The 144,179-nt window shown below is 39.7% G+C and overlaps 2 protein-coding genes across 3 annotated transcripts; one reads left to right on the top strand and one right to left on the bottom strand.

Annotated features, from left to right (window-relative positions):
• Window positions 1-44,620: 44,620 nt before the first annotated feature.
• Window positions 44,621-89,680, top strand: FHIP1A (FHF complex subunit HOOK interacting protein 1A). Its single transcript, XM_058803899.1, has 12 exons — window positions 44,621-44,679; window positions 55,274-55,506; window positions 56,877-57,503; window positions 62,222-62,380; window positions 64,499-64,585; window positions 74,902-75,069; window positions 77,243-77,322; window positions 78,659-78,846; window positions 79,346-80,380; window positions 83,818-83,996; window positions 84,285-84,423; window positions 88,463-89,680. Exons 2-12 carry the CDS (start codon window positions 55,405-55,407, stop codon window positions 88,678-88,680), a joined length of 2,982 nt encoding a protein of 993 aa, XP_058659882.1. The 5' UTR covers window positions 44,621-44,679; window positions 55,274-55,404; the 3' UTR covers window positions 88,681-89,680.
• An 11,130-nt stretch (window positions 89,681-100,810) lies between these two features.
• On the bottom strand, window positions 100,811-142,702 carry GATB (glutamyl-tRNA amidotransferase subunit B). 2 transcript variants are annotated; one of them, XM_058803836.1, is made up of 13 exons: window positions 142,521-142,702; window positions 140,532-140,682; window positions 126,780-126,893; window positions 123,601-123,799; window positions 122,495-122,617; window positions 119,499-119,612; window positions 118,348-118,432; window positions 117,943-117,987; window positions 115,861-116,050; window positions 109,308-109,441; window positions 108,838-108,916; window positions 103,477-103,611; window positions 100,811-101,253 (listed from the first exon to the last, which is right to left on the bottom strand). In XM_058803836.1, exons 1-13 carry the CDS (start codon window positions 142,685-142,687, stop codon window positions 101,125-101,127), a joined length of 1,665 nt encoding a protein of 554 aa, XP_058659819.1. In that variant the 5' UTR covers window positions 142,688-142,702; the 3' UTR covers window positions 100,811-101,124. The 2 variants fall into 2 exon arrangements, with proteins under 2 accessions (XP_058659819.1, XP_058659820.1); XM_058803837.1 differs by lacking the exon at window positions 126,780-126,893.
• Between the last annotated feature and the right edge of the window lie 1,477 nt (window positions 142,703-144,179).

The following is a 144,179-nucleotide window of genomic DNA, read 5'->3' as shown; positions in this document are numbered from 1 at the left end:
TTTTCTTCTTAACTTGGCTGTGCTAAAAATGAAAGCAGGAACAAATCTCAAGTTTGCTTTTGTTCCACTTTCTGAATGGAAACATGCAAAATTGTCCAAGGCTGAGGAATAATAGTACACACATATGGAGTGCCACTCCCACACTTTTGAACATGACTTTTGGCTGTGAAAGGTCTTGACACTGGGAGGACTCAAGTAAAAGTGCTTACAGGCAGACAAATCTACAACTTCTTCGCAGTACTCTACTCACAGGCACATCTGCTAAATTGCAATCCTCTCCATTTTCAGATGCAACCATGAAAACAAGTTATGCAATAACTTACTAGGCAGCAGTATAAGTGAAATTATTGTTAAGAAAAGTTTAATACCCCTTTAACCTGTTTATAAAACCGCTGTGTATGGCTGCATATAAATGTCTACTCTTAAAATACTTGATTAACTTCTATGACTTAGTTATTGCACAGATTCAAAATCATCAAAACTTCATACTTATGAAGGATACCAGGCATGGGTCAGTCTAAGTGTTTAGTTGTTTTCTTGGCCAGAGTATTTTGAAAGCATTATCCTTTTGCTTTCCTTTGAAAATCTAACACAAATTAGCATTATTTGAGACAGCCAGGACAAGCAGGGTCTATGTTAGGGCACTACAGGACACACATTATTAATGATCAAAAAATTCTCTGTAATGTATTTAAGATATCAGTCTGGTAAATGCCTACACATGATATGGTAGATTTTTCCTTTTGTCCTCTTTTAAAGTATTCATACTCGCATTGTAGGACAGGAAGCCCAGATGTTGTCTCACTCATTCCCTTATTCCAGTGGAACTAAAGCTGTAGTTTATGTGCACGGCCATAGAGTGGCAGCCTAGTAACAAAAAAAATTGCACTAGATGTTACAAGAAGCGGGTGTTTCCTAAGGGTTTAACATTTCAGAGGGGTTTCTAAACACTAGAGAGAAAAATGCAGGAGGTATGACTACTCCCTGGAGGGGGGAGTAATGGGGAAAGGGAGGAGGAAATCTGGCCTTGAGAAAAGCTCAATACTAAGGGGAGGGAGGGGAAAGAGGTTGAAAATTGGATGGCAAAGGGGGTCAGATTACATGCCCGTATAAGCAAAACTGATCAAAGAGTAAGAAATGAAGTATTCGATTTATGTCTTAAAAATCAAATGCTGTTTCTTCCCTTTGGTACAGGCAGTTAAGCACTTCCATCATCTGTGGAAACTAGTAGACAAGCTAACATTAAAGCAAGCTAATTTTTAGTTAAGCAGTTCCTTCCACCGACTTTTCATTGATAAAAATACAGCTCAAAATGCCTCTGAATGTTCATGAAGCCTTGCAAATCTAAAATGTCAAAGAACAGAATTTCATTGTTCTGTTGTTTGCCAGAGAGTTTTGTGTGTGACATAAGAACAATTAGATCTCTCTGCATTAAGCTTTATTTTTATGTGGAATTAAGTGGGTTTAGCAATTTCAAGCACCCATGAAACAGTATGGAAAAAAATTACTGAGGCTGAGCTTTCTTTGCATTTATGTAAATGAAAATTAGGATTAACTCCATTAATGCTGGTGGAGTTTCAACAGCATGAAATTAGTGTGAGAAAAGCATTAGCCACAGCAACTTTTAAAGAAGTTAGTTCCCAGTGCTACCAAATTATACAGCTCATTATCCTTAAAACCAAAATTATTTTATATGAACCATTTATAATTTTACTTCAAATAGCTGCAATTATCAAATTGAGTTATTACACAATAAATATCTTCATGCTGCAATTCCTGATATTTGTATCTGTGATGTCCACACATTTTACTATTACTGGAAACCAGAAGTAATGCAAAATTGAGAAAAGTGGAGAGATAAATGCCAACCAATTAGTAATCAAATATTGGCTGCACTATACTTTAAAGTTAACAACTTTGACTTCAGCAAGACTGAAGATTATGTATCAGACTGAGATACAAATTGGAAACTAAAGAGTACCCTCACACAAAGTTGAGGAAGCCTTTGCTGGCAAACTCATGTTCCTTCAAATTACCACATATCCCTTTTACCCACACACATCCATCTGACTTACTTGGCTGAACATTCAATGATTAAAGTTCAGAGAACTGGTAAATACAATACTTCCCAGAACTGTAACAGTTATTTGCAATAAACTGATGTTTCTAAAGAATTAAAAAGATAGTGGGAACCTCCAACCTTCTCAATATTCTCCTGCTTATCAAAACAAAGGCAACATCTTTTCTCCAGCTTCTACATCACTACTTCTTAGCCTGTTGACACTTTCATGTTTTTAATGTGAAAAGAGATGAAAGTCAAGTAAGCAATAATGGCTCATGAAGTGAGCCACAGATGGGTTTGTCCAGCCCAATATCCCATCTTCTGCAATAGCAAATAGTCCATACTTCCAGGAAAAGTATGAAAATAGCTTGAATAACCTCTCTCTTCAGCAGCAAGGTGTTCAGAAACTTTCTGAGCCAAGGAAGTGCGAGAAGTACTTTTCTACCATATCAATTTTAATCAGTGAGCCTTGTCCTCCATTCTCTTTACTCCCCTTTGATCCTGAGACCTCCTCCTAGGCTTCATTTACTGTCCCTCACACTACCACTACCTGCTGCTAACTCACTTGCTTTAAACTTGCAACCAGATCCCTTCATTGGCAGCACTCCAGTGCTTATGTTATGGTAATAATGGTGCCCCAGACTTTACTGATTGAAATTAAGGGAATAAACATCAGAAGGCCTCAGGAAACTATCTAGGATCAATGGTACAAAATCCAGCTAGCTGTCATTTACTAGCAGGGTCAATACTGTATAACATCTTTAATAAAGACCCAGATGATGGGATGAATTGTATGTATAGCACGTTTCTAAGTGATACCAAACTGGAGGGCATGGCTAGAGAGCAGGGCTGCTGTTCAGAAGGGCCTCTGTATCCTGGATGAATGGGCTGATGGTCATCTCATAAAGTTTAACTAGGGCAAATGCAAAGTCCTGTGTCAGGGATGGAATAACTTCATGCAATAGGACAGGCTAGAAGCCAGATGGGTAAAGAGCAGCCCCACATAAAAGGATTTGGAGATACTGGTGGAGTTTGTTTGAAATTGAGTTGGATGTGAGCTGGCAGCATGCCCTCATCTTTTACTGAAGGGGCAGAGCAATAGGACAAGAGGCAATGGGAGTAAGTTAGAAAACAGAAATTACCACGAGGTACCAGAAACAACTTTATTACCATGAAAGCATTCCAATACTAGAAAAATGGCCCAGAGAGGTTGTGGAATCTCCATTCTTAGAAATTTTTAAAGCATTTGAATCTGGGCTGGAAAAAGCCCTGAGCAACCAGGTTTAATTGGTCCCACTCTGAGCAAGGTCTTGACCAAGGTGGCTTCCAGAGATCTCTTCCAACATGAATCATTCCTGTTTCTATGAGTCTCTGGTTGTTACAATTGAACCAGAAGGTGAAGAATAAGTAAGGGGGGGGGGGAACACAAGAAGGCTGTGGGTGGACCTGTTGGAGCGAGTCCAGTGGAGTGCCATGGAATGATCAGATGGCTGGAGCACAACTCCTAGGAAGAAAGGCTGAGAGAGAGTTTGGGTTGGAACTGGATGACTTTTAAGGTCCCTTTGAACATAAACCATTCTATGTTCCATGATTCCCAGAAGAAAGCAATTTCAATCAAAAGAAGCCAACTTGTGACTTCCTGCTAGGAGCAGATTAACTACCAGAAATTATTTTCTGAAGTGCTTAGGATTCAGTGCAGAACTAGTTCCAAAGAAATCTGGTTTTGCTATTTGAAATAACCATGCACTATACAACTATAGCCCTTCAGTAGTGCAATCATCTTCAGAGGAAGTCTATAAACTTCAATTCTGTTTTCATTCTATTTTATTATTTATTGTTATCATATATTCCTGGATACAGGTGCAAACCCAGTAAGCAACTTCAATTTGACCTTGCAGATTACAATCAAAAAGTGAAACATACTAGTTCATTCTGCCACTTTTTTCCCCACAGCTATATACAACTTTCCCATGTTATTTTCATGAAATTAGCAAGTTACATGTGTCCAGCTGATGAAGAATTTATTTTGCATCTTTTTGAAAATTGTACCAAAGCTTTGAACAATTTATCATGTAGGAATACCAGCATAGGAATACTTGCAGAGGGATACCTATTTTGTCTGCTCTCTCAGGTTTATTGAGATATTAATGGAATTGGAATTCTGAGGCATTCTTAGGTTGCTTTTTCTTGCATTCTCTGCATGACAACTATCCAGTGCAGTCACACACAAAAAATTATGTGTATAGTCATATATATATATATATATATATATATGTATATATATATATATATATATATATATATATATATATATATATATATATACACACACACACAGACGCACACACACACACTCACACATTTATACTCTTCTTACATATATATGGAGTAAGGTATCCTGGATCCAATAATAATGAATGAAAAGAAAAATCTTACAGGCTTAGGTTCTCAACTAAGCCACAGATTTTCCTTTTAATAAGATACAGACTGAGACTCTGCTAGCACTTGGAATATAATGGGATTTCTACTTGTATGAATAATGCAGAGTAGATACTAGACGACTTCAAACTTTAACACCAGTTAGCATCATCATTTGGCAGGTGAGATATTTCCCACAGGTCACACAATTCTACATATTTATTCCTACTGATTTCACTAATCTCTGCTCTGGAAAGCCAAGCTCCTCTACTAGAGCATCTCCTCCCATCTGATGCAGATAACTCCAGCAATAAGCCTCTAGTGACTGGAACAGATGTTTCTGTTTATTTAATTTATTTATTTTACTAATACACAGCTGCCAGGGCCAACAAATAAAAAATGTTGAATTCCATCAGGATTGCTATTTCCAATGACTACATCTTAAAGGACAGAGTCTCTAAAATTGTTGTTTTTTAAAAACAAGGGTGTCAAGCTTGAACTTAATTATTTTGATAAAGAATCTCAAGACATTAGTATCTGGCAGCTTACATTCTAAATATATAAGTTCTTGGTCGTGCAAACTGGTTTCTCAGAGGCATACAACTAATGCTCTACATTTAGGGCATAGTACTTGAGCTGTAAGGGTCCAAATGGAAAATTAACAACATCTTAATATATCATCCAAATTATTTCAGATAGTAACTATGTATTATTCACATTTGTATTGGTAAATGGCAACAATATGCAAGTTTCCCTTAATGCAAGTAAATACTACAGAATCTCTTTCTGGGGAGAGAAATATAAGGAAGAACAGCAAAAGGGAAAAAAACTAGAAGTACCCAAAAAGGCAGGTGAAAGACAAATTCCCTTGAATTCTGAGTCTTTCTGGTTCTCTATTCTGCCTTCAGCAGGACAGTTAAAGGCCAGATTTCCAACAGCAGTGGCAATGCTTAACTTTCAGTTGCTGGAGTGAGATTCAGCCTGAGCTACGTGTCCCTCATGGAGTGTAGCCCCTACACAGGCCATGCAACAAGTGCCACTGAGCAGGAGCTGCTCTGGGCCAGCTAAAGGGCTGTGTCACACAGGGCATGTAACTGCAGTTCTCTGCTCCCTGGACATTAAGGGTACCAATTAGGGCCGCGAATGATTTTTTTTTTATTTAGAGAACACCCAGAATTTAGAAACTGCTCTCAGAAAGAACAGAAGGGAGCTTCCTTCAGAACATATCGGCTGAGGGGCTGCTGTTGGCTCCAGATATAGTACATTAATAGATCATTTGCCTGCAATATAAAAGATCAGGACTTAATTTTAGCTCGGCCAAAAAAATTCAAACTCACTTTCCCCTTCCTTGCATCAATATTTCTTACCCATCAATTTATGCAAAGTGGGAAATTAGGGAGTCTTTTGGAGCTGGAGTACTATGCTGCAAAGAGCACAATCCTGGAAAAGCAAACTAGAGGAGGATGATTGTATCAGCTGGCAGCTAGGAATGAACTCTCAAAGGGTGAGAAAGAGACTTGAAACTTGGTCTTTGCATTTTTTCCAATTATTTTAAAATGCAAAGGGTTATGAGTGCTTCTCACCTGCTAGATGCTTTTGAAAAAATCCCAACAGGATTTTATTTAAAATAATTTAGGCACCTACCAATGAAGATATTTGACCCCCAAATCTCCAACCGCTATTGAACTCTAATTCAGCAAATTTATGATAATTTCAGTAAACTTCCGATTGAATACCTTGCAGAACAAGGAGGGACCTTAAAATATGGAGTTTTACATGTGTGATTTGGCTGGTAGTCATTCTGGAGGTTTTGTCTCTCTCCAGCTGTCTACTCTGAGAGTTTGAAGTGTTTAATTGCACACAAAGATGGGTGCTTTTCTCTTGAACTAAGTATTTATTTGGCATAAATCAAATTATTGGCAAAAAAGTTAAAATTAATTTTTCAAAGATTTCGCAAAAACTTCTATCAATTAAGTACTTTATATTTAAGATTCTTAACTCTTGTCACCCACAAACTGAAAATAACCTACAATGCAAAACATTAAAACCAACTCTGTTTCCAGAAAATGAACTTTTATTTTCTGTACATCCTTGCATTTGCAAGAAATGCAAAGCAAAGCTTTCTTCCTTGGCAAGACTTACTTCTGTCTCTTATTTTCTCTGTAGAAAGTAACAGCTACTGGCCATGCAAAGTATCTGAAAATGGAGAAGAATCACTTTACTCCAGACCAAAGCAAGGAACAAAAAAGTCCTTGCAGAGAAACAAAACATTACTAACAACTACTCTCTGATTTTTAGATTTTTTTGCCTTGCAGCTGAATGGTTCATCTCCTGTCTAGTATTAGCCTATTCACAGAGAAAATCAGCATTCATATACTCACACAAGAATGCTTCTTAATAATATTTCATTGTATTTCAAGTAATATAAGAGAGACATGCCAGCTTATATGAACTTCCATTGCCTGTTTATCTCTGCATCTTCCCAGGCCTGCAGCTGCACAGCCATTGTATTCAGAGAGCAGGGGGCTAGTACAGTATGACAATTTATTTTTCCTTCCCTCAGTTTCCAGCTGATGAAAATTTATATCAGGAAAAAATAAAAAATTAAATAATTTTTTTTTTTTAAATGGCAAAATTCCAGTGTGACTGATTTCACATTTGGTAGATAGGCTTTGTCTAACTCAGAGTGTGGGATTTGGGATTTTCTCATATCACAGGTAACCTATTCCCCATTGTCAGCAGCTCAGTGATTAGTCTACCAAAAGGTCTATCAGGAGGACAAAGTAGAAGGCTTATGAAAGCAGAGAGAGGTGTGACTTTGGAAGGGCAGTATAATGGTGAATACTAAGGGAGATGTTATGGAAACAGGGAACACTGTGTAAGTATTAATAAGCAAATGCTTCTCTAGGGAATCTCCACAGACTGCATCATAATTAGCTAGGAAGAGGCTTTGTATTTGACCCAGTGTGCAGCACTGCTGTTGTGGCCTGCTAAAATTTTCCCTGCTGGTGAACTGTCAACATTCTTTTTTTTTACAAGTCTGAAACAATTAAATTATTAAATTTGGGTTTTCAGACATGACTTTTGAGGGAGTAGTGTTAGAAAACATGGATGTTTTTCACTATGGATTATGATGTGACACAGATAGTTATAGAGAAGTAGCTTTGGCTCTATTTGCACAAATACCATGTTTTCTATAATCACAGTTTTTATCACCAGAATAGCAGAGTAATGCTGATAACCTAATTTTCACTAAAAAATTTGTTCTGTAGTTCTTGGACAAATCTCCCCCTGGACCTTGGAGTACAATTTGTAGTTAGAAAAGGAGGACTGAGCCTTTATATGTCTACTGCTACTCAGCCTCTAGGGATATATTTTTGTTAAATATCCTCCAGCTGTATTCTTAAGGTAAGGAATTTGCTATGGTCCAGACATAAATCTTTTCTGGCAAAGATGGTTTAGCAAATCTGAAAGAAATCTATAAGAGACAGAAAAAGTTTCTATCCTGCAAATCTAGCAGCCTGTGGAGAAGGAAGGAGGTCTTGTCTTGTTTCTGTCAGAAGAAAAGATTTTTTTCCTAAGTTGTCAGTTGCTTTCCTCCTCCCCAAAGACACAGTCTGAAGGATTTACAGCACAAGTCCAGGGTTCAGCTCTGTGTCTTTAAAGCACAAAAAGAAAAGATGAGCACCTAAAGAGGACATAGGCCAGTTCTCAGATAATGGAGTGGCAATATTGTATCATATGCTTTGGGCACATAATCTCAAAAAAACCCAAAAAACCACCCTCACAAGCAAAGGAATAGAGTACAATTGTTTATAGATGCCTATCTGTTAAAAGCCATTTTTTAAATCATACTTTCTGCTTTACATATTCTCTGTGCTAATTTATGGTGCCCCAGTTGATTCTTGCCCTCATGCTGCTCCCTCTTCCGTGCCAGAGTAAGGATTTATGTGGTGGCAGGTGAAGCAGATCAAAAACCTGATCCACACAAAAGGGGGGCGGGGGGTAATTTTAATCTGGATCGTGGAACTGATCTCATTTATTAAACAGCTGTATAGATCAGGGAAGATGGAAATGTAGGGAGGAACAGAATGGGTGGAGGAAGGGAAGATTACTTCTTTTGCTAGCAGTGCTGACCTGTGACATTTTACAGTGCATGAGAAATTACAGACTATGAGTGGAGTGACTTTTGGAGCACAGCAAATTAACGTATTCTCAAAATTACTGTCAGGCCCTTACAATGTATCATAGATAACCAAATCTGGTTTTAAAGAGGAAAAATAATTTTATTAAAGGGGTAGTGAACTTATTTTGGTTTGTCTCATAAATCACTAACTTGTAATAGTCATAGGTAAATCCCTTCAACTAAATACCATTATATAACTTTTCAAACAAATTTTCCTTTATTTGAAGTGTTGTCTTGAAACAGGTAAATCAATACAACCAATTAAAATAGATTATGAAATCTTTAACTTTTTTTTGTTCATCAAAGTACAAACACTTAAAGGTAGTGTAGTAATTTCCAATCTATATACATATTTGCATTAGTTACTAGCCCAGCCAAGTGTCTGGATTCTATCCATGTAAATGCAACATTTATCTGTCCTGTACTAATGATTTTAGGATGTTACTACATTGAAAATAGTGTGTTACAGCAAAATATCCGCTAAACTGTATCTCAAAAAAAGCTTGAGGACATCTTTTAACATTAAGGGATGAATGCACCTTATACCATTCAGATGAAATATGATTTAGGTAGAAGTAACCAAAGGTTTTTCATAGTCACTTAGAGTACTTTCCTTTTTTAGTATGAAAGTTTTAAGGTATGTGTAGAGAAAATTCTGAAGCACCTTTCTGAGGATTTAAAGCAAACTTTATTTTTTCCTGTTGCTCAGAGAAGATAAGGAGCAATGGCTGTAGTAAGGCATATAACATGACTTGGAAAATGCCTTATTTCTCTTCGTTCTAAAATGGGAAATGTTTATTTTCTAACACCTTTCCTGGAAATCAGATCTCTTGCTAAGAAGCAAATGTGGTATAGGCTTGTTTTACTGAGATGGTATCTAGATCAAATCTAAGAAAAATTTGTGTTAAATGGGACAGTTCAGAGGTCACTTAATTTACAGTGAGCATTCTGGTTTGTTGACAGTAACTTGGGTTTCTCTAAATGAAACTATTTCTGTCTTAGGGATTTTCTCTATGTAGTGCACCTGTGACTAATAATTGGAGAGTGTAATTCAATACTTTGCATAAAGTACACTTCTTTATGGACAAATGGATAAAATATGTAACATGAAAAAATGAAAAAAGAAATCTACTGTAAGAGAGCTCCTCTAAAAGCTGTCTGGTTTATCTTTGTAGATACACTTGGTCAGTTGTTGTCTGCAACAGAAAATATCTTTCTGATGCTGCCCTGGGTCACAGAAAGCAGAAACTTTCTGGAATTTCATTAGAAAGCCTGATTTTTCTGTGGAGTAAAACCTGTGACCAAAAGTATAAGCATAAATGTTGTTGTGTCCTCTAACTACTGCAACTACAAAATTAGTTGTAATTATTAGTAACTTCACTAGAGGTACTGCACAACGATATCAACGGCACAACAGTCAAGACAGGCAAGTGCTGGTAGTGAAATCTCATGCCACCTTTACCACTTGCAATTATGCTGTCAGTCAGTTGTGTTTGTGTTCACGTGTTGTGCCTCTAAATCTTACACTTGGGTGAAGTAGTTCTCAGCAGCTAAGAATGCCTCCAGAACAAAGAGGGTGAGTAGCAGGATTAGTGTGAGCTTGTGATAAGCCATCTTTACACTTCCATCTCTTCTAACTCTGTGTGATAGAACAGCTTATCAAATCATTAAGAGATAGGGATGTAAAAGGATGGCTATCTTGGATTCAACCTAATTATCACAGGAAAAATAATTATGGAGTACTTTTAAAATGCTTAGTGCAGCAACAGAAAGAAGCAAACGAGATTCTATCAGCATCTGCAAGAGGCAGTGCTTCAGGGGCCCATTCCTTAATGATCTGCTTATGAGGAGAGTTTCACACTAAGGGCATCTTTGCTCCGTGTGCTGGCTGGTGCTTCCCCTGCTTCTGAGACTGAACCATTTAAACAGAAGTATCCTCTCAGTTTCTCCCAAAATCCTAAGCTGTCTTCTTCTCTGCTGTCCTAGACAGCAGCCAAATGCCATCCATCTCTGCACCCAGGCTCAATAGCAGCACTTGGAAGCCGCTTCCTGAATTTATGTAAAGAAATACCAGATCTAACGTTGGAAAACAGCTCTGCAGAGAGAGACATGCATGCTCAGACATTTAGGCAATAGATTCTGGATTCAGACTGGGAGGGGATGGTGTTACTAGCTCTGCTGAGCACCAAGCACCTCTGCTATAGCATTTTCAATAAAGAATTATATGCCCTTACTATTTCATCTTGCAGTTCCAAAACCAATAAACAACAGCATGTGAGGGAGGAATTATAGTCCCTAGAAATGGCAGTACTCCCTGCTCCTTTAAGTTTAGATTTAGTTTCAATGTGTGCCAAAATACAGTACAAGAACCAATGATTCTTCCAGTCTTCCTAAGTGGAGGAGTGGAGGAACCTCAGTTATGTTACATCAGTTATATTTCTTAGTGGATTTTTGGATGACGGTTTTACCCTGGGTTGGGAAACCTTAACTCTGACATACCTAGGTGTGAGTTAGTTTGTGTGAGTCTTGCTAGATAGAAATCTCAGTAAATTTTCCTTTAATTACATAGAGCATTGGAAAGAATGCTTCCTGAGCTCAGAGACAACACCATTACACTTGGTAGATTACACTATACATTTATTTAAATGAGCTGTTACCCTAATAGGCCAGCATCTATTCCTATTTTAAGTCTTTAGTGAAACCATAATAAGAACACTTACAGTCTAATTAATTTATCTGAAGCCTTAAAAAAAAAAAAAGAAGAAGAAAACATAGTGGCATATTGAACTATGCTTAACTATTCACCACAGCAGTCTATCACAGTTACAGTGAGGTATTTAAAATAAGAACTATATAGTGTTAAAGAATCACAGAAAGGTTTGGGTCGGAAGAGACCTTAAAGATTATCCAGTTCCAAGCTCTTGCAGTAGGTGGGGATGCCACCCACTAGACCAGGTTGATCAAAGCCACATACAACTTAGCCTTGAACACTTCCATGGAAGGAACATCCAGAGCTGAGAGGAACCTGCTGCAATGCCTTCTGAATATGGGATTTTTCCTAACATCTCATCTAGAGCTCTCTTCTTTTAGTTTTAAAGCCTTAGCACTTGTCCTATCATTATGCACCCATAATGGGACAAAAGGTTCCTCTAACTCTTTTTCAATGAGCCTACTTCAAGTATCACAGAACTGATACGGTTGGAAGGGGCCTCCGGAGATCATCTAGTCCAACTCTCCTGCCCAGGCAGGTTCACCTCCAGCACATGACTCAGGAACTCCTCCAGATGGGTTTTGAAGGTCTCCAGAGACAGACACTCCATGACCTCTTTTCCAGTGCTCGGCCACCTTCAACATAAAGTTCTTCCTCATGCTCAGGTGAAACTTCTTGTGTTTCAGTTTATGCCCATTGCTCCTTGTCCTGTGGCTGTGGACCACTGAAAAGAGTCTGGCACCATCCCCTTGGCACCTGTCTTTAACATATTAGTATGTACTAATGAGATTTTTTTCCCAGTCTTTTCTTCTCTGGACTAAAAAGGCCCAGCTCCTGCAGTCTCTGCTCATGAGAGATGCTCCCAAGTACTGGAAGGCCACAACAAGGTCTCCCACCCAGAGCCTTCTCCAGGCTGAACAACCTCAGCTCGCTCAGCTTCTCTTCAGAGAAGTGCTCCAGGCCACTGATCACCTTGCAGCTTGCATCATTAGGGAACCACCTCTAATTTTCATTTCTAAGATCGGGATAGATTTAAAATGGTACTTCTGGCTTGCGGGTTTTCCAAGTAGGCAGGCAAAGATGGCAAGAAACTTTCTTAATTGCAGGGTAATCGTTTCTTAAGTCGGGCTCTACCCCGCGAATCGTCTCTCGGCGGGCCCCCGCCCGGCAAGGGCCGCCTCAGGCCGGGCCTCCCCCGGCAGGTCGCGGCTCCTCCCCGCCGCTCTGACTCACGGCCCGGCCGCGCTTACACAAACTCGGCGGCCGGTGCCGAGCGGGGGCCGCCCGCCGTGAGGGAGCGGGACGTGGGGGGGCGCGGGGCAAGATGCCCGCCTGAGGGGACGGAGCCTTCGGAGCGGGCGGGCGGGCGGGCGTGAGGGCGCTCCCGTCCGAGGGATTAACGACGGCCCCGCTGTCCCGTCGCGGACGGCGATTTACCTGGGTGGCCACCTCCCTCCCTCCCTCTTTCCTTCCTTCCTTCCCGGAGCCGGTGATTTCGGCGGAGAGGGAGTGGAGCCCGCCTGGCCCCTCCCCAGAGAAACTTTCCGCCGCCACCCGCGCCAGGTAGGGGCTGGTCCCGCTGGGGCGGGGGCCGTGAGGGGGCGGCGGCGGCTGGGACGGGCCCCGCACCGAGTTTCGGGGGTGTCGCGCCGCCGCTCGGCCTCGTCGGCAGGCGGGGCGGGCTGTCAGGCCGGTGTCACCCCCGGCCGAGCAGCTGCCGTCTGCCGCAGGGCCGCCGCGGGCTGAGGGCAGTATATAGGTCAGTGGAAGTAATGCCCGCCTAATCCCCTTTATCTTTTTGGCTCGGCTTTTCCGCTGTTGGTTTTTAGGGCGACCCTTGGGCTGCGTTGGTCGCAAACTTCTGGGAGAGAGAGGAGGCAGGCTTCGCGCAGGGCTGTGTGAGCGGTCAGGTGCCGAGGTGAGAGCGTGGGATACGAGCTTTTGTTTTCCGGAAGGCTTTTCCTCCCAGGCGTGACGCCTAACGGAGTGCCAGGTATTCCTGCGGGGCGCCGTCACCCCCGTGACCCTGTGTGTGGGTGCTGGGTTTGGGTTCGGACTTCTGTTTTCACAGGTTAATTAACATTGATTATTTCTTTCTCCTTGCGTCACTCACCGAAATCACCGAAGGCTATGTTGGCGTTTACTTTGGATGCCAGAGGAAAGTAGAGGTCTCGGCAACTTCAGGGCCCGGGTAACGGGGGAAGGCAGTGTGCCCTGGCAGAGTGATTACCGTGTTGCTTTCTCTCATCTTTGAGGAACTATTAGCGAGGTCATGTGAACCTTTCTGTTGCACAAAGGTGCTGGGAGCAACTCGACATGATTGAATTGCTCCACGTGGACAAATACATAGGTGCTGGCAGGTGCCCACTGTCTGCTGGGACGTGGTGTGTAAGGCCAGCTTGCCAGTATAGGAGTTTGCCAGGTTGGGATTTGTGGCTTCTAGTAACTGAGAAAGGCTAAGGCATATTTGATGGTATTTGGAGATTTTTATTTCAGTCTGACTTTTCTCTTCCCTGGGCTGTTTGATTGGTTTTGTGATTAGCATTAACATATCTCATACAATGACAGTAAGAAGAAAAAAATGCATAAAATTGATTGTGTGATTTTGTATGCCACCATATTACTTGTGATTGAACTGAATGTGACTTCAGAATCTGCCAGTGCCCTCTCTGCCCAGGTTATTTTCTGTTGATCAGTGTGAAACTGATGCTGTGCAAGTGTTTATAGTTACATTTCCCTTTAGTACAACAGTGTTTGTATTCTCCCATATAGCAGTAAGAAGGATTTAGGGCCTCATCTTAGTTGGGAAGCACAAGGTCTTAGTTTTGTTTTCATTTTCAGAGAGAATAGAGAAAATGATAATAAATTATCCATTCATAGAGATCTCTCATACACCAATGAGGTAGTAGTGTTAGGTCATGCAATGTAGACCCATGTCTCTGCCCTGTGCTGGTTTTATATCATAATTTCTAGAAGTAAACCTTTTAGAAAAAATGTTGATTGGAAGGGTTTGTAATACCTGAAGGAGTGATGTCAAATGACAGTTTTCACCTTACCTGTGCCACTTTACTTCTGCTGGAGTATGTGTGTACAAGAGTCCACCTGATCTGAAACTAATCTAAGAATTAGGACCTAATGCTGTAATTTGTTTCTTTCTCTCTGCCTTTGCTTCAACAAACATGGAAGGTCAAAGGGAGAAAGGAAAGACAGAAAAACTTACAATCCAAAAGGTGAAGTATAAGTAATTGTAGAGGGCAAGATTGTACCAGTGAGATATTGATGTGAGGATGGCAGTGGTGAAACTTGTGGAACATCCAGATGCCTTTTCCTCTTATCTGTCTCAGTCAAAACAAATGTTTTCAATTGACTTCCACTAACAGCTGTTTTAGTCTGTTTATTGACCCATGGTGATTGACAGTATGTGCTTTGAAAAAGAAGTGAATCCTATTAGATTGATGAAATATGTGTGGACAAACCCATGGAAGAAACTTAGTTTTATGTGCATAGTTTCCTTTTTTTCTTCTTTAAACTGTACTGTGTCTAAATTATATGGTGGTGCTGGTAAGAACTGGATTTTACTCTGTAAGGGTTTTGGCTTTGAGTTGTTTTTCTTGTTTTATTTTTGGGGTTTTATTCCTCTAAATGGGATACAAACCTTCATAGAACCTGAAGCCAAGAGAAGCAAAATTGGAGAAACTGCTGCTAATGCGGTTTTATTTGATCCTGGCATGAAACTGAGTTTTGGAAATCTATAGCTATGTTTTCTCTTCAAAAAGATCATAATGATGCATTGATGCCTGTCAAGCTTAAGTCTTCAGATTTACAGACTCTCAGTACCATCTGAAGCATCAGTTTCTCTGTTAAACTGTACATTGAAGGATTATTAAGATTACTTTGATCGTTTTAAGACTTCTTTTTTAACAAAGAATTTATCCACAAGTGCTGCTGTTCCTCCCTTGCATATCTTTATTTATTTTATATAGATGCTGCCTTTTGATGCCTGCAGAGGGTTTCATTGAAAAAGATCTCCAAATTTTAATTAGCCTGATGGGAATCTTGTTTAGCTCTGTAATATTTGAGTAGCATACTTGACTTTTTAAAGATGCAGTTCTCCACATCCTGATCTGATGTTACTATGAGCAGTAGTTTCCCTCAGACATGAGAGAGATGTGTTCTCTCTCCCTCTCTCTCTTTCTGCCATGGCATATTTAGTGTACATGGTATGTTTGTGGTGTTTGTTATGTGCTGCTAAGAAGAAGGCTTTTTTGACCTCTCATTCCAGTAATCCTTTTTGGTAGCAATTTTGTAGCTATATTTTGGTTTACAGACAAGCTCTCAGACTCTCTTACTCGGACAACCTGGCTTGGTGTTGTTACCTTACTTGTGGTCTCTTCTCAGCCTAATGGGATAGGTCAGTTTCATACTAAATAGCTGCCACCTCAACAGAATGGTCATGTGCTGTATCTGCATCAGAATGAGCACCAGGACAGAGGGCATCAAGGAAGGCTCCTAGCAGAATAGTGCCATGAGTGGTGAGTTATTGGGAAATCAATGACTTCTCTATCTTTTTCCTTTCCTTTAAAAAAGGTCAATTTTTGATGCAATACTGAATTGCCTATGCATACAGTAAAGTTAGACCATGACAGTTAATTCTGATCTAGACATAATGAGCATGGTGTTACCTACTTTTTGTATGAGAGCATACATAGCACAGCTAGATTAGTGCTGAAAGTATGAGGCAAATTCTTATAATGTGATTTTTGCCATTTAGCTTTAGAAGCACAGTCAAATGTTTTCTCCCTTTCTGCCGCTACTGTGGTCTCCAAGCATATGACAGACACGGTTTTGTTTATTTAAACCTTTGCATGCCTTAGAAGAACTTGTATTTTTCTTTTCTTTTTTTTTTTCTTTTAAAGACAGGAAAGCTGTGGGGTAATGAAAACACTCTAGATTCTTTGTGTCAGTAACTAATACTGAAAGACAATTGTGCTCATTATCCTTCTGATTCTAGCTCATTTTTGCAAGTTGCCTGGATTATATATTGGTGAAGGGTAGGATTTCTTTCTGTGAAAGTTTTTATATAGAAAGACTATTCTAGCAATACAAGTGGAGTTTGCCTGCAGAGCTGATCAAATGACGGCCTTGAACAAGCTCACAATTGGAAGGATTTCGTACAGCATGTGAAACAAATCAAAGTCTTCAAGTATTGACAGTCTTTATATTTCAGTAAACCTTTGGATTGTAACTTAAATTTAGCTGTTGGCTAACAGTTGGAGAGTTAAACTGCTGAAGAATCAATCCCACTTGCATTCACAAAATCTTTTATAAAACCTCAGATACCCCTGAGCAGGAGAGAAGAGAATATTATACTTTTGAGTTAGTTTTATTAACAATTAACAGTTAATATAATTGTAATAACGAAATAATTTTCAGATGTTTAGGTTTTTTACACACTAATCAGAGAGCTGTGGTTAAAAAGTTGCTGTTGTGCGGCCAAGCCCAAGAAGTAGCATGGGTTGTTATTGAATTAACTCATTTTGCTGTGGCAGGCTCCTGCCCTAACACAGCAGACCTGAGAGGGAGAGATAACTTGGTTTTCTTCTTCATCACTGCACTGGCATGATCCTGAGTAGTGCTTCTGTAAACATGTATACCTTAAACATACAAGGGAAGAAGGAAGCCTGAGTAGGGAGGTACGCCTTTCATAATTATAAGTTGAAGGTGGAACATCAGTAAGTTGCTGCACTGCACCCATGGTTGTTAGTAAACAGAACTGTGCTGCTTCTTCTTGGCAAGTTCGTGGCATTTTTACACTTCACTCGTGCCATTAATGTGTTTCAGTTCAGTGTTATAAATTCCATATTCCTGTAAGAAAACCTGTGGAGGTCAAAAGTTTATCTCCACTTTTGAGGAACTCATTGACTTCCAGTGCTGGACTTTGCAAGAAGTGCATGCCCCCAGCCACAACATATAATGTGGATTTGTTTTGGAAGTGAGGGTTCTGTTCCTCTCTGTGAGTGGAATTAGATTTGCCAAGGTAAAGTGACAACAGGCACTAAGCAGCCAAAAATTTTGCTGCAAACCATAAAAATCTTCAGAAAAGTGTGTGTTGCTCCTTTTTATTTTGAGTCTGATGTTGTTCTCAAATCACCCAATGTCCTTGGAATGCCTTTGGTATGGATTGTGAATTTTTTTTTTTAATTTATTTTCTTTTTTCCTTTTAATTGGCCATTTTTCCATTCAGTACACGGAAGCAGAGAACACATAAGAACACACAGTCAGCAATAGGTGTAACAGGATAATTTCCTTTCTGAATTGCTGACTTGCATTAAGATTAATTATGCTTGCCTGCTTGGAGTGGTTTCAGGTAAACAATTAGAAAGTTCTTTATCAGCTTCTTGAAACATATGCATAGGATGAGAAGCCTGTGAAATGAGAGTACATTTTGAGTGGAGGAAAAGCATGGAGGACAGAAACTGATTTGCCTTTGCAAGGATTCTGTTCTTAATATTTTGGTCCCAGTAGTGTGAACAACTCTAAAAGATATTTTCTTGAACTTGCTGCCAGTTAACACAGAGATTTTTATGACTGTCAGTGGTTGCATCTGCTTTCAGCATATTTTGCTGGCATGATTTTTACAGGGGTGATGTTTGCCAGCCCAGTGCTTATGGGTTCCTGACTTGCTGGTGTTGATAAAGCAGAACACACAATAGTATTGAGATTCTTTTGAAAAATTTCCTTCAGCTAGTTAGGGTCTGGGTTTGTTTTGCTTTGATGCCAGTGGAATCCTTGAACTTGGAGAACTTTTTTTTCTTCTCACGAGAACCTTTATTGTTTGAAAAAAATGAAATGTTCAGAGAGCAACAACTAAGGCAGTTTAGCAAATACTGCATTTATAATGCATGCTTACTTGCAAATTGTATCTTTTGCCAGTAGTGTTTTTAGCAACTTACATTCATTAGCTGAAACATTACTGTTTGCTTTTAAAGTAGTAGCAAGTGAGCGGGATAAAATTTTGTTGTATTGGCACCAAGGCATATCCTCTTACTAGCGTGCATTTGTTTTGCAAACATTTAAAGTAACAACGGTTCAGATTTAAAAGAGGCATCAAGTCAAGAGCAACATTTCAGGAGCACTTGGCATTGGGCTTGGTGTCAGGAGACAATGTGGTCTAATCAGTTATAATTCAAAGTACATTTAAATATTCTGAGATAAAAATATGATTTATTCAGAAGCAGGAATATTGGAGTCTGTGGCATATGCTAATGCAGAAATTGAAACTATTCTTCCACAGGGGAAAATATGAAAAGTAGGGAAAGGCTGGCTTGGCTACTAGTGAGCCCTTCAACATCAAATGCAAGGAGGGAAAGGAATTCCCAGCTGGATTGCTAAGGACAAGTGTAAAAATAAAGCACACATACATATAATTAAAAATTCAGAATGGCCAACTCAAAAAGAATAATGAGAAATCGTTATAGAAATAGAAAGTTAGTAAAAAGAAAGTCAGAGGAGGTTTGCTCCTGTTTGACTAGTGGAGCTGTGGACAGATAATGCAAAGCAGGCTGAGGTCTTTTTTTGTTTGTTTCTTCACCTTAGGTCCAATAAAATATACTAGGACTTGGAGGGGAACATGATGTCCAAGGCAAGTGCTAAAACCCTAAGCTGGTGTGAGGAAAGAGTGAGTTTTAGAGCAGTTAGGGAAGTTTAAGTTTGAAGGTTTACAAAAACGCTGTTGAAAGAGTAAGGGCTGGCTGATGTAATCCTTGAGCTGCTGCAGTTACTTAACTCAGGGAGGGTATGTGTAATGCTGTGCCACTGAGAAGGGGGATTGTCGTGTCTGTCTGTACAGGTGTCAGGGCCAAGGGGCAAGTGGAAATGAGCAACTGTAGACTCAGTTGTTTATCTGTTCTAGTATTTTTCTTGGAAATTAAACCCTCCCAAAGCAGTAGAAGATTACAAAGAAATAAGTGGTAGCCCATATGATTTTAAGATTAAACCATTAGATTAATAGAATTTCCCTTTCCAAAATGCTGACAGAAGAGGAGCAGTAGGTGTCTGGTAGCTTGACTCTATTATAGAAACTGTAAAAATTTCGTTCCTGTTAAAGAATTGACTGTGGGCAAGTGCTAAACTACTTGAAAAACATTGTTTTCCCTAGAAATGGACTAATGAGATAATGTTCTTGTTTAGGGGTGAGAGATTTATTTTAGATATATACAGGAAGGATTTATATATTTTAGTAGACAAGAAGAATAACAGGAGTCAACATTGCTATAGAATTGTAAAATTAAATAATATCTTCAATCAAAATGATTGAATTCTGCTCTTAGAAGGTTTTCTTAAATAAAGCTGGTTCTTAGGTTGGGACTGAAGTTTGTATTGCAAACCCCTATAACTCCTATAATAAGGAGTTCCTTATTTCAAACACAGCAAGGCTTCTTTAAAGTAATTTCTGCCTCCTGTGTGATGGGAGCAGTCGGAGAAGGCCAGAAGGACCAAATGCTTCTCTCTGAGGCTTGTTTCAGTTGACCTTAAGGACCTTTCCAGTTCTTGCTGTGGGATCCTGTGTCTGCACCACATATGTGTAAATGGAAGTATGTTCTACAAGTCAAATGAACTAATCTTTCCAGCCAATATTGATGTAGTGTCATGTTTTGAAAATGGAATTAATTTAAAAATAATTTAAAAGGAAAAAAAGAAGGGAATATGAACCCATTGGAAGGAGTCTGGAGAAGAGCAGTAAGGATACCTGGATGTCTGTAGGAATGACTGAATAAACTGTTATTTTAGCTGTTATTTTAGCTTCAAAGAAGTGAAGAAGACAGTGGAGAAATGAGAAAGGGAAGGTTTGTGTAAGTGTATGAGATAAATGTGTTTTTCACAGTGATCTGTTTTCTTTCCTTGCTTGGTAAGACGGAATTGCATTGGAATATATTATCAGAAAAAGTTGTGTATGATTTTAAGAACAGGTAAATGAAAGCAGCTGTGAGTTGTGACAGAAACATGATGTGTGTTACCATGGCACAGGGGGAAGGACAAGATGACTTTGAGGTGGTTTTATTTATCCTTTGAGTACAAAACGGAGATGGTTACTGTGGTGCAGCATGATGTGTAAAATCCAGGGAGAGCACAGTACTGAGAATTCACTGCAGTACCTCTACTCTTAAATTTCAACTGACAGGGAGGATCTAGAAGATATCAAAACATTCTGCCTCTTTCTCTGTTGTTTCTTTTTCCTTTTCACCTGCATGGAGTAGATGAGGGAGGCTTTGCAGTGCTGTGGCTGTTGAAAAGTAGCTAGAACTCCCTGTTAGAGATAACAACACGAGAAAATGACTGTGGGCATGGCTGTACCCACCCTGGCTCTGCAGGAGCAAATCCTAGAACAGAGAGTGCAAGGAAATGTAGTGTGAAGATGTCTGGATTAGCTTTGAAAGCAATTTTTCATATTTGTGTGGTGCTGCATCCAAGCCACTAGGGTTTTACTGCTTCCAGAGCTGTGTGAGTCTGCTCTCTGCCACGCAGACTTAATCAGCTTGTGCTAGTGAAAATTTGGAAAACTCTTTCATGTAATCTGCTGTATGTTGTTGACAACCCTCTAATGTGCTGCCCTCGTAGCCTGTGTTTATTTGAGTACACTAATTCTTTTTCTTTAATTGTTTGCCCAGTAACAGTCCAAAGCAGAAAGGGTTCTTCACTGCATGATATTTCTTGTCCAAATGATAGGGATAACAACAGTGACATTAAACAAGGGGTTTAATTTCAGCTACATGTTATTCAGTAAAACTGTGAATAGCAGAAGGAAAACAAGGATTTGAGGAAGCCCTGCAGTGTCAACTGATCTTTAAATCAAAAGCAAATAGGCCCATTTTTATGTAAAATTAGCAGTTTAGAAGATTTCTGGTTTGTTACTCACAGAGGGAGATTTCCCAGGAGGTATCACCTCTACGATGTGTTTGTTATCTTAATTCATGCCTGTATGAAACTGGAACATGCTTCCTTCTTAATATTTTAAAGTCCATCTGCTGTTTTGAATGGTATCTGTTGGTACTGGGAGTATTTGTATTGATTCATAGATCTGTGGACTGTGGTTTCTAGGATTATTTTCTTGGGCTTTCACATGAAGGGGAAAGATAAGGAAAGCAATTTGAATTTCCCAAACCACAAAGCTATGCATCTTTCATAATATCCAGCTTGGGTAGTGGTGTAGGTTAAGATGCATGGGATGCAATACAGTCTCTAAGGACAACTTTCCTCTCAAATAAAATGCAGTATAACCCTGAGCTCAAAATTAATTGTGTTAAAAAAAAAAACAAAACAGAGGGAGACAGAGAGAATGTGTAAATCCTTGAAAAGGGTTTTGCCATTCTGAGAGTGTCCTGGTAACCTGCCTGTTGAAAGAAAGTCTGCTCTGCTGTGGACTGAGGAAACATTGAAAACTGCTGTCTGTTATCATTTGGTGATCTCAAAATACAAAGTAGAGCATCCTAATTCATGAAGGGTACTACTAAGAATTGGTTATGTTCTAAAGCTTTTTAATATGCATGCCTCACCACTCTCATTTTAGGACAGAATTTCAGGCTATCGAAGCAATGTGAGCTGAGATATATATTTTTTCTTATATTCCTATAATTATGAATCATATTGTTTGTATGAATACTGTGGTCCAGAAAATATATAAAATTCATATAAATCACATGAGATAGAAAATATTAGATAAAATAAAACATTTTGTGTCTGGTTCAAAGTTTTTGAGCAGTTCTTCTACCATTTTATGTTTTCCTCACCTGTGTCAGTTTTCAGAAATGAAAAGGCAGAACCTTTTTAATCTCCTCTCGCTCCCTCTGTTCCCCCTCCTTACCATCCAGGATACAGAATGCAGATGTGTATTATTTTTTACCTGGTTGCCTGCTTTTAAAAAGCTGTGTATTTGATGCAAAAGCAAAATATTTGCTCTTCCAAGAATGTTACATAAGGCAAGACTGTGCTTGGCAGAAGTGGTTTGTCAGTGCCTGCAAAGAGATCGCAGTGTCAGTGCTCCCTGGAGATAAGGATGTATTATTTCCTATCTGGCAATACTAAACTGGTGATACTGTGTGATTAATATGACTCTCCTGGGCCACAACTACAGGAAGCTCTCAGTTCAATTATCACCATGCTTCTTTAATTTAATTACAGCTTTTAAAAATAATATTAAAAAGGATGATTTAAAATTGGAACTTCCTGGATTATTCAAATTTTTGTTCTTTCATAACTAGATTGAGTCTTCTTTTGCACTTTAACCTAAGGGGTGTCTGTGTGGGTTTGGTTTTATGTGGGTTTTTGTTGTTTTTTTTTTCCCAAATTATTTGGGAAGCTAAAGGTACTTAGGTTCTGGACATCTTCCATAGCTTGGTGCTAAGGTTTCAGATTCAGATTTTTTTACATATGCTGGTTCAGGGAATTGTTCCATGTTCTGAATGCCTTCTCTCTAAAACCTGCACATTAACTGCATATCATAGAGAAATTTTTGTAGACTACAAAAGAACTTCTGTAGCCTACAAAAGAACAGACCTTTGTGATTTTCTTTACTGCCTTGGTAGTAGTAACAAAGATTCATTGAGTCAGTCGTGCAGGACTTTGAAGCTGAAACACTGAATAAGTTTGGATAATATTGCACCACTGTGTAATTTTTTTTTTAAGCATATATTTGAAATCATGCACTAGCCATGTGAGAAATGTTCTTCACGTTCTTCATTGGCTCTGGTTTCAGTCTCTTGTACCAATTTTCAATTTCAGGCTTGTGGTTCTAGATAAAAGATGATGTTTAGATGGATGCATGCTGGAATCTTTTAAAACAAATCTGCTGAGAGGTTTTGCCGTCCCCCAATGTCCTCTTAATTGTGTTTACTTCAAGCCCCTCCACAGATGATTATTGCATACTCCTTTCCAACATATGCTGGAAAGAGTTATTTCTATAGAGGCTGTGGGTTACCTTTAGGGCTTCAGTTTGGACTCTGGGTAGGGGAAATTTCTCTTTCATTTTCTTCCCCCTGTTCTTCTTTTCTGTTCCTTCTGATGGATTATTTCATGTGTGGTAAAAGGAAATAAAAATACCAGGCTGATCAACTTGAAAAGCTCAAACATGAGGATGTCATTTAGACTATACCTATTTTGTTATGTGTATGTCAATAGTTTTAAGCTATGCTGCAAATTAAAGAAGATAATCCAAGGGAAAAAGTAATTGTTTAATCTAAAAGACAATCTGGTCAAGAACATAATTATAGCCTCCACTTGGAAATTTACCCAGATAAATGATACAGCAAAACAAAAGTAGGGAGAATGTGTTTAACAAATTAAACTTGGAAGATTGTTTTCATGACCAGATGCAATGAATGTATGAAGCAAACAGGAGAGAAGTTAGTATTAATTACAAATTCTGGAGAATTCTTCTTCCTTTAGACCCCTCACTTGTAATGATTTTGAGTAATAAGAAAATATATTAAAAATAGCAGGGTTAGTGAGGTAGAATTTTGTGAACAGTATTTTACTACAGGAAATGTTTTAGAGATGATCTGGAAGATAGAGAGATTGACCCTGTTACCATTTCACTTGGAAACTGGCTTATTTTTAGGACTACCTCATTGTTATAGTTGAGGGGGAAAATGATGCTAAAAGTCTCTTGATGAAATTTCTGGTTACATCTGTGGAGGAACCTGATATAATCATCCCTGTAATTCAGGAGCATGAAATGGCAAGGGGTCAGTAGTCTTGCATGTACTGAAACCATATTATATTTGCAATATAAAAACAGAGTCTTCCCATAAGGCTGTAATTTTTGGCTGTTTTGTTCATGCTCCCCTGATGGGAAAGCTGTTTAAGAACCTGTTTTAAACTATGAGTTCTTGGTTAAAAATTACGTTTATAAAAAAATGTTTTTGCCTTGATGTATATACTTTCTAAATTTGAAAGGATTCCTTTCAGCATACTGAGAACGTTCAGAGTTTTACCTCCCTGCTTATAAGACACAGAAAAATGACAGTCTCCTTATTTTGAATTAATTTGTGTAGTCTGGAGGAATTTCTGTCAGGCAGGTTAGCAGGATGTCTGTAAAATCAATTTTGAATGCTAAGCACTGTGTAAATGAATAGACACGCTTTTCATACTTGCATTTTTCTGTATGTGTGCAGCCTTGTTACATGTCAAATATAAATTTATATGAATTACTTCTGTGTTGACAGAAAGGTGTGGGTTTCTCCTTCTCCCTTGCATGTGTTTAGCTTGTTTAACAAGATGCTGTTATGATGCATTTCTTGTCTGAAAAGTGAGTTCTGTAATCAGTTTTTTGGCAGTGTAGCCAGCTTTACTATTCAGTGTAATACCACTTTTTTCTACTTCTCTGTTTTTGTTTTTGTTTTTTTTTTTTCCCAGTGGTTACTTTTTAGCCAGAACAGTTTTTTAATTGCTTCAGATTTATTGAGTGTGTTATGCATGATTGTTTTTGGGTTGCAGCATGGATGGAAATGTTTTTAAGTTGCAGCAGCGAACAGAGGGCAGCAAGGAAGGCAAATATGGATTGCTTCTGCAGTGCTGTGGACTCTTAGCTGATGATGCCCTTGGTGTTTTCAAGGGCTTCTCACTAGGTATTGGTGAAAAGCCTGGAAGCTCTGACCTTGTCTGTGTGGACGTGTCTTGTGATGTGAAACATGCTCTGTTACTACTACTCCTGTGTATTTGAGAGTTTATTATCTTGTTTTCTTTAAGATGGAGATTTTTTCCTTCTCAGTTTTTAAACTGTCAGATTTCTGTTAGTGGAGAATGATAATTTTTACTTTTCTACTTTCTCTGCCTTTCCTTGTGTGTAATGGAAAGCTGAATGCTGCTGAAATCTGAAGAAAGTTTAAGTCTAGATTCTTCACCAAATGAAAGAACTGCCAGAGCCAATTTTTCCTTGCTGACCTGTTGACATGCTTTAATTGCAGGTAAGATAAGTGTGTGTCTGTGTGTGTAATAGGTAGCTCAGAACCGAAGTCTGTTTTCTGAGCCATGAGCTTGCTGTTGGGAGTGCTGGGTGTCGCAATCAGTTTTTGTGGTATGGACACCCATCCTATGAAAAATGAGCTGGAGACTTCAGTCTGATTTCAGATGCCTGGTAGAATCTCCAGTAGCACTCAGCAGCTGCTTTTAGGCACCCTGGGCTCTGGAGCATTCTGTCAATGTTTCATGTTCCAATTCTGTTTGTGTTCACACCTGTACGGTGTAACTATGGTGCAATATTCCTGTGGCAATCACAATAATTGCTTACATATGAAATGAATATACAGCAATTATCAAAGGTGCTTTAGCTGTCTTTTAGTGCTCTGTAACTTCTGGAGAACAATAAATATATTGTGGCCTACATGCCCTGTAAGTCAGAGGTAGGTTACCTTGGCACATTGATGAGAACCCAACAGCCTGTACAGCAGGATTTTCTTGAGTTGGCAAGACTCCTCTTTTTTTTTGTTTGTTTGTTTCAGAATATTGCTACATTATTTGGCTTACAGGATATGAAATAATTTAAATGCTTGTCATCTGAAGAATGTATGTTTTCTTTTTTTCCCCTGACTCCAACGTGCACAATGTAGGATACAAAAAGAGTTGAAGGAGGAAAGACTAGTATTCTCTATCTGAGCTTAAAAATTGAGCACAGAAACTTTAGAAAACCTTTTACAACAAAAGCTGAATAAGGGACAGATGTCCTATACTTTGACTTGTCATTGGATCATCTTTATCTTACTCTGCAGTGAAGCTAGTTAGCTGACAGATGAAAATTCAGATAAGTCTTTTCCCCAGCCTGATCTACAAGCATGAATATCGTTTGGTTCTTGATGCAACATTGTACATGTGCTGTGTTTTATTAGATAAGCTGTTTTACAATGTGAAAGGGCTGAACGCTTATGAGTCACCCCCCCAAGAGTTGCTTATTCCCAGTTTGCAAAAGGGCCAGATGAAAGGGCATGAAAGAGGGTGTGGGTTTCATAGAACGAATGTTTCATAGAAGAGTTGGCATCATTTAGGGAGGAGATGTGGGTGTTAATTGCTAGATTGTCATAAGGAAGCTATGTACAGAAGAGAAGCCCAAGCTAGCTAGGGAGGGAGCCTGATGTGTGGGTGTGAAATGAGACTGGGATTAGTACAGACAAGCTTGAAATCACAGGAAACCTGACAGTGTGTTGGTTTCCCAAGTTGTGTTTGTTGTATCAGGTGGAACATTTATACCAGTCAAACAACGTTAGAAAGGGGAAGAAATATGAAATGATACTTCATAATAACCAGTAGTTCCTGATTTTTATATACCTAGGTTTTCTTTCGAATTGATTAAAAAAAAATACAAATAGCTGTTAGATTATAATTCAGTATTAACTTTCTGGTAAACTCTTGTGCCTTGTTTGTTATTTCTGAACCACCAGACACTCGCTTTATGAAGATGAACACCACCTCTTAGCAGCTTTTCATGTAGCGTGTGTCTGTTTTTATCCTCCCTGTAGTGCTTCCACCTCTTTTTTGGTGCTGTTTGTTGCAATTCTTGGTGCTGATGAGAGACTTTTTTGTCATGGGAAACAAGGATCTTGTTCTTCTCATCCTAACCTGTGCTGCTCTGTAAGGATTAAGGAGCTGTCTGGTTTCTCTGTAATAGTTTATAAAAGCTCCCAGAGTATCATATTGAAGTACCTTCAGGAAACGGAGGGGTTGTAGATAGTCTCATGCTTGCCAAACATTCAGTTTGTTACTGTTTCCTCTCTCAGAATAAATTGGCAACTCTGACAGTGTTGCAAACCTGTTTTATTAAACCTAGATCATTAGAATGCTTTGGAATATCAAGCCTTGTCTAAAAGCTCATCTAGCAGGATGTTTGGAAGGACTACATATTCCCAGGACTAATGGCACCTTATTCAAAATATATTGAGTATAAGCTTTTACATGTACTGACCTGCAGCTAATCCATGGTTCTGTGGCTGTATGGACGCAGCTTTGGTTGCCAAAGTGACTATCTGACAATCAGTTACTGTAGGTAAGAGTTCTTCAGATGGTTTGTAGCATTAGAATACAATATCTTGCTCAATAAAGACAAGTCTATTTCCTTCTCCAGAGAGAAAACTAAGTAACAACAATTGTTAATTTAAACTAGAGTCTGGTCTTACTCTATAACTTTATTTCTAGCAGTGTAAAGCTTTCAGTTGTCTCTTTCTTCTTTCACTGATTTAAAATCTAGTAATGCTAATGAAAAGGCAGTGTCACCGATGGCAGGAAGTGACATGAACCAACACAGTAATGTGGAGTCCTCCTCTCATTTCTTCTATTCTGTGTTTGTGGAACTCCTCAATTTTACTAGTACATTTGGATTCCTAACAGCAGTAATGAAAGAAACCCCTAATTCCTTAACACAAGAGCTTTAGTATCCAGTCTAAGATTGTTAAATATCTGTGATTACCAATTCTAGTCCCAGCTGTATTAAATACTTAATGTTTTTTATTGGAAAATATTAATGCATCTGGAACAAATATGTTCCCATATATTTTTGTTTTCAATTAAACTTTTCTAAGTAAGACTTGAATCTATTAAAGTTGGAATTTCAGAATGATAAAAGACACAAAAAAATTCTATGATATAGAGTACCTTAGGATCATGCTTCCTTTGAGCTGTATTCTTCCTGAGTTGAGGTGTGGGGGTTGATTGTTTGTTTGTAGTTTTTTATTGTTTTTTTTTTTTTTTCTCCTGGTGTCAGTTTGTAGAGTTTTGAGTTTTTTCTCATTACAAAAATTGTGAAGACTCAGACTTGTGGGGAGGAAAATATCTTTTTCATTCAGCAGTGAGTTTCATCTTAGGAGCAAGCCAGTAAAAACTTGGTTACTGAAAGAAATTACTTATAGAGGAAGATCCTATTTTACTGATGTAGGTAATTTTTAAACTGCCTTGAATTTCTCAAAATGTTAATATTAATAGAAAATAGCTATTACATGACTTTACTCTTTCATAGGATTCCTTGGGCCAGTTGCAGGCTACTTCGCATGGCCTTCTTGAGGAATCAGTGATGTTCTATAAATAATTTAAATGGTTCTGATTTCTAATCTCTCATCACTATACACTAGCATACAAATTTGCTTTCCCTGTGGTGTTGAGGAAGAGGTCTGTAAAGGACACATCCACCTGGCAACTCACAGAATATAAAGATGTACACATGGCTTTCATAATGCATGAAGTGTTTTTTCTTTCTCAGCTCAAGATAAACAAGGAAAAAAACGTGTGAATGTATCACACAATGTGAGTAAAGTTCCTGGGTATATCATAAAGAATGTTTTGTCCAACCATCTTGATTTACTTGTCATTGCTTGAGTTTAATGAGGTAAGTGTGTATTTTGCCCTGAAGAACTAAGCACAGTGCAGGGAAGTGAGCAGTGTGTAATGGTGGATAGAGGCCACTGGCACGAGGAAATGGGAAGGTATCACTGGTTTTCTGATCATAGTCTGACAACTCTTTCTTAACTTTGGGCTCATGGAAATAAACATGGTAAATAGGTATTGTTCCAAAATTGGCTACACCTTAGTGCTAAATCAGGGTAAATTGTCCTTGGTAGTGTCCCTGTAAAATCTAAGGGAATGTGTAACCATTCTGAATAAAGGAGATTTGGTTAATGTGAGGTTAGAATTTCAGAGATTTTATGATAGGCATAAAGAAACCACAAAAAGCAAAGCAGGAAAAAAAGTGATCATGTTTTTAATAATAATTTTGATTATTATCAAAATAGTGGTTTTACATTTAATTTGGAGGACAAGCCCACCATTGTGGTGACAGCTATCTTGGAAGGAAAAAAATTGATACAAAATAAGATTGTAGAACAAAATCTTGAAGGATAAAGTTCTCAGTTGACACGTGTTTTCCTGTGCATCATTGTTCTTTTTTAGGACAAAGAGGATTTTCAGGTAAAGGTAGTGTGGATTAGTTAAATTGTTCTAAAGTATGCATTATTATTTCAAAATATAAACTTTGATTAAATGAAAGAGGAGTAAGATATACTGTTAATATATGGGCCTGCAAGAATGGATTGAATTGAAAGGCTAAATGTTGATTAGATTCTGATCTGGCTTTGCAGTGCTAGAATCTGTTGGGGTGAACAGAAACATATCTTAGAAACCTTTCTGTAGCTGTTGTCAGACAAGCTGCTTGCTCATGAGCCAGCAATGGAAATATTTGATATATTTGTTGTATATGGAGCAGTGGGGTCACTGAGGGTTTTGAAGTTAGGCTGTCCTCAGAGTAGGAATTGGTGGGACAGAAGGGGGCAGGAGAACACGTGCATAGTCCAAGCATATGGCAGTGTCCTTGGCCCATGGTCTTATTTAGTAGGATGAGTATAAGTATTATATTATAATATAATCAGACCAATCCATGGTCTTATTGAGTAGTCTTTCCCTTCTAAAAATTCAGTAGGTTTTGGCTTTTTCTTTCAAGATTGTTTTAAAAATCGCAGGTGCTTTTGGTAACTCTTCTGGCCTGTAACAATGAGTTCTATAATTTGTCACAAATTTTCGCTTGTGCAGGAACAGAGATGGCAAGAGCTATCCAATGGGAGGAGAATGCAAGGTCCAAGTTCTGGGGGTGTCTAAATTGTGTGTCACATAGTAATTTTAATTTTTTAAGGACTCTGAATATTGTGTATTTCAGAGCTACAGAAGTATATTGTCATTCAACTTTCTGGATTCACAGGAATTTTTTAAAACTCTGGTTTGCTTCAAATAGAATTGGATTAATGAAAAACTAGTCTGTCAGCTACTGCAAGTGTACTGTTGGGCTTTTTAAAGCAGTGTTTGTGGCCTTTGTTTCATATTAAATTCAATGTTGTGAAGTGCACATTGAGTATTTCTGTTGTATTTTAAAACAATGATTTGTACACTGTAAGTATAACATTATTGAAAAGGAAATTTGAATAAACCTTTTTGCTATCCAGATTATATTAATGAGATTTTCTGGCAGTGCTTGAGATTTAAAATGAAGGAATTGGGTGGGAGTAAAGTAATTGATTCCATTGCCATTATGCATGCTCCAGTTTGCAAAATGCAAGCTAAGCAGAATACTTGTTTCATCCTACTTTGTGGCTCTACTAACTAAAATAAACTGTAGTTTATCTTAACCAACAAAAGGTGGAAGTGAATTTTAAAATATAATGCATTCCTGAAGGACATTGCTTATTGACACTAGCATGTAGTTTGCAATATGATTTATTATAGTATTCTTTTTATGTCCATTCAGTTTGAGAGCTTCCTTGTTTTTCCAGTGAAGTGCTACAGTGCATTTTACACACAGGCTTTTCTGTTGAAGGCTGTTTCATGTATTGCAAAGGTGTGCAGCTGACCACTAGTCTCATTTGAAGATTTTCTTTTTGCAGCTTGCACAGAAACTGCTTTATGAAACACATGGGGTTTTTGCCTCTCTCCTGATAGAAGCATAATACTCAAGGGGAAGGGAAAGTCACTGTATTGTAGGTGTGGCACAGAGTCAGTGTGTGACAATATGTGAATGCCTTTGCTTGAATCTTTTGCTAAGGGGAAATTTTGGTGGGTACTCTACCACAGAAGGAGGCTAATCTGAAAGGATGCTGAAACTTTGACCAAAGATGTTCTTCTAGATAAAATTCCTCTTACTTTTTGGCTTGATTGGCACTACTCTGTGACTTGCTTTACCAACATCAGTAATTTTTTTCACTGAAGAGCTGTTGGTGTTAGTTAATCACTATATCAGTTTGTATCTGAGTGCTATATCTGAAGGATCACAAACTGAAGCAGTTTGTGATCCTTCAGATATAAAAAGGGATACTACAAACTAACTTGGTCTAAGCACCACTTAATATTGATTTTTTTCAATGGCATTTTTTTCACTTTGTAACTGTTGTTCACACTTAATGGCTACCCACTTATACTGAAAAGACATGTAACAACATAATTTTAAAAGTCCCTACCCCTCAACCTAATCTCAAGATGTTGATATTTAATCAGTTTTGCTGATTGTTTTTTACATTCTAATGAACTTTGCTTGAGTTGAGAGTTTGTTCTCTCTATTTGTTGAAATTACATTTCTGATCTGTAAAATCTTGTGGATTCTCAAGTGACTTATGCAAAATATACTTTCTACAGACCAGCAGCTGAGTATTAGAGTTGTAGGAGGTGCTGGAAAGAGAAACCTTCATTTCAGCCTCGTGATATAATTGTTCAGGTACACCCTTGTGCAACCAGTTGGAACTGAAAAGGTGAATCTTTTAAAGAGGCTTTGGTAGTGAAGTTTTTACATGTGATTTCAGTAACTTTAACATTTAAATTGCAGTATAGTCATTAAAGATCTAATTCCTTACCTTCTAATTTAAAAATGCTCCCAATCCACTCTGGCTATAATAGCATCTGTGGGTGATGCTAGTGAGTAAGTAGGCTACAATGTGATACTGGGCAAAAAGTGTGTGGACTAATAGGTGCCTGCTTTGGAAATGTTATAGTGTCTTTAGTGAATGAAAGAGAGTATTAAAAAGCTGGAGCCTCATCAATTTATGAAGAATTATAAATTATGGGAACAGATGAGGGGGTTTGATAACCAAGGAAATCTTTCAGTTCCAAGTCCTAAGGAAGGTCATGATGCCAGGAAAATCTTTCAAAAGCCAAAGCAGTTGAAGTATTTCTCCTCTGAAAGCACCTCAGAAACTTCAGCATAAATTTTTGCTATTTATGAATGGCAAGACTGAAACTTCATTTTACTGGGATTAGGGAAGTAATGCTAGGCATCATTCCAGGAGCAAGTCAGAAAAGTATTATGCCTTAGAGGAACAGCTTACTTTCCTGCTCCTTCTCTTACTTTAGGGCTGCAACATTATCACTCTGTTTTCCTTTTCAAAACTATGTCAGCTCTACACCAAAGAGAATTTTAAGGTGGGAGCTAGTCTATTTACTGGTGCCATAGTAGATGCATTTTGGAATTGGTTCCCTCTGTGCTAAGGACCTTTGAGGGTGAGAGAGTAGATAAGGAGTTGCTTTCCCCATGAGTATTTTTCTTTTTGGCCAGGTAGGGAGAGGCACAGTCCTACTTTTAACTGCTGGAGGGGATGAGATGAGGAAGATTTGTTGGCCTCCAAGGGTCATGTTTAGCTTGGAACTGGCTCAATGCAGAATTCAAGATTTGATTTTGGAGAAATAAAACAGGAAAGCAATCTTAGAGAAACCAGAACACTTTCAGTTCCAGAGGAAAGGATGTGAAAAGTTTACTCTAGAAAAATCAGGAATTTTTATTGATTTATTTACAAAAAGAGATTAATCTAGGAATGTTTGCCTTAGTAGTCACATTCAGTATATCTAATGAATTTTTGTCCAGTTCATACAATGTTTCCTTATATCCCCTTCATTAATTTGTGTCCCTTACCAGGAGTACATTGGCTACTAGGGCAGAGAATGTTGCTCTTGCTTTAGTCAGTTCAGAATTAGATGAGACCTGGAGTCTGGTGGTTCTGGTGACATGTTGAACATGTTTGCTGCTAGTAAGATTGAATTATTTTAACATTATTGCAGAAGAACTAGCACAGCATTAATTACTGTCTCTAAGTCTTCAGAATCTGACTTGCTGACTCTAAATATGCAGTTATGGTAATAAAAAACATGGAATTATTCTAGAAGCAGAAGAACTGATGGAGTCTCTGTCCAGGGTGGCAGCTGCACAGCCTCCCCAGCCTCTCTTCCCAGTTTGCAGTGATGTGGCCTTACTCCTTTCTGTTTTACTCTTGCTGAAGCTGTTGCTGAGCTGACTGGTTGGTGAACTGAGCAGGAACTGCAGTGTGAGTGTGCCAGGGACATGGGACGTGGGGAGGACATCTTTGGTGTGTGAGCCATGAACTGCTCTGCTGCTTCCCCACAGCTTTTGGAGCAATGCTTTTAGTTAGAAACCTATCAGGGATTCTCTAGATAACTGTGCTGTCCTAGAAGGATACAGCTGAAACGAAGATGAATTGCTAATCTCTGAGTATCAAAATTCATAGCCTAGAAAGCTTTGTTGCCTCTTAAAGTTTAAGACCATGCAACTACATTCTGTTTTCCTCTCATTGGGGTAAATATACCTTCATTTCACTGAAAGTCAGCCTAGCATGCAACTGGAAGCAAAAATTCAGGCTGTTTAATGAGATGCAGTTGAAGAAATCCAGTGAGACAAACTAAGATGAATGAATATGTGGGAAGCAACTACAGTCAAAGTGAGTAATATGCTGCATTTTGAGAAATACAAGCAGGACGGTAGGAATAAAGTGCTTGCACAGAGTAAGCCAATTGCCTAGAGCTGGGTATCCAACAATGGTTAATTTGGGAGATGAAGTTACTGTCCCATTGCATTGCTTTCCTGAAAGAAATGAGGTAAAACTGGTCCAGCACTTTTGAAAGGTAAGTCAGCAGCTGAATCATTATCATGAATGACCCTGTTCAGAACTTGTGGCTTTTCCTGAAACACTTCCTGAGTGTGGAGAGGAGAACAAAACAAAAAAAGCTCAACCAAACAGTAAAAACTACCTCAAACAAACAGAAAGCAAAACCGAAATGAACAAATCCGGAGCAGAATTACTTATTCTCTTTTATGAATGCTTTGATTTTTTTCTATTATTATGGAAAATTTTTTAGTGTTTACATGATTATCTTACAAATATATACTCCAGAAAAACATATGAACTGGTATAGGGCAGTGTATCTTACATCTGTGTCTTCTAAAATGCAAAGTGGGGAGGTTGTCTAGGTGCAGTTTTTAAAGTATGTATTGTTCTTTTTTTATTGCCTGGCATATTACTAATAATAGGACAATGTGCTCTGTCAGCATGATTTACCATGTTACTATTAGCCTCCACAGAAGTCCTTAAGTGTTCTGAAACAACATGGGTTTGAATTTAATTGAGACAAGCCTAGTACTGTATACTTCCGGAGGACATAGATCCCATTCCCCTTCTCTTGACAAGTTAGGGAATTTGTGTTGGGTGATATTTTTTACATCTTACTTTTTAAACCTCTATGCTATATCACCTTCATTGATTCTCTTAATAAAAATTGCTGTAGTAGCATACAAAAGCAGTAAGCATCTGATGATGTATAATAATTTTCTTTAAATTGTCTGTAGGGGAGTGGTTGGATCCCTGGAAATGGGATCCCTGAAGTGGATCCCTGCAAGTGGGATTCCCACTTACCTTTGTCAGGTAAAAGCATGTCTGTTGTGGTTAAATATTTTTGTTGCCAGAAGTTGACTCAGCATCCTTTTCAGACCCTGACTCCTGCACAGTTATTAGCATGAGGGTGTTCACAGAAAAGGAATCTGTCCCTGGGGCTGTGCTGTGTTTGTTTGTAGAATATAGGTAATTATTTTCTTGCTCATACACTTATGTTTATACTCAAAGTATTCTTTAAGCTGCTTGTACTCCTAAGTGTCACTGTTTTTCATCTATCACCATTCTGTTTCCATTCATCTATCACCATCCTGTTTCCATTCACTAATCACCATTTATCTTCATGATGCATAGCATGGATAGATGACAAAAAGATGGAAAGTGTATCTTGGGTTTACAGAAAGAAGAAAAATATTTTTTCATTTTGATAAAAATACCTCTGGCTTACTATGCTTATACTAGTGTCTTTATATTTCAATTTTTATTTTGGTTTCTTGCTTATTAGGTTTGGAGAGAATCACTCACAGCTCATCCTATCTGTATGTGGTATTCAAGGACTTATGCACTTTTCATTAAACTGCATACATGATTTTGACTTGTGGATGACAGAGAATGAAAGGTGAAATGAAATGGCTACAGTGTTTTTAGAACTGAATAATTCCCCAACCAAGTTATGCAGTTACTTCAAGTGAAAAATTAACAACCTACTGTGCTTGGCATTTTAATAATGTGTAGTAAGCTGGTCCCATGTCTGGGGTTTTGTTTGTTTATTTGCTTTTTATTCTGTAGGGGATTTGTTGGATTTATTTTTTCATGTTTTGGCACATAAAGAATCAAGGACATTTATGGTGTAAGGTTTATTTAATGCATATGTAATTGTTCAATTTTTTTTAATAGAAAGATGTCTGCATATCAAACTGCAGTTTTTATGTTCAAGTTGTAGATACGGAGGACTTGATATGCTTTTTAGGTATGGCACTTATGGGGTTTGACCATGAATTTAGAAATACCTGTTCAGTAAATCTGCCTCCGTATTAAGTGTGCAGCAGCTCAACTCCTGACAGCAGTGTGCATTGCTTTGGGTGTGTGTTGTTCTGGGTGTGCAGGGTGGTGGTGGGGGTATTAATCCTGCTGTACAGTACAGAAGAAGCTGATTAGTGTTCTAATCACTGTAAGTCATAAATCTATCTTTTGGTTTCCATTTTTGTCTTTCTTTACTTCTTCCCATCGCCTTTTTCCTGGGGGAAAAAAAAAAAAGAAAGGTTGGTTTTGTTTTCTACATTAGTCCTGTTTGCCGAGTCTGGGTGGGAGGTTCCTGTCAGAGAGCACAGCAATGATAGTTCTTCATCGTGGAGGCTGCAGGGAAGAGGAAAAGGACACAGTTCCTTGCACTAGGGAGTTGTTTGAGTTGTTTTGGTATGCAAAGTGGGAAAAGACTCTATGCCTTGTAAGGTCCTGAGCTTGAGGGAGTAATACTAAGCTTTGCTCTACCTCTTCAGTCTCCCTGCTGTGTATAAAAGCAGTTGCCAGGGTGAGAGAGGCCACTGGCTGAGCTAACCCTGACAAAGGTTCCCATTCCCATCCTGGCTGACAAGGAGAGAAGAATGTGGAGGTAGGTTTTTTGGGTTTCCAGTAAAAATAAAAAAGGATCTCAGTCCCTAGCTATAGTTTGAGTCTTCACTGTGGTTGTTTCCTGTGGATTTTGAGGAATCATTTGAACACATGGGATATTCTTGCAAGTTGTATTTACCCAGATACTGCAACACCTCAAAAACAAACAAAACCTCGGTATCAGCTCTTAACTGATTTGTGTGAAGCTACTTGGTTCTTTGACAAAGTGCCCTGCAGATCTGGGATTTTTGTAGTGTGCTGGTTTGAGCACAGGTAAAGTTAGTTTTCTTCTCAATGTCAAGTATGAGGCTGTGTTTTGGATTTGTGCTGGACACAGTAATGATAATAGAGATGTTTCTGTTATTGCTGAGCAGGATTTAGAGCCAAGGCCTTCTCTGCTTTTTGTACTGCCCTGCTGGTGAGGGGACATAATCTAGCCACATGCAGAAATGCAGACATTAGTTTGTGAATGGTACCACATCTGATACATGAAGGATTCCTGTAGAACTGAGTGCTTTGTGTTGCTGCTACTTGAATTGCTCTGTAGAAAACAATTTGGATTCTGTTGTAGTGATGCTGAGCCAAACCTAATGAAATTCAGCCACAGTTTTTGAGTTCTGTTGCTTTTTGGGTTCATCTACTCCTGTGGGCTTGAAAACAAAATACAGGGTTTGTGTTCAGAATTAGTTGTGGTTTATGTAGCAGGACTGACTTTCCTAGTGTTATCAGTTAAAAGCTTGAAAGATGTAAGTTGGGAGAGAAAATTCAGCCTAAGTGGATTTAAAGGTTAGTGTTTGGATACCTCTATTAATTGCTTAGCGTTTCTTATCTAGAATTGTCAAGGCTTATCTCAGCCACTTTAGCTGAATGCTCAATTGTCATGGAATCATTTCAAGTATTAGTGCACATTTTAAATTATTCCAACAACTAAGCAGATATTCCCTCAGGCTCCATTACAAATATGCTTTAAGGTGCTGAATACTTGAAGGTGACTTCCTATTTCCAGCTTGCACTTTGTCAGCAGGGTGATTTGTAACATGTAAATGTAATTGATAGCTCTGCCTGGAATCTGGAGGCTTTGCATAATTCTATTCCTTACTGCTAATTAGTCCACTAGTCAGTTGCTTCTCATATGATCCTTTATATTTTGACAGTCCTAAGAGCGGTATTCATCCTTCACAGACATTTCTCTAAAACCAGCAGACATTCTGTTAAATTCACCATCTCAAATGGGATGCTGAGTGAAGACTCCAAACAGAGGTTCACAATGTAGATACTTCTGGCAGACGACCTGACCTCAGTGAGCAGTAAACCTTTAGATGTTCTTAATCACACCTGTGCTCTCCAGCACCAATATTTGAGGTTCCCTCACTGGTCTGACTCTTGGGTTCCAGAGGCTGCTTTCTAAAACTCCTTTTAGAACAGGAGTTCTCTCTGTACTTTCCGGACATTCTGTGGAGGATCAAGTCAGTTCTTGAACAATTCTTAATTAAAGTAACTTGCTTAAAAAAAGCAGACTCTCGTTATGTAAGTGGTGTTCTCTCTGGAGAAGAGCATGTTCCAAACACTTCACTGTTTTGAAAATTCTGTCTCTGAAGATCAATTTTGACATGAGTCTCTGTTACAGTAATCTGTTGGTTTGAGATTTGATTTGATTATTGCTAGTGCCATGAAAATATCTTTAAGTTGGACTTTGTGGCATTTTAGTGCAAAGGAATAATAAGAGATGAGTGTATGCCAGACTTTTATAAAAATGTTGTAGAAGAAATTATTTAAAGCTTTCTCGTGTGTTGACATACTGCAAATTGAGCTTATGAAGAACTAAAGTAATCAGAGAGAATAGGAATTGGTTGGAGCTGGGCTGGGCTAATTTTGTGCCTGGATCTTCATACTTTGCTTCTTAGGGGATTTCTTTGCTATTTTGAATTCAAAGAGAAATGTGAAAAAACATTATTGTGTGCAACAAATGAAGGGGCTATAGCTGATAAAAATTAGGAAGAAATCCATCTGGTTGCAAGAGTTGACTTGAGCTGTCCTTTGTTTTCTCCACCTGTCATTGATTCTGCCATTGCATGTGATGAGGGGAAAATACCCATAGTGCAGGAAGTGCTTGAGGTTTCCAAAAGCTTTAACTCAGGATGAGAACAGTGGCTTACACAAACCACTCAGATCCCTGCCATCATCTACTGTTTGAGGGAGTGGCAGACCATCATCCAAAGTATTGCACTTCTCTCCTCACCATAAATCTGTTGAAGAATAGCCATGTTCTGAGGGTGTGTCATAGTTATTTCTATTTTCTGTGCACTGGCTCTTGCAACTCCACAACATAGAATAATATTTTAGCAATAAAAAATGCAAATTAAGCAAGTTTAATGACTATCCCAAAAATGTGATTTGGAATATAACTCAAATCTCAATTTGTTCTGGTCACAGTGGGTCAACCTTATGTCCCATAAGTGAGATTATTGTTTGTGTGGCCTTGCACAGGGATGCAGATGCAGGGATGCACATTTTAGATGAAGAATTTAAAGGTGTGTTGCTCTGTTTCAGGCTGGAGCCTTCCTCTATACCTCTCTGCTTTTCTTTTCTGAATACTGGTGCTGTTGTTTTTTTCCTAGCAATAAATATGGCTGTCTAACATTCGGTTTTTCAGCACATACTCTGCTCTTAATGAATGTGATCATTTACACAGTGTCACTGTAGTATTGGCATGCTAAATAATTTAGAGAGCTGTGGCAGGTAGATAGCTCTGTGGTGTCTATGTTACTATGGCAATCCATTTGCTTAATGTAAATATTAGTCATTCTGACCGTATGAATCTCAGAGCTTCTGACATTATTAGCTGTGTCTGGGAGGTGGGAGTCTGCATATCTGAAAGAAAAGTTGTTCTGGCAATATTAATAGTTTAAAGATTACTTTCTTTTTCATAATTCCTTCTGCTTTGTGACTGAGCTGCATAATCTATTGATTGTAATGAACAGAGCAGAACATTTCTCCCATTTCTTTATCATGGTTGTAATACAGCTCTGTTATAAAGAAATACATAACTATATTCTGATCCTCTAAAAATTCATCTGACTGAAATGATAGGAAATAAGATCTTGAGGTCCGTGAACTTTACTCCTGATGACACAGTCAAGGCAGTTTAGGAGCACAAGAAATAAAATCAAGCTTGGAAGAAACATTTCAGGGGTATTAGACTGAGTTCCCTGACTTGAAGTTAAGCCTGAGGCTTTTCTGTTCCCTCTGTGCGTACCAGCAGGTCTGGAATTACTTAAGAAACACCCAGTTTGTTTGAAAATTATTGCAGAAATGATATGTTAATCAAGTTTGTTTCTTAAATAGTTTTTTAGATTTTTAGTCCATTTTAATGAATCATTTACAGGGAAAATGAACTACCTTCTGCAAAATCTTCTCTTTATTGCCAACTTATTCCTGATTCTATGAACTATTCTTTGTTGTGATCTGCTAGCACCTTTGAGGCAACAAATAGAAGTGCAAAAAGAATTAGATCACAATTGATAGTCTATGTAAAAGCTCAGCCACTTCAAGCCATGAATACGGAATGTAAACTGGTAGTATTTCTAACATTTTATGAACTTTTTGAAACTTTGCTGTGTTAAACTACTAAGCTTAAGGTCAGTTTTAAAAAGATTTGTCAGAAATGTGCTGCTCTTTCCCTGTGTATAGAATAGTCCCCACCCTTCCTGCCAAACATCTGTAATGCACTAAAAGAAAGCATGGTAAGCAGTGAATGATGTCTTTAATTATTTGTAGGGTGGATTATACTGGAGGTTTCTGTGTGCTGCAGTCTGACACCAGAGCTCAGCATCTCTCTGTGTTTGGCCCATTATCTGTCAAAGAAGGAAATAATTAAAAAAATAATAGCAGCCAAGCAAAGTCTTCTGGTTTCTTTGAATTTTGTAGAAGTGATTTTACTGGACTTGTATAAGTGTTCTTTACTTTTTCTGTCCCTGAGATGATAAAACTTTCACTGTCAGTGCTTGCACATAAGGCAAAACTCCTTACTGGACAAGAATACAAACTAGAATTATTAGTTGCCTTTCTGTGGCACTGATGCTCACAAATACTAGTCTGGAGCTGAAGTTAACCCAGGAAAATTAATTATTTACCACATATCTTTTCCTGACAAGCCTGCCTGTGGGAATACTGTGCTGTTGGCTGTCTCTTCTTTAAAAATATAGTATGCTTTAGGTGTGTCTGTTGATTGTAGATGCAGAGAAGTATTGAAACATTCAGAATGCCTACCAAGTATTAGCATAGTTGCAGTAGTAATTGGAGGAGCTTCTCTGATTATGCTTTTAGTAAACAAACCATACTCATAAAATGGTTTGGGAAAAGCCACATCCAGTACAATGTACCGGAGGAAAAAGACTGCAGATGCACTTTCTGCTCTGTGGGAAGAACCTATGTACAGAGAGGTGCTCCTGTGCCATTAGGCTGGCAGGGTTTTCCCTTAGGGAAAGAGACTCCATGGTTCTGTGTTTTAAAAGTCACAAGTATCCATTTTCAGGACACATTTCTGTGAGGGATACTTTGAGCTCTCAATAAATAATCTTTTCTATGTTTGGCTTCAGGGGTGTGCAGTAGGACCCACTAGAAAAGCATGGCAGAGTGGGAGGGAGGGGCCAGGGTGTGTGTTCCCTTGGCATAACTCATACTGAAGGGCTCTGTTGGAGTGCAGCTGGCTTGGTGAGCTTGTGGCATCTCAAATCTACCATTAATGTAGACTGCTTTTTTTTTTGGTTTGTTTGTTTTTTCCAGCTTGGGGTGCTTCCTGCAAGCAGGGATGCAGTGGAATGCTCCACAGAATCTGTATACTAAATCTTTTCTTTCTGACCTCCATAGCATTTCTTGGCTTCTACAGCTGAAATATGACACACCTGTATTTTAAAGCTGGGCTGAGGAAAGTGGAATGGATTGTGTTACAAGCTAAATGTTTAAATCGGGTGATAAATTGAAAGGAACAAAAGTGTGTTCAGAAAAGCAGTTGCATTTAATGTTTCACACATGATTTGCTCAGCCAGTTCCTTTTACTGTCACAGTGCAAGTGCCTTTTCACTTTTCCCCACAGAAGAGGAAAATCTAATTGTTCTGCAGTGCCATTTTTACGTGTGTAATGAATGTCTGCTTTTGAGTATTACTTTACAAATAAAAAGTGGAGATTTTATCTGTAGTGTTTTTATGCTTTTTGTTGTCATTCTTTATATTCTACTTTGAAAAGGTAATGATGGCTGTGGTGCAGTCCTGTATATGACTCTCCTAGAGGAAGGAGAGCTGGGACTACTCTTGTGTTGGGTTGGGGAGATCCCAGAGGATCTGTGTATCTCAAGCTTGTGCTGACTGTAAATTGTTATTGGACTGGCACATGTGAGTCCCCACACTGGATACTGTTGATCCATGGGTATCTGGCACTTAATTATCCCATCTCATCTTCTTTCCATTGCTGTCACAGGACAAATACATCATGGAGATTAAAAGGAAAATAATATTGTGGTCCTTGTCCTCTTACGTTATCTTAAAAATAATTGTTGTCCATTTAAGTGCTTAAATAGATGTGGCATAAAAATACATAGGCTAGTGTAAGGTCTAAAGTGTATTTTCAGTGTCCTTTCCAGTAAATTGAGGTGTTTTTATAGTTATATTTGTAGTTTTAACAGAAGACGGTGGAAAAGGGGGGGTAAAAACCAACAGGTATGGTTTCCAGAGTTTTGTTGTTAATTTTGTTCATATCTCAGCACCTTCTTTTTCTGTTAAGGATTAGAGAGTATATGTCCAGTGTAATTTAATATATTGTAGGTACAAAAAAAAATAAAATTGTCACTTAATCCTTGCTGTTACTACAGTAAGACAGACAGACGCTGTTGAAATCATAGTAATCGGTGATGTCTATGTTGATGTTGCTTCTTCTCACATATATTGTTAGAAGAAGAGGACTTTGGGTTCTCAGAAGGATCAGGAAATAGACACAGAAGGTGTGTGCTTTCTCTCAGCATGACCTCAACAGGTGCTTATTTCCCGGTGCAGAACACTTACTGCAGGGCTACAGTAATACTGAAGGATGTGATTCTAACATCCTGCTTGGTTATTATAGTTTAATGCCACTCAGCATTATAATTAGCTTTACTAGACATTAATAAGTGGGTTTAATATTCAAACCATGGTGTTGGAGTTAAGTGTGCCAATGAACCTTATCAGTGGAGCAAAATGTAAATTTTAACTCATTTATCTCATTAGCCTTTAATAAGGCTGTGCTTCACAAATCAGGGCTGCATCATCTGCCGATTATACCCTCTGATCTGCTAAGCAAAATAGCAATCTAATAATAGCCATACATTGCATGAAATTCTCCTACTGGTGTTCTGAAACACTTCATTTATTTATTTATTTTCATTTAGGGGGCCTTGATTGTGTCTTATCTCTTCTGCACCATGCCAAAATATAGAAATGAATGTAAGATGAGAATTCATTACTTGTAGGCTCTGGATTTAGAAGTGTTTTGCAAAATAGGAATTTGTGATGGGCTCTAAATCTAAGTGTGTGGTCTGTAACTCTAAGAGTGTGGTGCATAGGGATTCTGAGAGTTTCTGGGACAGGTAACTGGCCAGACAGTGAACTGAATAATAGTGACTTGCTGCTTTAATAATAATCAGAGCTCTCCAAAAGTCTGTGGCACTTATATTAAGGGAGAAACTGAGCTGAGTAATTTGCCTCAGGCCCAGGTGAAAGGAAAGAGACTTGGAGGAGAAAAGTAAAGGAGTAAAGACTCGTGGCTTGAGCGCTTGTATTCAGGCAGTTACCATTGCAGCTCCAGATGATTGTTGTGTGCCCTGTGTATTATTCAGAGCAAGTAAAAAAAACTTGAACACATTTGAAGTAATTATTCTAGCAAGTCCAGTTTTGATGCTTTTCCCCAGCAAGTTGCTCATACAACATTGTCTAAGTCTAAAGAAACTTGTTCAGTTATTCTAGAAACTTTCCAGCTTTGGAGGTTTCTCAATAAATGTTGGTAAGATTCACTGACTGGGAGTGAGCAGGGATGATTCTGGTGTCTGAGGTAGCAAAACTCAGTCATTCCACATGTAAGCTGATTTGGTTCAGGTTTGGTTCCATGTGGCCTTTTATTTAAAAAAAATTATACTAACATTCTCAGGTTGAATTTTTTAATGTTTGCATCTCTTTCTAGAGCAACATTAAAACAGTATTTCAGATACATACGGTCTGTCATGACAGAATCTGTTTAAATGGTTGCTAGGGTGCAAGGGGAGTATCTTTTCTTACCATAGTGTGTTAAACTGATATTTAAATCTCTTTGTAGTGTGCTGAGGGATGCTAGCAGTGTATTTTAATAGCAACAGCTGCCGCCCTCACAGGGGCACAGAGCCTGTTGACTACTTTTGGGCATAGATGGAGTATGCTAGCAGTCATCCTTCACAGTGCTGTGTTGTAATTCTCTGTTGGTCTTAGTGATGATCAGGTGATAGGTGCATACATTGTCACAGAGAAAGCTCAGCTTTTCCCCCTATTTAGAGAAAACCACAGATTTGCCTCCCATTCCTACTGAGTTAGAGAATGGAGGGGCATTGCCACAACCTCACCTGTACACATGGAATCCAGTGGTTTTAGTTTTTAAGTGTTGGTAACTTTGAGGACTGATTCTTTCCAATTAGGCTGATTGTTGTGGTATCCATAATTGCAGCTGTATGTGCCTTTGGTACTCCTGAAGAGAGGCTTTCATAGGATCATAGAATGGCTTGGATTGGAAGGAGTATGAAAGATTATCCAGTTTCAGTCCTGCCACCATGGGCAGGGACACTTTTCACTAGACAAGGTTGCTCAGGGCCCCATCTAACTTGGCCACGAATACTTCAGGGACTGGGCATCCACAACTTCTCTGGGCAGCCAGTTCCACTGTCTCACTACCCTCTGAGTAAAAAACTTCGTCTATCACCTGATCTAAACCCTTCCTCTTGTAGTTCAACAACATTTCCCCTTGTCCTATCACTGTCTGTCCATGTAAAAAATGGCTCTCCCTCCTTTTTGTAAGGCTCCCTAAGGTAGTGGAAAGCTTTAGTGAGGTCTCCCTGGAGCCTTCTCTTTGCTGAACAACCCCAGGTCTCTCAGGTTGTCTTTGTAGGAGAAGTACTCCAGCCTTCAGGTCATCTTTGTGGCCTTCCTGTGGACTTGCCCTAACAGGCCCACGTCTCTCTTGTGCTGAGGTCTGCAGACCTGGGTGCAGTGTTCCAGGTGTGGTCTCACGAGGGCAGGGTTTTCTTCTATCCTTCATTAATTTGTCATTAGGCATATATATTTGGTTTTGTGCTGACTTACTAGGAACACCATTTATTTTCAGTTAGTTTTCTCAGCACAAACACTTGGTTGTATGCAAATGCTTTATAAAGTGACCGGAGGGCTTCCTGGGATATTCTGTGACTCTCAGGACTGAGGGTAATGCCTTTCAGAGTGAAAGTCTGCTTGAGAACAGCAGGTATGTCTGAACTTCCTGACAGTTCTGAAACAGCAGGGATGGGCTTTATTAATGCAGTGGTTGTGGCATGAATCACTGTGCAAGTGTAATGTTACCTGTGGGGCAAGGTGAAGATAAAACAGAATGGAGATGGCAGTGTGTGTGGTACAGTAGAAATACTGTGAGTTTTGTTTTAGCAGAGGGATAGCTGGTGAATGTTGTAACAGCTTTGCATATTCTAAAGTATTTCATAACTGATGCATCAAAACAAAAATTTGGTTTGACATATGCTTTCTACAATTCAGAGGTTGCAAAAATAATCATAAATTTTTTAATTCAGTGTCAAGAACCATGTCCTCAGGAAAAAAGTCGGAGGTCTCACTTCCAAGTGTGCTGTGGTTACAGCTGACAGCTGTTCAAGGTGTGTGCATACAAAGAGACTTTCTCCTGCCTCTTTGGACTGCTTCTGTCTTCAGCTTGGGAGCTCTCTGAGGACTGGTGTGTCAGATCTGACAGGGTACTGTAGCTTCTGCAGCTCTGACAGCCTTACTCAGAAGGACAGAAGTGCAGGTGAGAAGCTGCAGGGTTCCCCAGGACACACAGACACTCCCCACTTTCAGAACTGTGCAGGCAGGAATGAACAGCCTGGTGATGGGTGGAACCTCTGCTTTCCCACGCCTGTGGCAGCTCCATAGGTGTTACAAAATTAGATGGGAGAGGCTGTGGTTTGACTTTTGGTTATCTGTGCTGAGAAGCATTCCTGCCGGGGCTGACATCCAACTCTCTTATTTACTAGGCTTTCAGTATTGGTCATTCCAAGTATTAAAAAGTTTAAATGGTAATTAGATTGTATTTTTACTTGAATCTGATACTTGCTTCACCTTTTAGTAGATACATTTGTGAGGTTCTGTGTTTTTCTGAGCACTGCTTTTATAAGATGAATAGTTTTCATTTGCAATTTGTTAGGGTATTTGCCTTCTTTTACTCTCCAGGGTGTGACAGTTGCTAGTTTATCTGCATTCCTTCCTCGACTAGAAAGACACCTGTATTTCTGTTTGTGTTTTCTCAAAGGTTCAAAGGCAAGACTGAAAAAAAATTATACAGAATTGCTATCTAAGTGTCATATTGCCTCAAGAATTTTTTTTTATTGTTCTCTGATTGTTTATCAGTTTCTTCTTTTTTTGCATGCTGCCAACATGTCTGAGATAGGTGTTGTATGGACTGTATATGTTTAATTTTTGGCCAGTGCATTTATATGTTTCGTTATCCAGGGAAAGGCATTCACAGGAATGGGACATGCTGTAATGATATTCAGTTTTCAGTTGCAGAAGACTAGGTGGTGTAAGAGTGTAAAATATTTTCATAGTAGAGTAGAGCCTTATGTGAGGAGATCAGAGACAGAGAATTAAGTTGCACTCTGTGTAATGAAAAACTTAACACTGTTTACATGACACAAATAATTTTGTTCATAGGAAAGCTGGAGAAGCTTCAAGGGAAAAACATCTACCACCTGTATAAAATGCAATGTAACTAAATGGAAATGAAAATATAAATAACATGTAGATTTTTCTTTGATCTAGCACTAAACATCATAAAAATGCCAACACTCAATTTTGGATTTTCTTGTTTACTACCCTATGTATTAAAAGCAAATAATTTAACCTACATATAGGAATCTATATGTCTGCCAAAGTCCATCCACCATACAAATCTGTACTAATACTTTTAAATAAGAGTATCCCTGCAGAGGCTGTTTTTCCATGGAACTGTGCTCATAGATGTTTTATTTTATTGAAGTTCTTGACTTTGTTATAGGAATTAATATAACACGAATCTTCAATTTCTGCTTGTCTGCTCTGAGTTGGAATGGAAAGGAAGAGGGAGAGCAGTGTTTCTGTGCAGTTTCCTATGACATGAATACCTGGGGTTTGTGCACTGGGAATGGGGAGCTGGAGAGGTAGGATAGGGTTTTGTAAGGAAATGTTCATTTTGCAATTTTTTACCCCCTTTTATTCTTCCACCCCTTTGTTCTTCAGTGTACAGTGAGATACAACAATTTGTGGGTTTCATCTTAAACACTAATGTTTATTCAGTGGTTTTGCCCAAGTTTGACAATTGCAAATCAAAAAGAATTTTGCAGGGGGCTTTCTCTGTGTCAGAGCTGAACATAATTTAGGACAAAGGAAGTTCACTATCTTCTAAAGCTTTCTTCAAGCTAAATTGGAAATGTCTGATGGAAACAATACTGATTCAAGAGTTCTGTAGTTTCTATCTTTCTTCTAATTCTTTTAAAGAAGGAAAGAAAGCTGACAAAAATACATTTATGTTTAAAAGCGTCAGTCCACTAAATGTAACATTTTGCCGCAAGGCCTACCTAGAATGAGGCGATAGACGTACATAGAGCGAGATAAGAAAATAACCTTTCAGATTTTAGTAGCTCATTAAGTTGACTAAGTTGGAGGGGTAATTTGTGATGGGCTTCTGCCATCCTACAGTGCACTGAAACAGTTGTCCTGAAGCTCTGTAACAAGATGCTTTTGCTCATTCTCTTTGTTCATTAGTTCATCATGTCACTAACATACTATCATTTCAGAGTGTAGGAAATAATATTGACTTGGTGGATAAGTAGCTTGGGGTTGTAATTATCTCAAAAATGAGTGTTTTCAGTAACTGTGTACAGAAGATAAATGACAGATTCAAGTTATCTAGTCAATTATTATAGTCCATGTACTATAATGAACATATTGAGAGGTATAGAAGGGTTTTACTGTGTTATAGCTACTTAAATTTAGATAGAGGTATAAACTGATTTTTTCCAGGAAAAAGAGAACTTTGTATTGTAAATGAAGTTTTGGGAGGACAAATAAATATGCTTATAGATTATGTTAGCAACTATGCAATAAACATTCTATACATAACAGTTTTGATTTTATGGAATATTCTATCATTTTCTGGTGCTTTTAGTTTGAAAGAGAAACATGAAGAGAATTTTCATGTGCATGAGAGCAAGACAGCAATTCTGTCTGCCGAGTGGAAGTTCTTTTCTCACTGTAAACTTGGCAACAATCCTTTTGGGAAGCATGTTGTTTGGTTCCTTTGTTTATTGGTCAAATAATCATGGTACTCTTAATGGTGTTTTACTGCTGATTCTTGTGTTATGACTATATTTAGAACTTGCAGAACCAACCCAGAGTGTGGAAATGAAAAAAATAAATTGTGGCTTCTCTATCCCAAAACACAGAATGTTTAGAATATATGTGTATTTGCATTTTATTGTGATTAATGCTGAAAGCACACACGTCTTCTTTAATGCCACTCTGCACACTTGAGAACATTATTCTTGGACTTCTTATGCTTATTATAATGAGTAATTTGACATGTTGTACAAATCACTTGAAAAATCGTCTTACATATTATTGCTATAGTCATAAAATATATAGCTTAATCTTGTTTTCTGTAATCTACATATGATAATTAAAGGTATATTGATAACATTTTTCTAGACTATCTTTCTCTTGGGAAGGTAGTATTTCCTGTTCTGTATGCTAGTGTTCTGAAAATAGTTTTAAATCTTCAGAGTATAGAGTCTTCTACTGCTTTGCTGGTCTCATTCATCTTTCTGTCAGGAAGGCTTTCTAGAAAGGCATCTTAGTAATTTCCTACGAATTTATTTTATACTTTTAGCTAAAGAAACTGTTTTACCTTTCTCAAAAACAATCTAAACAACAAAAAATGTTTCATCACTTCAGCAAGCACGTGGTTTCTCTAAATTATGAGCATGTTGGAGCTGGGTTTGTGTGTCACACAGGTGTCAGAATTATCTTGGAAAGCAAAATTGATGTGCAGAGTGTATGGGTCACTTTGATTTCTTTCTTCCACTAGCATAATCAGAACATAAAGTAGGGTTTGTCAAATATCTGCTTTCTGATGTGTCACTCCGTCCCATTCCTGGATAGTGATGAATTTTGAAATAAACCCTGTACAGATTCTCAGTAAAGATGAAGACTTTGGCAACAACTTTTTAGCAATAATTCATTTCAATTTCAGCAGAAAATTACTTGTCTAGACATAGCATGGGATATTTGTAATTCACTATATGTGAAATAATGGAAAGTAGATTCTTTCACTCAGTGAGGTGTGCTGTGCCCTCGGGAGTTGTGTTGTTTCTCTTCAAAACTTAGTGTGGAAACATTTGCAGTACAAAGTTTTAAACTGAGATTTGTTTTGCTTCTAGTGGCTGTCTCACACAGTACAACACCAAACACTTTGGTCTGTGGGCCTTGGACATTTTTATGACTTGCTTTTGTGTAGAAGCAGTCTTTTCTGGGGTCATCAATTTTGTTGGTGATGTGGGAATGAACCAGCAAAGCTAAAGCCTTTGAACTGATTTCAGTTCAATGACATCTGCATTCTTTAGTGTGTAGGTAGAAAAGAGCTTTTCTGAACTGCTATTTTAAAGGCCTTTTTTTAAAGTTCAGTTTTTATATCCTTTTGTTTAATAGCAGACTAGACACCTCAGTCATACTGTGCCACAATGCTTTGGGAGTAGAGAGGTATCTATCTTGGATTTTAAGAACCCTAGCTGCTATTTTGTTATTATGTTTTTAACCAATGTAATCTGTGTTTTGAACCACTAATTGTTACTGAATTGTTGCCTTTCTGTAGTAGGCTAAATGTGAGGACATAAAATACAACAGAGAAACAGGTTTATTATATTCTTTATCTCTTATAAAAAGGATCAAGTCATACCATTAGAATAACAACCCTATTTTTTTCTTACTCTAGCTTCAGAATTATGACCTAGGGATATGAATATGTAGTTCATTCCTCCTGGGACTTTGCAAGCATAGCTTCAGTAATTGTATGCTCTCAAGTTCCAGTGAAATTGCCTATGTGCAAATGAGTGTGGTAGATGAACATACCCTGTGGTGTAACAGGTAAATCAGGCCTTTCCTGAGCAGGTCAAGGTCTCTGTCAAGTATTCTATGTTGCTTAATTCCTGTTTTCCTGAGCAGTCAGTGCCATTTCTATGCTTTGGTAACACGACCTCTGGTGAACCATCTTTGTTTGTACACTGTGTGTAATTTCAGCCTAACCCATCAATGCATTTTGGACCATACTGCCTAACTGGCATCTCTGTTCTTTCATTCAGGCTGCCCCATGCAGCAGGAGTCTCTGAGGGCCTGGCATGTGGCTTAGGCTGTGTCCCAGGGCATAGGCTGCCAGCAGGAACTGATCCTGTTGCTTGCCCTTGAAGCAAGTTTGTTTATGTCACTGCTGGGCTGGGGCTGTCAGCTGGACCTTGGGGTGTCATTGCCTTGGGGTGTCACTGCCTTGGGGTGTCACTTGCTTGCTGTGAGAGAATTGTCTCTGGAGAACCATGCTGGAACCTGGACCTCCTAATGTATAACACTGTGGGATTATACAGATCACATGAAGAGCTTAGTGGTAGTCTGATTGAGCTAATGGGAATCTACAATAAATATGTGAGTAGTGTAGCTCCCCAGACATTTGATAAAAGAGTGAATTGTGGTTTGTAACTGAAGCAGGCTGACTGTAGATGGGACAGGAAGACTTTTTGTCTCATTATAAAACACACTGTGTGTAGTTTCTCTCATGAGGGAGATCGTTAGGCAGTCTCTGTGGGGACAAGGCACAAGACATTCTTACTTTCATGTTAGCAGGTTGGCTTAAATTGTGCTTGATGAGAACAGATTGATACTTTGATTAACTACATTGCTTTAAAATTTGTGGTGGCTTGTTCTCTGTTAGGCTTTTAAGCAGATAGCTTTATCAGTGTAAAACATCTTGTCCCACCTACTCATGGAAGGCTTAGCATGTTTGCAAATACTGGGTAGAAAAGCTGGATTGAAGAAGGCTGCCTAGATGTGAAATGCTTGCTTGAGGTAGACAAAGGACAGGAGAAATTAGGACTGCAGCACTGAAATATGAAAGGACAAGGCAGATAATTGTTCACATAGTTTAAATGATTCCTCTAGTAATCTGCTTCAGCTTTCTTGCTAGTAGAGCTTCTGAAGGTGAGTAGGACTTAATGAAAATGAGGATTCCTTGATGCAGTGACTTAAAACCAGTGACAGTTTTGCAGTTGCCTATGACAGACCTACTGTTCTCCAGTGAACAACCTGTAATCCTTCTGCACTCTTGTGGTGATTGTACAGGGTCATTAAGGTGGGGTGTGACTGTTCTTCACAGGCTTTGCTTCTGCAGCAAAACTTTTGTCATGACACTATGAATCCTTTCCTGTGAAGTGATTGATGTCTTCCATTGTTTGTTAATAAGATTTATACTCTCTCCCTGATCATAGTCCCTAAAGAAAATCTAATTTGTGCAGAAGGCTTTCTTTTCAATCAAAAGTAAACAAATCCTGAACCAGGTCCCTTTTAAATTGAAACTAAGTTGAGGCATGCTAAAATTTTTCTCCCAACCTTCCCTCATCACTTAGCAGAGACTGCAGAGGTGTGATTGCATAGCTATGAGCAAGAGCGTGCAAATTCCCTCTGCTTTTTTGAAGTGGTCTAATTTCAAGCCCCTTTATGCTATACTGATCCATGAGAAGGTTTTGATATGTGCTGTTTCTTTCACTGCCATCAAGGCTTCTCTGTTGCCTCTTGTGTACCTGCACTGACAGGGCGGAAAGCTTTGGCCTGTAGAGAGCAAAAGTGCAGTGTCTGATAACAGAGCTTTGCTTGTGTTTGTGAATTGTTGAGCATGGCATCCTAATGTCTCAACAGAAGACAACCATGATAAATTGCATAGCCTTGCAGCATATTTTATACTTTCTTTACTGTTACTGTATTAGGCTGTGTATCTTTTTTCTTTGTTATGCATTGCCTGGGAAACCCCAATCCTGCAAACTTTCGTGCTGGTTTGTTTTTAGTTGTTTTTTTTTTTTTTGGAAGTGAAGTTTTTGGAGAGAGACACTGCACTGTGAGAAGACTTCACAAGGGATTCTCTGCTAAGTTGTTCCTCCTGGTGTACTTTGCAGTAAAATATGTACTTGTTTTGATTGAGGTGTTGAGCCCTGTAATCAGCTGTGTGAAAAGAGCTGATGGCATCCAGGCTTCTGAAGGAAACTGAACGTAGATATCCTCCCATGAGCCCAATGCCTGAATCTTGTGCACTGTTGCCTTTCTTCAACTGTAAATAGGCTGAGTTGTACTAAAGCTTTTTGAAATAGCTCTAGAAGGCATATGTAAGTGTGCTTGACCTTGTGATAGGGTTAAACGACTGCTAGATAAGATATGAAAGATTTGCCTGCTAGGAAGGCTCTGTTACTGTATGGCAGAGTCCAAGTATTAAACTGAGCAGAGGCTTTTGGAAGTAGAATTTTAAATGGAGTGCATGAGAGATATATTCACACTTGTCAGGGTTATCAAATGGTGGAGTAATAACTTGATCAGGATTTGGCAGAGACAAAAAGCTGAATTATTGTAAAATTTTAATAATGAGCTGAATAAAATAAATGGTTACTTTTGTTCTTAGTGGCCCCTGAGTTCACCCCTATTTGTCTTCCCATGAATTGGTGTTTTATAAATTAATTTACTTCCCCACCTTTGGACTCATTCTGCTCAGGTTATTTGTCTTGTTTAATTGAAGTGAGATTTAATTCACAGGGAACTATGGGATGTTACATTTAGTGTTGCACATTTGGTCTTGCAATATAATAAAGAAATCCTAATACAGTAACAAAAGCTGCTTACAATGAATGTAGTCTGTCTGCTTCTGGTATAACTACAGCATGTTGTTAGATTGAAATGTATTTTACAAGATACTTTCTCATCCAATTCAATTACCTTTTTAAAATGGGGATGCTGTTTTTAGGACCTATTCTGTGACCACTTAAGTTGTCAAAAGCTTTTTGAAACACTATTACAGAGTTTGAAGTCTTTAAAGCCTACACAATATATTAGTGTTTTGTATTGCTAAGGAAATCCCAGCATCCCAAGACGCTTTTGAAACTGGAAATATTTTCTTCCTTATGGGAATTGAATTGAACATAGAAATATTATTGCACATTTCAGTCTGCAGTGCTGTCATGTTACTTTTAGATTTGTGGTTTTCTGAACCCTAACCCTAGGGTGACCTAACCCAAACCATAGGCACAGCACTAACACCAGCCTTGGGTGGAGCTGGTGGCAAGCAGAAAGATGTGGAGGGAGCCATGTTGTGGCAGTCCTGTGTTCCCCCTGACATGCCATTTTTGTCTGCTGTGTGCTTGAACTGTCTGCATCTGGAAAATCTTACAGCCCTGATTTTTGTCAGAATTTGTGAAGACAGCCATAATCTCCTTTGCTACTGTTTTTATCACAAATACTGAAGACTGATGTGAAGTTTCTGATCCTGTGCTGCTAATGGAATTTGTCATGTGATAGTTAGATGAGTAATATTAGTTTCAGTTTTAAATTCTTAAACAACATGCAATGGCTACATTGAAGCAACTTCGAAATTGTCAAATGAAGGAACTCATAAATTGCCTCTGCTTTTTTAATTAACTTCTCTTACTTCACCTTCTGATACCATCTTTAATTACATTGTCATATTAGTTTTTCCAAAGCTGCTTCATGCACGGTACAGATCTGCTAAGAGGGTGAATTGGGGTTGTAAACTGAAGGACACTTTTGCCTGCAGGAGTCTGCTGGACTTCTACGGACATGGAAAGATTTCTGTTTGCAGGAGTGCTGCAAAGAGGAACTGACAGGAAGCGGGCAGATGATCTAAAGTGTATGTCAGTTAAATATTCCTTGGATTATCAGCTATGGTATTAGGCAAAGTAGAGCAGGCTTTTTCTAAATTGTGTGTAAGCATGCATCGTGTTTTCCCAGTGTTTCTTGTTAGAAATGTTGAGTGCTCAGAGTTGCAAACGCACATTGCCAGAAGGTGTGCATTTAAGGTATAGTGGTATCATTACTCAAGGAAGTCATGATAAAAGCACCCAGATCCTGGGTCTTGGGTTCTCAAATCCACTTGCTACTTTGATCTCTGATTATTTTTGTATGTGAGTTGTAGTTTTTTTGTTTTGTCTTGCTTTGTTTTGTTTTCTCTCTTCAGGAACATCAGTAATGTAGAAATATTATTGCAGTTCATTTTCACAGGACTGTTTAACAAGTAGCAGTGTACTGGCAGGTGCCTTTAAAACAGATAAGGTGTGCAGGATTTATACTGGTTGTGCTGGCTTCTCCACACATGGAATATGTTATCTGCAAAAAGGATGGGCTAGATTGTGTTACTTGTGTTGTGTGAGAGTGCTTAGCAAATGCACAGGAAATAAATACATTGTAAATGCTGAAAGAAGCAAGGTTAGGATGGAGGTTGAATCTTGAATATATGAAAATATGTGTGTGTTTATATACACAGTGAAGTGCATAACCTCCTTGCTTGCCTCAGAAATCTTAACAGTTGTACCCTGTATATTTTTGAACTCTTTCAAATGACAAAAGTCACTGCTACTTTTGGGACAGGCTGGATATTTTCCTGTGGTAGCAGTTTAAGAATATAAAGCACATGTACAGGGAGCAGAGATGTCCACTACAGAGAAAATATTTTCATCTTTTAAAATATGCACAGAGAAATCCCTTGTATGCTGGCAAAGAATTGCTGTGTGGGATTTGGCAGCTTGTGCTACAAAAAAATTCTATTTGTTTTTGGGCGCTTCGGGTTGAGCTTTTTTTTTGCTATGGTCCCAAAGTGAAATAAATTAAATGCCTAGTTGGTTTGCAAAAAAGAGAATAAAGATGTAAAGTTTATAAAAAGAAAGGTGTATGTGTGGTGGGGGGGAGCTCTGTGGCTTAGATACTGGTGTGTAATGGAGTAGTACCACGTCCTCTTAAGTCTCTCAAATATCTGCAAGATATCAATCTTTGTTTCATTTTAACTTTCCCCTGCAGGTGTGCAACTGCTTTGATTCTCATGTATCTAGGATATTAAATAATGGATGAATGGAATGTTTCAATGTTTTATCCTATTCTCATAGTCCTTTAATACGACATCTCAATTTATTTGGCTTTGGATACATGAAGGTTTTATTTTTCATGTTGTTTGGTTTTGTTTACTTTGGTATTGATAGAGATACACTCTTCTATGTGAATATGGTGCTCTACAGATGTTTTTTCAACTGTTTATGATATGGTTTCTGGCAGAACACTTTTAAGAATTTGTAATTCTATCTATTACTGGAAGATATTTTTTAAAATAGAGAAATAACATCTACTTTTTTTACCTGTGCAGTTTATGCAACATTAGTTACAAAGTAACTCTGAACAGACGTGGTCAGATTGCAAAAGCGCCATAATGAGAAACTAAAAATGCAGTGATCTGCATAAAATGTTTATTGCATAAACTTCTGTTGGGCTTGTTTATTTCAGTAGCACCTTATTAGAGTCACTGATCTCAAAAGTTTGAGCCTTATAAGCTCTTATCATGAGAAAAAGTGTGATCCCATATAACATGCTTTAAAAAATTCTATCCTCAAACTGAATTAAAAGAAGAAAAGTTTGTGTTCTCTTAAAGAATGTTCTTTTCTGTTGGACACTATGATTTGATGTGCACTGGTACATTTGTGGTACATTTCTTTTTGGTTTTGTTTTCTTTTTAACAGATTTGTGTGGATACCAAAGCCCAGGACACAGTATCAATCTCATCATGATGCTTGAACATCTGTAGCTCACTGGAGGATTTTAAAAAGAAATTCAGCATGACCTAGTTGGCTTGACCTGTGGAAATTTTATAATGTCCTCTGGAACAAGTATCAGCAGAAACAGGCAGGCTCCCAGCCTGCAGGGTGTTGACCCAGAAACATGCATGATTGTGTTTAGAACACATTGGGCACAGGTAATGTTAATTAGTTTTATTGATTGAAGTAAGCTGCATTAATACAAATTTGCTTCATTCTTTCTTTTGGGATAATCCTGAATTGCTCAGGAACAAATGTCTTTTCATGCAGAATGTAGTAGGTGACACTGAACTATTTGTCGAATGCAAAGAAAATTGACCTTTCAAGGTATGTTTAGCCTTTACTAATCACACTTGGAACTCTGGATTTGCATCTAAATGGGAAGTGGTAGGACATGGTAATATCTTATTGAAGGCCTAGATCTTCCTACTGACTTTCCTATTGATTCATTGTGACTTGCACCCTCTTGCAGACTTCTGTGCTTCTTTTCCTTGTACTGGGTAAGTCTTGCTTATCCTTTTAAAAGTAAATTAGATGCACAGTGCAAAGCTGTATGCACTCTTGTTTATTATGGATAGATGTAGATTATACACTTCAGCATATTCTAAAAATTGTTTGCATGTCATCAGGATTGTAATTGCTTTTAAGCAAACATGTTTTGCTGTGAGCATCATAATATAAGTTCTTGTTTGCTGCAGTAATATTAATAACCTAACAATTTAGATAAAATTGATTTCTGTGCTGCTGTTCTTGTTGTTCTTGCTCTCCCAAGAAGCCATTCAGACAATTGGTGGTGTTTCTGAGGTGTTCCAGAGTCAGAGGAGTGTTGTTCAAGAATCACCTAGTGATGTGCCATATTAGGGGAACCACTGTTCCTTTAGGGTTTTGTGGCAAAAAGGCTAAAGACAATGGGGTTTTTTTGCAGACAATGAGCTTTATTGTTTGCATGCACAACAGAATGTAATTCATTGTTAGAAGTGCTGGTATGACTGTTATTACTGTATTGAAAGTTGCGAGAGTATGTGGGTGTCAATGGCCACTTGGTATCATATAAAAGGTGTCAGGCAAAGAACAGCGCTGTGGGCTGCTGCTACTTTATTACTGCAAATCATCCCATGATATTGATATTCCTGAGCACAGTTACTCTGGCTGGAGAACAGGCCCTTTGATTTCAGTCTTCCATGACAAACTGGTTTCAAACATCATGGAAGCTCAATTTTTGAACACTAAGAAAACCTAATTTATCTCTATTTGAGAGAACCCCTGATTTTCAGGAATAGGGTAAATGACAAATTTAGGTGCTTATTAAAAAAGGTGAACAACAGCAGTATATTTTTGCCTTGTACATACCAAATGTGAAACTTTTGGGTCTTGTCTGTCAAACTTCCTAAATTTGAAAACATAAAAAAAGACTTAATGCTTTTTGTGTTAAAGAATTTTGATTTTTTTTTTCCTTGTAGTGATAGGTCCATGCTTTGTATGATGCATTCAAGTGCATTAAAACTGATCTGTCTTTGTTTCTCTTTAGGTTCTGAAAATCTTAGAGAAGCATGATCCTTTGAAAAATACTCAGGCAAAATATGGGGCAGTCTCTCCTGATGAGGCCAGCACTGTCCAGAATTACGTGGAGCACATGCTTTTCTTATTAATTGAGGAGCAAGCAAAGGATGCCTCAATGGGGCCTATTCTGGAGTTTGTGGTCTCAGAAAACATCATGGAGAAGCTTTTCCTTTGGAGCCTACGGCGAGAGTTCACTGATGAGACAAAAATTGAGCAACTCAAAATGTATGAAATGCTTGTAACCCAGTCTCACCAGCCTTTGCTGCATCACAAGCCCATTTTGAAGCCTTTGATGATGTTGCTGAGCTCCTGCTCAGGAACAACCACTCCAACAGTGGAAACAGAGTTGGTTGTCCTTTTGAACCAGCTCTGCTCTATAATAGCCAAAGATCCCTCCATTTTAGAACTGTTTTTCCACACTAGTGAGGACCAAGGAGCTGCCAATTTCCTCATTTTTTCCCTGCTGATCCCCTTCATCCATCGAGAAGGAACAGTAGGCCAACAGGCCCGGGATGCACTGCTTTTTATTATGTCTCTGTCTGCAGAAAACAACCTTGTTGCAAATCACATAGCAGAAAACACCTATTTTTGCCCAGTAAGTTGGTTTTATTTTACAGGGTCTTCAGCGCTAAACTAACTGTCTTTCCTGCATTCTTTCCTCCTTTTCTGTCATTTTTGGTAAAGAAGTGTTGTAACACATTTGTTTCTGCTAACACCTATTTATTTCATAAATGGTAATGCTGTTTAAACCATCCCCAGTGCCAAACACAGTCTTGCTTCTTGTTTCCATACTTTTGTGCTTTTAGGCCAGCACAAATGTTTTTGCATTCACACAGTGAATTGAGTTGGAAAACTGATGAAAGTCATAGCAGAACGTAGTGGGAGGGGAATCTGTTCTGTCTTACTGTGAGGTACCTTTGAGATTCTTGGCTGAAGGGAGTGAGGAGTGAGGTGTCCTGAGGGTGGTTGTTTCAGGTGGCAGCACAAGCTTAAGCTGGCTGTGCTTCCCACACTGACATCACTTCAACAGTTCAAAAAACAACTGAGAATAGTGAGAGTGTTAGAGAAATATTACATTTTTTTCAAGATAAAAGGGGTATTTCCTCATTGTCACAAAATTGGAGGTTTCTACAGCTGTCTCAGGCTAACCACCATCTTGCTATGTTGTTCTCTGTTTCAAAACTTGGTAGCACTGTTGCATTGTTACACCTGGCAAATTGATCTTACATGAATAGAAAACCTTTACTTACCTTGCTGTTAAGTAACTAATCTGATTTAACTAACAAAGCTGTGCTACTGCAGTTTTAAAGCTGAAGCAGACTGGAATAACAACACCTGCTTCTTCATGCCTTATCACAGTCTGAGATCTGCAGTGGGTGTGTTCAAACCCAAGTATTACTCTGTACAGAAGTTGCTCTCGTGGGTCAGTTTTTGGGTGGATTCTTTTATATTCTGCATGGCTTGCATTTTGATTTAAAATCCTGGAGAAATGAAGTGGAGGAGAGTCTTACATGGGTACTAAAGCAGAGAGCTGTAGAAGAGAGAGCACTGGAGTCCCTGCCACTGCTTGACAGCTGCTCCAGCTATAGGTTTTCATTTATTCTGAGATTGCTTTGAGCAGTAGGGCAGAGCCACATTTGTAGGGTAGGTGAAACCTATAAATTTCACAACAAAACTTCTGAATGGTTTCTTTTGTCAATTGTAAATATTGCATCAATTTGAGACTGCAGTTGATCTGGTTTAATAGATACTGCCAAAGAATATGGTATTGATTCTCAAACTGTCCCTAAGACAGATACCTTTATTGGATCTATGCTATAACTTCCATAATTACATTTTCCAATTAGTTAAAAAAAAAAAAGCATAACCGACAAAAAAACCAGCCTTATTACACTGAAGATAAAAGCCAGCTTTCAACAGCAGGGAGCCATGACTGACAATCATTCCAATTAGGAAGGCTTCTTGTCAAAATGTGCTAAAATCAGACTTCTCTGAACAGTAATGAGGTTGGCCTAAGTCTATAATAAGACTTTAATGTAATGCCATATATTTAGCTTACCAGCACAATATCTTTTTTGAATTTGAGTTGTGATGATCTAAAAAACAGATTTTGTTCTGATGCAGGATTTTGTAGGTGTCAGTGACATTGCTGTATATCACTGAAATCAGTGCAAATATTGCCTCAAGTACCCTGCAAAACAGTTAATGCAGTCCTGTGTTGATAGCAGAGACATTTTGGGTGGCACTATGTTGATGTTATCTTTGTTTCTGGGGATGGGTTGGCATGTAGGATTTTCTTTACCATGCCATGCCTTATTGCATAATATAGGTATTGCCATGGGGTGGGATCTGGCCATAAATCTCTGCTGCCTCATGTACCCAGATCAGTGTTAGATCTGTGCCAATGGGAACCTTCCTGGTTTTTAGCATAAATTTGGTTAACAGCTTTTTAAAAAACTGGGCTGTCCGAAGATCCACAGTATTCAAAACTGTAGCTGAAAAAACTATATGGAAGGAAGGAGACAGTTTGCAGTGGGTTCCATCACTAACAAATGTTTTTAACATGGAATGTGTGGGCAAACTATTTGGTAAAGTTTTCTGATTTTACACCAAATAGCTTTTATCATGTTTTGACGTGAAAGTTTTCTGGATATAATTGAAGATACTATCTGTTCAGCATTATAATAATAAAAAAAATGTGTCTCAAGAATTTTGTGCAGGGTCACATCACAAAGTCCATCGCAAAACTTTGTAAATACCTTGCAGCTTAGGAAAGCCACTGTTATAGCAGAGGAGGGATGGCTCTGTAGTGTCCTTGAAAAGTTGTGGCTGCAGAGAGAAAGACTATGGATGTGGGAGGAGAGAGAATTATTAAAAGGAAATAATTGTCCAGATAGCAATTGTTTATGCATTAACAACACATTATAATAGCATAATATGCCTGGGATTACAAATCATGTAGTCAGTCTTCTGTGAGTCAAGAGAAAGTAAATAAATCAAAGAAACTGGTTTGTAGAGGGACTCATGACTCAATGGTGAGAAAGAAAATGCTGAGGATGCTTGCAAAAGTAGATGAGGATGTAGGGCTGACATGACAAATGATATAAGATGTTTAAAAGGACACTGCTTGCGTAAAACAAAAAATAAAACCAATCTTGCTTTTTCAGGATGTGAATGCATTAATTTCCTTCCCTTTCAGATTATTTTTTTCATTAATGTGTCATTACTGATTAAAACTGTTCTCTTGGTAATTTCAAATGATAACTCTATTTATACCATACACTTCATGAACATTTTAAAATATTTTTTTATCCGAAGAGATGAAATTGCTTCCTGTGGCTATTCTGTCTCAGTGCCTAAGAGCCATAATTCCACAGAGCCACTTGTGTTATACTTCATAGCAAAAATAAGAGCTTCCTAAACTTTACAGATTTTAGCAGCTGCATCTGTCACTTCTTACTTCAGTTAGTGTGACAGACTAAAGAATGCAGGACTTTGACTAATTATGAGTTCACTGCTCCTTTTAGTGGAGAGTAGTATGTTTTGTTCAAGGTCAGCTTCTTGTGCTTAAGGGCTAATACCCACATGAAGGAGAAACGTGGATGGGACACAGCTCTGAGAAGCAGGTTGCATACTGAGAGGGTGTGTTTGTGTTTATGAATAGCAGTTAAACTTTAAGCAGACAATGGAAAATCAGGTGTGCATTAATTAAAAGTTCACAAGACAAACAAATGTCAAATTCTCTCATCGTCGGGAGCCTGGGTTTGTGAGAGTAAGTGTTTGTGTGGGTTATGTATAGGTAGTTCTGTATGAACTTTTTTCTGAGCTCTTCTACTGTGAGAAAAAAGAAAAAACCCAAAGAGAGGTTGTAGAAGAATGGGATTGTACAAATAAAGCTTTGCTCAATAGCTTTAGCTTCTCAATTTTTTAACCTACGTCCAGCTTTGTCCTTTATCTAGCTGTGTATATGAGACTGTATATGTCATACTAAAGTAGTCAATTTCCACAGTATTCTCCCCTCCCCTAAATATTTGGCTTACTTACCTATGCCAGAATAAATCCATCTTCAAAATTATGTGCATTAGGAATAAAAAGTATTCAGAAAGACATTCTTTGTCTGACTGTGTGGATTAACAGTTACAGTTGCTTTTGTATGACCAAAACCTGATCGCTGTCTGTGAACCCTTGGTCTTTGATCTGGATGTTGTCAACTGTTTGCTTTCCAGTGTTTTAGTAGATAAGATCTGTGTTTCATCTGAGCTTTGACATCTAACCCTGTAGATGCCAAGTAGCCATTTGTAAGAGGAAATATTCTTAGAAGAGTCTGTTGAATGAAAATGAAAGAGATTTCCATCGGGCTGAGTTATAATGTTCCCATTAAAGTGAAAATCATCTTAAAAAATTATCATGAAGTTCTGTGAAGTCATCTCAGAGGGATGAGTCCTAAGTAATATTTAGAAAGTTTCTGGCTTCAAATAACTTTTAATAATTAAAGACTGCATTTGAAAATACATATACAAATATGTATATGTATAATACAGATACGTTCAGCAAAATTTAAAAACCTTTTTGGAAATATGCTTTCTAAATTGTAACTAAAAATGCTCTCTTGTTCTTCGGTCATACATTCTACATAAATCACCTGTAAGGCTTAATATTACTGAAAACACTGTTTAAATAATAACTGATTTCAGACTCTTATTTTTCAGCTTCCCTCCTTCAAATAAATAAGTAAGGAAAAAGGGAAATTATGAACAGTTAAATTTACTTCTTTAAAAATAGATTCAGCTGACTCTTAAGTGCCTGGCAATCAAAGTCTCTATGTATCTGTGGTCTAAGTGGGGCTGAACTTCATTTTTGTTGATGGGGCACTTTCCCCCTCCATTTCTGATGTTTCATATTTCTGAGTGACATGACTTCGTACATGTTTGAGCAGTGACATTTGAATCACAACAAAAGGCAAGCTGTAGATAATGGCACTGACGACTGTTTCTAAAAGGGACTAAAGGAAAGCACAAAATAAGTTTAGAAAAATTTAAAAAGAAATTATAAGTTTGGATTAATAAAAAAAGACAAGATAACCTGATTTTCTCCATCACTTTCTCCTAAATGCCAGATCTTGAAACAAGCATACTATATGGAAGGGTCTTTAAAATATTTATGTCTTTCTGCCACAGGACTTTTCTGAAAGGAAATTAATTTAATCTTAACACATTCTTATGTTACTAAAACTAATAGGAGAAACCATTTGTGGTACTGCCATTCAAGCAGATGGAAAGTTAACTTATTTCCTCTCCTGTTTCTGATATACAGGTGCTAGCAACAGGACTAAGTGGCCTCTATTCATCTTTGCCTACAAAGCTGGAAGAAAAAGGAGAAGAATGGCACTGTCTGATGAAAGATGACTGGCTTTTGTCACCAGCCCTTGTGCAATTCATGAATTCCCTTGAATTTTGCAATGCTGTGATACAGGTAACTGAATAGACTTAACCTATTCTTTAGAAGTAGTAGTAAGACACAGCTCCTGCAGAAGCTTTTAAGTCATAGAGTTTATTTCTTTTTGTTAATGGCATGAACTATTAAAGTTAGACTAAAATAGGCTGTGTATATAATGAATGCCTTGTGCTGTCTGTCCTGGTTATAAGGATGAACTAATATATTTGTGGTTTTCAGGTGCCAAATGTTTCAAATGAAAGCTTGATATTGGGAGCATTTTCTGTTAAAAGAAAAAAAATATTGCATTTTAATACCACTGTTGATCCTAGAAGTAAATGGAATGCCTTTACATGTGGGAAAAAATAGGGTTTCTATCTGTATTTGTTTAAACTCTCATAACAGCATACAAAAGAAAATAGTGAAAATGGTCTGTTTTGCCTGTTGGTGACTGCAGCATAAAGCAAGCCCTCCAAGCAGAATTATTTAGATCTCCTCCTAGAAGTACAAATTCATTTTATATTGGCCTATTTTGAATCTATTCTGTTCTTCTTTTAAGTGCTTTGCTCTCTTACTGTTTTTTTCTGATTTAAATGTAAAATGAAATTCTTGTCTTTATATATTGTTTTTAAGGCTTGAATGCTTGATAGAACCCAAATCCAGTATTTCATTAAAACAGGATCTAAATTCTACAGAAGCTGTGGATTTGTGTTATTTGAAGAAATGTGCTGGCTAGGATTGAAAATTTAGTCACATTTACTGTTAAATAAAAGATATGTTTCGGTGCAATGCGTGCAAAGTACTGTAAAGGAACTGATTTATTATTAAAGCCTTGAACAAGCAAAAATAATAGTAGCTGTCATTGTTCAAATGCACTATACAAGATTTTTAGTATGCATGTTTAAACATGAAGAGGAGACAATACTAATTTTGGTGTCTAACCAGAGTTATTCTACAGATCTACATTTGCAGGAGATCATAATTGATACCTTTGTCTAAAAAATTACATAAAGGTCTCTGCAGAAAAGTTAAAGAATGAATTATTTTAAAAAACCACCATTCAAATAAATTCAAAATGGTTAAGGATATCAGCTGACATGCAGAAAGAGCATTTTCTGTCTGCTGCTTGATTGTGTCTGCATAGTCTTCAGCTGACTTGAAAGCTCAATTACAGCAGGAATATTTGCTTTGCACATGGAATGGTCTGTGTTCACCCAAAAACTTTGGCCAGAAATTAAAAAGGAATAGGGTAGCCAAGACCTCTTGCCATTTACTGCTTTTTCCCTGGACCACAGCATAGGAGGGGACACTCTTTTTCTTCCTCTTACCAAATTTAGAGTTACAAGATAAAGGAAGTCTGGTAAGAATTACAGGTTGGAGAACGTATTGGAGGCCATGTGTAGGCTGTGACACTCCATTCTCTATGAACTTCAAACATAAATATATTGGTTTTGAAAGCTTTTGAATGGAATTTCATTTTGCTTTTATATACATAAATTGATGTGTTTTTATTGCAAAGATGAAAGGAATGTTTAATTATAAAAGGAAATTTTTGGCCTCTAATAATACTTTGGGGGAGTTTGTTTGTTTGTTTTAAAGCTCTTAACCATCCCATTGAATGAACTACACAGGTTTTGTTGTAATTTCTGTTTGTTTTACAGTGGCTGGGAGAAGGGCATGTGAACAGTCTGTTCTTACCCCATAGCTGGAGAGTGCTTTGATTTACCCACTCTTGAACTACACGAAAGCAGCTGTTCTGCTTTTCTTTATTGATGAAGGACAAGTTAACAATGGCAAATCCACCTTCAAGTGACCCCAGCAAGGTTGCAGGAGCTGAATTTAGAATTTCAGATCTTGCTTTGATGCATGACTGTATACACTTCTCTGTCCATCCATTCATCTTTGTCAGCATGCAGGAAGATTGAAAAGCCATGCCTCTGAGTTTGGCAGACTTACTGTAATTAAAGGTGGTGTGTGTATTTCTTTGTAGAAGGAACAGTTGTTAAGAACCAGAATCATACCAAATGCTGGTGAGAAGGACAAACGAATGTCTTATTAAATAGGAAAGGGTTTTGGGAGCAAATAATAGCATTCTGTGCCCTGTCTTTTAAATCTCACTGGAACTGTTCTGTGTCTTTCTCTCCCCCACCCTCTTAGGTGGCACATCCCTTGATACGCAACCAGCTTGTGAATTACATTTACAACGGATTTTTGGTGCCAGTAATGGCTCCTGCACTCCATAAGGTCAGTGATGTCTGCAAGCATGGCACAAAAGAATAATGGGAAAAAGTATTATGGAAGATCTCCGTATAAAGATACTATCAGGTGTAATAATAATAATAATAATAATAATAATAATAAAAATAAAAACTATTGTATTGTCACTTCCATGCAATTCATTATGTTTCCTAGACAAACTTTCAATCTTTTCATTCCATATACTTTCTTAAGCAACATATTAGTATTTCTGGAAATGTCTAAAATTCTTAAGTGTAATGAAGAACCAAAATGTTCTAGACTCACATATGATCAAAAAAGCAGTGACATATTAGACATTTCATCACGGCAGACATGTTTCCATGAGTATTCTTTTTCCTAAATGAATATTTTTCTAAGGGAAGATGCTCACAAGGAAAATGCTTAGTCAAGAAATATTATGCTAGTCTTAGCAAGGTTGCTGTAGTTTTGTAGTTCCTTATCATATGGGATAGAGTTATTTTCCTAAGTAGAGTTTGGTATCAGTTTTCTAATGCATTAGAGTGCAACTTATGTTACTTGGAAGAAAAAGAATTCATTTTTTCTTTGAATTTTAGGGTTTATCCTTTGCAAAATATGTCACCAGCGTTAGTGAATTATGTATTTACTTTTTTTTTTTGTTAGGCTGCAAAAAGCTATGTTTCCAGCTGTTGCAGACTGTGTCAATTATGTCAGTTCCCCATCCCTGTAAATGTTCAAGGTCAGGTTGGGTGGGACATTGAGCAACCTAGTGTAGTGGAAAGTGTCCCTGCTATTGGAAGAGGAGTTGGAACTCAATGATCTTTGAGGTCCCTTCCAACCCAGGTCATCATATGGTTCTGTGATTTTATGAATTAAGTCTTCATTGCCCTGAAAAAGAACACTCCTTTTGAGGAGAAAATGTAGGAACAGCTAAGAGTAAAAATCCACAAAAAACTTTCAGAAGCAAACAAAAAAATTAGTTTTGTAAGGTCTCCTTATTCTCACAAAGCCTACCAAGCACAAAGCATTGCAGCTGTTCCATTTTCTGGAGGACAGTGAAACACTGTAGGCTGCTTCTTGTTCACAACTTGTTTCAGTAGCACACACAATTCTTCATGGTAAATAGTCACCAAGAAAGTCATAAGCAATGCAGAGTCTTTCCCAATGATTTGGCAGACCTCAAACACTTGGGAATTGGGTGAGGGTTGAAGTAAAATTTGGCTGTGAACCAGATCAAGGCTTTAGTCTGTCCAGAGGTAGTTCACCTCCTTACCTGGCAGTAATTTTTTCTATTCCTGTATCTGGACTTAATCCCTTACCAAGACTGGGAATTAGAAGTGAAAAGCCTAACCAGTTTCAGGTCAAGGTTATGGATAATGAGGGACATATCAGAATGGATTCTAGTCTTAGTGAGTACTACTTTATCTCTGAAGTATTTGAGATTAACCTTAGATTGTTTTGAATACAACCATACCTCTGAAAGCCATTCTTATCAGTCAGTAAATCTCCTGACCTCTTATTGGGTTGATTACTTCCCTGTTGATGTTAAATAATTTAGAGATGGCTGTTGTGATTCCTTTTTTCCTTTGATGAAAAATTTGTTTATATACTCTGAAAGTGGGTGAAATCATATTTCTCTTGAAAGTGGGGATGTTGGCTGCTAACATAGGTGACTTTCATAGCCTAGATCTTTCTTGAATCCTGATATTCTGGTTGGTGCCTTGTTCTTCCAGTAATAAACCTTTCCTCGATTAGCATTAAAATTGACTTCTTCCTAGTTAAAAATTAACTTCTTCTGCATAAACTTGAAATGATTTTAATGGAGAAGATGGATTGCACCATCTAGTGGATCTGATACAAGGCTCTTGCATCGGTGTGACCAAAACTCTGTAGCAAAAGGAATTAAGTAAGTTGAGGCACATTTGACCTCTTCAGTCTTTCTGTCCTGTGCTCCACGTTAATAACAGGAAATAAATATTTTGCCTTCTTACTTTTGGGGCATGTGTCTATGCACTATGATAATTATGCTGCAACAGCTCTTTCATACATTAAAATTATTTCTATTTGTCATTGAAAACATTAATACTAAGGGGAAGACTGGGCTTTGAAAACTGTATCTCCCTTCTGAGGACTTAATGTTGTAATTAACCTTGAGGTTAATAAAAAACTGGAAAGGACTAAGATGAGAGTCCAGATGTTTCATGATAGTTTTTAAAACAGAAGTTCTTTCATTTAGCACAATACTAAATGTATCTTGATTTTTTTTCTTTTGAACCGACTGAAGTTCGTTTGGTATCATAAAGTCTACTTGTGGCTGAAGGTTTTAGTTTTAATTCAGTCATTCAGTTTGGGTTGTTCTGATTCATTCTGACTTGAGTTCAAATACAGTGTGTAATGCAGCATGGTATAAATACCTGATGAGGAAGACAGATCAATGCAAGGTTAAAGGGTGGTAGGAAGAGATGATGATAATTACTGGCACATCTTCCTAAGGTGTTTCTCTAAATCTTATTTCTAGAATTTAACTGGTGTGGAACAGCTACTTCTGATAATTCTTGGTGATAGGACGGAAGGAAGTCAGTCAGGCTGTCAGTCTGTCTAGACCTCATGTAGCATACTGGTCTTAACAACTCACATCTAATCTGGCACTCATAGTCCAATCTTATGTAAAAATTGAAAGGGATATGAGTTTCTGGCTCTGCTTTAGAATGGCTTGGGCAGGCAGACTACTACAAACCTGATCTTTCTGTACTATATTCTAATTTTTCTACAAGAAGTATGTTCTGAGGGAAAAAATTGCTCTGCAGCAAGACACAGACTAGCATCAATTGTTTATGTAAAGACAGTTCCAGTCAAGAATGGGATTGAACTAGGTATCTCCAGAGGTTCCTCCCAACCCTAATTATTCTGTGATTAAGTACTGTGATGTCTTTAATGTATTTTGTCATCAGATCCCCATTCAGCAGTGAGCATGCATTTTCATGATCTTTCTTTTGCTGTTGAAGCTCTTCAGCTTCAACTGGGCTTTGGCTTTCCTCATCCTTTCTCTGCATATTCAGGCACTTTTTCCATAATCCTCTTAGGTCACCTTTCCATGCTTCTGTCTCTTCATGTTTCAGACTTTTTAGGAGCTCTTAATTCATCCAGGCCTCTTACCTCCTTTCCTTGATTTCCTTCACTTCTCCCAACTTAAAACATCTGACTATTAAACAAGACTTTTGGTAAAAGTAGCATTAAAATTTCAGTAAGTAAAATTTCATTCAAAATTGTTTAAAGTTTCACTATGTGGTTCAAAACTTTAAGATATGCTTATGTGTGATCTTGAAATGTTTGTGACATTTATGGAACCATGTAGTAAGCTATGCCTTTTAAAATTTTTTGCATATTGTCTCCCTATAAATACTTACTATGTACACAGTTCACTGTGTGAATGAAACAGTATGCGACTGTTGAGGATGGAGATGTTTCTATGAAAAAGTCCGGGGGTGGGAAGACCAATATATTTTTCCTGGTGTGATTTTTCTGGTTTTATCTTGGGAAGCTAGTATGGAGCTGAAAAAAAGAGTTCTCTAGTTCAGGAAGTTTCAAATTGATCGGGCAAGCTAGCTAGCTTGAAATAACCTGTTTTTCACAGTGAGCTGTGTGCAGGTTATTTTTGTAGCAGATTAACTGTGATGTGCTTAAATAACCCAAACATTCTCAAGCTTATGACTCCCTAACTTCATTTCTCAAAGATAAGTATCCCAAATATAGCATGTTCCAGTAGCCTAATTTATACCTTGTCTGTCCTAGTCTTGTCACTTTGTGTGGGTTATCCCACCTACGTGTGTAATGAGCGATTGACAAGCGTGTTCCTATCTCCAAAGCTGCACATTGCTGAATGGCTAGTCAGAGCCCAGATTTGTATTATGTAGCTGGGCATGTGCGTTAGGTGCCTGTGCTGGAGAGCCCTGCCTTGTCCTTTGGTTATCTGGATGTTATTGTACTTTTTACAGAAGTGTTACCTCCCTTACTTCTGACACAGGAGTTGCTTGAGACATCAAAAAAGTGGTTCATTGAAACTTAGCGAAGCAGGGGCAAAGGCATGTCTTTCTGCAAGGTCAGAAATTCATTTGAAAACAGTGGAATAAATGGTTTGTCTATAAAGATACAGAGCTAAAGAAAATGTTAATTTGGTAGTTTTTTTCCATTGCTTAATTTTTTACCCAAACTGTCTTTTATTCTTTCTGGTGTAAGTGTCTGGGATTTAGAAAAAATTAAGACTATCTTACAGAAAGTGTTCTTAAATTAAGACTAGTTACTTCTGATGGCATGTCAGTTACAACTTGAAATTATACAGCTCTGTATGTTCTTCCTTATATTTTGATACATAGGGAAAAAAATACTCGGGAGAAGGTATGATTCTGTTCAGAGAGTGGTACAGAGCCATACCGTTGGATTCTGTGACATACTTCACTGGCTATTTTCTGCTGCACTTTCAAAGCTAACATTGAGTTCTATCAATAAAATATAAGGTCTTTTGGGGCCAGATAATTCCAGGGTCTAAGTAATCGAAGAAGACTAATTTTCCCCTCAGTTGAAACCTCATTGAAATCCCAGAGTGAATCCAGAATAACCCTGTTGAAGTCATTTTTACTGTTAGAGGCTGTATTGCCTTGTTTTGGTGTCTATGTAGTTGCTAGTAGACTGTGTTTATTTACCTTATTCTTTTAGGTAGTTACAGCACTTCTGTAGAAATATAAGTGAAATCCTTTTCAGAAGATCTTGAATATGTATATATTTTGCAGTCAAAACCATGTGCTAGATAATTAGGAGCCACACTTTGGTATTTTTAAATATTTTGTTTCCTTTGGTACAATTCAGATTGGTTGTATACATCCTTTCACTGTAAACACATGTGATTTCATTTTAGTTTGGTGTTCAAAGAATTTGGTTGACACAGGCAGCTATTCAGACTATCTTGAATGTTTATGTAATTTGTGGTACTTCAATTTACTGAAGAAAGCACTAAAATCTGACAAATTATATGATAAAAGCAAAATTTTAATGTCATCATTTACTCCTCTACTACATGGCATTTAATTGCTAACTATGGTCTAATTATTTTTATACTTGGAAGGCTTGTTTTAATTTGAATATGCTTGGTTTAGTCTGAATAATGGAAAATTGTACCAGCTTTTTGACATAAAATGTTGCTGTTGGCCAAGTGAACAGAATTGCTCTGCAGAGGTGCTGGCACAGTCCTGTCAAATAAGCTCTGTCAAATGGACCTCAAGTCTACTGCACACTAACCCATCTAAAAAAAGCCTCTGACATGGTGTGCTACTGTGATAATTCAATAATGCTTGATGATTACACAGCTCAGCTAGGGGGAAATGACCTGTAAATTATACTCTACAGATTAGAAGGAGCATCTTTATAAATGTCCTACAAGACTGTCAGTTCCCATTTAGGAATAATACCATCCTTCACCTTACTGAAAAGTGTTGGGACAGCTGCTGTAAAAACATGTAAACCAAGTGTCACTGGAAAACTTTGAACAGCCTTGTGCTTTGCAGAAGCCCATTAATAGCTACAAAACTTAATTTTACCAGCTATGGTGTGGATATATGTAAATATGCCTCTCACTGCCTGCTTCAGCCATGCAGTTCAATTGAATTTTAAACTGGTATGAACTGAAGCATTTTATAAATGTAAGCTAAAATAAGCTGAAACAGTTTGGGGGTTCTGGTTCCCCCAGAGGGCAAATATCCTCTGTCCCTGACCCTGCTTGTCCCTCTCATTTGCCAGGACAGCTGTTCATACTTGAAACAATTGAGGTTAAAACTCACCTTTATTTCTGAATATTTTTAATCAGAATAAATTACCTGATCCAATTCATTGTGCAGCATGAACCCTTCTGCCTGTATAAGTAGAAGGCAAGAAGTTGAAAATTAATAGAAGACACTAGAAGTGGTTGGATTTTTTTTATCAGTGAGGTGAACTTACCCAGTTTGAAGCTGCTTGTGGATGGATCTAGAGGATAAGTTCAAATAAGAACAGTTGTGGTCTTTCATGGGCAATATGAAGTCCTTGTAAGAAGGGATATGTGATGGAAAGGAGGAATCATGTAGGCATATTCATGTAAGTGGGCATGAAGCTGTAAATTAGAAAATATATGTGTGATTCCCAAGGGAAAATGGCCAGTAGTAAAGAATCCATGTGATTGGTCTAACACAGTGAGTGTAATATATTAAACTGAGCTTGCCCAGTAATTTGAAGCTCTTTGCTATTACTTGGCAGAGTGACTTGGAAAAGCTGGATCCCTTATCAGTGTTCTGCCTCAGCATCTAATCAGTCATCCGAGGAGGCAAGGAAAGATTTGCTGAAAATTATTACATAATAGAAGGGTATTACATGGCTAAAAGTGGCCTTGTCTTTTCAGTAATCTCCAGTCAAGTATCTCTCTGGCCATGAAGACTCTCAGCTAGTCCTTTTTGTTTCAGTTTACATCTCAAAAAGAGATCTGTAACAGCTGATTTTGTATAGAAAAACATATGGATGAGGCTTTTTAAATTGTATTTTTAGACAGACACTTTATATTGAAAAAAAAATTCAGCAACTTTTAGTTGTTGTGTTTGTGGGTAATCAGAATTAAAATGGTAGAGTAGTGGTCTGATTCATGCAATGGAAATTAATTTCTTTTGTTGTTGTTGGTTTTTTTTTTTAATCCTGTAGTTTTATTTTAAGAGCAGAGATATCCCTGGTCTCTGCCATTAGCAGAAAGGATCTAATTGCTACTGGTGGGTTTCTTTTTTTGCTGTTGAGGAAGTGGTGGATTTTATTATTGCTGAAATACCTTTATGAAAAAGGTATTATCAGAACATAGCTTGAAATTTAATAAAAATTTAATAAAAATTTTATCAAAAACAAACTTGAAATTTAATTGCTTGACGAAGGTTTTTTCTAGAAACCCATGTCTTGATTTTATTAGTCTCCCCCTTTGTTACAGTATTTTTCTTGACATTTGAATTACCAAAGGTGAAGAATTTTCAAATTAGATATAAGATTTTTGTAAGTTTTGGCTTGCTATTTATCATCTTTTCAAAGACGTTCATTTTCGAGGGCTAGTAACTAAAAGCTTACTTGGGGGAAAGATACTGTAATCAATGTTTACAATAACAGTTTTTGTAGAACTGCCTCAGGATTTGACTGTAGTGGACATACTTGACATGGGTAGCACCTCTTTAGTTGTCTGGGAAGGTTTCTTCTTTTGTTGTTTATCTGAGTACTGATTTGAATTTATTAGAGATGATTTCCCTCTTCCCCCAAATCTGTCTCACGAGACATTTGTTTAAGAAGAGACAGCCGGCAGGTAGACTGAATGAAGCTTAATAGCATGGCTTTGGTATCGTAGAAAACAGAAATCTTCAATAATAACTGCACAAATTGAACCAGTCTCACTTTCAACACTCCATGTTTTATGTATGATGCTGTCTGTAGAGAAGGTGTGCAGAGTTAAAGGGATTTTTGCCAGGGCTGGGTTTAGCCTCATCTAACTGATTTCTCCAGCGTCCTTCTCTAGTTAATTGCAAAAAGAGTCAGCTCTCCAGAGGCTCAATCAGAGCAGACTAATGTATTCCACAGAGTAAAAGGAAAATTAGCCTCGTAGAGATAAAATTGGCTCTCTTGAATACTTCTCTAGGTGCTTTGAATCTTCAGATGTTACACTCACCATCAGATATGCTAAAAGGGAGAAGCAAACACAGAGTGCGAGATGGCAAAGTAAGATACGGTAATTGTAAAAGCACAGACATCTGCTTGCTAGGTTAATCGATGTTTTTCCTAAGCTGCTTACCTGCCTTGCATTTAAGTGCCCAACAGCAGTATTTTTGTTTGATTTGCAAGGAAGCAGAAGGTTGGTCTTCTTGCTGGTTTGCAGGGACAAGTTGCACACAAAGGCAGACTCAGAGAACACTAGGGCTTCTAGAACACGATAGCATAAAAATTACTTGTGCAACTTTAATGTGCCTACCTTGAGTGTTGCACAGTGACCCTGCAAAATAGACCCTAGCTTCATTTTTGGAGGAAATTTGGAGGGGTGTTGTAGATAAGGCTGTGTGTTTTCACTGAAAATTGAAAAAGATTCTGACAAATCCATTTAAATCTTGACAAGACTTAGTCATCTTGTCTCTTTCTTGGAAAATGGTTTATCAGATTCACCGATGTTTTTCCCAAGAAGAAATAAAAATTAAATGTGATGTGGTACTCTTCAAAAAACCCCCTCATTAAAAAAAATTAGGATTTAACAAGATTACAAGTAACACCTTTATGAACTATTAGGGCTTCATTAATCATTGGTTGGTTCTTCTAGCTCTGCTTAGTGGTATCAGTAAGGTGTTGGCTATTAAACGTGATTTCATTTTTTGTCTACTGCCCAAGATGTTAGGAGCACTGAACATACTCTCAGAATGTAACATTTCTTTTCTAAGCTGCTCTCCAGCTGGCTTTCTTCTGCTGCTGCTCTTTGTTTCATTCATGATACTCACTTTGAAAAGTGCATGGGTTTCTCTCACTGATAGAAATTGTAGGATGAGTTGTCCAAAGAGTGTGGGTTTTAGAAAAAGGTCATTGCCCTTGTGAGTCTTCTGGCTTTTCTTGCTTTCATGTACAGCTGCAGTATTTGATACATATACATTCTGTCAGCAAACACTGGTGAAACTGACAGCCAAGAAAGTCCTTCCTTTTCCCCAGAAAGGATGAAGAAGTGACATGGAGATGTAAGGATGCATTACTTCTGTCTGGCCTTTCCTTGGCAGAGGGTTTAAACTTGTTCATGAACTGTATGGTGTCATAATGATGTCACTTGATTGATTTCTTTGGCTTTGCTTTTTACCACTCACTGCAATAAAAAAAAAAGCAAAAAAAAAAAAAGGCAAGAAAAGATAGTTCTTAGGACAAAAGACACTAACTTTCGCCAGAAGGCTATTTCTTTTTACACAGCAACTCCCTAAACCTATTCCAAGAAAAACAAGTTTCTGATTGGAGCTGGGCTGCTTCTATTTCCTGATGAAAAATCTGACTGTTGCTACTTCACTAGTGCTTTGTTTCTAATGCCAGAATGAGCTAGTATCCCACTGTATTAATGATGGTGTAGCTGAGTATTAGAATAAAGCCTCGGACTGAGAGTGATTCAATGACCTTAGCTTTAGAGCTTCTCTCTCCATAAGGTCTGCAGGCTGCATACTCCATTCCTATGTTCTGTGTAACCACCCAGAAGCAGCTTGTGATCTTAAATGCTTTAAAGAGAATGTTTGCATCATGACATTACTGTGTACATGGCTAACATGCAGCATAATGGAACAGGGATTTTAATATTTACAGCATGTTACGTAAACGTTGCCCTTCTGAGTATTTTCTAAATCCTCTTAGGTCTAAAGTGACAGCTTTGATTTTTTTTAATAAAATCAGTCTTTTCATTTATCCAGCTAAATTTGGTAAACAAAAGATGTTTAATACTTCCTTTCATATAGACAGATTCTTGTATTTAAGGGTTTATCTTTGTGCACTTAAGCTTATTAGATTCCTGGGTAACTATTTAAAAAATGCTGACTTTGCAAGAGCAATACATGGTGCAGAGGTGGGCTTTGGAATTTTCTGTGCTTTGCCAGTGTGTTCTGTGAATAGATAATCTCCAAGGGATTGCAGAAAGCAGAGCAGCGTGGGTTATGGTATGCAAATGTCACATGGACCATGAATTCTATTTTGATCTACTAACAGTCAGTAGTGAAGATTTTGGGTTGGGCTTTATGTGTGAATATATTTGTATATATACTCCTTTTAAAAATTGAGTAAAATGAGAAATTGTGCTGTGGCAAAATAAAAAGAAGGAAAATCATGACAAAATTCTGGATATCTATGGGAATTTTCTCTTTAAGGCTGCACAACCATGACTGTACTGTGCTTTGATTCTGCTCAGTCATTTATTTTTAATTAAGTGGTAGATGCAGGCATTCACAACATCTGAAAATTCTTCTGAGGGACAACAGAAGTGTGATGCAAAGGAGATGACATGGGCAGAAAGTTGTTGGGGATCTTCTAGCATGATTTGGTCCTTTGATTTTCACTATGTGTGAGATCTGGGGTGTCATGAGGGAGGATGTTTTTCCTGGGGATGCCAGACAGGTAGGAAATGTGTTCAAAATGCTTGCGAGACCAGTTTAAGCGTGAAGACTCAGTGTTTTTGTGGCAGTGTTATGGATGGAGAGCTTTGCTGGATGTGCTGTTGCAGGGGATGGGTGGGTGGATATTTTGTGTGTGCAGTGTGTTTGTGTTTGCAGTATTTGCATTGCTTTTGCTTTCAGGTGACTGTGGAGGAAGTGATGACTACGACTGCATACCTGGATCTCTTCTTGCGCAGTGTTTCGGAGCCAGCCCTCCTCAAGATTTTCCTCCGCTTTATCTTGCTGCACCGACATGAGAATGTTCATATCCTTGATACACTTACCAGCAGAATCAACACACCATTCCGGGTAAGACAAGCAGAAAGGAAGTTCAGGAATTCAGCATGGATGTAGGTTCAATGTTTAAGTGGGAGATTTCATATATTACAGTTGGGTACTTGTTTAGCTAGGAATTTTCTGCCCTCCACCCAATGGTATGATTTCTGCACCCTCTCAATTTTGTGTGCGTGTTTTGACATTTAGCAACCACTATGCAAAGCTAATAAACCTGTGAGGTGGTTTCACATGTGTAGGAAATGGGATAGAGGTAAAGAGAGCTTCTGGAAGTCTGAATCTAGTTGGAAGATAAAAGGTGAATTTGGAAGCATTTTTATTCTGACCAGTGCTGGATTAGTGCTATCATAGATAACTCTCCCTGGGATTTATAAATATACTTTTGGTGAGGAGCATTTCTGATCTTTGTAATTTTGCCAAGCAACAAGCTTTTTCAAGTAGTCTGTCTGGGGAAACAATGGGAGCTCTTTAAGGAAGTCTCCAAATGGATCCCAGTTGTTAACTGTGATCTCACTGATGTATTTCTCAGAATCTACAGTCTGTATTTCTGTAGCATGTTTACTCAACTATGATGTTGCCTGCTTTATTTGATTAAAAGACAGACTTTCTTGCTCAAGTGATGAGGTTGCTGCCTCCTTTTCTTTGCCTTCATTCCCTTGTGCAGTAGGGTTTATCTCAGGTTTGTGCTGAGCCCCTTCTCAGCCTAGTCACAGTGCAGCACAGTGGCTGGAGGGCTGCCTGCCAGAGAGAGTCGTTTCCTCTGCCAGCAGTTGGATCTTCTGGAGGAGAGACTGCTTGTTGCAGTGGACTACTTGAGTGAGCCTGGGTTGACTGGCAACCTTGGCTGACTCTTGGGTGGTGCAGAGCTTCATGGATGAAGCTGAGAATACTGTTTTAGTGCAAGTGAAGCTGAGAATACTGTTTTAGTGCTTAGAATGTGCAGTAATGTTTTAGAGAAGCCAGAAAACCAGCATGTGCATTAAATTTGTGTATTAGGGACAGTAGCTTCATCTGAAAATTGTTTTGAAATATAAGTGCATGCAAATATGGATCTATATGCTGCTGTTAGTGCATCTCTAAGATGGATTAACTCTGAAAACTGAAACAGTTCTGTCAACAAAAATGCAAATGCTGTTGTCTCTGCTGATCATTAATTACTATTCCATAGGCAAACAAGATGGGAATTGTAAATAATTCTGCAGCTCTGAGCAGCTCAGGATCTCAGCCAAAGTGGCTCTGTGATGCTAAAGGAGTTTTCTTCAATATAGCTCAGCCAAGTGCAAACATAGCACAAAAGCTGTGTACTTTACTATTGATGAAAATACTAATTAATAATTCACAGAGTTAAACTTACTTAGAGACAGGTGCCTGAAAGGACTTGTAGAAATACTATCCTCTTTTTTTCTTGAGTCTATTTTAAATCTTATCTTTTTACACAGTACAAAAATAGACTTGGATTTAGTTATTCAGAAGATTCCAGATTTGCAAAGACGAATGATTACTATTTCCCTGTAAACTTAAATTTTTAAATACAAGATAATTTGAGGCAGCAGCAGGTGTTTTTGAAGTTTCATGCCATGAAGAAAAGTTATACTAGACTCCTTGTAAATTTCATAGGAGAAAACCAGGAAATCTGCTTTCCTCTTATGTCCCTCCCCCAGTTAAAACAGACATTTATGCAAGAATCTGACTTCTTCCAAAGGCTTGTTGTGAAGCTCTTCAACCATTCAGCTTCTTAATGTGCAGAACACTATTTCCTTATACCTAAAGCAACAGAAACCTGAAGTGATTTATAACTTTTCTTTCAGAAAAGACCTTTAATTGGTTCAAATTCTATGTCACAGGTAAAAACTAAAATTCTATATTGGAAGTTACATGGTTCAGTTCATGCTAAGTCAACTTAAATTAATAAATTTGAATAATGTTTAAGACTGATTTTTAAAATAGCTTATTTGAAGAAAAATTCTGTTTAGGATTGTATTTTGTTAAAATGCAACACATTACATGTATAGCTCTAGACAACTTGAAAAAAAAAATCTCATGGGATGCTGACTAAATGAAGTGTCATTCTAAGAGTGTCTTATAAATCATGATGTTCTGGCAGAGGCATTTTGTAATGTAGTATGCAGGGAAGATTGGAAAGATAAAATTTCCAGATCAAAAGCTGACAATGTTTATCATTTTCCAGCTCTGTGTCGTCTCCTTGGCGTTGTTCAGAACGCTCATTGGCTTGCATTGTGAAGATGTGATGTTAGAGCTAGTTTTAAGGTAAAGCCCAAACTCTTTTTCCCATTTTTCATGCTAACTCTGGGACACACTGTCTGTCTCTGTGGATGCAGAGCTGGGTGGGAGTTCTCCAAGAGAGCAGAAATCCAAGTAACTACAGAGATAAGAATATTTATGGTTCCGACAAAAGTCTACCAGATCTGACGAAGTTTGATTTACATCCTGAGATCTCCAGAGCAAGAGATTTTTCTTGTGATTTATTTCTATGAAAGTGAGAGAAGCTAAGAATATATTTATCACCTCCAAAGTCCTTATTCCCTGCTTTTAAATGCATAATTCTTCCCTCCTGCCTGTTTTCTCTAGTGTTTTATGCACTGTGATACAGACCTGTATACTGTTTGCAGCTCCTACCCTTCTTGTTTTCCACCTCTTCCTTCTTGTTTTCCACCTCTTTGATTCCTCACTCGATGAGAATTCTTCATGTTCCTGCACTGTTGTAGGTAGATTAAGTGATGTACTAAATGCAGTGATAATTTTTGGTTTTAATTTGTGATTTTATACATTGCTTCAAAATACTCATAATTTGGATATGTTTATTAGATGAGGACTGGTTATTTATTTGGAAATATTGGTGTAACTGATTTGGGCTTTTAGCATTGCAGATCACATGAATATTCCAGGTACTGTCTGTCCCTCCACACACAGGCATAAAGGTGAAATTCCCTATAGATCTGGCAGTGGTGCCTGGGAATACTGCTAGGATCTCTGTGAGCACAAGTACATCACCACACTAGCAATAGAGTGCTGTGGTTGATCCTTTTGTTTATTTAGGGAATCCTTTAGAATTTATTGGCATTTTAAATGGCAGATCATTGGTGCAGTTAACACTGAGGCTCTTATGAAAGTGCCTTTAAAAAGTAAAACCAAAGTTCTCTAAAGAAGTTCAACATGAGACTGTGCTTTCTCTGTTTCTTACCTTCCTCTAGTTTCTTCCTTCTGCCTAAGAGCTCAGCCTTGATCTACTGCAGTAAAATGCTTGGATGACCCTTCCCTCCTTTTTTTTTTCTGGCTTCTTGCCTGGCAAACTGCCTCTCTCTGGATTTCCCAGGAAAACAAATAAATTGAGAATTCTGAGACAGAATGCATTCATAGCCAGACCAAACAATTCTGCCAGCCTTTGACACCTGCCTGTTCCACACTTCCTCCATACTTTCTTACAACAGGTTTGCTTCGTCCTCCAAAGGATTTCCTGTTCTGATGCAACTGTCTCCTTATTATTGCTGTTTTTTGAGAAGGCTGGAAGGTGGGAAGGGAATTCTGTGTGTTGCTGCTTTCTCTGACATGAAAGGATAAGTGATGCTGGGCACTGCTGTTTCAGGTATCTGATCCCCTGCAACCACATGATGCTGAGCCAGCGGCGGGCTGTGAAAGAGAGAGACTGTTACTCTGTGTCTGCTGCAAAACTGCTGGCCCTGACACCTCTCTGCTGCTCCACTGGAATCACTTTGACACTTGAAAGCCAAGGAAAAGACTATATTCTCTGGACAAAACCAGCACAAACTAAAGGTAATTGGTGCTCAGGGGAAGATGAAATAATTAATTGAGTTTGATTTGGTAGCACCATATGGGAGGAATCGTGAAGGAATAGAAGGGGAAGGAAATGTGGTGGGCAACAATAAACTGGGCAAGCCTGGAGTAGAAAGTTTGTTTAATTCCTTCCATATGTCCAGGTCTATCGAAACCTTGTTTTAACAGCTATCCAGCTTGAATATGCATTCATGACAATAGTGTACTGATGCACGGCAACAACTCTGGCTGCTTCAGTGTGGTTGCTGCATTAAGATTTGAATGCAGGCTACTCTCACAGAAATCTTGAGTTACAGCTCTGTCTTTGTGATAGGAAGAAGTTGTGTGTTTATGAGCCAATCTCACTTGTTGTGCTTTGGTCCTCCTTCCTTATTGGATTGTTAGGGTTAAAGACTCTCCCTGCAACATCTTAGTGGATGCCTTGCTGGAGAAAATTTGATGCACTGCTCTTGATACGAGTCATCTTCTTTATTTCCAGATCCTGATAGATGCTCTTCTGAATCTGTTTGCATTGTGGAATATGGAAGAGCTGTGGACATCAGCTACTTGCAGTACCTGGGGGAAGCTCAAGAAGCCATCATCCAGTGCATGAAAGATTGTAAGGTTTGGTCTGCCTTGTATGATGGAGTAAACCCTGATCCAGACACCTTTATCCAGACGCTTGCAGAGGAGAACAGTGCGGATGTGGAGCACCCCATGTTTCGGCTCCAGCAAAGGACACCTAGCGTGTGTAGCTCTGCTCGAGCAACTCCATTCAGTGAGAAGATGCAGCTGGAGCTAGAATGGGATGATAGCTATGACACAGGGATTTCTCCTGGTTCTAATGTGAGCTCACCACAACCGTATGATGATCTGGGAAGCACAGAAATGCAGCCACCTGCAGAGCCGCCAAAACACATTCAGGAAATGAAAAAAAACGCCATTATGCTCATCAAAGGCTCTTACATAGAGGAGTCAGACTTTCAGGATGATGTTATGGTTTACAGGTTATGTGCCCAGAAGGATACTCAAGATGATGACAGCTCCAAGGAGAAAGCTTTAAATGTAGCCAGAGAACACAAGGTACAGAGCCAGACCGTAGTCAATGGGTCTCTTGCAAAGACCCAGCTGGAAATGGGCTTGGATGAGCACAGTAAGAGAAATTCAAGCTCAGCTAAAGGTGTAATGAGAGAACAAATAAAACAGAAAATTACTGAGATTGATCCGCAGCCAGACTTAAAGATTTCTTCTCAGGAGGCAGATTGTAACTTAAGTGTAAAACTGCTGAGCACAGATGGTGAGGATTTCATTGCACAGTATGACAGAATTATTAAGGAACTGGTTCCAAACAGTGCAAGCATGGAGGAGCAGAAGTTGGATGCTCCTGATCCTGTCTCTCCAGCAGAAGACGACGAGGACTTTGAGAATTTCTCAGCAGATACCCCTTCTGCAGAGAGCATATCATCTCCCTTTGGACCAAAGGAGGATGTCTCTCCCAAGCACTCTCCAAGGAGCCAGAGTGCTCCGTTTACAGGTGGAATGTCCTGTTAATTACATACATAACAAATATAAGAAGGCATCATGATTAAAGGGGGCCAAATGAGATCACACTGTGTGGCACACAATACAAGCATAGAGCAAGGAAGAGTCCTGACGCTCAACAGGGTATAGCCTACATAGCTGAAACCACTCCAAGGAGAGTGAGAGATCCAATGTGAAAATACAGCAGAGTCATCAGTGTGGTGAAAGCAAATGGTAGTGTTTCAGGGTTTTTCCCTTGGTAATTGTTTAGGACATTGAGCAGGGGTTATGTTGTTTGTGTGTTAGAGCTGTCTCACACCTGAGGAAGCTTTTTCAGTTGAAAGGTGTTCAGAGTAGCTATTTTAATATATAGAGCCCAGGTAAATAATTTGTTTTCTGGCAGCTTTCACCTCTGATGAGATGGATGCAACATCACAGAGCCATTTTTCCTCTCTCTGCTATTCCACGTTGTAGCAGAAGGTGTCAGCACTGGTGCCGTGTCTGTACGTGCCTGTCTCCCTGCTCTGCCCTGACATCCTGTTCTCCAGTGTCAGGCCTGCCCTTGCTGTTGGCATGCCTTTCTGTCTAGTGCCAGGCAGCAATTTAAGATTGCTCTCTGCTGACTGTCCAAGCTATTCAGGAATGGCATTACTACTGGAGGTCAGAGTGGGCTTTTGATCTGTATTTGTGCAGCTCCTTGCACTACAGGCTCCTGGTCTTTAATTAGGTCTCCTGGATACCAGAGTAATGCAAATAATAAAAAATAATCATGTACAAGGTTTCCTCACCCAACAAAAAACCTCTATAAGATGGCTTCTCATTCATTTGGAGGTGGAAAATGTGTGTTCATTGAAAAGCAGCCCTTTCATGTCAGCTGTGGCCAGAATGCTTGGCACTGTTTCTCAATTGAAAAATCCAGTCTGTTTTTCAACTAATTTGCTATTTTTGCTGTGGTGGCTATTTCCTTGTACCAGAAGCTAATTGTATCCAAATCTTTGTTTCATATTATCTTCTGTCAAATGTAGCTCAAAAATGTTCTCTCTGCCTCTCATCCTTCGTCTAGTCCCTCTCCATTTGTTCATTTTCAAAAACCCACCCCTCACCCAAACCCATGAGAACCTCAGAACTGAGGAAAATGAAGACAAAAAGCTAAACACAATAAGCCTAGATGTTTGCTACCCATCTACAGTGTGTTTTAGACTCCTTACCTGGCTTTAATGGAGATCTAAGTGATTCCATGTAAGGAGGTACTTGCAACAACACCTTGGAAATGTTAAAATTGCAGGGCCTTTCAAAGATAGCAGCCTGGCCTAATGGAAGGTATTCCTGCCCAGGGCAGGGAGCTTGGAACTAGAGGGTCTTTGAGGTCCCTTCTGACCCAAATTCTATGATTCTGTGTCTAATTTGGGATGCTGTGTTATGTTTGTAGACATTTGATAAAGTTTTTAGGTTGCTTTACTGTTTTGGGATGGCATTAAGGGATGAGGCCTCTCTTGGACAGAAGCTTCCCACAGCCAGTCAGTGTCAGCAATGCAAAGATGATCCCTTCAGGCCTGTGGATCTGTGAAGAAAATGCTCTCTCAGTGTTTTATATCCATGGTAAAAGCATGTCATCTCTATTTTCACTTGTTCAGGAACAGGAATTTGTATTTTGTTTCCTCCTTCTCCATATATCAGTGCTTGACTTCATGGCCATGAAAGGAGTAATTTTTTGACTTCTCATCTAGTTACCCTGTTTCTTACAAGGCTTCTAAACTCTGCTTACATCCTCTGAGTCTCATTTCAGTAAATTATTGGGAGTGAAAGTCATGCTATCACTTTTTTAAAAAAAATTTATGTATTTGGTAACTTCCCTTGCAGCTTCAGCTTTACCTACTCAGCTTTGAAGTGTTACCTAGAGAAGAGAAACAGTGACACATCTTAGCTCCTTCTGCCATCCCTTTTGATACAGTAGAGCTCCCTTCAGGAGCTCTGTGAAAATGTCACCATGAGCAGGATAGGTTATGTTGGGACAGAAGAAACTGTATCTCAGCAAAAGTGTTTGGGGCTGTCTGCTCGACTGGATGCTCGGGCTCTGATGGCTGTGGTGGTGGCTGAAAGGCAGCAGCCACATGAAGCCTTGCCAGCACTGGCCCTCCCACCTTTCCTGTGCCAGCATTAGCCTTGAGAGATGAGTCTGGAAGGAGTGCTGCCTTTGTGCTCACAGTTGCTGTAAAGCATGATGGATTCCAGCCTTTAGTGGAGCTCTGTTAAGTGAAATGGCAGCAGGGGCACCCCTCATTTGATCCTTCCTGTTCCTCTGGGCCAGAGGTGCCTTAGCCTCTGCTGCAGTTTCCAGCAGGGACATTGAACTGGGCTGTGTCTGTGCCCAGCCAGCTCCAATGGCAGCCATGTGCAAGCTGAGGGGAGCTGGAATGCTGTTGGGTTATGGCCACCTGCTTGACCCTAGAAATGCCCATGGCATGTGTCTTTTGCCAGGTTTGAGGGTGGGATATTCAAAGATAACAGTGCTGATCATTCTTCTGCATGGTTTTCCTAGCTCTTATGCAACTGAAACACTGTGGTGGGACTGTGGGTGTGGCAAGGGACATTACTTGTGAGTAGATCTCTTGTACTGGCTGCCTCAAGCATCTGCCCAGCTGTGTGGTCTAACAGGATAGTATTTGAGTGAAGTCATTCTCAGCCTTGCAAAGGTTTCATAAGCTTGAGCACTAAAGGTTTATGCACTTCATGGTAAATGCTTCTGTAGTTCAGTGGCTGTCCTTCAGCATGAATGCACAAACTAAAGCTATTACTTGTCGGTGACATTTATATGATAACGCCTATGTCTACCAGCAATTATGCTTATAAATCTATTTTAATGTCTTCCCTGCTTTGTGTGAGTGTTTAGTATACTGAAGATGCCTTTTCTTGTGATGGGAAATATCACAGCTTGATTTTTATGTTTAGAATAGCATTTTCATATTTTCTTTAGAACACCAGTGTTTGGATAGAACAAGAAGGCTAGCAATAATTCATTTTGCCCAGTCCTTACATAGAAATAAGGCATAGGAAGAGTAAAAAGAGCAGATTCTATTTGCATTAAAACTAGTAGTACCCTTCCAATTTATTAAAGGGGAATAGAGTGGTAGACTATAATGTCCTAGGCTAAATCCTTATTGGCACATACAAGTGGAATAGTCATGCATGTTAAATAAGCCATTAATGTAAACTGATTGGCTAGGTAGCAAATGTGCTGCTAACCACAAAAGCTTTCAACACCTCTGTAAAGTCTGCTTTCTCTGTTCAGCTACAGTTTGGGTTTTCTCCCTGCTGTCTTTAATTACTGTGTGGGAGGGCTAATTTGGTTGGTTATGATGGTCAAAATTCCCTTTAAATGCCTTTTTCCTGGATCTTAGGGTTTTTCTTCTGTGAAAACAAAAGCATTGATTCCTTCTTATTTTCTTGCAGGACCATTCATCAGTGTAGTGTTGTCGAAGCTGGAGAACATGCTGGAGAATTCCTTGCACGTAAATTTGCTGCTTATTGGGATTATTACTCAGCTGGCAAGTTATCCACAGCCGCTTCTCCGCTCCTTTCTGCTCAATACCAACATGGTGTTTCAGCCTAGTGTGCGCTCGCTCTATCAGGTATTTACACAGGTGTTAGCCATGCCTACTGGGGCAGTGTCTTTAGTGGCTCCTTAAACCTTACATTAGCTCCTTTCACTTTCACATGTAGCTGTCCTACCTGTCTGAGAGCTTCTTATTTCATTTCCATGTTTTAATTGCATTTGTGCAAAGAACTGGAAACTCTGTATGACCATAGCTTTTGTCAGAACTCTAGTTTAATGCAGGTAGAGAAAGCCTGGAATATTCAGTCTGTGGCTGCACTGGGAGCAAAGGAGAAAGAAGTAATTGTTACTGTTGTTTTGCCAGGTGCTGGCATCTGTGAAAAATAAGATTGAACATTTTGCTTCCATTGAAAAAGACTTCCCAGGTCTTCTTCTGGAGGCCCAACAGTACCTGCTTTTTCGTGTGGACATGCCTGATGCTGCGGAAGAATTGCTCACCAAAGGTAAATGATAAGCATGCTCAGAGGAGAGCTGGTGGAATGACTTACCAATTACCCCTGCCCTTTTCTCCAGATGATTAAAAGGTGTGGTGTGTTGTGAATGTCATTAGCCAGCTGTATTCTTCTGACTTTAAAGTGATGATGCTCAGCAGACCACAGTGTATGGGTCTATTTGGATATTCTTTGCTGTTTACAAGCTTTTATTTGAGATATAAAATGTCTGTTTAAAGAAGTAACAAAATCAGTTCTTGGCTTGCTGTCAGTAAACAAACTCACTTTCAAAGCATGAGGTGAGGTGGCATATGTGCATGATTTAATTTTATTTTTAGCCTGACCTTCAGCTAGGTCATTGGTTCTTTTTTGATAAATGTTAGCGAGGACAGAAGTCCAGGATGAACTGGTTTCTGCAATTGAATAAGGCTTGGTGTCATGGTTTGGGCTACCACTGAAGGAGATAAGACACTGAAAGTTTTCTGGCTAGTATCTTTATTGTATGACAAGCAAAGCAAAACAAACAGAAAAAAACCAAAAGGTGTGTGTCTCTGAGCAGTGGGGAGTTACACAGGTATCACCCCACCAAGCCAGCTTTGCAGGGGACTCTGTAACATCTGCTGCCTCTTAGCACAGCACATACTGCACCTGTCTTTACAGTTACCTGTACTTATTTTTACCACTGTGGGGCAAGCTAGTTAAAATAAACAAAATGGAGTCTTAGCTGCCAAATAAGAACCTTCCAGACACAGGCAGGCAATGGATAGAGCTGAAGCCCTGCCCTGAGGACATGCTTGTTCTCAGCTTGCTGCTGAGTGGGCAGTGTTGGATGCAGGCTTCTCTTAAAAGCCAGCTTGCCACATGATGGGAATATGTCAAATTTGGTGAGTCATGAAGAGCTGACTCTGTAAGGGTTCAAGAGAGGCTGCATTTACAGGTGTGTGCTTACTCATCTTTGGGGGTCATTAATAATCACCCACTCTGCCCACACTTCTGTGAAGATGTTGATGCTTTTCTTGGATTTCCAGAGGTGTGGAAATCAGGAGTCTTTATGTGCATTTTAATTGTGTTTTCATTTTTCAAGACTCTGAAGAATAATCTACCTAGTTTGTAGTCAGCATAGGCTGTGTTTCTAAGGTTCGCAGTATATCTAGTCTGTAAAATTATGATCTTGCTAAGGCTGCGTCCCAAAGAGTTGATCTGTTGGTCTGCTGTAAAAAAGCTGTGTCCTGCACATGTCAGTAGCATTTTAGGCTCTGCATTTTGGTGTCATAGAATAGAAAGCTGAACAATTAGATGGCATTGTAGCTAGCATGTGGGAGATAAGATTAGGAGGCAATATTCAGAGTCATTTTATTCTCAGGTGCTGGCAATAAGAACTTTTAGATAATGCATTCCCAATGACATTTATTTATACTTCCTGTTTTACGTCAGTTTTCTTCTGTGGGCTTCAGAATTTGCCAGGTTGACTCACGCTGGTCATTATTTAGGAATTTGAAACAAGGCTGCTTAGTCACTCTGTTAGTACACTTTGTTCTGTATAGTGGCAACTCCTGCAAAGAAGGCTTCTCTTGACAAATAAATGGAGAGTAAGTAAATTTCTGGATAACTGCAGGTTTGGTTCCCTGCAGGACTAGTGATGCAAGTCATCAGACTGTAATCCTGGGGGAGAGTTGGCTCAGTAGCCCATCAACCAGTAGTTCATTATGTTGATTAAAAAATGCAAGGTAGGAACTGCTGCAATAATGGTAAATGAAAAAAAGAAAAAAACAAACCAAAACCAAACAACAAATTGGGAACTCCCTGTGGACTTCTTTGCATTAGCTTGAACACCATCTCTGACTGTCAGACATATTGATTGCTCTCTGAGGGACTTTTCCCCTGAAAAGAGGTGGTGAGTAAACCCCAGTGTTCTCTGCAGGTCTGAGCATTGTCAGCCTCCTATAAAATTCACATATGAATACCTGAAGGCAGAGTTAGTGAGGAAGACAAATGTAAAACCAAAACATTATAGAGAATTTTCTTTCACTTTACAGGGTTGGTCTCTGAAGGTTTTTGAACAGAAACGGTACAGTTTGTTCTTTTTTGCTTGCAGTAGTGTGTGGTTTCTTCCACAGCAGCTTGGGCTCTGGTTACACATCTAGAGCTGTCACGATGTAGTTCCATGTGCAAGCTGTCCCTTTTTCAGTATGTTGGTAACAATCTTCAGAGTACTCATTTGCTCAGTTTTCAGTTGTATGACTCAGATTGCATCCTGACCCTAGAGAGAAGTGAACAATCCTGATCAAAGAAAAAAACCGAAGTCTCTAGTTCCTAGATCAGCTTTCTGTGCCTTTCTGGTTTTTTGGTTTGTTTTCCAAACAAGCAGTTTGGAAAAACAAAAAAATATTTTTAGAGATGTGTCAGTTTTGATTCTTTTTAAAAGGAAGAATATGAAGAAGTGCAAAGCTTTGACAGTGTACTAGCATTCTGGTTATATTGCCTAAACTATTTAAAAAAACCTAAAATATTAATCATGAAATGTTTTGACAGTAGAAAATCTGAGAAAAAAATCTTCAGGGGACGCTTAAAACTTTATCTTTTCATTGTAATCTATAATTTAAGTTGTTTTTCCTCCCACAGTCAGATTTTCCCACAGAATAGAAATTCCTGTACTCTGTCTCTAGTAGGTAGAAATTTGTAGAATAACAACATGAATGATTGATAAGTCTGGAGTTGGAAAGGTATTTTAAACTCAAGAAAAGTATGAGTCTGTTAAATGATTGAGATGAAATTTTTTTTCAAGTGTTTGGAAGAGTAGAGTAATTCCACAATGCCTTGGGTGAAGTACAGGCAAGGAGCAGAAGTGCAGAGCTATTGAACAGAGGATTGCTGTGCAGCATCGAGTGAGGCCTTCATCTACAGCTCCCCCTGTTCGCTGCTTGGAGGGGTCTCAGAGCAAGGCTGGCGTCACTCAAGACTCTTACTTTAACATAAACTGTGTGCAATGTAAGGGAAACCCCTTCTGAAGGCAGCAATGCAGTTTTGGGCTTGTCTGCAGTGTGTGAATTAACATAACAGCCCTTTTATTTATTTTAAATGATTTACTTATACATCTCAGGAGAGCATCCCACTTGTGAGTTAGGCGGGACTTCATCCATCTGTGTCTGCTGTTGGCCTCAATGACACCTTGAAGCAGTGAGTTCTATCTTGTAGCAGTGAGTTCTACAGGTTAATTTTTCTTTGTAGAGTATTTATTTCCATCAGCATTAGATTTTGTCACCTTTTTAGTTTCACTAAATTAATTATTATCTAGTTAAAGAGCAGTTCTGCTTCAGGTTGAAACAAGGAGCAATTGATTGAAATTCAAGTGCTGCTGTCACTGTAATTCCATGCATTCTGATACTTGAGCTCTGATCCTCTGAACTCTGGCAGCAGAGATCATATAGCAGAACATACAGTGGCTTTCACTTGCTCTCTTTTTAATGGTTAGTTGCTTTACAGGGAAGTAAGGGTAGTTAGTAGGGCCTATAGCTGCAGAAAAATCCAATTTTAATTTTTTTTCCCCTTAGTTTTTAACTTGCTTCAAACTCACGTGGTGATGTGGTAGCTCGGCCTCGAACCCATTGACATTGATTCACAGAGAGGATAGAGAAAGAGAAATAAAATCAGATCAACAGTTTGGTGTAGGGGAGGGATAGAGCATAGTATCGTTGAAATAGAGACAACCATGCTGGCTCTAGATGGGTAGATATTATCTGATGTTTCAGAAGGTAAATCCATATTACTCTTTCCCTTGACTCCTCTTCTGCCCACATATTTCTCTCATTGGAGCTGTAACTGAATGATATGTAACCTGGGGAAGGATAGGTAATAAAAAATGCAATAGAACCAGGCCACGTAGAACTTTTAAATGCTGGATTAGTGCAGTATCTCCCTGCACAATGTGGGTACTGCAAATTACAGTTCTGAACACAATCCTTATAAACTGGCTTTGGACACTGTACAAGTACTCTGTGTGCTTAATATACAGAGTCTTTTTTCTTTCCTCTCCCTCTCCTCCTGTCTTTAGGTGATGTCCATCTCAGCAGCAACCCAGGGAAAGGAAGGAATCTTCCTGAAGCTTACCCAGCCGTACTGCAGCCTTTCCTGGGACAGAAAGGAAAGAAAGGCCTGGCTCATCCCAGCCTTCCTGCACACGTGAGGAACGCTGTACTTGCAGCTGCCCTTTTCCCAGAGTTCCTGAAGGAGCTGGCAGCTCTAGCCCAGGAACATTCCATTTTATGTTAAAAATTACTGGGGGATTTTGAAGATTATTGTTCACGGGTTTTTAAAATGTGTTTTGAAAAAGCTTTTGGAGTTTAAACAGATTTTTAATGCAAAGCTGCTTTCAGAAGAAGGTTGTACTTCAATATTTCCTGAAAATACTTGATTTGGAGGGGGAAGAAGGAGGCAAAATATTATTCCAGTTAGGCCTTATAATTTCCCTCTGTGCTACATAACTTATTTGAGATTTCTGATACTGCTCTTACTGCAGCTTCCTTCTTCATCCCTTCCTCGTTACACAGCCACCCTTCTTCAGTGTCACTAATTCCCGTTGGATTTCTGCAATAGACACTTGTTGGCTGGCTAAGAGACACAAACATGTTAGTTTTTTCTGTTCCACAAATACTCTTCTGGATAAATTGTTAGACAAATTTCCTTGAAAAAACATTGCTCCATGGGAAAAGTTCACAGTATAAAAAAGCATGCAAAATCTGCACAAAATCTGAAAAGGCGTATGTGAAGGGCTGTGTTTCTTGATGTCATTGTTGTCTTTGCCTCTTCCCTTGCTTCACCCTGAAGCCGGGTTCTTACTGATCCCCACCCAAAACCCCCATTTTAACTACTGGCTCAGGTTTTCTGAATTCAAGTGATCTTATGTGTAGCAAACCTCTGAGTAGCTGAAAGCAGGTGCTGGGCCCTACACATACCATATTGCCTTATGTTGCAGACAGATCTGCAGCTATCAGCTGTTGGGCTTTGAAGTCCAGCGAAGTGTGTAAGTGGATGTGGATTGCAGACTGCCTGGAATTTTCCTTGCGGTTCCTTGGCATTCCTTGATAACTCTTGCGTTGCTACCTAAGCCTGCCAGCATGCCTTATTTAGTAAGATTTGCACAAAGTACAAAACAAAATGTTTCTATGCAAGCTGTTATTAGTGTCTAGTTTGTTTGTATGCTTGTTTTAATAAGCTAAAGAAAGATACTCTGTATTTTTCTGTAGTGTTAAATGGACAGCAGGCTGTTTTTTGTCTTTGTCTTTTTTTTTTATTAAATGAAAAAGGTTTGCTTGCTCATGAAAGGTGTTCTGTTTTATTGTTAATTTCTTTTAAGGTTAAGGGAAAGTTAAATACTGTTTGTTTACTTTTAATTTAGGTGTTGACTTTTCTTAATATTGCATTTCTGGGATGGTGAGAAGAGGACCAGGCTAGTCACTAGCTGCAGAAAAGGAAGGAGTAATGGGGAAAGCTGTCTGGTGGTGACTAACTGCTTGAGAAAATTCTCTTGTGTGAGTAATGGGCTTCATTAGAAGACCCCAAACATGATGAATTGGTGCATCACCACTGTATTTTGTCTTATCTTAGCTGCATAATTGTGCTTCCAGTGTGTTGTAGTTGGCTACATAAAGAGGGGCTTAGTTCAAGAAAGCCATAAAACCTTTTGCCCAGGATATAAGCTAACAGTGACTCCAAAAAATGTGAAGAAACAGAAATCAGAAATAACATTTGTATACATTTGTTCTCCTGCTCATTGTAATTCCGTAATGTGGAATTCCAGTTAATCACATTCTGATTTTGAAACACACTTTCTCAGAGATTTCAAGGAAAAAAACAGTTTAAAACAAAAACCAAAGACATTCCAGAACAGTCTAATTAATTGCACATCAAATTCCTCTGGAATGTGCAGTGCAGTTTAAGCTCCTAAATCCTTTAGGTAGTTCTGAAAAGTTCTTCCTTTAATCTACAAGGTCTAGATTAAAGTGTCTGCATTCATTGTGTCAGCCTGCTGTAGGCTATTCAAAGAAAAAAAAAATCCCAAAGTCTGCCTCCAACAAAATCCCCTCCAGAACTTCTCTGTTGCTTCTGAGCTGCCTCTTTCTGGTTTGCTTTAATTCATGACTTGTTTAGTTTTTCAGGTGCCACTGCATCACCATCCTGTAAATCACCTACTGACCTCCACATGGCCCTCTTTCACCTCAGCAGCTTTCTTGGAAGCTGAAGCCAAAGCTGTGGGGTTTTTCTTTAGGTATTAGTTACCCAGGTTGAAGAGAGCTCTTTCTTTATCAGTTCCCCCCTGGCCTCACATTGTTGTTGTAAATGAGTAATGAGATTGATTGACTCTTTTTTTTTTAATTTAATTTTTTTTAAAACTTATCCTAGGGCACTGTGGGTTCTTTCCCCACTCCCTCATTTCTGCTGCCTTCCATGCTGTACCTGAGGGTGTTCAGTGTATGTGTTGGAAGTGTTTTAGCATTATGGTTGTAGGGTCAGTGCTTGCTTTGCTTCTCACCTCTTCTGTGAAAACTGCAGGTGAGCAAAAGGAAAGTTTGATCAGCTCACTTTTAGTGGTTTAGAAACAATTGCTAAAATGCAGAAGCAATCTAATCCCTTTTTTTTTGAGGACTTTTTAAACAGGAATTAGAAAGATTATTTCACTTTTTTAAAAATAAAGAACTCTGCAGACCAGTGCTCAAGGCAGTAAATTACTACCTGAACACTTCCTTCCTTTGTTTGTATTCTGAACTAAGAATCCTTATTTGCTGGGTAGAAGGGATTTCTTTGGAGATTGTTAATTTTAACTGGTGTTTTCAGCAAATGGACAAAATCACTGCAGTTTCATCCCAGCAGATCTGTTAAGCTACATGAGGATTTTAAAATGTGGACTGCTCATAAAAGCATCTGTAAATTAGAGGAAGGAGAGGATTTTCCTTGTAAGTTTTAGTAGAGTTTATGTTCTACATCCAGTAGGATAAAGTCAGCCTTTGAAATCTGGAGTTGTGTGGAAGGCTTCTTGCTGAAAGGTCAGAGCTGTGTTTGTGCACAGCGTCCCCTCACCAATGGGAAATGTCTGTCAGCTCCCCAAAAGGAGGAGGTGGAGGAGTGCAGTGACCCTGGCTTAGAATGTAAAAATGCAGATCATACATGTACCTTTGCATTGCTTTTTTTTGGAGTGGGATCAGACTTGCAGCTGTGTCTCAGATGTAATAGCAGTATAATGTCTGGCAGCCAGCACAAAAAACTGTTGGTGGGAATTGCCTCTTCCTGCCTTCAAAATGCAGAACCTGTGATTTAGCTTGAAAATGTTGATCTTTTCAGATGAATCACATCTGTGTGCATAAGCTCTTCAGCCAAATGCTTCTCTAATCAGCTTCTTCTCTCCAGTTAGATAATGTGTTATCCTGTCTCTCAGCAATGATACATCATTTCCCAAAAAAACCCTGTACTTGTGATCCAAGCTGTGGTCCTGCCTGTAGGTCCGTGGAGGACCACAGCATTATGCTGCTCTGTCCAAGAACAAGGAAGTGCTTTGTGATCTGGTTTTTCCCACATTCAGGTGGGTGTGTGACTGGAGCAGTCCTTCTTTGGTACATTGGCTCAGCATCAGTTCCAAATGAAGTGCCTTGGCAGATCTGTTCCAAAGACTGCAGGTAGTGGCTCAGTGATACCAAAGTGAATTTCCAGGCTCCTACTAGATGCTTCAAACTGTGAATGCCACATTTCCAATTATGTAGCCTTGGAGTGTGTTTTTAAGCTGTTCTGCTATTGCAAGGGATCTTTCCAGCATTTTAAACCTGCTTTTGTGTGTGTATGGTTTTGGTTTGTTTTAGTGTTTGTTTATTTTGTTTTTGCAACCTACCTATAAAGTGAGCACTTTGTCTTCAAAAATTTGTAGTCATTCTCTTTTACCTTTGACCATTTTTGGATGCTTTTTGGGTTAGTCTCAGTAAACATACACATGGTTTGCATTGATTGGACTAAAGCACTCAGCAGTTTCATGCATGCCTGTGCTGATCTTTGGACATGTATAGTCAGGTGCAGTTCACATGTTGCTAGCTGTGCTAACTACCTATATTATTGTATTCTAGGTGTTTTTCTTAAATTTGATCTTTTTCATGGGTGCCCTAAAGAGTATTATGATATTTTGAATGGGATCAAGTTATTGGTGTTGCAGTTCTAGGTGTGAAAAATGCATTGTCTTTTTTTGTCCTGGTAACTTCTGACTTTGGTTTTCGAGAACAGAATTGAAAACTTTTGTTTTCAGCTGTATTCTGTGGAGATGAGAAAACTCTAGTATCCGGCGTGGACTGTCCCTCCCACCAGCAGGCCCAGGTACATCCAGATCATAAATTACTTGCTGCTTCTTTCTTTGGGGTTTGTCACTTTGCAAAAAGTCTGAATTCACTGGTGTCATGCTGTGGTACAGAGCACTTGCCTTTCAGGTGTGATTTGGTATTTTTAGTAAGATTGGTTAATTTCCTAGGATGAGAGAAAACAAAGTGTGATTGAGGTGGACTTTGGACATCAGCCGGGAGCCATGCCTTGGAATGGGAGCAGGACTGGATATTCAGGAAGCCTGAGCAGCACTCCTGCCACCAGTGCCGCTCTTTGGCCCGTGCACAAAGCCCAAGTGATCTGTTCAGTCCTTCAGAGAAAAACATTTGCAAACAAACTTGCAGCATCCTGCAGACTCCGAGGGTTTAAGTTCAAGAGGTTAAGTTCTATTTACCAAGAGAAGTTCACCATCCAGCACAGCGTGTACACACTCACTACCCTTTTGTGCACTCTGCTTAAGCCTCTCAGAAGGTTTCATGCTTCAGGAAGGATTTTTAGCTCCTCTAAGATGCTCTAAAATCTCAGGGTTGGAAAGAAAAGGATGGGAGCAGTGTGATTTGTTGCAGTTAAATTATGTCATTGTATCATTTGAATTTGTAGCCACAGCTCCTGTTTGAGGATGGCTTGATTTAATAAGCAATTTACTCTGCTGTATTAACTGAAATTGCTATGTCATGCCTGCAGTTCTTATGACAGCTCCCATTACGTTTGTAACATTTAAATTGCATCTGTGTTTATGAGTAGAATACTGGGATTTTCTTCTTTTTTTCTTTTAACTCAGATAGCTCTGGCAGTGTACAGTAACAATACTGCTGTGTCCTGATCTGATTTAGATAATTCGAGTATGTTCCTCCTTGCACTCTTTGAGCATTATCAGCAGAAATGGAGGATACATGGGCTGCTTACATTAATGAGCAAACCAAAGGTAAAATGCCACAGAGTAGCAGGGGCCACTTCCCTCTGTGTGAAATGCAGAATTTATGTTTGTGTTGCTCTGATTTATCAGAGACCAGAAAGAAAAAGCTCAAACTTGAAAAATTAATATGACCATGTCCTGCAGTACCTGTCCAAGTGGACAGCAGTGCTGTGTGATGTTTTGGGACAGAAATGTGCAAAGAAGGGTAAAACTTGCTCCTTGTGAAGGTGGTGTCAGACTTGCATAAATAGGTGCTTGGGTAAGATGATGGTGGTGCCTGCTGTCTGACCGCAGACAGCCACAGAATGCAGCACTATTTCTGTGACTTTGTTGGTGGTTAAAGCCCTGCTCTGACTAAATGCACTTTATTTTTTAGTGGCCCCCGCTTTTCTAAACATGTTGTGGCCCAGCATCAATGTACTTCATTTGTTACATGCTCAGTTGGAAGCCTCTTATTTATGAAAAGGAGCATTACTTGGATTCTCAAATATGTAGGTGCTTAAAGTGGCGTTTTGTTGCTGACTGTGCAAATCTTCTTTTTGTTCATTGATTATAATGGTTCTTGTGGCAGCTGGATTAAATTAAGACTGAAGTCTCTGGGCTAAAAGCCCTGATGGAACTTTTGTGCAAAGGCTGCATTTCTCAACTTTGGCACTTCTGCAGACTGCACGCACACAATTATGTACTGTGGACTAAATACCTGCAAACCTTCGTCTCTGATGAAGCCATTTCCACAGCAGCTGTGTTTTATTGCAGTCTGCTTTAAAAATAACTAGCTTGGATTTAGACCAAAAAATAACATGGACGAGTCAAATCCAAGACAACTGAACTGTGTCCAGCTCAGTGCTGCTGTGTCAGTTTGGCCAGAGCTTAGACAAAATGCCAGCTCGAACTCAAAGGAGAGGGAGTGGCTCTGGGTCTCAGTATCCCTTGCTGCAGCTTGAGCCAACAACTCGTGTCTCTTGGTGTCCAAGCACAACTTGGAAGTTTAGAAACACAGATTGGTGTCTTTTGTAAATCTCTGGGGTCATAACATTGGTTTCTGAGCTTCTGTGTGGAAAAAATCTAGCAGCCTCCAGGACCAGCCTGAAAGTGTGGCCTCTTGAGCAGCTAAAATACAACTTACTGATGGTTATGCCTGCTTAGTGGGTTAGACAATTACAGCTGTGGCTGATGCAAACAGTTGGGAGAACTGCTTTGTGCTTACACAAAAGGCTGTGCATGGAGGGAGCATTCCCTGCAGTGAAGCTGTTGGCTCTTGTAAGGATCATGGCAGTGCAGCTCTGCAGCTCCAGGTACTGGACTTGGAGGCCTTTCTCCGATGGCTGCAATGACAAGGCAGGGAATGTTGCATGGGTTAGTTTGCTGCCTGTGTATGAAGTGGGATAATATGGGATCTGGCACAGCTGTCACCAGTCTTTTTCTTGGGCAAAGCCAGCAGGCAAAGATGGGAATTGTTCACAGGGTCATGAATTGGGCTCCCCCACACAGATAAAGGGGAGAAACCAAAGGTCAGGATCCCTCACCACTTAGTTTTGCAGCTGGTCAGGAAATGCTGTAGACAGTTGTGACATGCCTGTACGCCCTACAGGAGAACTTAAGGATCTGTGACTAGCATCGTCCTGGACAGAAGGTTCAGTTCCACTGGGAGTATGCACAGCTATATTGCTCACTAAACTATCTTCTTTCTGCAGCTTTGTTCCCTCATGGTGTCACCTGAGCATTTCTGCAGTTTGCTTTATTGCAGTTAAAATTCAGGCTGTCTAGCCCAAAGTGGGATGTGGGCTGGAGTACAGTCAGGAGACAAGTGATTCCCAGTGGTTTTGTGTTTCCACTGCAGTCATCCCTAGTTACTGATTGTGCTTTGCCCAGGGGCTCTTGAAGATGGAATCTAAATTTCTCATCACAATGGGCAGAAAAATGCACAGCAAATTACAGGTCATGACAACTTGGGATTTTGTATTTTACTGCATTCCTCACACTGTTTATCAATAGAGTCCTCTCTGTCTCTGTATTACCTGAGTGTTTGCGGCTTCTGAGGGGGCAGGGGACAACTTCCACTTGAAGCCATCCCAGTGCAGGGAAGCTTCGGAGCATTTGGGTTGATAAATGGAAACCTCCTGTCTGCTGTAACTTGGTTTTAAGTGGCCATGGCCTGATCCAGAATCCAGTGTGTGTATGTGTAAATAGCATTTTAAGAATATGCTGGCAACAAGGGCAAACTAACTAGGAGTGTGCTATTATTTCTTCTCCCTCATGCAGTTTGAGAACAGACAGCTGACTGAAAACCCAATTTGTTTTTCTTTATGTGTGAGAAAACAAACACTTTCCAGGTTGTGCATGCACACAAGGCCATAAATCCCTGGGAAGGTGCTGCTGAGGTCAGTGGTTGTGTAAGTGTAGGTAGAGGGTGCTCAGAAGAGACACAAAAGCATCCCAGAACCCTGACACCACACCGCAAAGCAGGGTGGAAAGGGGCCAGACTGAAACCACGGCTGAATGCTCTCTATAATTTTTTAGTTAAGGTTCCTATCATGTACTTCTATTTTTAACACAGTTAAAATTAAACTCTGCATCCAAGGCTGAGTGCTAGAAATTCTTTCTTAACTACTTAGAGCACTGCCAGCATCCTTTTAGACAACTTTCTTCTCCTGTTCTGCAGCCTCAGATACAGGATACTTGAGCTATATGAGATAGTAAGTATCGGCTCTCCACCCTCAGGCCTGACCTCTTAAAAGACTTCGAGCAATGAGTAGATGAGATGGTCGTGAGTGTCTGGTGTCAGCTTTTAATTTGTGAGCATTTTCCTTGGTCCTCTGTTCATGGATAGTAACTGCTGAAAATCTGCATGAAACTGTCCTTAATTCACCCTGCCTGATGCTGTTGCACAGATGGCATCTGCAATCATTAGATCAGAGAGCACTGGAGTAGCTAAATGAGATTTCCAAGTTGGGGTCAAAGCCTCAATCTTCATTCCAGAACTCCAGCCTTGATACAGCCACACTTGGGACAGCCTCCTGGCCTGCAGGATGTCCTACATCGAACACTTCAGAGTCAGGCTCTGCCTTCTATCCTGCAGACCCACCTGTCCTGTAGGGTTGTTTTATTTGTCTTTAAATAGCAGAAACTAAATTCCTTGAGGCTCTTGCTTCTGCTTTTTTAATGTGCTCATCAACCGCTCTAAGCAGATATAAACCAAAGCTGTTTGATTTGCTCAGTACAGCGCTCCACTTTTTTTTTTTTTTTTTTTTGTTTATTTTGAATTTGCTGTGAGCTCCATTTAGGGGAATGGGAAGGTGGCTGCTGTATAAGGGCCTTGGCAGGCAAAAAGGATCCCATGTTTTGGCTGTATTGGTTCAGTCAAAGGGGTGTGAGGTGACTGATGAGCCCCTTAATGCAGGCTTGGATAGTGGGAGCAATCTGAGCTGGCCCAACTGAGCCTTCCCATTGCCAGGTCTGAGCACTGCCAGCTACCGCTGCTTTGAAGTTGGTAGCTGGTATCTCCACAAATGTTAAAAAGGTTCATTATCTTGATCTCAATTGGCTTAAACCACTTTTTTCTCGTATCAAAAAGAAATTTACGTTTTGAGTCTGCAAAAGATTTTAAAAATTTCAGAACTGACTGTTTCATAATATAGTGCAAAATTTATAGACTATGGGTGCTCTTTACCTTCCCTGGAAGGAAAGAATATTACAATTATCCCTTTTTAATCTTGTTATCCATTGTCTCTGGCAGCTGGAGGTGAAAATAGATTGAGACTTAAGAGTAAATCACAGAATGGTTGGAAGGGACCTTAATATAATTCTGACCCCCACACTGTTGCAATACAACACGGAATGAATGACACTTCCACGTTGAGATGTTTAAGGCGAAAAAGAGCATGTTTATTTTTTTACTTCAGTATTTGTAGAATTCTAAATGTGACTATGGATTGGAGGATGAAATTGTTACTTCTTTAACTACACTGATTAAACTAGCAGTTTATTAATTTGTTCTTTTTCTAGAAAGGACTGCAAAACAATCATTATTTACATGAAAAGTGCATGAGAAACTCTGTTACAAAAATGTAAATATCAGAAGGCTTAGAAGAACTTTAGAAGCACAGGGCGACACCCCACCATGGGCAGGGACACCTTCCACTAGAACACGTTGCCCAAAGCCCCATCCAACCTGGCCTTGAACATTTCTAGTGATGAGGCATCTACAGCTTTTGTGAGCAACCTGTTCCAGTGGTTCACAGGAAAAATGTTTTTCTTAATATCCAATGTAAACCTGCCCTCTCTCATCTTAAAGCCATTCCCCCTCGTCCTACCACTACATGCCCTTGTCCTTCTCCAGCTCTTGCTGGCTCCCTTGAGGAACTGGAAGGTGCTGTAAGGTCTCTCCAGAGCCTTCTCTTCTCCAGGCTGAACAGCCCCAACTGTCTCAGCCTGTCCTCACAGGTGAAATGTTCCAGCCCCCTGACCATCTTCATGGTCTCCTCTGGACTAGCTCCAACAGATGCCTGTTCTTCCTGTGCTGGGACCCCAGAGCTGGATGCAGCACTGTGGGTGTGGTCTCACCTCCCCTGCCCTGCTGCCCACAGGGCTTGGATGCAGCCTAGGACATATTTGGCCTTCTGGGCTGTGAGTGCACGTTGCCAGGTCATGTCAAGTTTGTCATCCCCCAGCACCCTGAAATCCCACTTCTTTGCACAGCCCCCCTTCTCAAGCCTGTCCAGATCCCTCTGTATGGTATCCCTGTCCTGCAGCGACCATGCCATAGATTGTTGTCATCAGAGTACTTGCTGATGCATGAGGGAGCACTCAATCCCACTGTTCTTGTCACCAGCAAAGATGTGAAACAGGGCAAGGCCCAGTGACAACCCTGGACAGTCCCACTCATTACTGGCCTCCATGTGGACATCAGAATAATGACTGCAGCTCTTTGAGTGCAACCAGCCAGTCAATTCCTTATCCCCTGAGCAGTCCACCCATCAAATCCATGTCTCTCCAGTTTAGAGATAAGGATGCCATGCAGGACAGTGTCCAGTGCTTTGCACAGGCCCAGGTGCATGATGTGCTGACACAGACTCAGAGAGAACCTGGCTGATGATTTTTAACAGGTTTTGCACACATTAATAAAGTATAATTCCATAGTAAAAGAGTGGCTAAGAAGAATTAGCCCATAGAATTATCAGCAGTAGCCTTGCTACATTAATTGAGATGCTTCCTTCATCACCTTATTTATTATTCTTCCAAGTACATTGTTGGTTTGATTTCTCTTTTTAAAAGGCACCCACTGCAGCAGTGAGGAACTCTGCAGAGCAGCATCCAGCTGTGCCACAACAAACACTAACCTTTGGAGGACCACCTCTGGGAAAACTGTGTTTTTTCTAAACTGAGTGAGGATCTCCAAGATTCAGGATTTCATGGAGAAACCATTGTGCCTTCTTGTTTCTTGCTGCCACGGCAAGGATTGAACAGAATTCCAGTAGTTTTATTGTATAATCTAAACCTTTATTGACTGAACACTTACAGAAAACTCACACCACTCTAAGTAAAAATGGTAGCTTTTGCTCATGATGTGAAAAGTGATAGTAGAAGTCTTAGTGTGAAGGTCAAATTACATGAAAATCCTGGGCATGGTGTGATTTGGGAGTTTTTGGAGGTTTAGGCTTTTTGCTTGGCTTTTGAAGGGTCACAGTTTTTGACTGCAGTTGTGTTACTGCTTTTTATAAGCTGTAGGATGATGTTTGAATTGTAAAGGTACTTTTTAATGAATAATGGGTATACATTTTATTCATTAAATGGATTGAAAACCAAAGGAGTTTTCCCTTCCAATGAAGGAGTTTGCACTTGAACCTCAGGCAATTTGTACAGCAATGTCCTCCTCAGGACACAACATCAGCACTGCCACTCAGGAGGAAGAACTGCCATCAACCTACTTTGAACTAGTGCTGCAAGCACCACATTTGCCAAAGGTGACTGAAGTCCCAGGGCCACACCTGCTGCACTCCTGTGACAATGTCTGCCCTGCAGGCACATCCTAAAGAACAATTCTGAAGAAGTAGCTGTGAGGCCCAAGGTAGGTGTGATCTTTAAAAAGTATGGCTTAGCAATCTCCAGGAGGGATTTAAGAACTTCAAGCATCTGGTACTAAATGGGATTTATTTCCCCACTACATGAAAATTTGACAGGCTCCTTCTTGTTGCATTTCCTGTTAATGGCTCGATCAGCAAAAGCTGGTTGGGATGGGGAAGTTTATTCCAGATCCCTGCATTTCAGTGATTACTGAAAGCCAGGAACTGAAAAACAAACTGTGTAAAAAACCCAAAATAAAAACTACCAGCACAAAACACCCCTTAGGATTAAGTAGTGGAGAAGGACTGAGCCGCAGCTGAATCCAGCTCAGCCAACTGCATGTTCCATTTCTAAGCAGTACAGTTCCAAACTGCATGATCCAAAGCAATTCAGTTCCAGATGACAGGAGAAAACCACGTGCCAGAGAAGCAGCAGCCCTGGGCATTGGGTGTGTGTAACATGGGGCCAAGTTCTTGCCTCCAGAGGAAAAAAAAAACAAACTGGAGCTGGGACTGTCCTGTTCAGGGCCAGGAGCTGCACTCCAATAATCAACTCCAGCTATTCTGTGATTCTGCTTGTTCTGTTGTAGGTTGTACAGGGCTGCCTGTACATCTGCTGTTCTGAGCCTCTGATGCCAAAATGGGATGTGACCCTCAGAAGGGCTCAGGTACACACCCCTCAGGCACTCCTCAGAACTGAGAGCAGGCACAGCAGGTATGTGGGTGCAGAACTGGGAGAAGGTGAGCAAACAATCTGACAGGGTGAGATGCCAGCACTTCTGTTTGTGGCACTACCTTTAGGCTCACAGTGAAGCAGCTCATGGCTTCATCCTTTCCCCTTTCCTCAGAAACCAGGAAGAATGATAGCAGTGAACTTTTTGTTCCCTTCTCTTAAGGCATCGAGGCACACGTGGGTTCCTCAATGACTTCTGGGTGTTTTAATAATTGTTCCTGTTGTGCTCACAATGACAGTGAGTTATGGTGTGCACGCCCAGACTGAGATTGTGATTTGAGATTGTGAATCCCCCTTCTCACAAACAGGCAGACAGAAAAGCTGAGTTTGTACCTGCTTTATTGGAAAACTAACCCATGCAGTTTCAGCTCTCTGTGTACTCACAGACACCTCTGGGAGCTTGTTTCCCAGGGCTGTGTGGAAATCACATTTCCAAGTGCCACATCAAAGCATGGGAGATGCAAATGGTTGTATCCTGCTTTTCTCTGGCCCATCTGCCTTTGGCTGATGCATCCGGGGAAAGCTGGGACTTCAAGCTGCTTGAAGTATATCCAACAAGCACAGTGCTGCACAAGGAGACACCAAGGTTCATTTGCAGACAGAACAAAGCACATGCTTCTTTAGTTGCTTGTGTGCTTCTTCTCTTGTGGCTACCCTGACAGCTTCTTCTCTAGCAATTGCTTCACCAGAACAGGACTGGACCGTCCTTGTGTTTTCTTCTGTACCAGACCAATTAACTTATTTAGAACTTTTGGATTTCCTGCCTTTATCGCCATAACCTTTAAAGAAAAAAAAAATGGAACAAACACCATTGTTACAGGAAAACTGAACATCTTCACTCATTCCCAACCAAGGTATGAATATTTTTGTTGTTTCGCCTATTGTGATAAAAGACTACATTTTGGATAAAGTGTTATTTATAAAAACTGCCTTCAGCCTTGCAATAAGCTCCTGCTCTGCTCCCATGAGAGAACAGCGAGTCCCTACAGCATCAGGGCCTTACAACTAATAGAGAAAGCTCCTCTTATTGAAAGAGTCAGAAAATACTTTTGGATTTTACAGTGTCTGCAGCTTGAACAGCAATTTCCTGGAAAAAAGCCAGAGAAGTGAGATGGACTTTCCTTGCTAATAGGATCTACCATTTTATTGAATATAATGTTCTAACAGGTAATTTGAAGCGAATCAAAATCTATTTGATAATATTGGTGAGGTCCTTCAAGCACAGATGTAGGTGTTTTTTCTTTCCTTCAAGCAAGGACTCCTTTACAACATGATGATTAATTAACTGGTAAAATATGACCTCCTATCAGACAGCCTTTGATGCACAATCACCTGCTACATTGCAAGGGCCATGTTTAAAAGCTGAAAGGATCAGAAATTTCACCTTTGGGCCTTCCTAAAGGAAGTGCTACTGCTGAAAGACAAGCATCTGGCTACTGTTTGTGTGGCAGGGAAGGCATTCTCTACCTTGTCAGAGTTACTGGGCACAACACAATCAATGCAATGAAACAGGATGACATATTTGCAGATGTTCAGGGAAGGGTTGCAGACACAGGAGCTATGCACTGTGCCAATACGAAATTCAGATGCAAATACTGCTTCTCATTACAGTATCTGAATTATTGTCAGTCTAAAATCTTCTCTGTTATGTTGCACAGTGGAAAGGACTCATTACTCTGGATCTGCTAGAAATTACCTATGTGGGGCAGAGTGCAGTACAGTCCTGGTCCTGCACTGTCATAAAGTGCTCAGTGTTGGTTTGTCACAGCTGTTTAGAAGCTATTTTGTTCTGAAAAAAATTATTCTCAAAACACATTGAAATGGGAGTGTGCTTATGGACCTTCCAGCTCCTGCACTTCCCAGTCAGTTCTCTCCATTCTCTCCCTCCCTGCCTATGCTTTCATACCAGCCTGGCAATACAGCAGCACTTTTATCAGGCTCTGCAAATGAGTCAAGTCAGATGGAGGTCACGCTGACCTACTGCAAGCTCATTTTATCAAAAGCTCTTGCAGAGCTCTTAGCATCCCCCAATGAGATCTGGAGTGGGCGGTATTGTTCTCAAAAGATGTTAATGTTTTTTTCCAAATGGCAAATGGAGCTAGACATTGTTTATATTAGAAGTAGGCTATTCACTTCTGCTTTTACATTTTTGCTCCAGAGAACATATAAGCACTTGTTTTCATTTTGCTTCTTATAAAGCAGATTATATAGACTCTGTCAAGATCCCTTCCCACTCCTCCCCTTCATGATCAACAAGGGCTTTTTCCCTTTTTTTCCAGCTCAGACCTTGTTAGACTGACCCACACTGGCTGCTGTGTGTCTTTCAAGGAGATGGGGAAGAGCCAATCATTCCCCACAGGGAAGCGTTTGTGTTGCTGCCACAGCCCAGCAGAATGGGCAGCAGCTCTGGAGCTGCTGCTGCTGCCACAGGGCTCTGTCAGGCAGGAGAGCCAGCGAGGCTCCTCTCTTTGGCAGTGGACAGAGACAGGGATATGGCAAAAAGTCAGATGCAAGCACAATTTCTGCCTTGCCAGCTCTGATACAGTCTCTAATTCCATAACTAATATATGCCTTGCTGGCAGGTAACTTCAGCTCCAGAACAGTTTAACAGTGTTGCCCCAATACCACAACAGATGACATAAAAATCAGAGTTATGTGGCTGAGTGGCAGGGTCAGGTTAATGGCAGTACAGCTGGAGAGGGACAGAGCCTTGCAGTTTTGCTTTCCTGCATTAAAGTTTTATGGTCTCTCAGAATGACTTAGCACATTAGCCAGACTGGTAATTTGTTTTGCAGATCATATTGTGTAAGCTTCAGTTTCAAAAAACCCACTTAGTAAAATAAGAAAGAAGAAAAGCTTGATAATATCTTGGCAGTAGCTTTACTGCTATGGCTCTAGAGCTCAAATGCCATCTAAAGGGAAAAAGAGAGAGGCTATTTTAACCCCCTTTCAGTGCCACAGACTGCCACAGTGCAGAAAGTTCCCAGCACCATCATAATCACCTCATTTTTGTGTCCATCAATCACTGCCTGGCAGATCTGTTCAAGCTCTTTTTGATCCTGTAATAGTTCAAGTTTCTGTTCTTTAACAATTTCAAGGGGAGTCTTCCCTTCTCCCTTCCACAATTCTGCAAGCACCTGAAAATCACAATAAAAGCAGCAAAGGTCAGTGGCTTGACTTACCAACATTGTTTACATGCAGTATTTCGGTTATGGACCCAAGAAGCCCTGTTTTTGCTAAGAGTGGATTGTCTAAACGAGAACAAGCCCAAGATTTAATCATGTGCCTCTGAAAGAGCCCTTGTACCTCCCTCCTCTTCTGCGACCTGTACTGAGACAAAGCATTGCCACTTCCTGCACGAGTCCAGGCTAATGGCTGGCAGCAGGTGCTGCAGCCTCCCACTCCCCCAGTGCCTCTGGGGGCTCCGCAGAGGGGACTGCTGAGCACAACCCCCTGCTCCTCTGCCAGTACTCCTGCTCTTCTCACATCACTCACAGACCTGCCTGGGAGCAGCAAGGAAATGCATCTCCATGAGCAATGGCTCTGCCCGGGAACTGACGATTAGCTGACTATTGTACCAAGTCCAATCCCAGGTAACTCATCCCATTACCGGGCCTTGCCAGCAGGCTGTAATGAGAATATGTATGACAAAGCAGAAGAAAAATGGTGCCAAGCAGAATGAATGCAGCAGCTCCAGCCCACCTATGCATCATCCCCAAGTACTGGACTGCTGGGCAAACCCAGGCCTGTGGAATAATCACTTGTTAATGCTAGTGTTTTCCTACATTGCAGCAGGACTATTGCCCTGGAATACACTCGAGAGGAGAGAACATTTATAAAAAACCAATTTCCTTGGGCAGTCATTTTCTGTATTCCCTTTGCTTTTATTTCAGGGCCGTGGGAGGAGAGTAAGAAAACCCTTATTAAAACAGCTTGTTGTGCTCCATCCTGAGCTGAAGATATAATTGTATATTTGGGCCATTGCTGTGTCCCAATATGGAAATGCATGTCATGTCAAAATTTCAGCATTAAATATTCCCTGTAGGATGAATAAGAGACTCTGATGGGAAGACAAGGAGGGGCATCCAAACTGCGTGTTAAATAATTTGCAGGGCAGCAAGAGAACTCAGGTAGAATGATGCACATGGGATGGGATCTTAACTACCCCAGCAATTTGCTTCAGCATGACAAATTTCTGGGTACAAAAGACCTTTGGTTAAAGAGTTCTCTATTTCACAGCAAATATTCATACAATTGCTGGAAGAGGGTATTTGTTTGCCAGTGGCACTCTGAAGCTTTTTATGGGATCTTATCAACTCTTCTGGAGACCTTGTGAGAAGGAAATGACACACAGCTGTACTGTGGCAACTACATCTTAAATTCTTCCTTGAGAGAGGGCCAAAGGCAGATCACAATACTGAAGTACTGATAAGTAGCCAGAGATACAATAGCTATAAGGAATGCTTTCAGATCTTTACACTGAATAAATCAGTGCTGTATATGATGTCTTCTACAAGATCTTCCTTCTAGTGTGATATTGAAAAATCACCATGCCAGTGCTAGCTGGAATAACCCTAGAAATAAATATATCATATCCAACAGAGATTCAGCCTGTCTGCAGCTGCTTGCCTTTTTTGTGATGATGTTTTTTTGATTTTTTTTTTTTTGTTTTGTGGGTTTTTTTTTGTTGTTGCGCTCCATTGCTACTCCTGACAGCCCTTCTGCTTCTTCTCTGAGGGATGGAGCAGGAAGGTTTCTGTCCCGGAGGCCTCCCAAGGCAACCATACTGTGTGTCACCTGTCAGAATGAGCCCTGTCCTTGCCAGGCACAGCACAACCTCCAGCAAACACCCTGGACAGTCTAAAGTACTGCACAAATCAGAGTGGACAATGAATAAGCCTTTTCACTCTCCTGGAAAAAGGCAGATGGGATTTTTAGGACTGATATGCATTCAAGCAGGATGCCATGGGCTGCAGGAATGGGAAATGTGCAACGAACAAAACCTATGCAGCCAGCCATGGCAGAGGTACCCAGGAGCAACACGTACATCAGGCTGACTTAGGTCAGGGGCAGGACAGCTTGACAGTCAGAGATCCAGCTCTGATTCCCTGTTATGCCTATGCCAAATATTTCCTGGCAGTGAAGAAAGCTTGCCCATTAGAAACCTTGAAGGCACCAGATTTTCTCTGTGACAGCTGCATCATGTGTCCCTCCCATTTGGTAACAAGTGTCTCCACTTAGTAGAGCAACAATGTTATCAAGGCCCTTGCTTGTTTACAGGTATGTAGGAAAGCAGAGAGATGTGGCCAAGACCTGTAAGAGATGCACTTTAAAAAAATGTGTTTCTCCACTTGGCAAGGAGTGCAAATCTAAAGAAAGCAGTTCAGAAAACGATTTCAACTCATTTACACAAACTACCTGCACCAGCACAGGAGGATCAAATTATGAAGTCTCCAGAGCCAAAACGTGAATCTCAGGCCTCATTTCCATTCCTGAAATCTCAGTAGTTTCTACTATTGATTCTTGCCTGTGTGTGATTAGATTTTAATGATGTTCTGTGGTCTCCACCTATGCAGGCTTAGCAGCATTGGTCAAGATGAATTAATCAGGACTTTCACGTCTGGCTGTCATGGGCATCATATCAAACATTTTGCAGCTGGTGACCATGCCAGCTGACTGCTGTGCCTAAGAATGCTCCAACTGGAAACCCTATCTGCAGTGATTTGCTGCCAAGGACAGGAGGAAAGCAGCAGGTAGCACCATTACAGCAAGTCCTGTGGGCACCTCTCCTTTCCAGGGACGGAAGCTGCCACGTCCGGCGGGTGTCCCTCAGCCTCTCAGAGGAGCCGGGGGCAGGTTGGGTCCAGTCCTCCAGATGGTGTAGTCATGATTGTCAAAGCAGATGGTTCTGTTTAGATATGGGTACTGTACTCATTTCCCCACTATCTACTTTAAAATATGGGTGCCAAGCAGATCTATTGAAGTTATTCCTATGTGGGTGACCTATGCAACTGCAGAAGCCAGCAAAACCCAAGGTCTGCTCTGCTCCATGGCCTGCTGGGCATGGATCCCCCATGAACCAGTGACAAGGATGTCCATACGGAGTTGCTCCAGGATGGTTGTTGGCAGCAGGGACAGGTTTCTGCTTCCCTGGCCCAGGAACCAGCCTCCTCCCATAATGCCATAACTCACAGGCAGGTCTGTTACGCCAGGCATGGACCTGCTGCCAGCCTGGCAACTTGAGGAGCAAGGCCCCATCACAGACACACTCCCCATCAGCCCTGGGGGAGCAGCACCGGCTCCCCACACTGTGGGCTTCAAAATAGTGCCTCTGGGCTGGGCCCCAGGCAACATGTATCCATCTGATCCAGGACATGCTCACCCACAGCCCCAGGTGCCTGCAGAGTTGGAAGCTGCTCTACCTTTTGCATAGGCACGGCAGCCTGGAACTGCTTTGGAGACCTCTGGAGTGGGATGCTATGTTTGATGGCAAGTTGGACATGAGCTCTGTAATTATCTACATGGTAATTATGTGAGCACACAGTGCCCTTAGCTTAGCGCTGCATCCCACCGCACAATGCTCAGTGTGTACAGCCAGTGCTCACGGCTTTTATCTGCTTCTTTTACTGCCTTAGACAGCAGAGCCCAAACACAAAACCTTTTAAATAATTTAGGTGGTTAACAGCTTCCCGCAGCGAGCACATATGTGTACACATATCTGTGTGCTCACCCCATCAGACCCGTCCCTCCTTTCCCACTGGATCGGTGTCTGCCACTGCAGATCATGCTCCCCTCCCCAGGAGCTGCAGTTCATCTGCTGGTGTGTATATATAGCCCTTTCTGCCCTCGGGCATCCAGCGTCTCTGCCTACTGCTGAGAATTGTTATAAACATTTGTTACTCTTCTGACATCCAGGCAACCAAAATACTTTTCTAAATGTGGCAAGGTTTCTGCAGTTTGATAGCATCATCACTATTGGGTGAGGGCAAACTACTGTGACTTCTGGGTCCAGTTTCAGATCCCTGAGGACAACATGCAGATTACAAGGAGTTGGTAATTAAACAACAAATGCATTTCTGAAATTCTTGACACTTGACAATGTGTCAGAAGTGCCTGGCACACAAATGTATCACAAAGCAGAAAATCCCATAGAAGAGCATTAGTACCCTGTCCCTACCTCCACAAGGATGAGATTCAGACTGGAGTTCTGAAGCTTCCTTTTCAAACACAGACACCAAACTGATGGGTGTGCCACAACCCTGCAGGCAAAGAGCTGCTCTGCATTCCGGTGCTTTTCCTATTAATACTTTATCTCCTTTTTGAAGCTTTTACTTTTCCAATATAAAATTTCCAAACACACATGCTTAAAGCCAGGCACTTAAATCCCTATTTATGATGTCTGTCGTATGCAGCTGGCTATCCACAGACACAGACCAACTTAATTAAGAACCAAAAGCATCTCCAAAAAAAGAAAACAAACCAGAAAGTTCATTCACAGTTCATTAACAGTTTCACTGATAAACACTGAAACAGTCACCTCATGCACTTAACTAGAGTATAATAATTAATCTGAAAAGACAAACCATTCCATATAAATGAGCTTGCAACAATTTAAGGTGAATGACTGATTATGGCCCATCACAAAAAACCTCTAAATTTTGTCTACAAACACAGCAGTACTGTTCCCATCATAACCAGTTCACAATTTTAAATATAAATCATCAAGAGCTGCTTTTTCAGACTGTCCTAGGCAAGATGAAAATAAAACAACCCAGCTTTACTTGCTTGAGAGCTTCATGATAGCACTTGTTCAAAGAAGCAAGGATAAAAGAAAGGCCAGACCTCTGTCACTTTTGACTTGGGTACACCAATGCAGAACTCTTTTTGTGACTGCACTTGGATGAATTCTATCCTTTCCCATTGCTAATGCTTGGGAACGTAGACTTTACTGTCCCTAGGAACCCAGTAACTGATACTCTCATCTTAACTGCAAGCCATGGATGAGCTCCCACTGACCTTTCACGCAGGCCTGACTGGAATCGTGACATTGAGATCTACTGTCTGCTCTGTTCAGAAGCAGGATTTATTTGAGTTCAGTTCACATTGTTTAAGTCTACTATTTAGCTTCTGCCCTCTTCTAAAAGTGAATATGCAGATATGTCTCTAAGACTTTATATAAACATGAGGCATTTGCATCTATTATATTTATATAGCATAGATACAGAAGTTGTCCTTTATCAACAGTGTAGATCATTTCCCTTTAAAGCAATCATAGTACTGCTACACAATCATTATAAAATTGCTACACAACTGAAGTAAGCAGCCAAAGATGCAGAATACAGCAAAATCAAAAAGGTACTTACCTGCTTTGCTGCTGTAGAAGAAATTTCTTTTTTTTCTAGAAGGTTCAAGAGGTCAGCCAGGACAAAAGAACTGACTGGGCTAGGGAAAAAGTGGGCAGAAGTTACCTCAGAGAATAAGGTGCTGGAATGTATCTGTGCTACTGCTGCTTGCCTAAAGATCACACAGTTCAGCATGACAAGCTATTTTTCCTCATGTTCAGTACTAATTGGTAAGGCCTGACTATGCCTTACCATCATCACACTCCAAAGACTAAACACTGACTGCTGCTCTTAACTACATGACCCTCTTGTCTGCCATGTATTTGTCTAACTCCATTCAGCAGGACAGAGCCAAGGCCTGTGCAGGACTGCCTGGAGTAACAAACTTCACAGGGAGCAACTAAAGCAGCCGTGAGCAATGGAGTGACAGGGTACCAGTCATGAGAAAAGGATCCCTCTGTCTCACCGCTGCAGCAATGAAGACGACTGACCTTTCCTTTACTGTAAGGGAATGTTGTTTCAAGTAACTGAGCAGGTCCTTTAGAATCCAGCCGATCACCTTCTTTGGCTTCATTTGGGTCTGTTTTACCACTCTTTCAAAGAATTCTGCTAGTCCCTCTTCATTCTGTTTAGAAAAAGTTAAATGTATCAAAGGGATACTGGAGTGCAAACATGATAACAGAATCACAGAACTGTTAGGATTGGAAGGGACCTATAGGAATCATCCAGTCCAACCCCCCTGTCAATGCAGGGTCACTTGGAGCAGGTGACACAGGTTACAATTAATTATACAATTACACTCAGCATATAAATGCTCAGTCCTAAAGTAAACTTCAGCTGTGAATTCATGGCAAAGTCATATGACTTTGGAGTAACTTTGTTAACATAACAGCCAACAATCTTATGCCTAGAACAGGAATATACAGTTTATCTGTCAGCCTGTCTGTTTCAGTGGAACTTCCAACAAATGAGCTAATAATTTTATCTTAACACCTCCCTAAAACTTGCATTTGGACAGAAGTTTTCTCATCTTTGCAAGTGTTTTATGTATAATACTAGAAAATACAATGCTCTCACAGGCTGTCATGCTACCTTTTACCAAGAAGAGCTTTTTCCTGAAATTGTCTGCAACTACTTCACTCTTGATCTTGAAATCACTTCTATTTATTTTGGCTTGAACTAGTAAGTTTAGCTTGCATTTACCCTTCAGAGATATGGAAAGGTCATGTGTAAGAAGCAGGGCTTTATTTTCCAGTTTTTTTCTGAGAAGCTATGGTAAGCTTTTACACAGCACACTAACAGCTCAGAAGATATGACAGTGGGTGATTCAATTTATAGCCTAAGTGAAATCTGAGATTGTTTTTAGAAAAACCGATACTGCACAGTCTGTTGAATGCTGTGCTGTTTGTCATCAAGGCACTGATGGACTTTAAATGCAGCACAGAACTCATTAGGTTTACTGAAGGCTGAAGAGGTATGAAGTGGCAGCTCCTACCTTTTAAAGGAGGAATCCAAATCCAGCATGCCACTGGACTTCTGCAGTATGTGCTATAAACACAGAGGAGGACAAGCCAGCTCTCAGAAGTCAGGAGCTAACAGCTTAGAGAAGCCCAGGAGCTATTCTAAGTATACACTCATCACAGCAAAAACATTTCTCAAACACATACTGACTGCAGCCAGATCTCTGAACAGTTATGAGGAAAAAAAGAGCAGGGTAACCACAAAAAGCTCAAGTTCTCCACTCACATCCCATTTGTCCTTGTTTTTAAAGGCCATTTACTGCCATAGCAATACAGAATTTTAGACTTTCCTTCTCCAAACTTTCACAACACAAACTTCCAAAAGCTCCAGACACCACATATTTCATTGATAATGATGTATGGCTTTTGAGAAGACTGCAAACTACTGATCTCTGTTCTGTGAAACAAAACAAAATGTACCTAGATTAACATCAGTGCTGTAAAACTGGTGTGACAAAAATCAGACCCATCCCCTTCACCTTGAGACCATGACCGAAGGAACCAAGTTCTCAGCCTGGGAAACCACTGAGGTCTCTTCTGAACCAAGGTAAACTTTCTAACTCCCACTAGTTATCTATCTGACACACATTGACATAATTCTATTCTTCTCCCCTATTCTAATTTAACTAGCAGTTACTCTCTAATCAAATTATGCAAAACTAAGGCTAAATAGACTAGAGGAACAAATTTGACTTAAAAAAAACAGTAAAGGAATGACATGATTACCAAAGCACAGTAAACTTGATTAAAAACTGTGTGTGTTAAGCAGAATTCCTAGAATGATGTATTGCCAAGTACTGTACTCTTTCTAATTCACCTCAGGGTTCAATAGCACAAACAAACACTCATTATTTAAATAGTGGGTTCCTTTACGCAGCAACGATTGTCCAATCTAGGTAGGAAAAAGTGAGCATGTCTGAATGCTGGGTTCTTTACACATGCTGCAGAAGCTTTCACAAACATTCCAGGCAGAGTAGGTCTAGCTACAACATTATGCACAGGCAAATAATGTCTGCAGATGCCACGTCTGAATGCAGCTACACAGCTCAGACACAGCACGTCCAGCACTTCCATCATGTACAGGCTACAGAGTGGATCCCTAGCAGTGGGCACATCCCAATTTCTGTGTTCTTACAGCCTGGCTAGAGTTACAGTTCTGATCCTGCTGCCAGACCTCTGAAAAATCAAGGACAAACATATGCAGCCTTTGCATTTTAATCAGATGATTTCCAGGCAGCAAATGCAGAGAAGCCCAGGAAAACTCAGGGAGACAGACTTACATATGCTACCAAGTCTCTGAACCCCATACTCAACTACTTGTGCACACATAACCAGAAACATTCCCCAAAATTCCCTTGCATTTCATTTTGGGTTTTTTAAAGGGACTGTCATTTTCTGTAGCCAAAGAGAAGGAAAACTCAGGAATGCTAGACTCAAATGAGTACGGCAGAATGTCAAAACATCAGAATGACTGACAGAAATGAAACATTTTCCTTGTTTTCTTGTCATATTAAAAAAATACAGAGATAACTTGATTAGCTTCAGTTTTTAGATACTGCACTACTTGACTTCAATTTGGTTTACATTTTGGGAAACTTTCTTCCAAAATTCACTCCAACTACCAACATACTCACAGACCTGTCCCTTGCGGCAAATCTGAGCTGAAAACTGCACGCTCCAACAGGATTTACAGGAATGCTGACTGCCTGTTCTCTCTTCATTCTGAATACTCTACTCTGAACTTCATTGAAAGGAAACCAGAAATCTGGAATAGCAGCATCATGTGTCTAATCCAGGTCACTCCGTGCTTCCATTAGACACCAAATATGCTGTAATTTATTCATGTGAGTCTCACTGGCATGAAACCTGACATACCAATATTTCAATCAGATGCAAATTTCTTTCTTAAACATGGTTTAAAATTATGATTTCATAGCAGTGAGATGCAAAAAACCCTAGCGGTGTAGTGATTTCAGGTACCTTTTAAACAAATTTAAAACAATACTTTATTTTACAGAATACCAGGGACATTGGGACTGTAATGCAAACTTATTCTTTTAAAGACCAGTAATGTTTCCCAAAGAACTAAAGAAGAAAACTGCTACAATGTTCACAAATAAAATGTAATTTGCTGCTTTGTTATTCCCATTTTCACCACCACAGTTCCTACAATAACCAACTGTGAGGTAACAACTGCTGCAAAAATGTACAAGACTGTCAGGGGAAAAAAAACCCAGAACATTGAGGCAAAAAGCAGACTGGTCAAAGAAAGTTAAAACTTTTTCCTAAAGCTTCTTGTAAAATGATTTGCATTTTAAAAGAAGCATAAGTTCAGCTGCATACTGGCATGTCTGAGAATGGCAGAGCACGAAACAAAATGGTCAAAACCAATTTCTCCAGCAACTCACTTCTGACTGTTTGAAGGAGTCACCAATGTGATTGTTCCAACAGGGCAATCAGCCCAAGTGGAGCAGCCACTTTTATCTGAGTAAGCAGAAGACTAGAACATCCACAGAAGACTTGGAATTCCCATGGCAAAGGAAGCAATCAGACTGGCTTTTCTCATGCTGTGCTATGGCAATTGATCTGTTTTCTGGTTGGACCTTCCTGGACCTCAGCATGCATTTTGAAAATGAAGCATTGCATTAACACATTAATACATTAATGTCTGCATTAATACACTAATGTCTATGCCAATATAGCTTATTTTTTTTACTCAACAGATAGCAAGATGAAAATATTGTAATACTGTAACTGGCAAAGTTGTCAGAGATCCTTCTTGACTGATGTATTTGCCAGCTTACCAGTTTACAGAGCAAAATAGAAACTGCATGAAGAAATTGAGTACCCAAACACCATGGAGTGTACATGGCTCAAAGAATTATGAGTAAGAATAATTCTGCATGAAGAAAAATCAGAAACATCATTTATTTCTGCAATTTATATAAAACTGCCAAAAATGAAGGCATTTACCCATAAGGAATTTCAGATATGAAGATATTAATAGGGTACTTCTTCTCTTTCAGTACATCCTGTAATTAGGCAAAGGAGGAATCTCAGTTTCTCAACACCACAGTATGTACAGGCAGGTCTTGTGTATGAGCACAAAGCTCTGGAAGCAAGCTCAGGAGCTAGCCTGCATGCTGGAGTATGTGTGTTTGATTGCAACTTTGGCACAAAATGCTTTCTCTATCAAACTGGTGCAGAACAGACTTTGCATTTTAGAGCCATTCCTCTACGACTGCCATTTATTTAATGAGCACTCCTGGGCACTCTAACCTGAAAGAATGCTCATTAGATGTGTGCATCTGGCCCTATCAGCAATCCTGTGCAGCCTCTGATGCAAGCTGAAGGCAGCGACGGACACGGCGCTTCCCGATGAATTAAGGTTAACGGGTGTCCCAGTGCACAGGCAAGCAGCTCTGCTGGGGAGAGTGCAGGCTGACATTCTAATGCACAATAAAGGAGACCTGCAACAAAGAATGTGCTCGCTTCATGCATTCAAATGGATGCATTAGCTTATTACAAGCTGAATCCCAAATTTCAGCTTGGAGCTCGTTAATTGTCTTTCACGTCGCAAAAAGGAGAAGGGGAAAAGCAAAGGCAATAAAGGATTTCAGAGAACAGCTGAAAGAAAGGGCAGTTGATGAGGCAAATATACAGGGCTAGTTGGCAGAGATGACAGAAGCCACCCATACCAGCAACTTGATACCCACAAAAGGTGGGCTGATGCCAAGTGAAAGGAGTGGGTGCCCTGGGCATGGCTGCCATGGAGTTTATGTTCTAAAGAGGGTGCCATGGTTTGGATTTGTGACCACAGCAACACTGACAACACACAGGTGTTTTGGCTACTGCTGAGCAACTTTCTTTCCCACAGCAAACAGACCAAGGATGAGCACAAAGCCAGGTGGGACAGTCTAACAGCCAATGCAAACTGGTTATATATTCCCTGCCCAACAAGGAGAACTGAGGGAAGTGCATTTTGGGGGATGTAGTGTCATTGGCTGCAGACTAGCAGCACATCAGTCTACTTGTGGAGTGGTGAGTGATTGTATTTGCATCATTTTTAGGCTTTTCCCTACTCCGTTCCTTCACTTAAGTGTTTTTCTCAAACCATGAGCCTTAGTTTTGCTTTTCCTAATCTCCTCCCTGTACTACTGGCTTGGAAAATGAGCAAGCAGCTGTAGTACTTAGCAGCTGGCAGAACCAATGCACTGAGAGGAAGAAGTAGAAAAATTCAGAAAAAAAGGATGCAGGACTTATCTACCCATTCTACTCTTATGCTTAATTTAATAGGTTAGAAATATGGGAAAAAATGCATGCATGAACAGGAATGCTGGCAACAAAATCATATTTTGCAGCTTATACAATGAAATAGAAAGGTAAGAACTGCTGACACCTCTCAATACTGTGACTGCAGTCTTGTGACATTGATGAGAATTATGACTCACCTGCCCACCACACAGTCTGCAACTCACTAAAATGGCACAGCAGCACAAAAGCAGTTTTCCTAACAGCTTTCCTCAGAACACAGAATCATTTTCTTCCTGTAGATTCAGCCTCTGTACAAGTGTATTAAATTACAGACATACAAAGAAGGGCTATGAGGTAGTTATGTGCACTGCTCTCCCTTCATTTATAGTCAAAGGAAAAGATCTCCTCCAGAGGACAATTTAAAGTACTTACAGTTCTGTTCTGAATCTCACTCTGAAAAAGTCCTTTTCCTTCTGTCTCCACTAATGACAGTGGTAACCAAAGTGGGACATTCTCCTAGCTCAGCTGGGTATGTGAAATGTCTAATCTAGGATGAGCATACTAACTCCCTCCCCAGAGTTACCACTGGCAAAGAGAGATGACAGTTTGCATTTAAGAAACTCATAGTCCTCTAGAATAATTTTGGAAGTTATGAGATTTTGCTGTCAGTTCCTTATTTGTAACAGTATTTGCCACAATGTTTCCCTTCTCATCCCCTCTTCTGAACCTATCCCTGGTAAACTGCACTATGAGGTCAAAGTTGATACACTGCAATCATTTGGGATATTTCCCTAAGAATAAACGCAGAGGGAAGGAGGGGAAGTGTTTCCAATAATGTGGATGGTAGGTCAAGGAGCACATGAAGCTGAAAGATTTAGACTTTGGATTTTGATCCACATTCATTAAATACGGTCAATGTGCCCAGCCTTGCAGCAGGCCCAGAGCTGAAGAGCAGACACTTTGTTGTACATTTGTTGCAGTCAGTCAGTCAGGGGTGCAGCAATGTCTAGACAGACAAGATCAATATTAAGTACCAGTTATCTGACTGCACTTTGCATGAGAAACACTTCTTGGCACACTGTGTGTGGTTCATTTTTTCCACCATTCTATGTGTATGGCTCCGTGGTACAAAGCATGCAGTGGACACACTTCCAACTTAGAATGTTCATAAGGACTGACAGGTGGTTAATATGACATTTGTAAATCTTTTCAAGAACCATGCACCTTTGAAGTTTCTAGGCTTATTTTAGCATTTGATCAATAGACCTACCAATAAGGTGAAGCTGTGTTCAGGAAGAATCCCATACTGTTCAACAAGCTTTTTCCTCTTCACACTGGGGAGGTCGGGAAGTCTCTCATGAATCCAATCAATATTTATCACTTGCTGATGGTTCATATTAGCTGGCAAAGATTTTGCATCGTACAGAATCAATGGGGGAAGGTTTGGCTCTGGCATGAACCTAGTAAAAATGAAGAAAAACTCCTTTATAATTATTTTCACTGAGAAGCTAAGCAACAAGGAATAACATTTATATCTCAAGTTTTTACTTCCCTGAAAGCTGTATCACCCTTTCAACTAAACAAAATATTGAAAATTAGAAAGCTGGTATATCACTGATAAGTAGAAAGAGATCAGGCCCCAAACTGTTGCAAAGCTTCTCTTTCTTTTTCCTTCAGCAATTTTCCACCAATTGCTAAAGAGTTCATAATACAAAAGGGGTAATTCAAACACTTCTGCACCAAAAATAATAATAAAAAGTTCCAACAGCACCAGTAAAAGATATGGAAACAGCCCACTCTTTTTGGCATCAAGCATGAATTACAGACCTGGGTGAAAACGGGAGTGGGCTGGCAGGGAAGAACTTGGATTGACAGCCAACTGCCAGGAGTGATCTGGGCAGGTTGTAACCTTTTCCAGCCAAACTTCAAAAATCTTGATGAAATCTCATGCTGTGCTAAAAGCAAAGTTACTGTGCTCAGCAGGGTGCTATCACAGAACAAAAGGCTCCCTTAAAGAGAAGGCCAATTCAAATGACTCAAATAACTGCGATTGATGCAGAAACTTCACTCTTACATGATCAAATGAGGGGTTTGAAACCACTAGAATAAAGGGCATTGAGCTATAATGACTTCTATTTAAAATCTGCCTAAACACAGATTTTAAGATTAATGTATAATGTGCAGCACTAAGTTACAAAAAAACCTAAAAAACATAGTTTACAGCTCAATACTGTTAATAATCTTAGTACTAGTAATAATCTTTATGGTCATTTTTTGAAATATCTTAGACTTATCAGTTTTGTCTAGGTTTTAATGAATTTTCTTTTGCATTTTTTCAAATTAGTCTTTTTGAATAAGCCTCATGCCTGCCCCTACCATAAAAGAGAATTCACGAAATTATCACTGCTGCATTTCTACAAAAAGACAATCTAAAAAGCAGATTTAAATTCAAAGTTTGTGGGATGTTTTCATAATTGTTGCTCTGCTGTAGCAAGATCAGTGGTAGACTAAAAGATCTGACAGGAACACAGAGCTGACAAAGCTAAGAGGCTCTGGAAGTTCTCCTGCTGGAAGGTGAACTCTGGGATTAACAGGAAGCTCTCCCAGGGATGCAAAGCTAGGGAACTACTTGGAGGACGGGCACTATGATGGCCCCAAGCAGCTGTGCTGCTGCCTTACAGTGTTGCCTCAGTTCCCAGCAGCATTGCTCTGCAAACAGGACTCATGCCTTGTCCCCTCAGCCTCACAGTTAAATCCTTCAAGGGTGACTTTATGGTTCAGTGTTTGTCATCTCACACTTGTGAAAGGCTAAGTACTTAGCAAGGTAGCACCTTCATTAGGTCTACAAAGAACTTCAAGGTAGAAACCTGCCTATGAAATGCTGACACCTTTCAATAGCAGCTAGGATTTTCAAACACTGTTTGTGATCTGTGATCACAGAATCTAAGCATGGAGAGGCAGGGCTGAAGCTGAAAACTGCTTCCCTCTGTATTTACTTAGAGTAGGTGCAATGCTCAACTCAGAAATTCTGATGTTTTATGTCAGGCATTCTTAAGAATACACTTATACTGGCCATACAGTAAACCTTCAACTTTCCCACTTTGAGCTGAAGTACTCCCAGCCTAGTCTTTGGGAAAGGTCCAGGGGTTTTACCAGAAATGAGACACAAATCCAGATCTGAACTGCTCAGACTAGCACTGATTTTGATAGGTCTCTGCCCCTTCCAATGGAAGGCAAACTTCCAACACATACTCACTGTACTGACTAACCTGACATCCTTATTACATTGGCTACACTTCAGAAATTTAATAAATGTTCAGTTTGTCTAATGTTAGGTTTATTAAAAAAATACCTATAATCCTGTTTTCCTTCTTTGTCTCTCATTGGTACTGTGCACCTAAAATAAAAACAAAACAAGATGTGGTAAGAGATACACCACAGAGTTAGTTTTATGGCAAAACCACAACCCAAAACCTTTGCCTCATGAAGACTAAGAGAGCCTCTTAAAACCACTTCAAAGAATAAGTGCATGTAAGAGAGCAGTCATTTTCACAGACACTGCTTGATGCAGGACACAATCTGTTGTGAAAAAGCCTCAGCCTTAAATTACTCCCTAAAAGGAGACTATACTCATGAACATTAACTTCAGAAGACACAAGTTGAGCAACACTATATTACAGCTCCTGATCATGTCACTAGGTATATGCGGGCACTCAAAAGCAGCTATTCTTATGTTCCTCCCAAAATAAAAACTCACCCAAGCTTGGAATCAAAGGCTCTCGTTTCATTCAAAATTGTCCCTCCATTTTCAAGTTCTTCAATTTGCCTCTGTATTTCATAGTCTGACAGTAATAAAAGAAAAAAGAGTAAGCTTGTTAGACTACACTATTAGCTTTAGTGCACTCCACTATTTCATTTTTCACTGCTACGCCATAACGGAAGACTTCGTTGTTTTAACCTTAATGAAATCAACAGCAGTAGTTATGGGCAGAATTATCAGTCACTGTCTCTCTCTCCAGCACTGCTTCTTTCTCTGTGTGTTTTCCTCATCTGCTTTCATTTCCTTTAAATGGAAACCATTTTCTCCCAGGCACTGCAGTCCAATCACATATTCCTGGTGACGTTGCAGTCACCCAGTTCAGTTTTCTTTTGGAGAAGTAACAATCAGCTTTTTTCTCCTCATACCCAAGCTGCATCTGAACTTCGCAGACATCACACACCATACTCAGTGGAAAGCAATCATCTCCACTGGAGGACAGAAAACCACTGCTACCGTATTTTAGTCCATGCTAGGCACTGAACCACCTGCTTCGTTCTTGCAGGCAGAGGTTTTACAGCAAAAAACCTGCAGACTAACACTCCTGCTCTTCCCAGAGTATCCCATACTAAGATTAACTCTGTCAGGGAGCAGCAAGAGTGGGGCTGCTCCATAAAGAGGGATAAGCCAGGAGTGAAGGGTGGCTAGAGGCCAGGCCATGCCCTCATGGTCTGATGCAGTCCCATGAGTCTGAACAGTGTGAGCAGGGCAGGTGCCACCAGCAGAGTCCTCTGACAGTGCCAGTGGAGCTGAGGGGATGAGCTGAGTCCAGGGCCCATTCAGGGAGCTCAGGGAGAAGCAGAAGGAGCTAAGTTCTAGGAACAAGACTACAGAACAGGTCCAAGGTCCTTCAGGAGCCATGACTGAAAACTGGCACACCTGTGACACAGCCATTTAGGCAAAGTCTGAAGACTCCAGCCTGAGCCTAAATGGGACTCCTGTACCCACAGGCAAGGCACATGGAGGAGACACCCAGGTGAAGTCTGTCAGGGCATTTAAGGCCAATTACTGCACTCAGGAGCCTGGCATATTTCATGTCAGACCCCATAAAATACCTACAATGCTTTTGCAATGAAGCAACCATCATTTACCTATTGCTTTTGCCAGAAATCGTATGCTATTGATATTCTTCACTTCAGTCCTCACTCCATAAGGCTCTCCAGGGTGATGCACAGAAACATTGGCATCCACTCTCAGCTGACCCTCTGTAAAAGGAAATTTTATTAACAGAACAATCTGCCCTGTACACTAGAGCTACAAACCTTGGCATGCATTAATAAACTGCATGTTATGTGCAAAGCCTTAATAGCAGACTTCTCTATGTTCAGAAAGGAGTAACAACCACTTAATCATAGCCTTCTGTATGTGATTCCATCTCAAGGGACTGCCTTGAATCATTCAAAATAGTTTTAAATCATTGCGCATAATTCCTCTCAGAAAACTGCACGATGCAGTGCAGCACAGATCCTCTAAGCCATACAGTGAAAAGAGCTTCTGATTCACAGATCTTAAATAAAGGGCAGAAATAGACAAGCAAAGCGGGGGATTGTGAGCTTCCATTCCTCTCAAAGCAGCACAAAATACCTTTTGGAATTACAATTTGATGGATATATACTACCCTAGCATGGAACACAAGAACTTAAGGTTATGTTGAACAGATTTACTAAGGTGTTCTTGGAAATTTACAGCTCAAGGACAAAATGTGAGCAGCAGTGGATTTTTTGGTAATTTTCTTCCTCCCCTTCAGGAAATTGCAATCTTACCCCCCAAAATATCCCCGGTTGCCAAATACTGTACAAAGTTTTATATAAAAGCATAATGCACTCTCAGTCCAAAATGGATCAATGTCCTTAAAAATTTTTAGTAACTTAACCACAAGGAAATAATGATTGTGTCTTTCTAAGTATTGTCCCTATAAAGATATCTCTTCTGAGAAGAAAAGCCTTGCCACAGTTATCAACTTCTGGGAATACACAAACAGGAGAGGTTGTATTACATCCTGGAATCTTAAGAAACATTCTTTTCCCCATATTACCCACTGAACACCTGTAGCCTTTTCTTGTGTTTTTTTTTTTAATTCATTTTTTAATTTTACATACAGATAAAAAGAAACAAATGCCTACTGATGGGATACATTATAATATTGTAGAATTATAAATGAGAGTGCAAAATGGCTCAGAGTTAAAACTGTGAAGATGCTACTGCTTCAGAATCCCTTCTGGTCAATAGATTTAAATTGACTGACGAGGCCTTGGTACAATTTGTAAAAACAGGTTGGATGACAGCACACTAATTTCCTCTGTCTTCACAGAGCCTTGCCAGACATGCAAATGAGACAGAGATGCTGGAATGACCCAACATCTCTTTCAAGGGAAGTGTTTTGCATGTGCTCCCTCTTTGGGGTGAAACTTGTACTTGTTCCAAACGAGGAAGAGCCTTGTCCTGCCCTTGCTTCATTTGAGACGTGACCTGTTTCTACTTGGATGTAGGTGTCAGTGTGACCAGACAATGAATTTAATCAGGCATGAGCAAAAGACCCAGGCTGCAAAAGTTCCTAAAAGAAAAAAAAAAACAAAACACAAACAAACAAAAAACCCCTCAAACAAACAAACAAACAAAAACAAGAAAAGGCTTTTTTTCTTTAAGCCCAGCTTACTTTTCTTTCACTTTACAATGAGAGCATCATTTCGTCTGTTTGTTGTTAATGAAATCACATCTCATAAAACTGAGCACATATCTTCACTGTACATGCAAAAGCCCCTAAAACCTTCACTTAGAAAGAAAAAAAAAATCCACATACTTTTATAGCTACCTTTCCTGGAAGAAAAATATTTCCAATACTGGGATTCTCATATAAAGTCAGAAATCTCCCTGCAATAAAAGACAGCACAATGCAATTCCAATGGCAATCTTAGGGCCAAATTCAGTAGTGAAAAATGATTGTATATATGTTGGTCCACAAAGGCCCTTGAAGAAGCATCCAAACTGGCTGCTTAATACTGACAACTGTGCCTTATATGACATGTGGGACACTTGTGTGAGAACAGATTCAGAGAAATAGATAATGCCTAGCTATTATTATTTCCCGCTACATTAAATTAAAGTTGCATCAGTAGCCAACATTTATTGGATCCCGTTTATTGTGTAATGCATAGACCACTCTGACTCAGTTTTCCAGGAGATATCCACTTGTATAATGGACTGAATTTGTTGCCAGACAGTGAGGCCAACTGTCATAGGCAAAAATATAGCTTACACTCTGAACACTAATAAGCAGCTGCTAATTGTGGATGTGTGTGAAGAGGATGAATGCCTTTAAATTCTTAAGCAGATGTCTGCTGTATGCTACCTGTGCTAGTTGTAGATTTTGGTAACATTAAGACTGAGGAAAAGTGGCATGATCTGAATCTCACAATTAATGAGACAGAATCACCAGTGAGGAGGGCTGAATGCAGTCTATGCTTCTGCACATCACCTGTTGTGAAAATTGGGGCCTTAAAATTACAGAAAGAGCTGGTGCCAGAAGCAATGTTTTCTGCAAGAGGAAGTGGTCTCAGAAATATAGGTAATTCTGGCTAAAATTAACCCCAGCACCCATTTCTGTACATGCTGTTGTTTACTTCATCTCATCCATGACACCAGCATAAGTTTACTGCCCACATCAATTTTATGACTAGCTGAGACCTGACACTTAGAAGATGATCCATGCTCCCACTACTGTGTCCCTTTGTCCCTTCCATACCCTACAATTAATCCTTGCTACAGATCTTCTGTGCTGCAGTGCTGTGGCAAGCCAGACAGAGAGACGGAGAGAAGCACCACAAGAACCTTGGGGATGTTTCTTCCTGCCTAGCTTCATCCTGTAAAATTAATGTGTGAGGAAACATAACATCTAGCACGGCAAAGCTCTGCAGACAAAGGCAGGCCTATAAGCATGGCAGACATTAGGACAGACTGAGGATTGTAAAAAAGCAGCTAGAAAGGGCCATGCAATATAAGCAACCATAGAGCAAAGTAACTGGAAGCTGCAAAAGTCCTGCAAATGCAGAGAATTACTGGTGACAAGGGAATATTCTGCCCTCAGTACCTGCCATGACTGCCTGGCTGCTCCCAAGTGTTTGCAGAATGAGCTGAAGCTCTCTGACTGCTGCAGCTGCTTCTTCCCCACAGCACATATCAGGCTCCATGACAACCTCCATGAGACCAACTCCTACCAGGAAAAGAGACACGAGATCTTCAACAATTGCTTTTGATCTTAGCATATGAGAGTGCAACTGGCTAACACATGAAAGAACTTGGACTTCTTTTTAAAAAAATATAAAAAACACATAAACTCTCATGTATTATTTAGTAACTGTCACAATGGGCCTAGCTGCAGATTGCTAGAAAAACTTTTCCTGCTGTTTTTTTAAAGTAACTGACAAGTGCAGACAACCCCCCACCCTCTGATGACATGCACATCAGAAGGACCCATTCCTCTAGAAGGACTCTCATTTAAAGCCAATTGGGTTCCAGATGCAAGTTTATTTATCTTAAACTAATTCTGGAGCAGGCAGAACTGTGAACAGATGTAGTCTAGTTCTTAGTTTCAGGACCCAGCTTTCAAGGAACCTGAGCAGCCACAGCCCTGAGCTCCAATGGACACCAGAGTACTCTGTCTTAGTAAGGCCAGGCCAGCAAGGTTGCTGCCCATGTTGTGCACTCCTTTGGATCACTCAATTTACAATTTCCAAGTTAAAAGAGAAAATCTACATTTCTCCAAAGCTAATAATTAAGAGAAATGTCTGACTCATGCACCAACAGATTCCAACAGCTGCTCTTTCTATACAGAAACTTGATTTGCTGTATCTGTAATATTTAACTTTTTTTTAACAACACATACAGTGCAGAGCTTAAATAGCTGAGTGGCTCTATGTGACTGACACAATTTTGAGCAAACTGGAGCCAAGAGATTTCTAACTTGCTACTGCCAATTGCCATCAACCAACAGCAAATGGGAAAGGTTTACTGGCCATTAAAAAAATCAAGTATTCATCTGTTTCCAGTGTAACAGTCACTGTCATGAATTATTTTTTCAAGGAGAGAGCCACAAAGCTGTTTTTATTTTTTGCCTGTTTCCTGTCATCTATTTACCTTTAAAGACTCATCTTAACCCAAAAGGAGGAGAAAACCAGGAAAATAATCCAAGCCTACCAGCCCTATTCAAGTCCACAAGGGTTTGGCTTCTTGTATCATCATGGAGACTTTTTCCACTGTCTTGCTCCAACTGAATTTGTTTAATCCTCACAATTTTGGTCACCATCTGGCTCATCTTGTTGTCTATGCAGAGACTGTATGACAAACTTCCATTCACTGCAATAGGAACTCTTTGCTGAGTGATTTGATAGCCAGCCTGTCAACAAAATTAGTTTTATACACAACTGAAACATTCACTTTTCAGAAAGCAGACCAAGTGCAAATATAATTGACTAAGAACAAAACTGAAAATGCAACATCTTTCAGAGTGACCTATATAAGAGAGAATAAATGCACATGTAAATTCAAAAGTAACTTTGCTTAAATGGAAAGGAAGCAAGCTAGAAGATGAGTCTAGAATTCAACATAATGGTAAGAAGCTGGAAGGCTGAAAAAAATATGAGGACTCCTCAATAACAGACAAATATACAGCACCATATTAATGCTGAAATAATCAATAATCAACTGCACAATCTCTTGCCAAGGATGACAAACTTCTCTGATGCTGCCCTGGGGCAGGAAATGGACTGGAGGAGATTGTTCCATGCCTGTGGTCCCACAATCATGTTACATGTTGTTTGAAGCCAGTTACTGTACTTCCATCCCCAAGCTGGGGCCATCACTCATCCTCCCAACAGGCTGCCTACCCCCTTTGTCTGTTCCAAACTGAGAAAGCTCTACTTCATTAATGTAGCAATTTAAAAATAAGACAATGCAACCCCACACAGGACACACAGCTGATAAATGCCACCTCATGCCTGGGACGCCGTTCAAAGGGGGAACTGCTGGCCAAAACAGTGGCTGCCAGTGACAAGGTACTGGAATAACTGCAATGATGTAAAAATAGAGAAGTGAGTCAATGACAGCTCAGATGGGGTCCCCTTTGCTTCCTCCTTCCTTACCTGCCTATGGCACTAGTGGTGAAAATGAAAAAAAACAGTCTGCCAGACACAAATTATTTGGGAAAAGTATTTGCATACTTTGCAGGGATGACGGGCTCACTCCAAAATCTAGAGATGGTGAATTCCAGGGCACTGGAATGGAGAACAGTGGTCTGGCCCTGTCAACACCCCAATTTATATATGCAGTGAAGTGCATGACCTACTAGAAATAATCACTGTAAGAAAAAGAAATAACTGACTCTCTGTAGCCTATGGTAATCACAGGCTTTTCTCATCTCCTAGAAGTTCTCATTAAAATAGTTTTTTTTACAACCTGAAATATTGAGTGACAATAAATAATATGAATCCCATTTCCCATCCAAAGCCTGTTTTCAGGAGTAACAATAATCCCATTGTCAAATGACCCTAAGAGCTGGATTTATCTGTTCTATTCAGCTCATTAGCCTAAATCTGCATCTTATTACAGGGTTCCTGACTAGACTGTTCACTATGAAATGTAGGTCAGGCAGTTTATTGTCAGTGCTTAAACTGCAGAAGTCAGTCAGTTAAAAGCCAGAATTACATGTTTCCAACTAATAAAACATGTCAGCATGTCCCTGACCAAATCTCCATGCTTATGTAACCAGAGGATCCTGTAATTCATGTCTGCAGAGTCCTACAGTTTCTTCCACCTCAACTGTTCTCTTGGACACATGGACATGCATTCTTTCCCAGGACAGCATTCATCCATAAATCTGCTATCAGCAGACACCACAAGAATATGAGAGTAATTTCAGTTTAACAGAGTAAGCACTAAAAGTAAATTGCAAACAATTTGTCTGTGATGTTTTGATGTTCCTTCATGATGTGTAAAGCAATTTCAAAAGTCGTATTTATTTCCTGCTATTTCACCTTTTTCCCCTTCAGGTCTTGAAGTTGGCTTTCAGATAGTTCTACATGTTTAAAAAAAGTACTGGCAATTCAAACTGCTAAGTTTGCTTTTCACATTCCCAGCAGGTCACTGCACAGCTCCCAATAAAAGGGCCTCTTAATGGCTTACAAATATTTGCAAAGTTATCCCCAGAAACCAAATCAAAATTACAGCAACTTCACAGAAGAGCCACAAGTTCACAACCTAGAAAAAAATAAAACAGAAATCCGTTCTGAGATCCAGGTCTCCACTGGAAAATTATAATATAATTCTCTTTCTAAGGTAGGAAGCAATTGTATTTGAAAATGTTTTGTGTAACTTCAAAATATTTTCATTACCTGAACAAGGGTGGGAAAGCAAGTAATTTGGTTAATACAGCACCTCTACAGATTTGTCTGGGATCTGAGAGGTCTCCCACTCTGCTTCTCTGGATGTCTGAGACTCCTCACCTAAAGAGAGGATAAGCTTACATGCCTGATCTTTCCCAAATAAAATAAACACACATATTTTTATTTTCATGTCATCAGATCTTCACCCCAAAACCAAAGAAACTAAAAATAGCTTCCTCCCTTTGACAGATTAATGTTAAACTGAACATTCAGTACCAATAAGCTCACACAAAAATAAGTTAAAGATTAGAAAGGTTTGATATCATTAGAGAGAAAAAAAGGCTCAAACACTGATGCATACTGTTGCAAGGACAGAAGTCAGGCTCTTAAACTATTTCAGTATTTCCACATCAAATGCAGCAAAATACATCTGACTTCCAGTGGCACTTTGTACACATATGGAATCTACCAACAAACCACACTGCAAAGACTCTATTCCTCAGTTGTTTTGTTTTTTTCATTTATTGGAACCATGACTGAGAAAGTTTTGAAGGGAAATTAAATATTTTTAGGTCCCTAAGCACACACAAAAAAGACCCTACTGTGTTTATTCCACTGGAGCCTGTGTTATTTATACATTCACTTTAAATGAAGGACTTTTATCAGATTGCTTTTACCCTACAGACAATTAGCACAAAACACCAGGAATGGACAACTTAAGGGACAAAGCAGCTCCAGCTCCCAATCCAATTACATTAGGCTACTGGAATTGTGCAGCTAAGCAAGGAGTCAGCAATCAGAGCAATCATATTCAATCAGTGAGCACAAGGGTACAGCTGCCTGTTCCATCAGGGCACAGTGCAGCATCCTGCTGGGGTGAGCAGAGCACTGAGTGAAAACAGAAGCAGCATCTCTGCACTCCTCCCCTACAGCCATCCATACTGCAGATTTGTCCTTCCCAGAGCCCAGGAGGGACCAGCCACACTGCATACTTACAGGCAGATCTGCATAGAAGTAGTGTTTTCTGTCAAACAAGGACTTCTTGTTTATGCTGCAGTTGAGAGCCAGGCCTGTCATCACTGCTGCTTCTACACATCTCCTGTTGAGAACCTAAGGAAACATGACACATGGTTTTGCTCACATACTCAGTATGTTACAAATGTGTCTCCCACACACTGCCGTATAAGGAGCATATATTCAATTTCACTTGCCTTCAGTCATCATTAGATCTCTTTCTTTGTGTGGGTAGCTCTTATTCATCATTAAAGCTGCGGCAGCTATAAATCTGCAAGGCTTTACCATGAAAATACAAGCCATTCAGTCACTTTGTCATACCACATATGGAGGTGTGCACTGCTCTGGCTCGCTACTTTTGCAAACACTCAGTGCTTTTGAATCTTTTGAGGATACAGGAGACAAATCACAGCCCACGATAACTGACTTGTAACCAGCTGTCAGCTCACACTGGGAATTTGAAACACAGGATTTGCATTAGGGGCAGCAGTGCTGTTACAGTAGAACACTTCAGAACACCTGTAACCACAGAACCACAGTGAATTTATGAGTATCACATACCATAGATGTTAATGCTCTGCTTAAGCAGGATGAAATGATGCACACTTACTTTGCTAAAACAGAACCCAAAAGACAACAATTGATCCCATGGCTACAAGTATACATGTTTCCAGCACCTAAGAAACCCATGTGATAAAGGTTTTGCAGAATGCCAACAAGGTCTTCACAAAGAAATAAAGGAGTTAAATGCAGTTTTTCACCATGGACTCATCGTTCTTAGCACTACACCCTTCCATCTCCTCAGCAGGGTCAGGATCCAGAGGATTTCACTCCAAAAACTACTGACAAATGATGTTTTTTTTCAGATGTGCCCTTATTAATTTAACAGTTCGTTTAACTAACATTAAATGGATGGAACTGAAAAGGAAAAAAGACTGAATTTGTCTTACTACAGTTCTGACATGCTCACACTTACAGCATTTTGAAACAGGAACAGAACTTTATCCATCTTGTTCTGCACTGTACAGCTGCCAAGAAGTCTATTTCCAGCAGGACCATTAAAGGAGCACATTATGTAAAAGAATGTACATGACTTCATCTGCATTGACCAGAACATAAAAGGCTTAAATAATGTTTTTTTCCATGTTTCTGACAGTATTTGCTTTTTATATTCTGCAGCCTGATTTCTGAAAACATATTAAGCAGCTGTACATTTCCCATCATCCCACATCTTCAGCCAGAAAATGAATCTCTATATTTTATTTATTTAGTTTTTAAAAATCAAAATAGTAAGAGAGGATATAGGCAACTCTTCATGTAACAAAAACTTTAAAATTGCTTATACAGAAAAGAAATTAAATATTTAAGACATTTAACAAGGGAACTTTCAGATCTTTAGTGTAGCTATATATGGCTAACTAGAACACATCATCTGTTCAGGCATATTTTACTTATTAAAAAATTTAAGAGATACATAAAGCAAATTCCAGACAAGAAAAAAGGAAGAACAATCTCCCTTTGAAATATCAATCCACAGCAAAATGCATGCAATTAGTCCTGAATCTAATCTAAAAAAAATTGATAACTACAAAATATGAATTTATTTTAGCAGCATAACTGCAGTTCATTATATAGTAGATGCTCCTGTTTTCAATAATTAATACTTCTAGACAGTATAGATGCTTTTTTTTACTGTTTAAGGAATTCTGTAACAGTTGTAGTCAAACTGTTCAATGTTTAAAATATCTTCGTATTTCTAAATATACAGGCAAATTTCCTCTCACTAAAACCTTATGGCACAATCCTGTTCAGCTTTACAAATTAGTGAGGACCTTTGCCAGTCAGTCCTGTAACAAAACTGGCCACCAGAAACCCATTAAGCCTCCATAAGGACTGGCAGACTCAAAACACCACAGCTCCAAAGCAGTGAGCCAGTATCTTGCTACAATTCCTGACAGTGCAGGGGTTGTGACTGACTGCAATCAGTGAACAAGACAAAACCCAACTCCCAAGTCACAACCACTGAAAGCTTCAAAGCACTTCACTGCTCTTCAATTTTTACTTCAAACAGGAGAGTGTGTATCTTACTCATTGCCCTAAGGGATAACTGTTTTGAGGTGAAAAAAATAATCCTCATATATACACTACTTAAACCAGAGAGATCTTTTGCTCTACTGCTGATGAAACATTTTGGTGGCTCTGGGGAAAAAGTGGCATAAAACCATGAAGTACTGATTATTTTTTATGTAGTATTACCAAGAATTCAGATGACTCTGATGTGTATGAGTCCCCAGTGTACTGGATCATGGTAGCCAAATCACTGTATATGCTCCATTACTCACTCAACTTGCCATGAACTTCCTTCACCCATCTCAGTGGTGAGAGAAGGCCTTGCAAAGCAGATCTTTCATGCTATGGCACATCAAGATGACTACCTTGCCAATCTGCTCCCTCTGCCCTGTGTGCCTTTAAAAACACAACCCAAACCCAACCAGATGACCCTCCTCTTCTTCAAAAATCAAAACTTCTCTAATACTACTTCATATCTGAAGTGACTTTTACTACCCACTGCCATCACCAAGGCTGTAAGCACAAAGCACTGCTACCTTTCCTTCAAACAAGCCTTGCTTTTCAAATAATCTGCAGTGATAAACATCAATTCAGGACGTGAAACTTCCCATACTAATGACCTAGAGTAAGCCCTCCAGCTTGTTTATGCAGTAAGCTGTTATTAAGTTGACAGCTTTGACTAGCACCAAAGATTTAAATTACTGGCTTGAACTGACAAGCTGCCTGTTGCTGTGTTAGCAAACTGCTGGCCTTGAAAGCAAGCTGTGTAGTTCCTGCAGTAGCTATGGACAAAACACAGTAGTCTATAAAGACTTCTTCAATATATTCTTCTACATGGGAAGCATCCCTCCTAGTATTTGAAAAAAATCCTACAGAGCTATTACAAAAGGAAATGTAAATTGTTTGTATTGGAAACTCGTGAAAAACCTAAACAATGGCGTCACAACACCAGCACCATTTCCCCTGTAGCTCTGGTCTCCTGCTACAGCACCATGGTAACTGAGCACTAAAGGAATGAAAGAACAGTCCAACCAAGATCTGTTTCTGCTACTTGTCTATTCTTCACATCTAGACCACAAGTGGAAAGACTCCTTTTAAGAATTTATCTTTATTTGCAATTTCAGTTTGGTCAAGACCTTGGTTTTAAATACAATATCCAATAGCTATTCAAAACTATACACAATACCTTTGATGGCACAAATTCCCACCAAAAGCAATTTTCTAACAGCTTTTTCTTTAACATCAGGTTTAGTCCTTATATTAATATATTAAAGAAAGTTGGCACCCTTTTACATAAAGATATATATTTCTATATTTAGTAAATGACCATGTTTAGATTTTAACGAGGGTAGGTATGCAGCTTCTTGTTTTGCTAATGAGTATTGTATAGGATAATTGGGGAAAAAAGAAGAAATATCTAAAAAACTCTCCTGGAAAAAGTTTATTTTTGCTACCTCTTACAAAAAGCCAATCATGTCTGCAATAACATTTGCACCCAGGAATTCTGTCTTACAGAAGAAAAGATTCCTTGTACTAAAATCTATAAAATCAAAATAATTCCTCAGAAATTTGTGAAGTTTTTGATTCTAGGTCACACATTTTAATAAAGTAGATTTAATATTCACTAGCTATCTTAAGACCTTCAGTCCTACTTACAATCATGAAAAAATCAGCATTAACCAGATTAACTACAGGACTGTTGATCTAAGAAATATTTAATTTTAGCTCCTTTTCATTGAAAATAATATCTGAAAGAAGGAAGTAGTACAATGTACTCAGCCAGCTCTCTGTAGACCAGACACTAATCTTTAGAAACCTCAACAGATATATCTAATCACATTTTCAAGTACTCCTATTTCATCTCACTCTGATTTTTATTTGCTTCTACTAATGGATATACCCAGTCTTACTATTCTAGCTGTGTTAAAAGTACCAAATTGCTGCAATATATGGTTCTTTGAAGTGCAATCATGAGTTAAACTTCAAAATAGAATACCCTAGTATGTACTTAGTCCCAGTGTAATTGAGGCTGTTCAGTCTGACACTGTAGATGAGTACTTACTGCTTTGCAGCATTCTGCCTTGGCATCCTCCCACACACAGAGCAGGGACCAACTGGAGCTATGCATGTACAGAATGGAGATACAATAATTCAAGAGCTGATCATTTCCCAAATTTATTTCAATGGGTTACAATCAGACTCCATCCCTTGAAGGATGCAGTAAAATTTAAAAAACAAGACAACTTAAGCCCTGTAATTTCTTAGGTGTTCAAAGAACACACAAACCAAAACCTGAGGTCTCAAATTTCAGGGAAAATTTTAAAAACTTCAGTTTAGTGTCCTCTGCACTTACTCCAGCATCTACTTCACAGCATGTTTGCTGCCCCAGTATGAGCATTATGTTCTTATCTCTAAGGAAAGGAGCAAGACAGAAGGGGAAGAAGCACCAGACATTTTAAATTGAGATCTTAGCATTATCAAAAGAGATTCCAGCTAAAGAGAACAAAATGGCAACTCAGAAGCTGCAACAGCAAAGGCTATGAGGGGCATTAAACATACCTAATGCACTTTGCAAATTTACCTTTCCACAGTCTGGCACCAAATCCATACATTGCTAGACAAAACATATTATTGCTAACCTTGTCTAGTGGCAAAGCTGGTTTGTGGTGATGCAGCATACAATGATTCCAGTCATATATAAAAAACTAGGCAGTTCTGCCATCAACAAGCAGCCAGCTCCCAAACATACTGCTTCAGGTGTACTCAGTAGAGTAAGAGAGCACACTTGCTCAAAGCTGAAGAGCTTTTGTCACAAGGCTTAGGATGGAGAAAGCATCTTCCAGTGTCAGTGATGACCAGAAAAATGCAGCAGCAGTAGGGAGAAATGCTGACCCCTGGGAGCAAGAAACATGGAATGTTACACCAGGTACAAAGACATTTCAATAATGACAGAATCGAAGGTTTCTCAGCCCAACAGGAGTTGCTAAAAGAAACACAGAAGGAAAAATCCATTCAGACCACCGTGCGGGCAAAGTGCTCAGTGGTCTCAATAGAATAAATTCATTTTCTGGGAAATAACCAATCCAGATCATATCTTTGATCCCATCAGCAGCATCTAAACGCAAGTAAAATTCTACCATGCAAGATCAGTTCCAAGCAGGACAACCCACAGAGAAGACAGGACAATGCAATGGTGATACAGTGGCTCATGAAACTCATAACCACAAGCTGTGCTTATGTGGTATTCCCATAAATAAGTCCAGGACCTCTCTAACATCCATGCTGTCCTTGTTGACATTAGTCTTCTGCATCTGCCACATGGCATTTTTCGACCTGTCATAAGAATGCTCCCTCTCTAATGCCAGCTGGAATTTAAGTCACTGCTAATACTATGTGATTCAGGGCACATTTCATGCAGGAAGATGCAGTGATAACATCTCACTGCTGCTGGAGGTAGGAGACATTGCCCAGTGCGATGGCTAAAACTTAAATTCCAGGCTACGATCAAATCCAAAGGCAACAAGACGTTTAAGGAGAACCATCTCAGACCCTTCTTCCTACACTGAGTTCCCAAAAAAAAAGGCTTTTAAATATGAATATCATCTGCCTTCTTCAACACAACATAGATTGTGTAGTTCCTGCAGTAGCTATGGACATAGATTGTTTAATTTTCTAAATGAAGACACTCAGAGCATTTAGGACAAAATAGTCTGTAAACCAACTCCTACCCTGTTTTTCCTTGCAGATGTTCCTTTGCTCGTAGGCTCGGTGAGAGCCAGCTCTGTGGTTTTCTGAGTTGTAACAAATTCAGACCTTTGATCCCCATTTACTGTCATTTTCTATTATTTCCAAGTCTTGGCTATCTGCCCTTTGCTCCTTGCAATTTTTGTGTTTCTGAGAGCCCACACCAAACACACACTAAACTCTCAGCCCTTTGCCCCGAATCCCTCATTCCGTTTTTCCCCAACAGCTATCTCCCAAAACATGCTTATTTGTTCTCAGCCATCTTTCCCTGCAGGCTGACCCAGATCCCTTAAGTGAGCACAATATGCAAATTAGGAGTAAACCAGAAGTGGTCTTTTACACATAGATAAAAGACTGTACTAATTTGGGAAAACAATAGGTGACATAATGCAACAAGTCTTGCAAAGAACTATTAAGAAATTATTTGAGAGAAATTGTAAGAGAGCAAACAGAAATTATCTGCTTTTAACAAACTTGTTCTGCAATAGCAGAACCAACAGAGACTAATTTCCTTTAAATAATATCCCTAGTTTGTTTTACTTAAGCAGTGACCCCAAAACTCTCTCTCCCATGACTCCCCCATCTTCTCCTTATTTCATCAAACATCCCAAAATGAGTATAAAGTGTCAGAAGTATCCGAAGAGCAGCAGCCCAAAATAAGCTAAGTGGGGAGACTAAATCAATAATTTCTTCATATGCTTGCTAATATAGTCATAACAACCCTCTACAAGAGTTTTTGGAGTAAAAACCCTCTAAAATTTTTTGGAGTAAAATCTGGCTGAACTTGGCAGTAAAACAAGCATTTCTTGAAAAATAGAAAACAATATCCTTCTGGCAAAATCTGCATATGTAACTAATAGAAATCACTTGCAGAAGTTTACATAATCCTCTCAAAATCAAATACAGTTATATTTAAGGTGGCAAGGTGACAGATAATCAGAGAGAACACAAAGAAATTAATTTTACCCCAGGAATTGATTACAGCCTAATTGCGCCAAGATAAGTTTCCAACAAAATAGAAAAACCTGACAGTTATGCAACATTACTCACCAGACAGCTAACCCTAAGATAACAAAGACCCAGTCTACAATTATCTGTCATTACTGTCAGACAATGCTTCCCTAAACACATTTTAATGAAAAACTCTTCAACGAGACAATTGTTAAGAACAAGAATGAAGTAGCAAGAGGTCAGTTTGCAAAGTTAAAATGCTAAGAAATTGGTAGAACCATGAAATTTTTGCTTAAGACAGCACTGCCAACATACACATATATACAACATACACATATATACAACATACCACCTTGGATTTCCTCAGATGGAGCCCTTGGAACCAGACTGGCTACATACTGTGAGGAAACGAAATCAAATCAAAAAATTAAGGATGCCAGAACACCTATAGTGACTGATAACAGAGGTAATAGAAATTTGCAACAACAAATCCCCTCTCAGGTCCAATTTAAAGAAATTCCCACCCACTGAGAAAAGCTACTGCAAAAAGCTTATGTGCATCTCAGCAGCAATTTCCAAATGAATTCAGAAAGGGGCACACTGATACATCGTGCAGTTGTGCTGTTCAGAAGAGTCCAAGATGGCAGAATAACTGCAGTAATAGGACTGTGTGAAAGAAAGGAAACAAGATACTGCCAACTCCTGGCTCCTCCACTCAGAAGTAGAAAAAACTCATGTAAAACAAAAGGTAAAGAGATTAAAAAGAAAATACAGAAAAGGAGGTAAGAGAAAATACACAGGCAACATCGCTGATGCACTGAAGGATCTACTGAAATAGGGGATAACAAGATGTTGTATCAACTCGATGCTATTCTAACAGGCAAGTTTGCATCAGCCACAGGGACCTGTTTAAGGATGAACAGTAAAGCCAACAAGAACAAACAGAGAGTTCAACACTTACTGAGGTGCTAAGGAGACAGCCCAACCTGAATTGTTAGCTTTGACAAAAAGATTAAAACATCCAGAATGAGGGTTAGAAATCATCACAAATATATGAGACACAGCAAAAAGTGAGAGAAAATGTTACAAGAGACATCTTCAAAGCTTGAGAGAGGAACAACAAATGTCACAAAATACTTCAATACACAAGAGCACAGAGTCTCCAGGAAAAAATACCCCAAGTATGATATAAAGTTGAGCTCAGCAGCTGCAGTAATGGAGGAAACACAACATTTCTCAGACCCCAGTGAAGGAGTTTGGTACCAGAGGTAACCCAGAGGCTGTGAATGATCCTATGGAGCACAAAGAAACAGAATGAGAACCAACCTGCACCATAACCCAGTCCTGAGTCACCTGAAGCCAGCAGCTAATCATCTTTCAAAGGCTTCTTCTGACCAGTACAACAGCTTTGGACTGATTAATGGTTTGAAATTTGGTAGGCAGGCTTTAATTCAGCATGAACTTGGACATTTAAGGGTCTATGAACCACAAAAGCATCCTCAGAGAGCAATGGTTTAAAAGCCTAATTCACTCCTCTAGTACTTTTTCTAAATTATTTGGCATTTTCTTTATAGAAGCTTTCTGGACTGCAAGCCCAGCAAGCTGGGACTGTGTGAGCAAGAGACTCCCAAGCACTGACCATACAATGCATGTTACAAACCCAAATATTATCAGGAAAGAAAGGACTGCAACAGAAAGGTACCATACATTCTATTAAAGTCCTCTTTTTTCTCCTAAGTACAATTACTACAGTTCTAGTAAAATAAGTAATTAAGAGTTTAAATGAACCTAGACATAGGCAAATGGCTTCAAACAAGCATGAACTCACTTTTTCCATCAAGCATTGCCACTAATTTATTTTTAGAGGAGAGCTCGTGGATACAAAAACCTAGCCATCATATAGTTTCAAAGAAAAGAAGATGTATGTAATGAAAGCTAAAAAAACAATCATACAAAGATCAGAAGATTGTTAATTCCCCATGAAAAGTGCACACAATTAACACTGTAGTTATCAATTAACACTGTAGTTATCAAAAGTCAAGCTAAGAAGCAGGCTTTTTTTCGAAACAAAGTAGTACAAGAAGGGAGTAAATTCACATTGCATGCCAGCAGGAATGTCAAAACAAAACTGAAATCACAAGTTGGTAAAGCAGCTGTTGCAATCATCAGATTTAACAGGCACAGGATACAAAAAAAAAAAAACTAGTTTCAAGCTGTAAAGTATAAACTCTGGTCTCAAATGCTGTTTCTGTTCCAGTATGACTAGCTGACAGACAGATCCACCAAAATCTCACAGAAACCTCTCAGAGCCTTTGAAAGCAAATGCATCAGATAAATCCTGTATACTCTGATGAATTCTAGATGTTATTTAAGTCTGGTAAACCCAAAACATCTGGGAAAACACTGGGTACCTGCCACTGCCAAGAACAGAAGGAAGCACCCTCTGTAATGCCAAACTGGGTATTAGGCCTGCCACGTGCCTGGGCAGCCCCTCAGCAGCCCAGCACTGCTGGATCCAGGTGCTCCCAGCGGCTCTGCAGCGCTGCGCTGGAACTGCCGGCTTCCGGAGAGCCCGGGCTTGGCGCTGAGGGTGCCAGAGCTCAGCGCCAGAGGGAACAAGGGCTGAGTGCTGCTCTAGCACTGCTCTCTTCCTTGAGAAGGAGTGATCTGCTTGCCCCAAGTGTTTCTGAAAAGTCTCTTGTAAAAATAAAAAGATAAAATAGATGCTGTTCACACTAAGAGGAGAATGAAATTCAAATGCATGAGAAGATATTAAAAAAAAAAATCAAAATATTTAGGACTGTAGGGCTAATATTAATTCAAATCTTATTAATTTAAACTTTGGATATGTAAATCCTAGATTATTTCCTTATATACTTACCTACAAAGGATTGCCTACAATAGGATCATGGTTTCACTTCAGTCATGCCAGAGACAAACCCAAAATGTGTGACAAAGACTAAGCACTGACAAAAAGGTTTCAGCCTTTAGCTGCTAGATCTACTATCTGATTTCTGTGGCTGAGCTATAATTAACTTTTAGTCAGACACCTCCATCACAAAAATAGATAATCGTGGATTCTTTTTCTGTGAGCCCAGTTTTAGCTTTAAAAACCTTTCTAAAACCTCTCAGAATTTTCAGATCCTAAACCAGATTGGGAGGGCAACCACCTCTATGGATCCTCAGAAGAATTTTATCCAGTTTGCAGGTGTAATGCACTATCTGCTACCATGTATAGAATGGGTCTTCTAAAGATACCAAGCCAAGAGCATTGCCATGTCCATTCCCAAGGTAAAAAACCCAGGCTTTGGCAAATTTCATGAAATGAAATGAAATTAAATGTATGGCGTCAAATGTAGTCCCAAATTGTCAGTGGACAAGGAATTGGCCGTGTGGTGGCACTAAAAGAGCTGTGGTCATCAGTTCAATGTCCAAGTGGGGACCAGTGAGTGACAAGTGGTGTTATGTGGTCTCAGTGGGACCAGAGCTGTTCAATGTCTTTGTCAGCGACAGGGACAGGGGGATCAGGTGCATTCTCAGCAAGTTCACAGATGACAACAAGCTGTGTGGTGTGGCCAACAAGCTGCAGGGCAGGGATGCCATCCAGAGAGATCTGTGCAAACCTCATGAAGTTCAACACAGTCAAGTACAAAATCCTGCACCTGTATCAGGCAATCCGAAGCACCAACATAGGCTGGGCAGAGAATGGACTGACAGCAGCCCCAGGGACTTTCCCAGGTTGAGGAAATGCTCAGCATGAGCCAGCAAAGCACACCTGTAGTCCAGAAAGCAAACCATGCTCTGGGCTGCATCCAAAGCAGTGTGGGCAGCAGGGCAAGGAGAGAATTCTGCCCCTCTACTCACTGTTGTGAGTTCCCACCTGGAGTGCTGCATCCTGCTCTGGGATCCCCAACAGAATAGGTACATGCACCTACTGGAGAGGGTCTCAGGAGGGCCATGGAGATGACCAGAGGGCTGGAACACCCCTCCTATGATGACAGGCTGAGAGAGTTGGGGCTGTTCAGCATTGAGAAAACTCCAGAGAGACCTTACAGCACTTTCAAGTACCTAGAAAGGGCCTACAAGAGAGCCAGAAGGACATTTTACAAAGGCTTGTGATCACAGGACATGGTTTTAAATTGACACAGGGCAGGTTTAGGTTAGATGTTACAAAGAAATCCCTTACTGTGGTGTTGAGGCACAGGCACAGGCTGCCCAGAGAAGCTGTGGCTGCCCCATCTCTGGAAGTATTCAAGGCCAGGCTGGATGGAGCTCTGAGCAGCCTGGTCTAATGGAAAGGGTCCCTGCCCATGGCAGGGGGTTGGAACCAGGTGACCTCTAAGGTCCCTGGCACTCAAACCCATGATTCTATAATTCTATAATAATTATTTTTCTGTTTCATGCCAAATAGGAGGGCACCTCCATAGCTCCTCATGCCTGTAGCTGTCTCTCAGAGGCACTTTATGAGAACAACACAGTGAAATGGCCATGCCACTTCCACTGTGATGACCCTCCCAAGGCCTAGCTGCAGCAGAAGGATAAAATAAGCTGTACGAACCTTACAGGAAGCAAATATAAAAAGGAAAGCAGGAGGAGGGCTAAACACATTCTTGTAGTCTCACATCTCCTGTGTAGAGCACAGCAAAAGCTCATACCAACACTTACTGTGACCCAGAAATGCACAGCAACCTGTAAAGCTCCCTTCAGCACCATCACTTCTGGTCCCACTGTGAAGAAGCAAATGCTAGGACAGCTCTCAGTCACAGCCATCTCATTGTCACACAGTAAATTTAAATCCTTGTGACACTGAAAACTGTCCCTATAGTTCTCAGGTTAAAACAACAGTCACTCCATTCTAAACTCAGGTCAACTACTGTATATAAAAACTTTGTTTTTTTTTTTTAATTTTTCAACAAAATGCAGTCCAAATGAAAGGCCAAATATCTACGTTCTAAGTAGTCTTATTAGTCAATAACCTAACATTTATTAAAATGGCTTTTGTTGGTTTGTTTTTATTCTACAAATACTCTGAATTTTCAAAAATGACCTTCCATCTGTCAAAGTTTACCAAAATTCAATTCTGCTGCAGATCCTATTGCCATGTACAAATTTACACAGAGAAAACAAGCCCATTTGATTCCAGAGCAAATGCTGGACTCAGCAGCAGCAGGTACAATGGGAAAATGGAGCTATGACTCCTGACTAGATTTTGCACCACATTCTAACGTGCAGGAACATGTATTTTGTAACATCCACTTTCAACTCTGTTTTCACCAGTACTACAGTAAGAAAAAAATCTTTCTTCTCTTTGTATAGATAAAAGCAGCTAGTAGAACCTAACATAGCATCACTACTTTAAAATTAACCTAACCTCTCTGGATTTTTTCTTCTCAGGTGCAGCTATTTTCCCTACCAAAGCCCACATGTACTGGGGTCTTCTTACAATGGTCGTATCAAGCCTCATTTTAAAGCCTCATTAATAAAGAAAAAAGACACACACACACACATTGAACCCTTAATAAACAGTAGCATAGAGAAAAATTAACCTCCTCATAAATATTAATTTTTGTTCACTCAAGAACAGCTTTTCTACTTGACTGAAGATAAGCATTAGACAATCTAAGAGAATTTCTGTGCATTAACAGAAGGTTAAATAAAAAGGTCCAAAACCAGAATCTTTTGGATTTTCTGACTAACCTAGCCCTGCCCCCAATGAAAGGAACTAATTTTCTGTCTTTAAGTCTAGCTAGACTCTTCTAAAACCAAATTATTGCATAAGATTCCCATTATCTCCATATAGTCAGATCTGAAACTCAGCTCTGAATTGCCACTGCAACCAGAGGAAAGTCCCAATTTTATCAGCATCTAAACTTCACTTCCTTAATTTTCAATACCTTTGCAAATGCAGAAATAAAAATAAAATAATAACAACATAATTTCTCCTTTTAAGGATCGTGACATATATCAAGACCCTAGAAATCCAGCCACAAATTAGTTCTCAATTTTAGGTTATCTGAGGCTGTTTTATGGTGATGAAAAATTTCAACTAGATTTAAAAATACATTTCTATAACTGGAATTCAAATCTGCACTTTAATGAATATAGTCAGTGAAATGTTTCTACTTTATATAATTAGACCCCATCTTAGTCTCTGCAGAGCTGTTGTATGTGGCAATGCTAAGTCTATTAAATATTTATTTTCACTGTATTGTAAGAGCTTATGTTATAATTTTTTAACTTTTATTTTTAAATTAAACTTGTTAGATACTCAGAGAATTCCACAGCAGTACTGTCATAGCCATCACAGTTATAATTAAGCTGTGAATTCAAACACTTATTAAGTTTTCACTAATAAACCTTATTGCTATGTGCTAGCTAGTTATTCTGACCTATTAATCCCTAATGTCTCACATACATTACTTTTTTTTTTTAAATAATTACTTTGCTCTGGAAATAGGAATGGTGGACACTTTCCTAAATTGGAAACTTTCTACTCAGGAAGCAAAGTAGCTCCTCAGTGAGACATTCCAAATGGCAAATGACAGCTACATAAACAAACATATGGCAAAACAACATCAAATGGCCACTCAGAAATCTAAGATGTTCTTCTCTCACTGGGCTTTAGGCATCTCTCATATTTAAGGAATTTCCTGTGTGGCATACTAAGCAAACACACCCACTCTGGCCTCAAAGAAATACCACAACCCATTCACTATGCTGAAGAGACACTCCTGATTTTTCTCCTTTGAGGGGATATAAAGTGTCTGAGGCAATAACTAGGGAGTGAGGAAATTGAAAAGAAACAATTCTAGGCATCTCATGTTATGAAACAAACAGAAATCAGAACAGTAAGGAAAAGTAGCCATATATATGACTTTAGTCAAATCCTGGAAAGAATAAAATACTAGAAGCAAACACAAAGTTGTCTGACATTAATCCTGACATAAATGAAATTGCAGCTTAACTTACTGGTAAAGTTCCTGGTAAAGAGGCATCAAAGAAAGACACCAAGGAGTTGGGAGGTGCTGCAAACTGGACTTGGGAACCAGAGAAGAGTTTTGAGTTGGAACTGATCTGTGCGTGAATTTCCAGACCCACAACTGGTACCCACGGAGCAAGGCTGAAAAGGAAAGAGGAGAAGGGAGAAACAATTTAAACACAGATGACGTAACCGTGGAAACTTAGAAACAGAAAAAAATTAAACTGTAATTGTAAAAAAATTGTAAACAATGTTTCAAATACATCTACACTGTAATAGGAAAAGCTGTGCTGTGATACTGGAGAACAGAGGCTATGGGGAATATATGGCAGCGTTCATTATATGCAAAAAAGAGTATCATAAAAAATGTAATGGTTTAAAACTTTTAACTTTTCCTTACGTGAGAAATCTCAGAGAAATTAATGAGGCACACTTGCATGCTGGATGAACTCTAATTTGGTGCCTTGTGAAAATCCCCAAATCATCATAAATATGAATTACTTCTCAGGTAGTTTGATAAATCTCCAACAGACAGGTGGCATAATAAATTATGTATTCTCTGTCAGATAGACACTTGCATGCTGGGAAAGGTGGCTCTCCAGAGCAGCGTTAGTAGAATATTAGCATAAACATTAGTAATCTGGTAATAGAGAAATCATCATTTCAACTAGAGAGCTACTGTTCTCTGAATGTATTCTGCAGAATAAAGCTTCTCCATATCATCTAAAAAGTAATTGCAATTCTCACATCCATAACCTTTATATGGACAAGAGAAAAAGGTCACCTTTACAGTATGAATTGCTTGACAGTTTCTGTAAGTAATTATCTGGCCTTGTACAAATGAAGTGGCACAAATAATATTTCACTGATGAAATCACATTTCTGTGGTAGAACACTTCAGCAGTATGAGTACCCAGATAGCTACAGGAGACAAGCAAGCTATGGAAAAACATCAAACAAATATATCAAGTACAGTGTTACTTCCAGAGGTGAACATTCTACATTGCCAAGATTTTAGTTCTCCATCTGCCCTCCACCAGCTGAGGACATCCCTACAAACTAGCGATGCAGACGCCACTTCTATTGATGCTTTAGGAAGAAGAATATTACCATGAAAGATTAAGGTTCAGATGTTTAAAGGAGCTAATACATTTTCTTTCATTGAAATAGTATTATCCTTCAGTATTTTCAGCTGATCATACAAATGCTTCGAGGTTTGAGAAATAATATGGGCTTTCTTTTATATTTTGGAGGCAAATTTATTCCATTGTTTCCTGTATTCTTCAGAAATGCCTTTCTGTTATATCATGACATTAAAAATTACACCAGGTTTTGCCTAATCAGTGTGTTGGCATGCACTCAGAGATAAAGGTACGCGCACCAGTCAGTTCTTCAATCCTACTAACAGCACTGGTGAGGCACCTGCAGCTTCTTGCCGCGTTTGTTCACGGATTATGCTTATCTGTGTCTAAAGAATCAGCAGCACACTGTCTGCACAACTTTCTGGAAGCGATCAGCTGTGCACACCCCCGTGGGACACCAGAGAACTTGTTCAGCCCGTGACTTTCAGCTGCAGCAGAAACAAAGCGCTCTGCTTCAGGCACACCGCCCGTATCTCACAGTACTCCTCTGGAAGGAAAAGCCTCTTTTGGGCTGGCATAACCCTGGAAACGCGCTCAGGAAAGCCGGAGCAGCGCTCGCCGTGGTTTCCCGGCACACGGAGCGCTCGGGCAGCCCGAGCTGCGGCTCTCATGGCAGCCCGGCGTGCCGGAGGGTCACGGCCCCGCCCGCGGCAATTCCCGACCGGCCGCGCTTCGGGGAACGCAGGACAAACGTGCGCTGCACCAATGCCTCACACCGCTCACACGCCCGGATTTACACCGCTGTCGCCGCCGCTGCCAAGCCCGGAGCCCCGGACCGGGCTCTAGGGCGCAACCAGCTCCACCGGCCCTTCTCCTCGCGCCGTCCCGGCAGCGTACCCGCTCTTCCCCGCCGGCACCGCCCCGCCTCTCGCGTTACAGGCGACAGCCCTCTGCCCGCGGGGGAAAGGGCCGGGCCCGGGCCCCGGCTGCCCCGCGCCGCGCTGCCGCGCCCGGCGCCAGAGCCCGCCGCAACCCCGCGCCGCCACGGCCACCAGGGCCGCCATTGCCCCGCCAGCGGCTGCCCGGCGCCCGCAGCGCCCCCTGGGAAACGCAGTCCGAGATGGCTGCGCGGAGCGCGGGCTGTGCGGGCGGACTACAACTCCCGTCAGGCCGCTGGCCTGGCGCCGCCCCGCCCCGCCGGCGGGAGCTGGGCCCGCGCGTCCGTCGCTTATCCCGGGAGTGCTGGAGGGAGCGGTGGCGTCGCTGCTTGGCCTCTGTTTAAAACGCGTTAGGGGGTTCAGATCCTTAAAGTGCTTTGAATGTGGCTTTCTTCTGGGCTCACGCTTTTACAAAGCCCGCTGCCGCTTTGTCGGCGGCCGTGTGCAGGCCGTGGGCATCAAACGCTGCAGTGCCACGTGGTGAGCTCGGGAGCTGAACTGCCAGTAGGGCTGCAAGGTTCAGTCCCGGCTGGGCCTGGGGGTGCTCTGTGGGAATAAAGGGCCTTGTCCAGGGCATCTGTAAACATCTCTCATGTTTACGTAGCACAAATAACAGAATTAATGGCATTGCATCCCAAACTGCGGGTGTATGGAGCTTAAACGGGAATGAATGTGAACTGTAGTTGCTAATGTCATCTGCATTGTAGCAGCGACTGCCACCACAGGCTGGGCAGTCACACACCTGAGTGCCAGTCACAAACTGAGTGTCAGTCACACACTGAGTGCCAGTCCCAGTCAGTGAGGGTCAGTCACACTCATTGAGGGTCAGTCACACACACTGATTGTCAGTCACACACTGCGAATGTCAGTCACACACTCAGTGTCAGTCACTGAGTGAAGGTCAGTCACACACTGAGTGTCAGTCACACACTGAGAGCGTCAGTCACACACTGCGAGTGTCAGTCACACTCAGTGAGTGTCAGTCACACACTCAGTGTCAGTCACACTCAGTGTCAGTCACACACTGAATGTCAGTCACACACTGAGACTGTCAGTCACACACTGAGTGTCAGTCACACACACACACAGGCTGATCGCTTCCAGCAGAGGACAGGGGTGCACACAGGCACTTGGAAGTATCCTGGAACCTTTGCAACCTCTTGTCTTCCCAAGATCCAGTATGAGGTGCTGAATGGTTCTGAATCATGCACAAGATAATTCACACAAATAATTTAAGAAAATGTCTTATAAACAGTGTTTCGTAGCAGTGATTTTCTGGTATGTTTGTATTTTTAACAAATTACCTGGAAGTGCTGTATAAGAAGAACCAGTTGAGAGATCCTTTCATCAGACATTGATGTATAGTTACTTGTACCATATACCTTTTTAAAATTAATTTGTCACATTCCTTTTCTTGGGAAATATCATCCCCTTGTACAAGAAAGAGTGACCAAGGTAAAATTCCTTTCCAATTGACAAGAACTGACCAGAGGTAATCTTGTACATGTTCTGGAGATAGAAAGAACATTGGAGTGGCCTTTTTCCTTCTCTCCTGCAGGAAACTTATTCACACATTAATATAATATAATTCCCTGTGTAGTAGTCTTTAAGCCAATGA

This window comes from Ammospiza caudacuta, chromosome 4 (assembly GCF_027887145.1).
Source record: "Ammospiza caudacuta isolate bAmmCau1 chromosome 4, bAmmCau1.pri, whole genome shotgun sequence".
NCBI classification, from domain to species: Eukaryota; Metazoa; Chordata; class Aves; order Passeriformes; family Passerellidae; genus Ammospiza; species Ammospiza caudacuta.
The sequence above is the reverse complement of the archived record's forward strand: the minus strand, read 5'-3'. Positions and strand labels throughout refer to the sequence as shown.

Bases quoted from the DNA above. Each gene is read 5' to 3' on its own strand.
- FHIP1A (XM_058803899.1), top strand. From the start codon at position 55,405: ATGTCCTCTGGAACAAGTATCAGCAGAAACAGGCAGGCTCCCAGCCTG. The intron at 80,381-83,817 runs GTGGAATGTCCT...ATTTTCTTGCAG, and splicing joins CCAGAGTGCTCCGTTTACAG to GACCATTCATCAGTGTAGTG. The intron at 83,997-84,284 runs GTATTTACACAG...TTGTTTTGCCAG, and splicing joins GTGTGCGCTCGCTCTATCAG to GTGCTGGCATCTGTGAAAAA.
- GATB (XM_058803836.1), bottom strand. From the start codon at position 142,687: ATGGCGGCCCTGGTGGCCGTGGCGGCGCGGGGTTGCGGCGGGCTCTGG. The intron at 126,894-140,531 runs GTAAGTTAAGCT...ATGTTTCCTTAG, and splicing joins CTTTACCAGGAACTTTACCA to GTTCTCAACAGGAGATGTGT. The intron at 116,051-117,942 runs GTATTTTTTTAA...CATTTTTACTAG, and splicing joins GAAGGAAAACAGGATTATAG to GTTCATGCCAGAGCCAAACC.